At 39.7% G+C, this 119,072-nt stretch overlaps 2 protein-coding genes and 1 long non-coding RNA gene across 9 annotated transcripts; all 3 read right to left on the bottom strand.

Annotated features, from left to right (window-relative positions):
* Window positions 1–13,824: 13,824 nt before the first annotated feature.
* LOC139976944 (multiple epidermal growth factor-like domains protein 8) lies at window positions 13,825–78,205 on the bottom strand. Of its 2 annotated transcripts, none has more exons than XM_071985836.1 (42): window positions 77,745–78,205; window positions 76,406–76,947; window positions 64,379–64,542; window positions 59,407–59,613; window positions 56,427–56,610; window positions 56,047–56,138; window positions 54,880–55,090; window positions 54,244–54,436; window positions 52,937–53,079; window positions 51,953–52,090; window positions 50,737–50,935; window positions 49,940–50,018; window positions 48,268–48,421; window positions 46,665–46,813; window positions 44,711–44,893; window positions 44,053–44,217; window positions 42,364–42,576; window positions 41,417–41,661; window positions 39,088–39,435; window positions 38,155–38,312; window positions 37,336–37,546; window positions 36,327–36,549; window positions 35,615–35,744; window positions 33,939–34,162; window positions 32,828–33,054; window positions 31,840–32,035; window positions 30,777–30,957; window positions 30,041–30,198; window positions 26,451–26,592; window positions 25,110–25,335; window positions 24,130–24,292; window positions 22,825–23,023; window positions 21,546–21,766; window positions 21,031–21,286; window positions 20,078–20,246; window positions 19,308–19,497; window positions 18,629–18,763; window positions 17,877–18,001; window positions 17,074–17,200; window positions 16,577–16,691; window positions 15,125–15,990; window positions 13,825–14,910 (listed from the first exon to the last, which is right to left on the bottom strand). In XM_071985836.1, the coding sequence occupies exons 2-42, from the start codon at window positions 76,857–76,859 to the stop codon at window positions 14,671–14,673; spliced, it is 8,403 nt and encodes a 2,800-aa protein (XP_071841937.1). In that variant the 5' UTR covers window positions 76,860–76,947; window positions 77,745–78,205; the 3' UTR covers window positions 13,825–14,670. The 2 variants fall into 2 exon arrangements, with proteins under 2 accessions (XP_071841937.1, XP_071841935.1); XM_071985834.1 differs by having other exon boundaries at window positions 77,845–78,205.
* On the bottom strand, window positions 71,543–73,286 carry LOC139976969 (uncharacterized). Its single transcript, XR_011796351.1, has 2 exons — window positions 73,149–73,286; window positions 71,543–73,115 (listed from the first exon to the last, which is right to left on the bottom strand). It is a non-coding gene; the product is annotated as an uncharacterized lncRNA (long non-coding RNA).
* A 736-nt stretch (window positions 78,206–78,941) lies between the features above and the next one.
* Window positions 78,942–118,533, bottom strand: LOC139976971 (rho GTPase-activating protein 32-like). 6 transcript variants are annotated; one of them, XM_071985890.1, is made up of 18 exons: window positions 118,356–118,533; window positions 112,912–113,022; window positions 106,829–106,925; window positions 105,836–105,924; window positions 104,660–104,744; window positions 103,169–103,408; window positions 100,533–100,625; window positions 98,672–98,698; window positions 96,190–96,312; window positions 95,291–95,459; window positions 94,306–94,326; window positions 89,826–89,975; window positions 88,668–88,909; window positions 87,982–88,169; window positions 87,122–87,249; window positions 86,617–86,821; window positions 85,228–85,436; window positions 78,942–84,288 (listed from the first exon to the last, which is right to left on the bottom strand). In XM_071985890.1, the coding sequence occupies exons 2-18, from the start codon at window positions 112,974–112,976 to the stop codon at window positions 83,099–83,101; spliced, it is 3,321 nt and encodes a 1,106-aa protein (XP_071841991.1). In that variant the 5' UTR covers window positions 112,977–113,022; window positions 118,356–118,533; the 3' UTR covers window positions 78,942–83,098. The 6 variants fall into 6 exon arrangements, with proteins under 6 accessions (XP_071841991.1, XP_071841992.1, XP_071841993.1 ...); XM_071985891.1 differs by having other exon boundaries at window positions 85,228–85,424; window positions 118,356–118,532; XM_071985892.1 differs by lacking the exon at window positions 94,306–94,326 and having other exon boundaries at window positions 118,356–118,532.
* Between the last annotated feature and the right edge of the window lie 539 nt (window positions 118,534–119,072).

Below are 119,072 nucleotides of genomic sequence, written 5' to 3'. Positions count from 1 at the left end.
AGACAAAAACACCTATTTTTGGCGCAAATAGAAATCATATAGACAAAAAGTCCTTCCCGGTCAGATAATTACACGAAATTGATGTATAACAAAGACAAGGGTGTCTTCCACTCCACGTCTAATTTTAATGTCGATAAGTGTTTCAGAGAGGACAAGAGAGGGGGCTGAAAAGAGGGAGATTACCACATTTTGCACTTATAAAGAACACGTATTTCTATCGGGTACTTTGGGACCACGTATCTCCCGAACGGAAGCAGATATGGACCTGAGAGTTGCAGATTTCGGCTCCTGAGCATCGATTACCCCCTGTTACGTCATTTGGGCGAAATCGATTTGGGGTCGATTTGGGGTCAATTTTGGCAAAAACTGCAAGAGGTACCCCTTATGGTTTTTTGAGGTGAAAAAAGTTTTTGTCGCAAAGGCAATAAATGTGTATCTTTTCTGGTAGTTCGCGACACGCTGATTACGAATCTGAAGTTTATTTTGGAATTGGGTGTTGTGTGGGGGCAAAAAACCTAGGGAGGGGGAAAGGGACCCAATACTACCGTTGAAAAACAACTATTTTTGGAGGGGGCCTCTAAAAGGTATAGACTATGCCCCCTTCCCGATAATTAATGATACCGTATGAGTTGTCTACACGTACCTGGGAGTTGCGTCTCCCACATAGCAAAAAAATAGCTCTGTCACATACCCTCAGTGGAAAGGAAGGGGTACCAAAAAGACGTACTTTTTAAACTTTTAAAGACAAAAACACCTATTTTTGGCGCAAATAGAAATCATATAGACAAAAAGTCCTTCCCGGTCAGATAATTACACGAAATTGATGTATAACAAAGACAAGGGTGTCTTCCACTCCACGTCTAATTTTAATGTCGATAAGTGTTTCAGAGAGGACAAGAGAGGGGGCTGAAAAGAGGGAGTTTACCACATTTTGCACTTATAAAGAACACGTATTTCTATCGGGTACTTTGGGACCACGTATCTCCCGAACGGAAGCAGATATGGACCTGGGAGTTGCAGATTTGGGCTCCTGAGCATCGATTACCCCCTGTTACGTCATTTGGGCGAAATCGATTTGGGGTCGATTTTGGGTCAATTTTGGCAAAAACTGCAAGGGGTACGTACCCCTTATGGTTTTTTGAGGTGAAAAAACTTTTTGTCGCAAAGGCAATAAATGTGTATCTTTTCTGGTAGTTCGCGACACGCTGATTACGAATCTGAAGTTTATTTTGGAATTGGGTGTTGTGTGGGGGCAAAAAACCTAGGGAGGGGGAAAGGGACCCAATACTACCGTTGAAAAACAACTATTTTTGAGGGGGCCTTCAAAAGGTATAGACTATGCCCCCTTCCCGATAATTAATGATACCGTATGAGTTGTCTACACGTACCTGGGAGTTGCGTCTCCCACATAGCAAAAAAATAGCTCTGTCACATACCCTCAGTGGAAAGGAAGGGGTACCAAAAAGACGTACTTTTTAAACTTTTAAAGACAAAAACACCTATTTTTGGCGCAAATAGAAATCATATAGACAAAAAGTCCTTCCCGGTCAGATAATTACACGAAATTGATGTATAACAAAGACAAGGGTGTCTTCCACTCCACGTCTAATTTTAATGTCGATAAGTGTTTCAGAGAGGACAAGAGAGGGGGCTGAAAAGAGGGAGATTACCACATTTTGCACTTATAAAGAACACGTATTTCTATCGGGTACTTTGGGACCACGTATCTCCCGAACGGAAGCAGATATGGACCTGAGAGTTGCAGATTTCGGCTCCTGAGCATCGATTACCCCCTGTTACGTCATTTGGGCGAAATCGATTTGGGGTCGATTTATAACAAAGACAAGGGTGTCTTCCACTCCACGTCTAATTTTAATGTCGATAAGTGTTTCAGAGAGGACAAGAGAGGGGGCTGAAAAGAGGGAGTTTACCACATTTTGCACTTATAAAGAACACGTATTTCTATCGGGTACTTTGGGACCACGTATCTCCCGAACAGAAGCAGATATGGACCTGAGAGTTGCAGATTTCGGCTCCTGAGCATCGATTACCCCCTGTTACGTCATTTGGGCGAAATCGATTTGGGGTCGATTTTGGGTCAATTTTGGCAAAAACTGCAAGGGGTACGTACCCCTTATGGTTTTTTGAGGTGAAAAAAGTTTTTGTCGCAAAGGCAATAAATGTGTATCTTTTCTGGTAGTTCGCGACACGCTGATTACGAATCTGAAGTTTATTTTGGAATTGGGTGTTGTGTGGGGGCAAAAAACCTAGGGAGGGGGAAAGGGACCCAATACTACCGTTGAAAAACAACTATTTTTGAGGGGGCCTCCAAAAGGTATAGACTATGTTCCCTTCCCGATAATTAATGATACCGTATGAGTTGTCTACACGTACCTGGGAGTTGCGTCTCCCACATAGCAAAAAAATAGCTCTGTCACATACCCTCAGTGGAAAGGAAGGGGTACCAAAAAGACGTACTTTTTAAACTTTTAAAGACAAAAACACCTATTTTTGGCGCAAATAGAAAACATATAGACAAAAAGTCCTTCCCGGTCAGATAATTACACGAAATTGATGTATAACAAAGACAAGGGTGTCTTCCACTCCACGTCTAATTTTAATGTCGATAAGTGTTTCAGAGAGGACAAGAGAGGGGGCTGAAAAGAGGGAGATTACCACATTTTGCACTTATAAAGAACACGTATTTCTATCGGGTACTTTGGGACCACGTATCTCCCGAACGGAAGCAGATATGGACCTGAGAGTTGCAGATTTCGGCTCCTGAGCATCGATTACCCCCTGTTACGTCATTTGGGCGAAATCGATTTGGGGTCGATTTGGGGTCAATTTTGGCAAAAACTGCAAGGGGTACGTACCCCTTATGGTTTTTTGAGGTGAAAAAACTTTTTGTCGCAAAGGCAATAAATGTGTATCTTTTCTGGTAGTTCGCGACACGCTGATTACGAATCTGAAGTTTATTTTGGAATTGGGTGTTGTGTGGGGGCAAAAAACCTAGGGAGGGGGAAAGGGACCCAATACTACCGTTGAAAAACAACTATTTTTGAGGGGGCCTTCAAAAGGTATAGACTATGCCCCCTTCCCGATAATTAATGATACCGTATGAGTTGTCTACACGTACCTGGGAGTTGCGTCTCCCACATAGCAAAAAAATAGCTCTGTCACATACCCTCAGTGGAAAGGAAGGGGTACCAAAAAGACGTACTTTTTAAACTTTTAAAGACAAAAACACCTATTTTTGGCGCAAATAGAAATCATATAGACAAAAAGTCCTTCCCGGTCAGATAATTACACGAAATTGATGTATAACAAAGACAAGGGTGTCTTCCACTCCACGTCTAATTTTAATGTCGATAAGTGTTTCAGAGAGGACAAGAGAGGGGGCTGAAAAGAGGGAGTTTACCACATTTTGCACTTATAAAGAACACGTATTTCTATCGGGTACTTTGGGACCACGTATCTCCCGAACGGAAGCAGATATGGACCTGAGAGTTGCAGATTTCGGCTCCTGAGCATCGATTACCCACCGTTACGTCATTTGGGCGAAATCGATTTGGGGTCGATTTGGGGTCAATTTTGGCAAAAACTGCAAGGGGTACCCCTTATGGTTTTTTGAGGTGAAAAAAGTTTTTGTCGCAAAGGCAATAAATGTGTATCTTTTCTGGTAGTTCGCGACACGCTGATTACGAATCTGAAGTTTATTTTGGAATTGGGTGTTGTGTGGGGGCAAAAAACCTAGGGAGGGGGAAAGGGACCCAATACTACCGTTGAAAAACAACTATTTTTGAGGGGGCCTTCAAAAGGTATAGACTATGCCCCCTTCCCGATAATTAATGATACCGTATGAGTTGTCTACACGTACCTGTGAGTTGCGTCTCCCACATAGCAAAAAAATAGCTCTGTCACATACCCTCAGTGGAAAGGAAGGGGTACCAAAAAGACGTACTTTTTAAACTTTTAAAGACAAAAACACCTATTTTTGGCGCAAATAGAAATCATATAGACAAAAAGTCCTTCCCGGTCAGAAAATTACACGAAATTGATGTATAACAAAGACAAGGGTGTCTTCCACTCCACGTCTAATTTTAATGTCGATAAGTGTTTCAGAGAGGACAAGAGAGGGGGCTGAAAAGAGGGAGATTACCACATTTTGCACTTATAAAGAACACGTATTTCTATCGGGTACTTTGGGACCACGTATCTCCCGAACGGAAGCAGATATGGACCTGAGAGTTGCAGATTTCGGCTCCTGAGCATCGATTACCCCCTGTTACGTCATTTGGGCGAAATCGATTTGGGGTCGATTTGGGGTCAATTTTGGCAAAAACTGCAAGGGGTACGTACCCCTTATGGTTTTTTGAGGTGAAAAAACTTTTTGTCGCAAAGGCAAGAAATGTGTATCTTTTCTGGTAGTTCGCGACACGCTGATTACGAATCTGAAGTTTATTTTGGATTTGGGTGTTGTGTGGGGGCAAAAAACCTAGGGAGGGGGAAAGGGACCCAATACTACCGTTGAAAAACAACTATTTTTGAGGGGGCCTCCAAAAGGTATAGACTATGCCCCCTTCCCGATAATTAATGATACCGTATGAGTTGTCTACACGTACCTGTGAGTTGCGTCTCCCACATAGCAAAAAAATAGCTCTGTCACATACCCTCAGTGGAAAGGAAGGGGTACCAAAAAGACGTACTTTTTAAACTTTTAAAGACAAAAACACCTATTTTTGGCGCAAATAGAAATCATATAGACAAAAAGTCCTTCCCGGTCAGATAATTACACGAAATTGATGTATAACAAAGACAAGGGTGTCTTCCACTCCACGTCTAATTTTAATGTCGATAAGTGTTTCAGAGAGGACAAGAGAGGGGGCTGAAAAGAGGGAGTTTACCACATTTTGCACTTATAAAGAACACGTATTTCTATCGGGTACTTTGGGACCACGTATCTCCCGAACGGAAGCAGATATGGACCTGAGAGTTGCAGATTTCGGCTCCTGAGCATCGATTACCCACCGTTACGTCATTTGGGCGAAATCGATTTGGGGTCGATTTTGGGTCAATTTTGGCAAAAACTGCAAGAGGTACCCCTTATGGTTTTTTGAGGTGAAAAAAGTTTTTGTCGCAAAGGCAATAAATGTGTATCTTTTCTGGTAGTTCGCGACACGCTGATTACGAATCTGAAGTTTATTTTGGAATTGGGTGTTGTGTGGGGGCAAAAAACCTAGGGAGGGGGAAAGGGACCCAATACTACCGTTGAAAAACAACTATTTTTGAGGGGGCCTCCAAAAGGTATAGACTATGTTCCCTTCCCGATAATTAATGATACCGTATGAGTTGTCTACACGTACCTGGGAGTTGCGTCTCCCACATAGCAAAAAAATAGCTCTGTCACATACCCTCAGTGGAAAGGAAGGGGTACCAAAAAGACGTACTTTTTAAACTTTTAAAGACAAAAACACCTATTTTTGGCGCAAATAGAAAACATATAGACAAAAAAGTCCTTCCCGGTCAGATAATTACACGAAATTGATGTATAACAAAGACAAGGGTGTCTTCCACTCCACGTCTAATTTTAATGTCGATAAGTGTTTCAGAGAGGACAAGAGAGGGGGCTGAAAAGAGGGAGATTACCACATTTTGCACTTATAAAGAACACGTATTTCTATCGGGTACTTTGGGACCACGTATCTCCCGAACGGAAGCAGATATGGACCTGAGAGTTGCAGATTTCGGCTCCTGAGCATCGATTACCCCCTGTTACGTCATTTGGGCGAAATCGATTTGGGGTCGATTTGGGGTCAATTTTGGCAAAAACTGCAAGGGGTACCCCTTATGGTTTTTTGAGGTGAAAAAACTTTTTGTCGCAAAGGCAATAAATGTGTATCTTTTCTGGTAGTTCGCGACACGCTGATTACGAATCTGAAGTTTATTTTGGAATTGGGTGTTGTGTGGGGGCAAAAAACCTAGGGAGGGGGAAAGGGACCCAATACTACCGTTGAAAAACAACTATTTTTGAGGGGGCCTTCAAAAGGTATAGACTATGCCCCCTTCCCGATAATTAATGATACCGTATGAGTTGTCTACACGTACCTGGGAGTTGCGTCTCCCACATAGCAAAAAAATAGCTCTGTCACATACCCTCAGTGGAAAGGAAGGGGTACCAAAAAGACGTACTTTTTAAACTTTTAAAGACAAAAACACCTATTTTTGGCGCAAATAGAAATCATATAGACAAAAAGTCCTTCCCGGTCAGATAATTACACGAAATTGATGTATAACAAAGACAAGGGTGTCTTCCACTCCACGTCTAATTTTAATGTCGATAAGTGTTTCAGAGAGGACAAGAGAGGGGGCTGAAAAGAGGGAGATTACCACATTTTGCACTTATAAAGAACACGTATTTCTATCGGGTACTTTGGGACCACGTATCTCCCGAACGGAAGCAGATATGGACCTGAGAGTTGCAGATTTGGGCTCCTGAGCATCGATTACCCCCTGTTACGTCATTTGGGCGAAATCGATTTGGGGTCGATTTTGGCAAAAACTGCAAGGGGTACGTACCCCTTATGGTTTTTTGAGGTGAAAAAAGTTTTTGTCGCAAAGGCAATAAATGTGTATCTTTTCTGGTAGTTCGCGACACGCTGATTACGAATCTGAAGTTTATTTTGGAATTGGGTGTTGTGTGGGGGCAAAAAACCTAGGGAGGGGGAAAGGGACCCAATACTACCGTTGAAAAACAACTATTTTTGAGGGGGCCTCTAAAAGGTATAGACTATGCCCCCTTCCCGATAATTAATGATACCGTATGAGTTGTCTACACGTACCTGGGAGTTGCGTCTCCCACATGGCAAAACATTAGCTCTGTCACATACCCTCAGTGGAAAGGAAGGGGTACCAAAAAGACGTACTTTTTAAACTTTTAAAGACAAAAACACCTATTTTTGGCGCAAATAGAAATCATATAGACAAAAAGTCCTTCCCGGTCAGATAATTACACGAAATTGATGTACAACAAAGACCAGGGTGTCTTCTACTATACGTGTAATTTTAATGTCGATAAGTGTTTCAGAGAGGACAAGAGAGGGGGCTGAAAAGAGGGAGTTTACCACATTTTGCACTTATAAAGAACACGTATTTGTATCGGGTACTTTGGGACCACGTATCTCCCGAACGGAAGCAGATATGGACCTGGGAGTTGCAGATTTGGGCTCCTGAGCATCGATTTCCCCCTGTTACGTCATTTGGGCGAAATCGATTTGGGGTCGATTTGGGGTCAATTTTGGCAAAAACTGCAAGGGGGTACCCCTTATGGTTTTTTGAGGTGAAAAAAGTTTTTGTCGCAAAGGCAATAAATGTGTATCTTTTCTGGTAGTTCGCGACACGCTGATTACGAATCTGAAGTTTATTTTGGAATTGGGTGTTGTGTGGGGGCAAAAAACCTAGGGAGGGGGAAAGGGACCCAATACTACCGTTGAAAAACAACTATTTTTGGAGGGGGCCTCTAAAAGGTATAGACTATGCCCCCTTCCCGATAATTAATGATACCGTATGAGTTGTCTACACGTACCTGGGAGTTGCGTCTCCCACATAGCAAAAAAATAGCTCTGTCACATACCCTCAGTGGAAAGGAAGGGGTACCAAAAAGACGTACTTTTTAAACTTTTAAAGACAAAAACACCTATTTTTGGCGCAAATAGAAATCATATAGACAAAAAGTCCTTCCCGGTCAGATAATTACACGAAATTGATGTATAACAAAGACAAGGGTGTCTTCCACTCCACGTCTAATTTTAATGTCGATAAGTGTTTCAGAGAGGACAAGAGAGGGGGCTGAAAAGAGGGAGTTTACCACATTTTGCACTTATAAAGAACACGTATTTCTATCGGGTACTTTGGGACCACGTATCTCCCGAACGGAAGCAGATATGGACCTGGGAGTTGCAGATTTGGGCTCCTGAGCATCGATTACCCCCTGTTACGTCATTTGGGCGAAATCGATTTGGGGTCGATTTTGGGTCAATTTTGGCAAAAACTGCAAGGGGTACCCCTTATGGTTTTTTGAGGTGAAAAAACTTTTTGTCGCAAAGGCAATAAATGTGTATCTTTTCTGGTAGTTCGCGACACGCTGATTACGAATCTGAAGTTTATTTTGGAATTGGGTGTTGTGTGGGGGCAAAAAACCTAGGGAGGGGGAAAGGGACCCAATACTACCGTTGAAAAACAACTATTTTTGAGGGGGCCTTCAAAAGGTATAGACTATGCCCCCTTCCCGATAATTAATGATACCGTATGAGTTGTCTACACGTACCTGGGAGTTGCGTCTCCCACATAGCAAAAAAATAGCTCTGTCACATACCCTCAGTGGAAAGGAAGGGGTACCAAAAAGACGTACTTTTTAAACTTTTAAAGACAAAAACACCTATTTTTGGCGCAAATAGAAATCATATAGACAAAAAGTCCTTCCCGGTCAGATAATTACACGAAATTGATGTATAACAAAGACAAGGGTGTCTTCCACTCCACGTCTAATTTTAATGTCGATAAGTGTTTCAGAGAGGACAAGAGAGGGGGCTGAAAAGAGGGAGATTACCACATTTTGCACTTATAAAGAACACGTATTTCTATCGGGTACTTTGGGACCACGTATCTCCCGAACGGAAGCAGATATGGACCTGAGAGTTGCAGATTTCGGCTCCTGAGCATCGATTACCCCCTGTTACGTCATTTGGGCGAAATCGATTTGGGGTCGATTTATAACAAAGACAAGGGTGTCTTCCACTCCACGTCTAATTTTAATGTCGATAAGTGTTTCAGAGAGGACAAGAGAGGGGGCTGAAAAGAGGGAGTTTACCACATTTTGCACTTATAAAGAACACGTATTTCTATCGGGTACTTTGGGACCACGTATCTCCCGAACGGAAGCAGATATGGACCTGAGAGTTGCAGATTTCGGCTCCTGAGCATCGATTACCCCCTGTTACGTCATTTGGGCGAAATCGATTTGGGGTCGATTTGGGGTCAATTTTGGCAAAAACTGCAAGGGGTACGTACCCCTTATGGTTTTTTGAGGTGAAAAAAGTTTTTGTCGCAAAGGCAATAAATGTGTATCTTTTCTGGTAGTTCGCGACACGCTGATTACGAATCTGAAGTTTATTTTGGAATTGGGTGTTGTGTGGGGGCAAAAAACCTAGGGAGGGGGAAAGGGACCCAATACTACCGTTGAAAAACAACTATTTTTGAGGGGGCCTCCAAAAGGTATAGACTATGTTCCCTTCCCGATAATTAATGATACCGTATGAGTTGTCTACACGTACCTGGGAGTTGCGTCTCCCACATAGCAAAAAAATAGCTCTGTCACATACCCTCAGTGGAAAGGAAGGGGTACCAAAAAGACGTACTTTTTAAACTTTTAAAGACAAAAACACCTATTTTTGGCGCAAATAGAAATCATATAGACAAAAAGTCCTTCCCGGTCAGATAATTACACGAAATTGATGTATAACAAAGACAAGGGTGTCTTCCACTCCACGTCTAATTTTAATGTCGATAAGTGTTTCAGAGAGGACAAGAGAGGGGGCTGAAAAGAGGGAGTTTACCACATTTTGCACTTATAAAGAACACGTATTTCTATCGGGTACTTTGGGACCACGTATCTCCCGAACGGAAGCAGATATGGACCTGAGAGTTGCAGATTTCGGCTCCTGAGCATCGATTACCCACCGTTACGTCATTTGGGCGAAATCGATTTGGGGTCGATTTGGGGTCAATTTTGGCAAAAACTGCAAGGGGTACGTACCCCTTATGGTTTTTTGAGGTGAAAAAAGTTTTTGTCGCAAAGGCAATAAATGTGTATCTTTTCTGGTAGTTCGCGACACGCTGATTACGAATCTGAAGTTTATTTTGGAATTGGGTGTTGTGTGGGGGCAAAAAACCTAGGGAGGGGGAAAGGGACCCAATACTACCGTTGAAAAACAACTATTTTTGAGGGGGCCTTCAAAAGGTATAGACTATGCCCCCTTCCCGATAATTAATGATACCGTATGAGTTGTCTACACGTACCTGGGAGTTGCGTCTCCCACATAGCAAAAAAATAGCTCTGTCACATACCCTCAGTGGAAAGGAAGGGGTACCAAAAAGACGTACTTTTTAAACTTTTAAAGACAAAAACACCTATTTTTGGCGCAAATAGAAATCATATAGACAAAAAGTCCTTCCCGGTCAGATAATTACACGAAATTGATGTATAACAAAGACAAGGGTGTCTTCCACTCCACGTCTAATTTTAATGTCGATAAGTGTTTCAGAGAGGACAAGAGAGGGGGCTGAAAAGAGGGAGATTACCACATTTTGCACTTATAAAGAACACGTATTTCTATCGGGTACTTTGGGACCACGTATCTCCCGAACGGAAGCAGATATGGACCTGAGAGTTGCAGATTTCGGCTCCTGAGCATCGATTACCCCCTGTTACGTCATTTGGGCGAAATCGATTTGGGGTCGATTTGGGGTCAATTTTGGCAAAAACTGCAAGAGGTACCCCTTATGGTTTTTTGAGGTGAAAAAAGTTTTTGTCGCAAAGGCAATAAATGTGTATCTTTTCTGGTAGTTCGCGACACGCTGATTACGAATCTGAAGTTTATTTTGGAATTGGGTGTTGTGTGGGGGCAAAAAACCTAGGGAGGGGGAAAGGGACCCAATACTACCGTTGAAAAACAACTATTTTTGAGGGGGCCTCCAAAAGGTATAGACTATGTTCCCTTCCCGATAATTAATGATACCGTATGAGTTGTCTACACGTACCTGGGAGTTGCGTCTCCCACATAGCAAAAAAATAGCTCTGTCACATACCCTCAGTGGAAAGGAAGGGGTACCAAAAAGACGTACTTTTTAAACTTTTAAAGACAAAAACACCTATTTTTGGCGCAAATAGAAAACATATAGACAAAAAAGTCCTTCCCGGTCAGATAATTACACGAAATTGATGTATAACAAAGACAAGGGTGTCTTCCACTCCACGTCTAATTTTAATGTCGATAAGTGTTTCAGAGAGGACAAGAGAGGGGGCTGAAAAGAGGGAGATTACCACATTTTGCACTTATAAAGAACACGTATTTCTATCGGGTACTTTGGGACCACGTATCTCCCGAACGGAAGCAGATATGGACCTGAGAGTTGCAGATTTGGGCTCCTGAGCATCGATTACCCCCTGTTACGTCATTTGGGCGAAATCGATTTGGGGTCGATTTTGGCAAAAACTGCAAGGGGTACGTACCCCCTATGGTTTTTTTAGGTGAAAAAACTTTTTGTCGCAAAGGCAATAAATGTGTATTTTTTCTGGTAGTTCGCGACACGCCAGGCGCGTATCCAGGGGGGGCGTTGGGGGCGCGCGCCCCCCGGGTTAGAAAAAGAGAAGAGAAAAAAAGAAAAGAAAAATGAAAAAAGGGGAAAAAAGAGGAGGAGGAGAGGAAGGAAGGGAAAAGAAAAAGAAGGAGAGAAAAAGGAGAAAGTGAGGGAGTATGAAGATAAACGCCAAGACACCGGGTAGAGAAAGAGGAACAGTGACATCATTACAGCGCTGATCCCTATTATATACACATGGCCGGGTAGCCAGTGATGGATCGAGGATTTCGAAAGGGGCGTGCGCCTCACCCCACCCCTTACACAGACAACTCCATTTTTGACCTTTCCATATTTCCTCTCTCACTAATGTATCTATATAAATACTATATATGGTCTATCATAACGCGTGTGCGTGTATATGGACGCCTTAAACAATTGTGCTATGAAACCAACTGTGGCTGGTCTCGAACTCGACCGAGTCGTCGGAGAACATGACGCATTTCGGGAAGGGAGCGACCGCCCCCCCCCCCGAGCATATTTTTTTTATGATGTCGCTAGTAATTTCGAAATAGAAAATGCTTAGATGCAACTTACAAGGCCGCTGGGAAGTGTCATTTCTAGCGATCTGGGAGGCATTTTCGGCCAAAATTTCCTTGTACGCTTCGCGCCAACTCGTGGTGGCGCTACGCTTAGATGGTGTACCTACAGGCTTCGCTCCTCACTTGGCAAATTATTCGCTACGCGCCTGTTCGAATTTGTAAAGCAAACAACAGATATCACATCATATCAGTGAGCATGAAAATGGCGGTTCCAGGATGAACAGCCTCAAAACTGTCATAGGAACCCAATTTGATTTGGGGGGGGGGGGCTGTAACGACTTGCCCGAAATGCGTTCAAAATGTTAATGCCAATATCATAAGCAACCATCGGTTATTACATTGCATGCCATCGTGTACCGTACGGTCCGTGGAAATTGCGCAGTATACCGCGGAATGCTAATGTAAACAACGGAATGTCTTATGTAGATGGAGAAAGAGCATTATTAGGTCCAATTATGTCAAATTCTCCTTTACATTAGTAATGGCGAATTAGTCGGCCAAGCTTAGAACTTTATTTTAATTATCAAGGAGATATTTTTTAAACTATTCATTTCCTTTAGCTTCATCATTGCAATTTATTTTTCTTTCAGTAGGAGCCCCCCGCCCCCTACGCCTATGTGTGTAGTGTTCGGTTTCGGAAATATCTGGAATTTTTCATTTCCTTCAACCAAGTTTTATAATAGCCGTTATAAGAGGGTTAAATATTTGTACACCAATAAATTAACTGTGTCTGAAATTTCGAAAATTTCCTTACCAACATTCTTCATCATACTTCTCTCTACTCGTGTAATTTTGACCGGTTGAAGGAGGTTTTTCTATATTGGTTGTCCATAGATGACATTTTTTGTAACATTATGGGTATGTTTTGAGGTGAGTTTATTCACGACAAATGTGAATTTTCAAATTCTGAACAAATAATGGGCTTAAAACCTTCAAAAGTGGGGCTGTCGGGTATTGTGGGCCGCGATGTAGAATCACCTACAAAAGCAATGATCCACAGGAGATGCGCCGAGGTCGAACATGCATGTGTGACTGGTGAAAATCTTCAAAAACGTTATGGATGGAAAAAAAAACTATTGGGAAATACTTGGTTCTCAGGCAAAAGTGTACATCTGGTTGGTCATTTTTAAGCCCGAGAAGTGCCATTTCCGGTGATCTGGGGGGTATAAATACCAGAAATTTTCTTCTACGCTGCGCGCCAACCGATGGTGGCGCTCCGCTTAGATAGTAATTCGCGCCCCCCGGGTTAAAAAAACCTGGATACGCCCCTGCACGCTGATTACAAATCTGAAGTTTATTTTGGAATTGGGTGTTGTGTGGGGGCAAAAAACCTAGGGAGGGGGAAAGGGACCCAAGGGGGTGTCCCCAAAAACAAACAAGGAAAGGGGCTATGCAGAAGGGGAAACCATACCTACAGTTTCAAGACATAGTTGGCGCTTCACATACGAAATCGATTTTGGGTCAATTTTGGCAAAAACTACGTTTTTTTTACGTGAAAAAACTTTTTGTCGCAAATAAATGTGTATCTTTTCTAGTAGTTCGCCACACTCTGATTATGAATCTGAAGTTTATTTTGGAATTGGGTGTTGTGTGGGGAAAAAAACCTAGGACAGGGAGCCAAGGGGGTGTCCCCAAAAACAAACATAGCATCTTCATATGATCGTCTACTAATGCAAGGATGGTCCAGTGTTAATATATTAACTCTATGGCCATATGATCAGTTGCACCATCGGGTCGATGGACCATATGGACCATAGCCTATGCAATGGTCCATGTGGCTGAATGCTCGTGGACACATGGGCGCAAACGTTGTCTTTTGATCGTGAAGAGACGATGGACTCAGAAAGGACTCTGTGATTGTCGGAAGTTTTTCGTTCATCCATCCTGTCATTCATCTATTACCAACAAACAGCCTCAGGTAAATTACTGTTCAAATGTTATCATCATATAACAAACGAGCAATACAGGTTTGAAAAGGTTTCATTAAAAAGCAGGATTAACAGTTGCATTACCAATATACTCAACATTATTTATAACACGATCTGATTTTCCATTTTACTCCCAAGTCTCCCTCCCCCCCCCCCACCCACTTTGTGCAAAATACAACATTTCAAAATACATTACAAATGTTGTGGTCCTTAACCAGGCAGGCCTCATGCTTGTTCCAAAACTCAAACTCTTATTTGTGCATTCAATTGCCCATGCATAATATCATAAGTATATTCATAGGCCTCTTCCATTCACCCCCCCACCCCCCAAAAAATTGCTAAAAACGGAACTTACAACACATTATGAAACTCACTTAGCGAGAGTTGTTTGAACAAATGATTGAATATCACTAGCACACAATACCATATAAAAATATACAAGATTTTTTCCCTATTTTTCTTAGTTAAAAATCATGATTTCAAAAGGATATGCAAAGAACCAAGGCAGTCACTTTACTACACACAATGAAAAGCTGTCCTGCTAATGATTTGGATTAGCCTAATGCATGGTGTTCAAATACAAGACTTCTTGGTTAAAATCATGATTATAACAGGGATCTTATTCTTCAATAAAAAGAAGTTTTGCCGTTCTTTGAATACAGGAAGTGAACAAACTGCTTGTCGACACATCATCATTTTGTACAAACAATGAAAAAAAACCTGGCATAGAAAACAATTTAACTTTATCTTTGCCAGCCTGATCCCAAGATGTTGTTGGTTCTTTGTTAGACTGGCCTGTAAGTCCGTCCACTGCTTAGTCTGGTGCTACCCTGCTTGTTAGTGTTGTGCCTTCCAATACGTCCTTGAGTCGTCGAATTATTCTTGCCCTGCCTCATCAATCCGGATGCAAGACAGGCTTGAAGTGGGGCTTTACTTCCACCGGGGAGCGATATCACCACGGTACCCACGGCTGCCATACCATCATCGGTGGGTTCAAGAGCGATGGGACCAGGTGAGAAAGGCAACTGAAGAAACAATGGGAAAAAAAGGAGTTAAAGATTATGAGAGAACGGAACAGGAAGATCACCTCGGTCCTTAACAGAAGCAAACAAGTGTACAAGCTTAGCCCGAGTGTACATCAGACAAACTTAGCAGCCCTAGGTCACTCACACTGACGTTTAAAATGATCAAAGACTAGATGCAGGACGAATGCATGAGGAAGTAAAGTTATGAACGTACCTTTTCATGAAAGGTTTGGGTAGGAGGCGGAGGCGGGGGTGTAATAGGTCCGTGACGGGATCGTCCAGAAGGTGTCGATCTACGGCTCCTGGGACTCTTTCTCTTGGTCCTTCTGGAGGGGTGGACCGGTTGAACCGGAAGTGGATCAGCCACCTCCTCCATAAATACAACCACGTGTCCAAACGGTCTGCTCCGTCGATGCTCCATTTCCAAGGATCTAGCTCGGGCGGCCTGACGGGCCTCCCAACTGACCTTGAGCTTCCAAACGGCGATCAAGATGGCCAAAAGCTTAAAGAAGCTGGAGAGAAACGCTGAGAAGAATATGAAGAGGTCGATCTCGGGGATATCCTGGCGATAAATCAGGGCTCCCGGCGTATCGGTTCGCTCTGGTGTCGTTCCGTCCGTGGCCAACAGTAGAAAGTAGAACCACTTGATCTTAAGATCATGAATCCTGTGTGGAATGGTCACGATCAGTCGATTCTCTGCATTCCTAATCACAGTCACAAACTGGACGTCGTCAATGGTCACGAACGAGTTCAGCCCTGCGGCCGTGTGAGAGGTCACCTTGTTGATGTAAGGAACAGGACCTGACTCCAAGGTTGCCATGGCTTCCCTTCTCATCCGACTCGATTCTTCCAGAGGTATCAGGTCTGTCCGGTCTACGTTCTTGTTGCCGTCTATCATTACCCTGTGTCTGCCTGCACCGTCAGAGACGATCACAAACATGTCCGGCTCGTGGCTGATGTAGACGTCTAGGCTGCCTACCGTCACATCTATAGTGACTCGTATATCCAAGTCCATGAAGCTTGGCTTAATCACAAACAGCGTGGACTTCCCTGGCGGTAATTCACTGCCTCCTGTACACTCTGAAAGAATAATAACAACCACCACTCACTGACTACTAACTATAATAGATGCCATCTGTAAAACCCACTCCAATATTAACATTATACTTGGCAACGATACATCATCAATTAATTATCATCAATAATCATCATCATCATCATCATCATCAATCATCATCTCCAAAGCACACATCTAGTAAAGGGTGTAAAGACTAGCGCAAAAAGAAACATCTAATGCAGGTAATCTGACCTAGTTTCGAATGAGGTGTAACAGAAGTGTGAAACACCACCATCGATCCAAGAAAATACACACACACAGCTTGCTACCATGGGTAATTAGACACTAGTCTACAGTCAATACAGCTACGGTCAATACCCACAACACAGTGTGCAAACGATACAACGATGGACATCTCAGGTCCAGCTAAAGATAACAAGGTATCATGTTTCATTACTGTACTGTCTGCATTTTGAAGCGACATGAACAAAACATCACTTTGCAAGCAACGGAAAGTTAACTTTTGCAGATGGCCACATGCAGTTTGGGGTGAGTCTTCAATGCTTTTAATCAGATATTCAAATATAAACTACAACGGGGGGGTCTTACCTGATTGTTCATTGTTGATACCGAAGCAGCGTGGGGCAACCTCAACGAGACGGTAACACTGGTGACCTTTGGTGGGATTACCCTTGAAAACCTCCTGATCTGTGCAAACTGAACACTGAAAGCAAAAAACAACATGTAATGAACACTCCATTAAGTAGACCTGCTAATCAGACTATAGTGACATCATAACTGAAACACCATGTTAAAACACCTGTGATAGGTGACACTGGATGGTGTAACAACAATTTTAGCCTTTTCTAAAAAGTGACTTCATAACTGAATGTTTTAAAGAAACACCATGCTAAAACACCTATGATAGGTTACACTGGATGGTGTAACAACAATTTAAGCTTTTGCTTAAAGTGACTTCATAACTGAATGTTTTAAAGAAACACCATGTTAAAAAAAACACCCATGATAGGTGACACTGGATGGTGCAAATATGGTGTAACAATGATAGGCTAAAACTTCCCTAAATTGTGCTACATATCAATTACCTGGTGCCTATAACAAGGTTCCGCATAGCTGTCTGATGGGCAGGGTGGTGATCGTGTATGGTTGTTACAAGTACAGCCCATCCCAGTTGCTGCATCACAACTGTCGGAATGTCCGTTACACTCACATCTGAGAATGAGAACGATACTGGATGTAGGTTAACATGACTACGATAAGATCTGCCAAGTTTACTTTTCACCTTCCCTGTTTTGCACCTCCCTTCTGCACCCCACTCTTATACACCCAAAAACTACAAATCACTTCCCCTACCTGCATCCCATCCACATTCACTGCAACAAGTCCCTATAAGACCCCTTTGCAATACACCCAACCTCAACACCACTTCTACACCTTCCATCAATCCCCCCCCCCATATTATCTTACATAACAGGACCCTTTTCCAATACCCACAACCTCAACACCACTTGTACACATTCCACCTATCCCACCCCCCCCCCATTTATATCTTACATTACCTATTTCTTCCACCAATCCCCCCCCCCATTATATTTTACGTTACCCCTTTCCGATACACCCAATCTCAACACCACTTCTTCACCTTCCACCAATCCCCCCCCCCCCCATTATATCTTATGTTACCTGTTACTTCTACATCTGAAATTACAGAACCTCTTTCTGATACACCCAACCTCAACACCAATCAACCCCCCCCCCCATATTATCTTACATTACAGAAGCCCTTTCCAAAACACCCAACCTCGACACCACTCTTACACCTTAGAATCCTCTAACACTACCAGGAAGTGAAAGCTAGGTAAGTAAAACGGTTTGATAGATTTCTTACGGTTCACAGGATGTCTCATCTTTCCAAAAGAATCCTTCTTGACAACTTTCACATCTATCTCCCTGACTATTATTTGTGCAATTTAGACATTTGACATCCACTGCTGATAATGGACCATGCTGGCTCTGTGGAAAACAGTAGGGCATTAAAATCAATGGAAATGTATTTTACACACAGCTAGGCATCCCTGTTGATGTGGTAAATAACAGCATAAATAACATAATGTGAGTAACATAAAATAACATTAAATTACATAAAATAACATAATACTTCAAGGAATGTCATACTGACAGCTCCCATCCCAGCACTCAGAAACACCTGACTTTGTCAGCATAAAGTAACCACTGCCACCAAAAGGACTTTCATAAATATGAAAAACTTTCAAATATTTCTTCACACTGCTATATTCCCTTTCAAAGGTCAACAGAGGTCAAAGTCTGTAAACACGATATGTGGTATGTAGATACATACCCATTGGTTTAGTAGAACTAAACCCTGATAACTGATAAAGTTGACAGGTAAATGTACATTCCTGCAAGAACCCTTTTCCAACACTTTAAGGCAGATATGGCCAATACTTTGAAGAAAGCTTCATTTTTAAGCTTCTCTGAGGCATTTTTAATGTTACTTGAATCTGACACTCCTCAATGAAAATCTTGGAAAGTTCAGAAACTCTATGAAAAGCGCTCTTGATGAAACATTGATGAAGCAATTCTAACTTCTGGGGTAATGTTTATACTATTTATACATACCTGCCAATTCTCATCATTACTATAAGAAATACAGAAGTCACTGTTAGAGTTACAGATGTCCCTGCACGGTGTACAATCTTCACCGTTTGATGCGTTGCCTACGTGGAACGTCTTGCAATACTCACAGTTGGCTCCCTGCAAAAAAAATAACAAATTTAATCTCATGAAAATTTCAACCAAAGTAATGAGGAGATTATTGTTTAAGGATATTAGTCAAAGAGCCCTGATCATCCATATATCCAATAGGTTGCTGAGAGTATCAGAAGGAAAACCTAAGCTGTGTGGAATATCAGTCAAGGAAGAACAGTTTGGTCAAGTGCAGGTACTTTGCCCAGAAGAATCGGTCAGAGATTTCATCAGAGTGACTCTCAGTGATCTAAGGGACACCAGCTCGTCAAGTTTGAGGGGAGTAGAAAGGGACCCTACGACGGTAGAAAGGGACGATATGACGGGTAGAAAGGGCCGATACGACAGAGTCCTCTAGATGTTTGGGGCGTGGCCAAAGTCCTCCTAGGAATGCATTGTACTCACCATGGTCAAGTCCCACATAGGAATGTATTGTACTCACCATGGTCAAGTCCCCCATAGGAATGTATTGTACTCACCTTGGGCAAGTCCCCCATAGGAATGCATTGTACTCACCTTGGTCAAGTCCCCCATAGGAATGCATTGTACTCACCATGGTATTGTGCAGACATTCCGTACAGACATCTAGTGAGTCAGGCCCAGGACAGGCGCTGTGGTTGTTGCAATTACATTTATCCGAGCAGGTGTCCCCAACATAGCCAAAGTCACACTGGCATGTGTCCGGCGCCACACAGATCCCATATTCACAGGTACTGGAGCAGACCGGCGAACAAACTCCATCACTGCAGAGAAAATGAAAGAACATCATCTACATTTACAAACATGGTCAATTTAGCCAGGTGAAGGAAGAATCACTGCAAAGGTTATTAGAGGCATTGAAGACTCGCCCCAAACCGCGTGTGGCCATCTGAAAAAGTTACCTTTCTGTTGCTTGCAAGTGGAGTTTTTCTCTTGCAAAATGCAGATAGTAATGAAACGTGATAGCTTGTTAACTTTAGCTGGACCTGAGATGTCCATCGCTGTACCGTTTTGTTCACTGTGCTGTGGGTATTGACCGCAGCTGTATGTACTGACTATACACTAGTGTCTAATTACCGACGGTAGCAAGCTGTGTGTGTGTATTTTCTGGGATCGATGGTAATGTTTAACACTTCTGTTACACCTCATTCGAAACTAGGTCAGATTACCGGCATTAGACGTTTCTTTTTGCGCGAATATTCACACCCTTTAAACACCATTACATGATAGTGGTGGAAGGAGAGGGATGAAGTGAAGAGTTCAGTAGATAGCACTGACCAAGCATTGTACTACACAAAACTGGAAGCACTGGTTAAAGATCTTTTAATTAGTCATGTGACTCACCTGTTTCTATTGTAGCCATCCATACAGATACATATGTAGGACTCGGGGGTGTCCTGACATTGTTCATTCTCACTGCAAGTGTAGTCTCCGTTATGGCATTCGTTCTCTGGAGGACAGGTTAAGTAATGCCAGACAGCTTCTGCTGTCATCGCAAGGTCCGTTAATTCAGCTGACGGAGAGAGAATAAAATGACATACAAATAGCAGCAGCAGAGCAACAATCTATGTATAACATCACATCTGATATACCTATGCTACCACTAATACTTTTAACTCATACATATACCTGTTCCACCACTATATCTGTGCTCATACTAACACCATCTGATACATATACCTGTTCCACTACTAAGATCTTACCTGGTATATCTGTGCCACCACTAACACTATCTGATACATATACCTGTTCCACTACTAAGATCTTACCTGGTATATCTGTGCTACCACTAACACTATCTGATACATATATCTGTTCCACCACTAAGATCTTACCTGGTATATCTGTGCCACCACTAACACTATCTGATACATATAACTGTTCCACCACTAAGATCTTACCTGGTATATCTGTGCTACCACTAACACTATCTGATACATATATCTGTTCCACCACTAAGATCTTACCTGGTATATCTGTGCCACCACTAACACTATCTGATACATATACCTGTTCCACTACTAAGATCTTACCTGGTATATCTGTGCTACCACTAACACTATCTGATACATATATCTGTTCCACCACTAAGATCTTACCTGGTATATCTGTGCCACCACTAACACTATCTGATACATATACCTGTTCCACTACTAAGATCTTACCTGGTATATCTGTGCTACCACTAACACTATCTGATACATATATCTGTTCCACTACTAAGATCTTACCTGGTATATCTGTGCCACCACTAACACTATCTGATACATATACCTGTTCCACTACTAAGATCTTACCTGGTATATCTGTGCTACCGCTAACATCATTGTTCCTGCACACAGCGTTGACTGGACTGGAGATATTTCCTGGCAAACAAACACCCTTTGTGGCATTAAATCCAACCGAGCACCAGCCACAGTTGACCTGTCTGAGGCAGCTGTCACAGTGTGTAATGGCGCTGCATGGTACAGGGCAAAGGTCACTATCTCCGTACAAGATCAATCCACAGAGACCGGTGGTGCAATGGAGGTACAGATAGTTGGGAGACATGCACTGAATCAAAGAAAGTAGTTGATAAGGAATTAGCATAGAATTATTGGAATTAGCATAAAATTAGCATAGCATACAATAAATTAGCATAGAATAATTATAAGCATGTGACTAACACAACACAAACTTTTTCATGCTTGCAGAATCCACACAGAATTTGGACTCAACAAGATCCATTGCCGTAAATCAAAACTCTCCTTTCAAAAGTAATTGTTTGGTTACGGGAGTGAAAGTGAGGTAGTGGCCTCTGTCTGATACGTACCTGTTGTAATGGACTGCTCCACACACATGAGGATCGACCACCATCCGCACCATCAGAGTCCAGGCATTCTGTACAGGTCAGGTGTGTATGACAGGGTTGAGGGCATGGATTAGGAGGTGATGTCTCAATCTCTATGTGTTCAGGTGAAACATCCCTCAGTGAATACATGTAACAGTTCCATGAAAATGAAGGTTTCTTAGCCAGCCTGTACCTGGTTTCAGCTGTAAGCGAGGAGGAGAAGGGAACCAAAGAATAATAACTGAAGGAACCTCCAAAGATGAGAGAAAGTACTCACATAGATCCTAAGACACAAAGAAAGTACTCACATAGATCCAAAGACACAGAGGAAGTACTCACATAGATCCTAAGACACAGAGGAAGTACTCACATAGATCCAAAGACAGAGAGGAAGTACTCACATAGATTCTAAGACACAGAGGAAGTACTCACACAGATCCTAAGACACAGAGGAAGTACTCACACAGATCCTAAAACACAGAGGAAGTACTCACACAGATCCTAAAACACAGAGGAAGTACTCACACAGATCCTAAAACACAGAGGAAGTACTCACATAGATCCTAAGACACAGAGAAAGTACTCACATAGATTCTAAGACACAGAGAAAGTACTCACATAGATCCTAAGACACAGAGGAAGTACTCACATAGATCCAAAGACAGAGAGGAAGTACTCACATAGATTCTAAGACACAGAGGAAGTACTCACACAGATCCTAAGACACAGAGGAAGTACTCACACAGATCCTAAAACACAGAGGAAGTACTCACATAGATCCTAAGACACAGAGGAAGTACTCACATAGATCCTAAGACACAGAGGAAGTACTCACATAGATCCTTAGACACAGGAAGTACTCACATAGATCCTAAGAACTTCTTCCTTTGTACATAGATCCTAAGACACAGAGGAAGTACTCACACAGATCCTAAGACACAGAGGAAGTACTCACATAGATCCTAAGAACTTCTTCCTTTGTTCATAGATCCTAACACACAGAGGAAGTACTCACACAGATCCTAACACACAGAGGAAGTACTCATATAGATCCTAAGACACAGAGGAAGTACTCACACAGATCTTAAGACACAGAGAAAGTACTCACACAGATCCTAAAACACAGAGAAAGTACTCACCTAGATCCTAAAACACAGAGAACGTACTCACAAAGACCTACATAGACTTTAAGAAACGGTCGTTGTTGTTGTTGTTTGTTTTTAGTAAGAGGTTTTTAAAGAGTGTCATCGGATAACATTACCTATTGGCTTGAACTGGCGTGTCCACATGCACCCTCTCCTCTCTCTGCATTCTTTACAACCGGCCAGTGAACAGAGGACCTCAGAACACTTGTTGATATTATCAATCTCCTCATGCTGGTGGTTTTCACAATACTCATCACAATTAGCTGTATCGGGGATGCATGCTCCTTGGGGGCATCCGTAGCACCACTTACAGTCCTGCAAAATATACAATTAAAGACGAGTCAATCTCATTTGAATATGAATGATCATGTCATTCTTAAAGTAGCACCATAATTGCTTTATTATATTCCATACCACTTAAATGTGTTTGGAGGTGTCACTATAAGCTCTCAAAACCCACTGGCAACCCAACAATTGCAATAACAACCATATACAGTAAAACCCTGATTAACCGCAACTGGTCAGGGAACAGAAGGTAGTTCGGATTTTCATCAATTAACTCACTTTTGACTGTAAGACACCCCATGTAATGAGAAATTATGCCTTCTATATGATTTTATATCATATTTTACATGGTTTTATGAATTGATTATTTCAAGTTTGTATTCGGAAGTAAAAAAAAAATGCATTTGTGTGTCATGTCGATAGGTTAGGGGAATTTACAGCGTACTCACACCACTCTACCCACATGGTCAGAAGTCTACAAAGATCTATTCAGTTTTACACACTTAGGCATGCTAGGCACACAAGTGGTAGCCTAATGAACGTTTATTGTTGTGAATGTGTGATCGGAAAATAAACAAACTTTTCTGTAAAGCGGTAAACAATCTTGATACAGACGTTTATGTCGAAGGTGATAATCTATTCGATATAAAAGGCAATGGGAAGAATGAATGAAAATAAACATCCTTTGTCAAAAGAACTTGGAGGCTGATCATAACGCAAATTGACCAGTTTACATTTTAGATAATATGAGGACTGTACAATACTTGGAATCAATGACACTAGGCTACAGGACTTGTTTTTGATGAACACATGTCCTGTTTAGAAAATCAGAGGTCCGGATATAAAGGGTTCAGATAATCGGGCATCTACTATACTGCCAAATTTGAAATGGAAATTATCACAAGTCGTTTCATATGACTTTGCCTCCCCCCCCATTCTTTGCGACCTTTAGGTCCTAATAATATCCTTTCTATAAAGACAATGTGATTTCAGCTAATGGCAGTCAATTTACAACTATGAAGTAAGGGACACCTGACTTACGTTTTTAACAGTTACATGTGCTAGATATACAGTAAGACAATCGCCACACGTGGAACGGTCTGTACAACTATGAAGTTAAGGAACATCTGACTTACGTTTTTAACAGTTACATGTGCTGGATATACGGTAAGACACTCGCCACACGTGGGACGGTCTCTACAGCTATGAAAGAGAACGCTGGAGGTGTTGCACTGGATTAAGCTTTGATTATCAAGGAGAGCTGAGTTGGATTCCGCTGATACTGGAAAATTCAAGCAACTAAAAAATGGAAAGGAAAATTTTAAGAAAGCTTTCAAATATTTTTACAACAACCTAAAACACTGTAAGAATGTACTCGAACAAAAAAAGTTTGCTGCTACAGCATTACTGTTTCAATCTACAGTATCAGTGTATCCATACCTGATACAGTATCCATACCTGATACAGTATCCATACCTGATACAGTTTCCATACCTGATACAGTAACCATACCTAATACAGTCTATCCGTACCTAACACAGCATACATAGCTGATAGAGTATCCATACCTGATGCAGTATCCATACCTGATACAGTATCCATACCTGATAGAGTATATCCATACCTGATAGAGTATATCCATACCTGATACAGTATCCATACCTGATAGAGTATATCCATACCTGATAGAGTATATCCATACCTGATACAGTATCCATACCTGATACAGTATATCCATACCTGATACAGTATCCATACCTGATACAGTATCCATACCTGATACAGTATCCATACCTGATAGAGTATATCCATACCTGATACAGTATATCCATACCTGATACAGTATCCATACCTGATACAGTATATCCATACCTGATACAGTATCTATACCTGATAAAGTATCCATACCCGATACAGTATATCCATACCTAATACAGTATATCCATACCTGATGTAGTATCCATACCTGATACAGTATATCCATACCTGATGTAGTATCCATACCTGATACAGTATATCCATACCTGATACAGCCTCCATACCTAATACAGTAAATCCATACCTGATACAGTATCCACACCCGATACATCATACATAGCTGATATAGTATCCATACCTGTTTTCATATGAGCAAGAGTAGAATTTAGCATCGTATTCACAGCTGGTGCATCCACTGGCCTTGTTACAATCTGCATGGTTGCGATACTGTTTGCAGATATCATTCGGTAAGGTAAGTGAATACAATGACCCCATGGAACGACTATGAAAGCCACCATAAACATAAACACTGCCATCTATGGCGACAGCAGTCTGACCCAGGGCAACAGGAGGTCCATCATCGGCTGAAATTGGTGGAAAAAAAATAAAATTCTAGACTCTGCATTGTGAGGATATTATCATAGTGCTGCTATATCAATAACCAATGATGTATGTTTGGCTACAAGCAAAGTCTCTGTTCTTGTCAATGTGCTGCACCCAATGACAGGCACAGCACAAATGTTAACATCACAGGATAGGAGGAGGATGCTTAAATGTCAATAAAACACTGAACCATCCTTAAAGTAAGGGTGGTGACATGATTAATGTGCAAAAGAGAGGGATGGTGCACAGGAGGGTGGGTGGTCAGTCAGGGATGTCCACAAATGCAATGTGAAGGGTGACTCTTTGGGTCAGCCTAATGCAGGTCAGGCGAATAAATTACCCAACATGCATCACCTCCAAGAGAAGTGGACTCATTAGACTGAATTATCTCAGTAAACTGTAATTATGAGGCAGACCTTCAGTTGGACTGTTCAAGAATGGGAGGGTCAATCGGAAGTACCCTTGGGTCAGTTGCACGTACGGCCAGGCCAGGAAATTATAATATTAATAATAATAATAATACATAATTTTTATATAGCGCCAAACAAACTATGAAATAATTCTCTTAGCGCTAAACATAATTATAACAATTATAACAAATATGCTTTGGTGAAAAGATACGTTTTGAGCGCTGATTTGAAACCGTTCACAGTATTGCGCATTTTTTACATATTCTGGAAGTGAGTTCCACAGGCACGGTGCACTGGATGCGAATAAATACCATGGTAATATGTAGTAGCTGTTTATGAATCATTTAGCTTCACATTAAGAGTGTTGCCTGTTCTTTCATGCAATCACTGAGTAGTCACTAACAGATGAATAGTAGTCAATGGCAACTTGAATCTAGCCCTACAGATTTCAGGCTCCTGATATACTTGAAATGTCAGAACCTGTTGCCAAGGAAACCTCATCACATAACTAAATGAAAGAGGAGGGGACACAAATACTTCAAATTTAGAGGTGGGGGGGGTGGGTAACCAGGCTATATCAATCCTCTGGAGACTTTGAACTAAAGGACTGGTGAAACCACTGATAGATTCTATAGATGACTCCAGACGACACTTGACCAGTAACAAGAGAGAGAGGGCGCTCTTACTTGTAATGACTTCCTGCCAGGTATTGCAATCGTACTGATAAGCATAGACAGAATTGGTAAAGTTCTTCTCTGAAGTTCCTCCTCCGATGACAAACAAGTACCTTGAAGTCGTTATTGCAGAGTGGAAGAGGTGATGTAAAGGCTGAGTGAGAGAGGAAAAAAAAAAGGAGAAGAAAAGATTAAATTAATTTATACAGACTACAAACTACTCTAGGAGTGTAGACTACTCTGTGTAGACTACAAACTACTCTAGGAGTGTAGACTACTCTGTGTAGACTACAAACTACTCTAGGAGTGTAGACTACTCTGTGTAGACTACAAACTACTCTAAGAGTGTAGACTACTCTGTGTAAACTACTATGTGCAGACTACAAACTACTCTAGGAGTGTAGACTACTCTGTGTAGACTACAACTAATCTAGGAGTGTAGACTACAACTACTCTAGGAGTGTAGACTACTCTGTGTAAACTACTATGGGCAGACTACAAACTACTCTAGGAGTGTAGACTACTCTGTGTAGACTACAACTAATCTAGGAGTGTAGACTACAAGTACTCTAGGAGAGTAGACTACTCTGTGTAAACTACTATGGGCAGACTACAAACTACTCTAGGAGTGTAGACTACTCTGTGTAGACTACAAACTACTCTAGGAGTGTAGACTACTCTGTGTAGACTACAAACTACTCTAGGAGTGTAGACTACAAACTACTCTAGGAGTGTAGACTACTCTGTGTAGACTACAAACTACTCTAGGAGTGTAGACTACTCTGTGTAGACTACAAACTACTCTAGGAGTGTAGACTACTCTGTGTAGACTACAAACTACTCTAGGAGTGTAGACTACTCTGTGTAGACTACAAACTACTCTAGGAGTGTAGACTACAAACTACTCTAGGAGTGTAGACTACTCTGTGTAGACTACAAACTACTCTAGGAGTGTAGACTACTCTGTGTAGACTACAAACTACTCTAGGAGTGTAGACTACTCTGTGTAGACTACAAACTACTCTAGGAGTGTAGACTACTCTGTGTAGACTACAAACTACTCTAGGAGTGTAGACTACAAACTACTCTAGGAGTGTAGACTACTCTGTGTAGACTACAAACTACTCTAGGAGTGTAGACTACTCTGTGTAGACTACAAACTACTCTAGGAGTGTAGACTACTCTGTGTAGACTACAAACTACTCTAGGAGTGTTAGCTCAGTGGTCAACGCCGGTGCCTTTCAATCATAAGGTCCCTCGTTCGAGTTACTCCCAATATCACTGTATGTGATCAATATCACTCTTCTGTCTATAGGCTAGTGATCACTATCACTGTATCTGTATAGGCTAGTGATCACTATCACTGTATGTGATCAATATCACTGTATGTCTATAGGCTAGTGATCACCATCACTGTATGTCTATAGGCTAGTGATCACTAACTGTCTATAGGCTAGTGATCACTATCACTGTATGTCTACAGGAGAGTGATCACCATCACTTTATGTCTATAAGCTAGTGATCACTATCACTGTATGTCTATAGGCTAGTGATCACTATCACTGTATGTTTATAGCCTAGTGATCACTATCACTGTATGTCTATAGGCTAGTGATCACTATCACTGAATGTCTATAGGCTGGTAAACAATATCACTGTATGTTTATAGCCTAGTGATCACTATCACTGTATGTCTACAGGAGAGTGATCACCATCACTGTATGTCTACAGGCTACTGATCACCATCACTGTATGTCTATAGGCTAGAGATCTCTATCACTGTTTGTCTATAGGCTAGTGATCACCATCACTGTATGTCTATAGGCTAGTGATCACCATCACTGTATGTCTATAGGCTAGTGATCACCATCACTGTATGTCTATAGGCTAGAGATCACCATCACTGTTTGTCTATAGGCTAGTGATCACCATCACTGTATGTCTATAGGCTAGTGATCACCATCACTGTATGTCTATAGGCTAGTGATCACCATCACTGTATGTCTATAGGCTAGTGATCAATATCACTGTATGTCTATAGGCTAGTGATCACTATCACTGTATGTCTATAGGCTAGTGATCACCATCACTGCATGTCTATAGGCTAGTGATCACCACCACTGTATGTCTATAGGCTAGTGATCACCATCACTGTATGCCTATAGGCTAGTGATCACTATCACTGTATGCCTATAGGCTAGTGATCACTATCACTGTATGTCTATAGGCTAGTGATCACCATCACTGTATGTCTATAGGCTAGTGATCACTAACTGTCTATAGGCTAGTGATCACCATCCCTGTATGTCTATAGGCTAGTGATCACCATCACTGTATGTCTATAGGCTAGTGATCACCATCACTGTATGTCTATAGGCTAGTGATCACCATCACTGTATGTCTATAGGCTAGTGATCACCATCACTGTATGTCTATAGGCTAGTGATCAATATCACTGTATGTCTATAGGCTAGTGATCACTATCACTGTATGTCTATAGGCTAGTGATCACCATCACTGTATGTCTATAGGCTAGTGATCACCATCACTGTATGTCTATAGGCTAGTGATCACCATCACTGTATGTCTATAGGCTAGTGATCACTATCACTGTATGTCTATAAGCTAGTGATCACTATCACTGTATGTCTATAGGCTAGTGATCACTATCACTGTATGTCTATAGGCTAGTGATCACTAACTGTCTATAGGCTAGTGATCACTATCACTGTATGTCTACAGGAGAGTGATCACCATCACTGTATGTCTATAGGCTAGTGATCACCATCACTGTATGTCTATAGGCTAGTGATCACCATCACTGTATGTCTATAGGCTAGTGATCACCATCACTGTATGTCTATAGGCTAGTGATCACCATCACTGTATGTCTATAAGCTAGTGATCACCATCACTGTATGTCTATAGGCTAGTGATCACCATCACTGTATGTCTATAGGCTAGTGATCACTATCACTGTATGTCTATAGGCTAGTGATCACTATCACTGTATGTCTATAGGCTAGTGATCACCATCACTGTATGTCTATAGGCTAGTGATCACCATCACTGTATGTCTATAGGCTAGTGATCACTGTCACTGTATGTCTATTAGCTAGTGATCACTATCACTGTATGTCTATAGGCTAGTGATCACTATCACTGTATGTCTATAGGCTAGTGATCACTAACTGTCTATAGGCTAGTGATCACTATCACTGTATGTCTACAGGAGAGTGATCACCATCACTGTATGTCTATAGGCTAGTGATCACCATCACTGTATGTCTATAGGCTAGTGATCACCATCACTGTATGTCTATAGGCTAGTGATCACCATCACTGTATGTCTATAGGCTAGTGATCACCATCACTGTATGTCTATAGGCTAGTGATCACCATCACTGTATGTCTACAAGCTAGTGATCACATCACTGTATGTCTATAGGCTAGTGATCACCATCACTGTATGTCTATAGGCTAGTGATCACTATCACAGTATGTCTATAGGCTAGTGATCACTATCACTGTATGTCTACAGGCTAGTGATCACCATCACTGTATGTCTATAGGCTAGTGATCACTATCATATATATGCTTACCACATTAGCAGGAGGCAGGATATACCAGGTATTGGATACTTCATGGTAAGCGTGCAAGGCATCTGAAGACCAAACCTCTTGGGAAGCTAAGCTGTATCCACCAAAGACATAGAGTGTATTTGTCTGTTCGTGCCAGTTTGCTGAATGGCCATAGATTCCTGCAGAAAAATGCACATAATTACATAATTTAAAATGACATAACATAGTCTCTTTGATGTCAAAGACCAACAAACAAACAAAAAATGATAATTTTATAATTAAATTTCCTCAAAAATGATAGCAGTGTTGAGACTGTATTTACTAGCTAAAGTGTTAAGTGCATACTTTCCAAACACATTAATTTGTCGGCTATACCTGCTAACCTATAAAAGTTACAATACGTGGGAGGATGGGGGTAGGTTAATGGCTACAGTGGTGACATGACACCACTGCAATAAACTGTGTAAAACAAATTTCTATTTTGAAAGCTCAAACAGGTGAAAGAGAACAAAAAATCTGGGGCAGGAAAATCCTGCTCAGCTCAGACAAATTGATATCAACCAATGGAGATTCATCTCTGCAGAACTGCAATGCGTGTTGCACAGCACAAAGACATTAAATGCTACACGGAAGGGGGAGGGTTGGCTATGGAATGCTGCTGCAATTCTTAGCATCCCTACTTTCGACAGCAGGTAATCTGAGACTGACCGGCTAAAACAAAATGACGCTGTTCACCCCCTTGTGGTGATTGACTCACCTATCGGTGCGATGCCCTTAGGGGCCCGAGACTGCCAGGTTTGTGCCACAGCACTGTACTCTTTCAGCTTTGTATAGAAGGAGTCCTCTGGGGAAAACCCGCCGACGAGAAAGACGCTATTCTCCTGCCACACTGTCAAGGTATGGCCGGCTAACGGGGGCACCTCTGGGTCTTCCGCGTCCTGAATGGAAATGAACGGAAATAGATGGGGAATGGTCGTTTATGGATCATTTGTCAAAGTTGAGAGAAATAAGCACATCATGAAACGGAAAACTATCCAAGAAATAAAAATAGACCAGCAATTATAAAACAATTCCTTTTCTCTTGTTTGGTGGCAAACTTCTGTGAGTTGGGCATCGATGGGGTGGGGGGACTAGCACACGTAACTTGTCCAGAAGGTAGGTCACATTATTACCTTCTACACCAAGAATTACCTTGTTGCATGACTCTTGCATGAAGCTGACCTCACCATCATTATCTGACATCATCATACAAACATGTGATACCATCCAGTCTCATCAACACGGGGTACCATCCAATCTTGTCAACATGTGGTACCATCCAGTCTCACCACAATGTGGTACCATCCAGTCTCACCAACATGCGGTACCATCCAATCTTGTCAACATGTGGTACCATCCAGTCTCACCACCATGTGGTACCATCCAGTCACACCAACATGTGGTACCATCCAGTCTGATCAACATGTGGTACCATCCAGTCTCATCAACATTGGTACCATTCAGTCTCACCACCATGTGGTACCATCCCAGTCTCACCAACATGCCGTACCATCCAGTCTCACCAACATGTGGTACCATCCAATCTGATCAACATGTGGTACCATCCAGTCTCACCAACATGTGGTACCATCCACAATCTCATCGGCATGTGGTACCATCCAGTCTCACCAACATGTGGTACCATCCAGTCTCACCAACATGTGGCACCACCCATTCCCATCAACATGTGTTCATCTATACCGTCATGATCTGGACACTACCATGCTGACATATCATAAACAATCTCACTGCACCACCTCGTTGTCAAAATGCAACCTTACCATCTCGACTAAAGTCCAATGACCGGTGTCTGTGTGGAATATCCAAAACTCGCCTGAGACACCCGCCTCAGTGAACCCTCCAGAGACGAGGAGTTGGTTCTCAGAGGGAAGATAAACTGATGCGTGAAAGTACCGTCCCGATGGACTAGGGTTTTCGTAGGTTACCTCTGTCCAGATACCATCTGCAGGGTTGTAACTGTAAACATTTCAAGTGAGATGAACAGATATTCAATCTTGTACTTCATCAGACAACTGTAAGACAGTATTGTCAATTTTCAGTGACACAGCAGTATTAAACATATCAAATATACATATGATTGACAGAGAAAACCAATTGAAGTCACTTGTGAGTCTGAGAGAGAAATCACCAAACTCTTTTATATTTTGCAATTCAAATTTAGTGGCCTTGACTTCAAGATTCTGGCTATTTACTGGCTAAATGCCAGTGGATTCCACAATAGACGTAACACACACAAGCACATGATTGGTCAATTAATAATCGTCAGTCTAAATATTGGCATGATTTCCTCTGTCACAGTGACCTCCTAAAGTGTGTGTTTTTACCATGCATGTTCTTGACATAGTGGCCCAGTCATGTATCAGTGTACTCTGTCACAGTGACCTCCTAAAGTGTGAGTGTTTTTACCATGCATGTTCTTGAAATAATGGCCCACAGTCATGCATCAGTGCTCTGTCACAGTGACCTCCTAATTTGAGTGTGACTGTTTTTACATGTTCTTGACATAGTGGCCCAGTCATACACCAGTGTTCTGCCACAGTGACCTCCTTACTTGCGTGCCTGTGTTTACATGCATGTTCTTGACATAGTTGCCCACAGTCATGCAGTGTCCTCTGTCACAGTGGCCTAAAGTGTGACTGTTTCTGCTGATCTTGTCCATGTGTCTGTGTGCGTGCTGACTTTGTTTATATGTGTCTGTGTGTGTATGCTGATCCTGTTCATGTGTCTGTAATGTTTATACTAACTCACCTCCACATATCATTCAGAAATGCTCCCTCATCTGAGAATCCCCCAAACACCACCAGGTTGCCGTCTGATCTTCTGAACATAGAATGCCCTACTCGTCCAGGGAGTACCCCACTGGACTGGTGGTAGAGGGGTGTCCAGACACCCTGTTTCAGTGAATCTGTATCATTGACTCTGTAGCTACAGGACGAACCACCGTAAGACTCGGAACAATGGCATATCTGAGCCACCTTGATAAGATGCAAAACCAGAAATGTCTCTGTAAACAAAATGGTGGCGGCAGCGAGCCCTTTGCCAAGCCTGGACATTGCTCTTTTATGGGTTTCATGTAGGTTACTATATAGTCATGTACATAGAGAGATATGGTTCAACAAATACAAAACTTGAAAGAAATATCAAAGTCATGACACATCTGTTTCTGACACACTAAGATGGATTATAGTTCTAGATCCTTTACCCTACAAAACCGCCCATCCTCCCCCCCCCCCATCCCCACCCCATTCCTCATTGTAGGACAAATACCTTTCCATCAATACCAGCTATAGCGTATGTGAACACCCCTGGAATGAAAAATCTATGATGATATTGACTCTAGGGTGTAAAATTCCATCCTCAGTCCAGGATTTCAATTTTCAACCTACTGTCTTACAAAGTCTACCCCATATATTAGGTATTAGCATGTAACGAAAGGCAGTGGCTGGTAACGATAGGTAGGGGAGGGTAACCATAGGCAGGGGTAGGTAACCATAGGCAGGGGTAGGTAACAATATTCAGGGGCTGCTTACCATAGGCAGGGAAAGGTTACCATAGGCAGGGAAAGGTTACCATAGGCAGGGGAAGGTAACCATAGGCAGGGGTAGGTAACGATAGGCAGGGGCAGGTAATGACAGGCAGGGGAAGGTAACCATAGGCAGGTGTAGGTAACAAAAGGCAGGGCTGGTAATGATAAGCAGGAGGAGAGATAGGTAGGGTTAGGTAATGATAGGTATGGTTAGGTAATGATAGGCAGGGCTAGGCAATGATTAGTGTATTTGTTGGTGAGTGGACAAGGATTGTCGAGGTGAAAGGCAACCAGTTTCTTTACACACAATGGAGAATACTAGCAATCCCTTACCCGATCACACCTTCCCTGGTTATTGTCTTCGTGGCAGTTTGAAGGACATACATTCTGGTCACACCGTGGACCCTGGTGAGTTTGATCACAGACACATTGGTTATCGACGCATGACCTATTCTGGCCGCACCCTGTGGTACAGTCCAACATCTCATAGTGGGCAGTGAACCCTGTGTTGATTGACCTTCCTTGAAGACTGGCCTGGAAGCTCATGGTTACAAATCCTATAAATAAAGAAAAGAAAATCTGACCATAACTGGCAGGGTCACATCATCAGGCCGAAAGATTAAACTTGGGCTCCACATTAGAAGACATTTACACTACTACATGATTGGGACCTTAATTAAAGTTACCTATTTCTCTATGTGTGGTAGTGCATGTGTCTCATCTAACTTTGTAGGCTCAGTAACTACACAACCAATACACAACCAATACACAACCAATACACAAACAATACAGAACCAATACACAACCAACACACAACCAATACACAACAAATACACAACCAATACACAACCAATACACAACCAAGACACAACCAATACACAAAGAATACACTACCAACACACAACCAATACACAACCAATACACAACCAACACACAACCAATACACAACCAATACACAAAGAATACACAACCAATACACAACCAATACACAACCAATACACAACCAATACACAACCAAGACACAACCAATACACAAACAATCCACAACCAATACAAAACAATCCACAACCAATACAAAACAATACACAACCAATACACAACCAATACACAACCAATACACAACCAATACACAACCAATACACAAACAATCCACAACCAATACAAAACAATCCACAACCAATACAAAACAATACACAACCAATACACATACAATACACAACCAATACACAAACAATCCACAACCAATACACAACCAATACACAACCAATACACAACCAATACACAAACAATCCACAACCAATACACAACCAATACACAAACAATACAAAACAATACACAACCAATACACATACAATACACAACCAATACACAAACAATCCACAACCAATACAAAACAATCCACAACCAATACAAAACAATCCACAACCAATACACAACCAATACAAAACAATACACAACCAATACACAAACAATCCACAACCAATACAAAACAATACACAACCAATACAAAACAATACACAACCAATACAAAACAATACACAACCAATACACATACAATACACAACCAATACACAAACAATCCACAACCAATACAAAACAATTCACAACCAATACAAAACAATCCACAACCAATACACAACCAATACAAAACAATACACAACCAATACAAAACAATACACAACCAATACACAACCAATACACAAACAATACACAACCAATACAAAACAATACACAACCAATACAAAACAATACACAACCAATACACAACCCTAATAATGTTGCAACTTCACGTATCACTAATTGATTTTTTTAAAATACACATTTGACAGTCATTTCGGACCATGGTAACAACGTTTTGAGGGATTACAGATACCCAGCACACATATTACCCACTAACGGTTCACTGTACTATCACACTTCTCACAGTTTCTTAATTGTCTGTCCATGAAGAATATATTTTGTTTTCTTTCGGTTTTCTGCAAGCAGCCAACAAGTCCCTTTCGACTCACCTGATGTAGCCGTAACGGTCAATGGTTCTGTGTTGCCGTACCCGCAAAAGTTTCCGAGCAGTTTACCGGGGAAATCTGACCACCCTGTGAGGTTCTCCGGTACACCGTCATACACCTGTACATAGTCCCTCTGTATGAAGATATAATATGTAATCAGTTTTAAATGTTTTAAGCAAGACAGACTTTCAAAACTTTACACCGCCTCTACCAGCATTAGAGGGATACTACAGTGGCAGATGAGGTTAGACCTGTCTTCATGGGGAGAAATATTCTACACTGTCAACGGAACGAAATCTCTTTTCTGCCGTAAACGAGGCCACCGCTAGCAGACGAAAGCATGACATGGACGATGACAGATATAACTCGTACAACGAGCAAACTCTTCAGTAAATGTTAAAGTGATCTTTCCGTGGCAGACAAAGTTAAACTTTAATGGAAAAGAGAAATATTAGTCACTTTAAGTTGACAACCCCTATCTCATAATATTCTTCTGAACTCAAGATATGGTTGATTGAAGAGAACCTCTATTGAGCCGGATAAACCCTGGATTTTCAAAAGGAGGGGAGGGGAGTGGTGGGGAGGGGGGTGCCTGGATTTTCCAAGGGGAGGGGGGTGCCTGGATTTTCCAAGGGGAGGGGAGTGGTTGGGTGGGGGGTGATCATAGTAACAACCTTAAGATTAATAACTAACTATGATGGGTGAATCTACTTACTCCACACGTAGTATTGATGGTGTCGATGGTTAGCTGAATGATCTGATTCTCATTCAGTGACGCTCTAGCGCCCTCTAGATCTGCGAATGAGCTTAGAATCCAGAGGCAGCTGGTACGAGACTGCTTGGAGAAGCCCTCGCCCTCGAAGGAGCCGACGGATACCCTGGTTGTATTCCACAAGACCGTCCTGCCTGCACACTTCAAGTAGCAATGTTTACCATCACTAGAGAATTGTAGTAAACATGAACAAAAGAATGGTGTACATTAACTTTGTAATATACCACTGGAAATATTATACACACGATAATTTATAATAATGTTGATCTTACCCTCACCCGACACAGTAACACCAAAACTTCTCATGTCTGAATATAAGAAATTTAAATACGCTCTTCCTAAGATACACAATTACTTTTCCCTGTCCCTTAAACTGCCAACAATGTGTTGGGTACATATTCAACACCCAATTTTGGGTCACCTCATCAGATGAGGGGGCTTTAAAACTGGCAGTAAGTTAGGCTACGGTAAAGTTGGTGGTAGTTTTCTTTGTGAGTACTTGTGAGCGCCCATAAATACATTGTCCAGAAGGCAATGAGTTCCCGATGTAAGTGACAACATCCCGCTGACATACATGTTACCATTTAGTGGAACACTGAATTCATGTCGCACCAATAATGTTACTATCTGCTTTTGCCCCGTAACCGTTGTTTCACATCCCATATCCGATGACACCGCTCAGACAAAAGAACTATAACATAACTTTAGGCCCTAACTGTGTAGAAGTTCCTCTTCATTCAAACTTGCCTATCTTGATCTAAACTGGCCTTTCTACCGATTCTACATTTATTACTCTTGTCATATAATATAGTATTTGCTTTCCCAAAAAACGACCGATTTTAGATCAAAGTCATGAAAGAATTTGAATGGATTCTTTTCGTTTCGTTCTGTCGGTAAATAACGCAAATACTTTTCGATGAGTGCAACGATACACTGGATGGTGCCTACTTACCTTGGATCACCATAGAAATTAGGTGCACAACTCTGGCAGTGCGTGCCCATGGTGTTATTAACACAGTAACACTGCAGACTGGTGGCATTACAGAACCCTGCCTCGGGGTCACCATGTCCATTACAGCGGCAGGGTTGACACCCCTCTGGGCTCCGCGGATCACCATAGCTCCCTGGGGTACACTCGTCACAATGTTCTCCCATCGTGGAATCTATGGAATGAAAAAAATCACTTATGGCTATATACTGTCCCAATAGTAAACAAACTGATTACAGCCTCTGATTACAGGCAGGTTATGGTAAATATGCAGGCGAAAGATACTGTGGCACTGATCACATAGCCCTGCACCGTTACGGCAGGTGCTGTGCTGTCCCAATAGTAAAAACACTGTTTACAGCGTCTGATTACAGGTAGGTTAGGGTAAATACGCAGGCGAAAGATACTTACTATGGCACTGATCACATAGCCCTGCACCATTAGGGCAGGTGCTGTGCTGTCCCAACAGTAAACACAGTTTACAGCCTCTGCTTACAGGCAGGTTAGGGTAAATATGCAGGCGAAAGATACTGTGGCACTGATCACATAGCCCTGCACCGTTACTGCAGGTGCTGTGCTGTCCCAATAGTAAAAACACTGATTACAGCATCTGATTACAGGCAGATTTGGGTAAATATGCAGGCGAAAGATACTTACTGTGGCACTGATCACATAGCCTTGCACCATTAGGGCAGGTGCTGTGCTGTCCCAATAGTAAACACACTGATTACAGCGTCTGATTACAGGCAGGTTAGGGTAAATATGCAGGCGAAAGATACTTACTGTGGCACTGATCACATAGCCCTGCACCGTTACTGCAGGTGCTGTGCTGGTTACATCCACAGTCAATGCTGCAGTTATCACCAGTCCAACCCAAGTCACAGATACATTCATAGTTTGGATATTCACTGCATCTACCATTCTCACACTCGTAAAAACACCTGCAAGAAATTAGGAAGGTTATGCATGAAATGAAAACCCTGATAATGGTTCAACAATCTCTGCTGAGAGGAAGGGGAGGGGATGGGGGGTTAAGGTCGACGATGAAATTGGCAATGATAAAAACAGGTCAGACTTAGGTCATAGTGTTAAGCTACGCGCACAGACAATCTATCAGAAAAATTACGCTAGTTAAGATAAGGGGGCTGGGGGGGTGAGGGGTGGGAGGTGGGTTGTGGTGGGGTCAGGATACTTATTCTTGCTTTGCTACTTCAGGGAGGACACAGCTGACACTCAACCGAGTAGAAACATAGGCCCTTGGGCATATTTTTTGTCATTCTGAATCCACTTCAATATAATTTCTTCACTCGAATGCTGAAGGTTCAAATCGCAAAATACAAAGTATTGACCAGTAGCAGAAGGACAACAATGTTTTGTTTATCATAGGTAATGACCAAGGCTAACAATGACCAGTACTAATCTTACTTTACAAGCTACAATAACATCGGTCCATAACAGTGGCAGAAGGACAACAATGTTTGTTTATCGTAGGTAATGACCAAGGCTAACAATGACCAGTATTAATCTTACTTTACAAGCTACAATAACATCGGTCCATAACAGTGGCAGAAGGACAACAATGTTTGTTTATCGTAGGTAATGACTAAGGCTAACAGAGACCAGCTTTAATCTTACACATGCTACAATATCGACGTTCCCGTTGCGTCAGTATAAAATTACTCCTTGCGATGGTTTAGCAATAAGACTACTACTTACGTTCTCTCGCAGCTGTTCTTTCCGTCTCCTCTGAAACCCCGTTTACATTTACAATCGTAAGAAGAAATGGTATCTTGGCAGCTGGCGTTGGGGTGGCATTCATAAACCCCCAGTTTACACTCATCGACAGTAGGACACATCTCGTATGACCAGCTCGCTTCCCCCGTGATGTTGTACTCTCCAGCAACGAGACGGGAGCAGCTTTCTATCCCCCGTCCACCGCCAAAATCTCCTTCTGTACAGACGCCCCGCAGAGGATTAGCGACGTTACCGCACCAGCCGCACTGGAATTCATCCAGACACTCGACACATGTCTTGTGTAATGAACAGTCTGGGCAGTCGATGGCGCTATCAGATAAAAAAGAACAAGAAGCACGGATACATGGAGCTGCATATCTCACTCAAAATTCTGCTTTTTTTCCAACTGTTAAATCGTCATATGAGCCTTCCATGGTTAAATGTGAGTCACCGACACCGTTTCGGATCCTTAGAGTTGCATTGGCCTCATGACCTTTGACATGACCTTTGACATGGAGTAATACGATCCAAACATTGAACATCACTTAATGTTCTATATACATGGGTTTGACAATTTCAGCCCACTGTGTCCATTTTTGGCATTTTCATAGTAGCCAAAAAAGAAAAGCTTTTTGCATTATGGCCATTGACCTCTGACCCTTTTACATCATCGTTCACATACAGATCAACATCCCAGGCCCAGGCATACACCTCCTCGACTCTGAAACCCCTCAGGCTTAGTGTAGAGAAATTGACAATACACTTTCCTTACAACTTCTTTTGAATTTTGGCAAACATTGATCTCATCATCCTTCTCATTTTACATTTGGGGGAGCATTACCTTAGAGAGCCAGACATCCTACCCCATTTGGTATGATGGTTTCAGCCACTAACCCCACCCCCCCCCCTCCACTTTGGTGATTCTATATTTTCACTACTGATACTAAACTGTCAAACAAACAAGAGTGTTGGCAGTATCCACAATTCTTGATGACATAATGCCTCAAAACAGTTCACAGACCAAACCTCAGTTTCATTACTGATTCTAATATGAAACTATCAAACCAATGGGAGGATTCACCTATATATGCATTAAGTGTTGACATAATGCCTCATAGTTAAACAGTTCACAGACCAAACCTCAGTTTCATTACTGATTCTAATATGAAACTATCAAACCAATGGGAGGATTCACCTATATATGCATTAAGTGTTGACATAACACCTCATAGTTAAACAGTTCACAGACCAAACCTCAGTTTCATTACTGATTCTAATATGAAACTATCAAACCAATGGGAGGATTCACCTATATATGCATTAAGTGTTGACATAACACCTCATAGTTAAACAGTTCACAGACCAAACCTCAGTTTCATTACTGATTCTAATATGAAACTATCAAACCAATGGGAGGATTCACCTATATATGCATTAAGTGTTGACATAACACCTCATAGTTAAACAGTTCACAGACCAAACCTCAGTTTCATTACTGATTCTAATATGAAACTATCAAACCAATGGGAGGATTCACCTATATATGCATTAAGTGTTGACATAACACCTCATAGTTAAACAGTTCACAGACCAAACCTCAGTTTCATTACTGATTCTAATAATGAAACTATCAAACAAATGGGAGGATTCACCTATATATGCATTAAGTGTTGACATAACACCTCATAGTTAAACAGTTCACAGACCAAACCTCAGTTTCATTACTGATTCTAATATGAAAATATCAAACCAATGGGAGGATTCACCTATATATGCATTAAGTGTTGACATAACACCTCAGAGTTAAACAGTTCACAGACCAAACCTCAGTTTCATTACTGATTCTAATATGAAACTATCAAACCAATGGGAGGATTCACCTATACATACATTAAGTGTTGACATAACACCTCATAGTTAAACAGTTCACAGACCAAACCTCAGTTTCATTACTGATTCTAATATGAAACTATCAAACTAATGGGATGATTCACCTATATATGCATTAAGTGTTGACATAACACCTCATAGTTAAACAGTTCACAGACCAAACCTCAGTTTCATTACTGATTCTAATATGAAACTATCAAACCAATGGGAGGATTCACTTATATATGCATTAAGTGTTGACATAATGCCTCATAGTTAAACAGTTCACAGACCAAACCTTAGTTTCATTACTGATTATAACAGTTCACAAACCAGCCTTTTAATTGTTTTATTTATTTTTGAATTTTTTATTATTTTGATTTAGTTTCTCACTATTTACTATTTGCTGTAACACACTTGATCTTGCCAATAATTTACTAACCTGTCAAACCAGTGTGAGCACTGCCCATATACATATGAATTGATGTAATGTTTGAAGGGGAAACACCTCTGATCTGCTGCACACCAGGCGCAACTATTTTGCTGGGTACATTCACTGCAGGAGGTCCGCAAGTAGCACGGGGCAGGGCACTCCGAGAGCTCCCTCACTGGTTCTTTTTCCTTGGCCGAGCCCTTTCGGACACAAAGTGTGTCCTTACTGGCTTTATCCCATTCGCACAGCGGATTCTGGAACACAAGAGGAGAGGCTTTCATGGTAGAGTAAAACCCTGAGATATTTTCTCTAAAAAAAACTGAATGAAATATCCTCTTTTTACTTGATAGTGTTAATGTTGTTTCGTTTTTTTTTTCATTTAGGGGGTTTATCTGGACAGTAAAATGTCTTTTGTTAAGCACATAACAGAGAAATGCAAAACTGCTATGTTTACTTTGCATCGCATATAAGAGTCTCAGTTATGCAGACATCTGAACAGAAAATCTCTTGAACAGGTGATACATTCCTTGGTTTCATCCCAACTGGACTACTGTTGTACTTTATATCTCTTAAACATGTGATACATTCCTCGGTTTTATCCCAACTGGACTACTGTTGTACTTTATATCTCTTGAACATGTGATACATTCCTCGGTTTTATCCCAACTGGACTACTGTTGTACTTCATATCTCTTGAACATGTGATACATTCCTTGGTTTTATCCCAACTGGACTACTGTTGTACTTTATATCTCTTGAACATGTGATACATTCCTTGGTTGAAAATGGATTGTAAAGCCTGGCAACTTACCTGGAGGCTGTTGGTACTGGAACTTACTTAAAAATAGCACTTGGTATTGATAGTAAGTATGGAACTCTCCTTCAACAGTACTCGGTATTGATAGTAAGTATGGAATTCTTAGTATTCATAACAAGTATACAGCAAGAAAACTTACCTGGAGACAAGTGGTACATTCTATATTCGAGCTGCAGTTCAGACAGTAACCAGCATTGATGGTCAGCATGGCCTCAGTGCTGGCATTCCTTCTCATACATGTGTGTGTGCCAGCTGACCATCCGCAGAGTGAATCCGTCAAACAGCTCTGACAATTCCAACTGAAACTACAATTACCAGAGGTGTATGGGCGAAGATGTTGCTTTGGAATACTCTAGAAATTAAGAAAAGGGAAGAGTCGAAAGGGTAGTCTTTGGAACATTTGTGATCCTATCGAAGAAAAACAATTCTAAATAAAACTGTTAGCAAACTGCTTATCCACTAGAGAGCCTGTGTAGGAAAATGTGTAAAAGTAACTTGGCCTGACATTTCGATCCTAGCAGGATCTTCTTCAAAGGCTAAATGACAAGTACAAAAATTCTAGATAACTTTGTAGAACACTGTTTTCTTAACCCATGGTGCAACGCACCTCCTGAAATTGCAAGGCAGGACCTCCTGGGCGTGCAAAGCCAAAGAGAAGAAGAAAATGACTGAAATAAAAGTAAGCGAATCTACAGCTGGTGAAAGCGAAGACAAAAACTCCTTCCTTTATTTGTTGGTCCAATCACAAGTAATGAAAAAGATAAGACACTCTTTCCATGATGTTTTAATAGTTCTGTGTGACATTTTATAGGTTATCAATACTGAACAAAAAAAAAAGGGGGGGGGTTTGCACCCACCACACGACACTTCATGTGTTATCAATGTTTTATCTGTGTTATCACACATTGATATCACACACTGTGTCATCACAGAATATTTGTTATTATGCTTTTTAAGATTCATTTATTTTAAGAACTCATATTTAGAACTCTTTTTAAGAACTCAATTAATTTAGAATTATGCTTTTTAACAGGGATGAGACTGAGCCGGGGAAAAAAAATCTGAAATTTATTGATCGCCGTCCTGGGGGAGGGGTTTAAGGGGAGGGGGTGTCCCCCTCCCCTTAAGAATTTTTTTGTCAGGTAAGGAGGGCTTAAATGCAAAATGGTGGACTCTAGATGGAATCTATCACATCACGTAACTCGCCAAAAAATTGTGGAATTTCTGCTTGTATAATTTATCCATTAGCTTTTTTGAACCAAAAAAAGGCTTTTTTGCTTGCTTTGTGCTACTTGATTCCACCACTGGTCAAATTCGGTGTTCCTTCCCTTCACAGTTCAGCAAAAAACAAAAACAAAAACAAAAAAAAAAAAAAAAATTAAATAAATAAATAAAAAAAATTAAATAAAAAACGCGAATTACGAGAAAAAACGCGAAAATGAAAAAAAAAATAATCTGAAATCCGCGTTTCCGCGGAAGAGTCTCATGCCTGTTTTAAGAACTCATTTATCTACAGAGCAGCCATTTATATTCAAAATGGGTTCTTAGAATCGCTGTTATAATCCTTTTCATCTTTGAACCTTCTAATCCTCCATCTTATTTCTTATTTTGTTCATGTTTTCATGATTGTTCATTTTTTTACGCCTTTTATGTATCATTATTATGTGTCCTATTTATAAATTTTGTAATTTACACTGGAATAAAGAAATTGAACTGAAAATTGACACTTCTCGTGTTATCAATGTGTTATCAATGTGTTATCACACATCGTTATGACACACTGTGTTATAATCACACATTGTGTTATCAATGTGTGGCTACCACTCACCTCCTTGTCTATTGTGTTTCCGTTCCATGTGAGACCTACCAAGGACGGCTTGACCGTTGACGACCAGTTGCCTTCAATGTGTACCCCATACCAAGAGGAACCTCCTTCCAGGGGTAAGAGCCCTGACGTTCTGCTATCGATGGACGTAAAATTAGCAATCAGGACCTGCAACAGCGGTAACAGTCCACAGCGGGGGAGGAGTTAATTATGTAAGTATGCTGACACATAATTAATTCCAATACATATATAGCTGAACTATGAGAATACAACATAAATGGAACTGGTGTGAAATGACTATACAAAACAGAGGCTGGAGACATTTATCGGATCACCACAGCCAGTTTGAGGGTGGGAATGGGGAGGTGGGGCCAAATTCAAAACTTCCCCAGTGAGTTAAGTCAGGGGCTGAACCTTTACGGTGGGCCAGAGATGAATCGAGGATTTTATAAAGGATGGCTGGTATGTGGTCAATGTAGAGGGGAGCGGGGGGGGGGGTGAGCTCTGTGGGGCCCTTGACTAGAGAAAAAGCAATTAAAAAAATGTAGTAGTCTTATGCTTCCCCGACTGAACCATTCCCTCTCCCACCCCCCCTACCAATGGGACGTGGGGGGACCCTCAGCCTGAAGGAAGCGTCTCTGCGTGTTACAACGCTACTCACCGATCTGTTTGTGGTTGTATTACTCAACCAGACTTTGACATTTGAATTCTTAGACTTGACAGAGAATTGTAGATGAGGAGCTGCCTTGCTCGGTACGGCATCCAGCGGGTAGAGAGACCCCTTCACATCCCAGATACCGTTGGAGCCATCCAGTTCATGGTCGTCAGCGCTAATCACAGCCACCTGCCAAAGAGGAGGGAGACAATTTACATTACATTCACTAGGGTCACAGCATACTGTCCACAAGAAAACCACATTTATGAGCTAAGAGCATCATCACAGAGTATTCCCTGTGTGTAGGTAGACTCATCGAGAAGAACCAAGGAGATCAATTTAGATTTGTACCAGTAGACACTCACTGAATCACCTCATGTAGTGGACTCCTTAAGTAGACTTGCTAAGACTTCTGATACCCTTACCAGTAAAACATCACAAACTAAACTAAGACTCTCAGAGTATTCCCTGTATGGTAGACTCATCCTCATCGAGAAGACCCAAGGATAAATATTTAGATTTGTACCAGTAGACACTCACTGAATGACCACATGTAGTGGACTCCTTAAGTAGACTAGGTCACAGCAGACTGTACATACCTTGTCCAAATAAAAAACAACACATTTATGAGCTAAAGCATCATCACAGAGTATTCCCTGTGTGTAGGTAGACTCATCAAGAAGACCCGAGGAGATCAATTTAGATTTGTACCAGTAGACACTCACTGAATGACCACATGTAGTGGACTCCTTAAGTAGACTAGCTAAGACTTCTGATACCCTTACCAGTAGAACATCACAAACTAAACTAAGACTCTCAGAGTATTCCCTGTATGGTAGACTCATCGAGAAGAACCAAGGATAAAAATTTAGATTTGTACCAGTAGACACTCACTGAATGACCACATGTAGTGGACTCCTTAAGTAGACTAGCTAAGACTTCTGATACCCTTACCAGTAGAACATCACAAACTAAACTAAGACTCTCAGAGTATTCCCTGTATGGTAGACTCATCGAGAAGAACCAAGGATAAAAATTTAGATTTGTACCAGTAGACACTCACTGAATGACCACATGTAGTGGACTCCTTAAGTAGACTAGCTAAGACTTCTGATACCCTTACCAGTAGAACATCACAAACTAAACTAAGACTCTCAGAGTATTCCCTGTATGGTAGACTCATCCTCATCGAGAAGACCCAAGGATAAAAATTTAGATTTGTACCAGTAGACACTCACTGAATGACCACATGTAGTGGACTCCTTAAGTAGACTAGATAAGACTTCTGATACCTTTACGAGTAGAAAGTCACAATAAGAACTAGTTAGAGACTCTCAGAGTATTCTCTGTGTGGTAGACCCTCACTAAGACAATGGAGATATAAGTTCCCTTACACGACCTGATGATCCGGCCAAGTATACTGGCCTTTAAACATATATGGCCACAACATTCTCCTTAAATGAAAAGGTTGATGACAAAACCAAGTTGATTGTAAGGTACCGACCATCCTGCACACAAGCTTCTCCTCCAACTCTTTCCTAACAATCCCGAATAGTCATCAATGGTAGAAATAAACCACACAGTCAGAGTGAAGGCTATCCAATCAATGTGTGATAGCCAATATGGCTTTGACGAATGAAGAAAAAAATATATACAGTAGAATATGTAGAAATGTAGAAAAATGTAGAAATGTAGAAAAATGTAGAAAAAATGTAGAATGTAGAAAAAAGTGTAGAAAATGTAGAAAAAAATGTAGAAATATAGCAAAAAATATGTAGACAAATGTAAAAAAAATGTAGAAAAATGTAGAATTGTAGGAAAAAAATGTAGAAAAAATTTTGTAGAAATGTAGAAAAAATGTAGCAAAAATGTAGAAAAAATATATATACAGGTTTTAAGGCTTTCTAAGGACGTCCTCCCTCAATAAGTTAAAATCACATAATCGCAGACAAGCCCTTACCCTGTCCGGATACTCTCTGTTGATTGGTTCATGAAACAGAGCCAAACTCAACCCAGGCGGGAAGTCCTGCGCTACGCAGAGATCAAAGTCTGTGATGACGGTGGGTGATTGGCCCCACCAACCGACACCCGAGGTACACTCGTCCACTTCTGAAATTAATATGACAGATATGATAACTATATTATGCACACATTTGCAACAGAACCATATGTCAATTACCATGGTAACTTCATCTATTGGTCTGCCATAATATATCTATGATAATGTTAAAAATACAACATGAAATTTTGGTCCAATAACTTGGTAATCTGTACAGCCAATCTGCCAAAAGTGACATCTTTTCAAGTGATTCGGTATTATAGCATCATAAATAGAAATCCATAGACACTCTGCATTACATCCCCCACTACCCATCACCCCCCCATTACATTCCCCCACTCCTACCACTACCCATCACCACCCCCATTACATTCCCCCACTCCTACCACTACCCATCACCACCCTCCCATTACATCTCCCCACTCCTACCACTAACCATCACCACCCATTACATCCCCCACTCCACTACCCATCACCACCCTCAGATTACATCTCACCACTCCTACCACTACCCATCACCACCCTCCCAATACATCTCCCCACTCCTACCACTACCCATCACCACCCCCCATTACATCCCCCCACTCCTACCACTACCCATCACCACCCCCCATTGCATCCTCCCCCTCCCAATACATCTCCCCACTCCTACCACTACCCATCACCACCCCCCATTACATCCCCCCACTCCTACCACTACCCATCACCACCCCCCATTGCATCCTCCCACTCCGCATCACCCCCTCTTACATGCCCCCACTCCTACCATTACCCATCACCACCCTCCCAATACATCTCCCCACTCCTACCACTACCCCTCACCACCCCCATTACATCCCCACTCCTACCACTACCCATCACCACCCCCATTACATTCCCCCACTCCTACCACTACCATCACTACCCCATTACATCCTCAAACTCCTACCACTACCCATCACTCCCATTACATGCCCTAACTCCTACCACTACCCATCACCACCCCCACACCAGCCTCCTGTATCGTCAATATTGCAAAAGTGAACAGCTAGCCTAAATGATCAAAGCAAACAGCTATGCCACTCTCAGACAGGCTTCCAGTGAATCTTCAATTGTAGCAGCACAGATATGAGTCCATACCGACACCCTGCATGCCTTACACCTCTCCTACCCTTGCACTACCTCCCCTATCCTACCCCTACCTCCCTACCTTTCCTCTACCTCCCTAACCCCCATCACCTACTTCCCCTACCCTTCTGCCTACCTAAACAGTTTAAAGAGTATGTCTCTGCAATTTGAGTGTTATTTCTGAATTGGATGCAATACAGATTTCCACATGCATACCTAAATCTACCTTAAGTTCAGCCACCCTCTCCCCCCTCCCCCCCCCCCCGCCACCTTTCTTACTGATAGACAGCCCTTACAACCTCAAGTGAGTTACAAACCATCTCCCCCTGTGCCCCCCCTCTCTCTCTACTTGTCTCTAATCTGCTATTACCACCACAAGATAAGGACTGATTCCTACCTGCTGATGGATAGCAGTGACTTGTCTGGACGCACCAGCTACAGTGACCTTTGACCTCAGATAGCAGTCCGTTCATAAGAAGACAGTCGTGACAGGTCCCTGCTTGTCTGCAGAGACCGTTACAGGAACTGTACTCTTCAAACTGACTGCAGTCCTATGGAGCAGAAAGAAATGACAAACATTGAGGGGGAAGAAGAAACCATATCCATCCAGGTGAAATAGTTGGTTATTCATCGATGTAAAATTACCCTTTATCGTACAAAGGAATTAATCTAAGTCTGTCAGCTACCTCCATACACTTAGGAAAACACTTTTCATTTTCTGTTTTGTTTGGAAAAATCTCACAAAAGTCCTGTGAAAATTTATCACAACCGGATTTTGGTTGTGCACTGTAGTCTTCAGACCGTAGTTGTACCGAATTTGTACAACACGGTAAATTGATCCAACTACCAGATAAAATGCCTTATCCAACTACCAGATGAATGCCTGATTCCACTACCAGATGAATGCCTGATCCAACTACCAGTTAAATACCTGATCCAACTACCAGGTAAAATGCCTGATCCATCTACCAGTTGAAATGTCTGCTCCAACTACCAATTAAAATACCTGATCTAACTACCACTTGAATGTCTGATCTAAGTACCAGTTGAAAGGCCTGATCCAACTGCCAATTAAAATGCCTGATCCAACTAAGAGTTGAAATGTCTGATCCAACTACCAGTTAAAATGCCTGATCTAAGTACCTTATCCAAGTACCAGTTAAAATGCCTGATCCATCTACCTGTTAAAATGCCTGATCCAAGTACCAGTTACATGCCTGATTTAACTATCAATTAAAATGCCTGATCCATCTACCAGTTGAAATGCCTGATCCAACTACCACTTAAAATACCTGATCCAATTACCAGGCATTTTACCATTGTAGAGACACAAAACACTGAATTTCATTCATTTAATTTGGATGAGGTCAACAGTGGAAAGTACTTCAACTGTGTGAGACAGGATGATATTTCCTGTTGGTGAGCTAGCTGAGCTAGCTCGTCAAAACAGTGCAAGGATTTCAATCTCATGGAAAAGGTCTTAATTAAAAAACAAAGACATTTGTGTGTCTGCTGTTCATGTATGTATGACATCATAAATATTATTTTGCAATAAACCTTTATAAACAGAATGACTCAATTTTCATCTCGGCATCTCGGCCCATCTAGCTCAGAATCGAAACCAACGCACTTTCTTTAACAGCTCTCTATGGTATGAGTCCATACCGACACCCTGCATGCCCTACCTCCCCTACCCTTGCCCTACCTCCCCTACCCTTGCCCTACCTCCCCTACCCTTGCCCTACCTCCCCTACCCTTGCCCTACCTCCCCTACCCTTGCCCTCCCTCCCCTACCCTTGCCCTATCTACCCTACCTTGCCGTACCTCCCCTACCCTTGCCCTAACTCCCCTACCCTTGCCCTACCTGCCCTACCCTTGCCCTACCTCCCAAATCCTTACCCTACCTCCCCTACCCTTGCCCTACCTCTTCTTCACTTGCCCTACCCTCCCCTACACATGTCCTACCTCCCCTATCCTTGGCCTACCTCCCCTAATATATCTTTTGAACCTTATGACAGCTTTAAAAGGAAGTTGCATTGAAGGTTCCATAGCAGACAAAAGGGACTAACCTGAGATTTGTCTATGCTCAGGCACCTGTGGGTTGACTGGCAATAGCCACAGCTTGGATCATCAGTGCAGTACTGTGAACTGAAACATACAAGGAGAAAGAGGTTACACTCTCTCTGGTTGGAAAATAATAAACCAAATCACTACGAGTAGGGTAACCTGCCATATATGATGTGAGTAGTCATGTATGCAAACTACCCAACCCCTTTTACTACCTTTGCAACCTACAGCTGTTACATTCCCTAGGTTTACCTATCTTTTTCAAGGTATGAGTAGTAACCTACAGCTGTTACATTCCCTAGGTTTACCTATCTTTTGCAAGGTATGAGTAGTAACCTACAGCTGTTACATTCCCTAGGTTTACCTATCTTTTTCAAGGTATGAGTAGTAGCCTACAGCTGTTACATTCCCTAGGTTTACCTATCTTTTTCAAGGTATGAGTAGTAGCCTACAGCTGTTACATTCCCTAGGTTTACCTATCTTTTTCAAGGTATGAGTAGTAACCTACAGCTGTTACATTCCCTAGGTTTACCTATCTTTTTCAAGGTATGAGTAGTAACCTACAGCTGTTACATTCCCTAGGTTTACCTATCTTTTTCAAGGTATGAGTAGCAACCTACAGCTGTTACATTCCCTAGGTTTACCTATCTTTTTCAAGGTATGAGTAGTAACCTACAGCTGTTTACACTCCCTAGGTTTACCTATCTTTTTCAAGTTATGAGTAGTAACCTACACCTGTTACATTCCCTTGGTGTATGAGTAGTAACCTACAGCTGTTACATTCCCTAGGTTTACCTACCTTTTGTGATAGGAGCAGTTATCTGTCACATTGTCCACAGCTGATAAAGGATTGACAGCGACAGTACCAGGCATCTTAATGGCTACCACATCATTTGTGACAATCCCACGGAACCCGCCGGTTACAACCAACGTAGTACCATCTCGCACGACGGCAGAATGTCCAAATCTGCCCGGGTCGTCATGCTGGTCACCTGTAACTACAAAATAATTGACAGCAAAAGAAAAAAAACATCAACCATAAATGATAAAAGGGAAACCTTTACAGTTAGAATTATTAGAATATTTCTTGACAATTTTGGGGGGGTTTTTTTGCCCTCCCGACCAACCTTTGATTATTGTAGCATCTGCCAAAGCTATAATGAGGTATTGCTTGCTGTAAAGGGTGTAGAAACGTCTAATGCCGGTAATCTGACCTAGTTTCGAATGAGGTGTAACAGAAGTGTTAGACACCACCATCGATCCCAGAAAATACACACACAGCTTGCTACCATCGGTAATTAGACACTAGTGTACAGTCAGTACATACAACTGCGGTCAATACCCACAGCACACCGTACAAACAATACAGCGATGGACATCTCAGGTCCAGCTAAAGATAACAAGGTATCACGTTTCATTACTGTACTGTCTGCATTTTGTAGCGACACTAACAAAAGGTCACTTGCAAGCAACGGAAAGTTAACTTTTTCAGATGGCCGCACGCTTGGGTGAGTCTTCAATGTCTTTAAAACTTTGTAAAACATTGCTCTTCTGGTTATTGTACTTTCATTTGATTACTGATCAGTCTGGTACTTAAAAAGTTGCATGCTTTTAGCTTATCTTGGTCACATTATCTAAATGGGTATTAACCAGGCATAACAATGACCATGCGTGCAGTGCTAGCCTCGATATAAATGGAAAAGCCATACAATAAATATTGCATCGTTCATCTACCAGAGTTTAACATATTATTCGTTTCCAGTTTAGTTTCCTCCTGGCTTAATCAAACGTCCAAATCTGACAGAATCAGCCAGTAATGGTATTTCGGATTATCGGTGATTTTGCAGATATCTGCGATACGAATATAACGCTGGTTTATTGTGTAATCCTGACCTACGACCTTTCTTACCTATGAAGTCTTCCAAAAGTTTCTGGTATTCGACCCACGAATTACAGTCAAAGTTAAAGAGGTTAAGGGAGTTAACCCTGTAAGCCTGGCCTACGACCTTTCTTACCAATGAAGTCTTCCGAAAGTTTCTGGTATTCGACCCATGAATTACAGTCAAAGTTATAGAGGTTGAGGGAGTTCTCGTAGCATTCCTCGTGGCCCTGAGAGCTCCCAGGCTCACCGGCATGTTCGTGAGCATTTCCACCTGACAAGGACGAAGCAAAAGAGAAGAGGTCTAAGCAATAAATTAAAGATAAGAAAACAAATTTGGGCTTATGATTTATGTAGCATTGCATCACAAACTTGCTCAGAAGCAACAAAGTCAGCTTTTTGGCATATTTAAAAGATGCATTTACAAAGGAAATTTAAAAAAGAAAATATTACAAAGGAAATTTTATAATAACAAAGGAAATATTACAAAGGAAATATCATATTTTACAGCACAAAAACTTCAGAGCCTTCAAGACTCATGCACACTATTTGAAAATTAACTTATTCACTGATATAAACACAAATTGATGTGGAATATTTGCTGACCCTGAAATCTGGTACACCATATGCCTTCTAGATTTAATCAGTGTTATCAACGGAACATAAGAGTAAGGGTACACGCTAATTTTGCCACAAGGGGTGCGAGCCTTAAAGGTAAAGGTTTACAGTCTTGTTCAAGGCCAAGGCCCTGTCGCACGACATTTACAACAATAACCCCTGGCCATTGGTAACTTGTCACACCCACACACCAAAGTGTGCACAATTCTAACAATCCCTCCTAGGGCACTACAGTGCATCGCAACTACCTGTCCTCTGGGGGGACTTCCCATAGGGTGCAGCATCCACAAACCAGCACAAGCAACTATATTTACAAGTTACCTCGGAAGTCCCCATTTACACACCTGGGTGAAGAGAGGTAATGGAGATAAAAGTGCCTCAACCAAAGAGTCAAGGACACAATGTAATGATCTGGTCAGGACCCAACCTGCATTCCTTAGATTGCCAGTCCACTGCCTTAACCATTCTACCACAACACTTTTGACATTAAGAATAGACTTACCATAAACTACCATATACTGTTCACCGATGACAACAGCCGTGTGGAAAGTTCTCTCACGGGGTTGTGCCCCAGAAACTGTTAATTTCTGCCAAAATCGTCTTGGGATATTGAAGACATACAAGTCGGCTGTCCTGATTCCAAACCTGTCGAAAGACAATACGCCCTTGGATTAACGGATTCATAACCAGCTCCATAATAGCAGAAGGGCAAACGGTAAACTTTGCGATGTAACAGAAGAACGGTCATAGCAATCTCTCTGATTTAGCATGTTTGTGCTCGTCCCTGGCGCCGGCTGCGCCAGGCAGTTCTGACTACCGCCCAATCTCTCTGATTAGCATGGATGTGCTCACGCCTGGCGCAGGAATGCCCCAGGCAGTTCTGAATGCCACCCAGCACAAACAGTATTCTAAACACTTCCGTCCGGCACTATTTTTGATGATTAATTTAACAAATTTTACTTTTACCAAAATGTGGGTGAAGAATTGGTACAGAGGTTAGTTTCAGAATAGGAAAGACTATTTGCCATCTAAAGCATACTTCATTCTTCAACTCATCCCTTAGACTCCTTCCCCAGGATGTGAATCACACTACCACACAAATCCGCCCAGCACTCAAATATTCCCGAGCACATCCCTGTGTTGAGCTCTGTGGTTTCTTTTTATCCATCAAGAAGTGATTCCGTCGTCGATGGGTTAATCAGATTCCACAAGCTCAGAGATCAACATGTTAACATGCTCCAAGAGAGGAAACATTTCCCTAACATTATACAGAAAAGTTGTACACAGGTATAGGCCCTCATTCTGGTAAATTGGTGAAACTTCCATGGAAATACTATGTTCCTTATTTCACTTTATAAAAGTTTAGCAGCATGGATTGAGCCTGTGGTGTAAATTAGCATTAAGTTTGAAAAAGTGGTTACAATTTTGTCTTTCAAACGAGACAACTAGGGTGACTATCAGTGCAACTAATACAGGTATAAAACATTACCTAGAGGCACATTTGCATCAGATGAGCTATGCTCAAATCACATGAGGTACATTAGCATCAGATGAGGAATGCCTGTATCACATGAGCTACATTTGCATCAGATGAGATGCTCGGATCTCACAAGGTACATTGGCATCAGATGAGATAGTGCTTGCATGACATAAGCTATATAAGCATCACATGAGCTACATTGGCATCAGATAAGGTATGCTCAGATCTCACAAGGTACATTGGCATCAGATAAGGTATGCTCAAATCATGTGAGGTACATTAGCATCAGATGAGGTATGATTGCATCACATGATGTTCAGGAGACTTACTTTGGATTATTCTCTCTCAGTCCTCCAAAGACATATATTGATTGAGTTCCTGGGTAGTAGACACTGCTGTGTTCAGCCACACCAATGGAGTCCATGAGACCTCCTGATGGTTCTACTAGCTCCCAACCGAGTGATTGTTCTACCACGTCGTAGCGATATATATCAGGGTGGAAAGGGGTCTTTCTATCACGGCCTGGGTAAAACAAAACAGTAAAGTTGTGACGGCACTGACAGACTGGTTTAAGAGAGGTCCTAAGTGCTCAACCATCAAATATTGCAATCACAAACATTGAGAAGGAAAACTTAGCAGAATACAACAAGGTGTCACATATTTACTTCAACGGATGACTTTGGTTAAAAGTTACAAAATTACAATCGAAATGTCTTTAAAAACCATTAGAAACCCACTGCTATCACCCGAGGTTAGATAGCACTTTTCAATTCCAGAGAAATGACAAATCATGACAGTCCTCCTCACCCAAATAATTATGTTTTTTCTGACGTAACAGCATCTTCTTATATCTTAAATGATACGTGACTGCTCAAGCTAACAGATTTATAACTGTTGTGGGATTCTAGTAACGAGTAAACTAGATACTTCTACTGACAACAATGAAAGGTTGGCTAAAGACTTACCTCCGACAATGTACAGGGTAGTTTCATTTACGATACAAGAGGAGTGGTGGGCAGTGGCTGGTAGGGTCAGCGTTGACGGTAACAACGACCAGCGGCGAGAAACAATGTTGAAAGACCACAGTTCATTGCTGAAGGAGTCATTGGAAAGGATGCCACCAAATATGACGATATTGTCCCCAACCAAGTCCATGGTGTGACCGTAGCGCCCAGACTGATACAAAGAATCGGATGAAAGTAAATCACAGCATAATGATATAATACACATGTAGAAACTCAGTGGTGTTGCCATGGTGTTTGATTGGTGTCAGATGACATTATCATTTAGTATCTTTATGTATGTAGGATGAGCAACACTGAAACCGTTGATGTCATAATGACACAATTTCTATGGTGTTGCCATGGTGTCTGACAGGTGTTACATTAGAAATGAAGAATACCATGCTATCATCATTCACAATCTGTATAGTTCACACACAGTGTCTATCCTGCGCAGGTTAAAAAAACACTGAAACCATTGATATCATCATTACACAATTGCCATGGTGTTGTCATGGTGTCTGACAGGTGTTACATGAGAAGTAAAGAATACCATGCTATGATCATTCACAATCTGTATAGTTCACACACAGTGTCTATCCTGCGCAGGTTAAAAAACACTGAAACCATTGATATCATCATTACACAATTGCCATGGTGTTGTCATGGTGTCTGATAGGTGTTACATGAGAAGTAAAGAATACCATGCTATCATCACTCACAATCTGTATAGTTCACACACAGTGTCTATCCTGCGCAGGTTAAAACACAGTGAAACCATTGATATCATCATTACACAATTGCTATGGTGTTGCCATGGTGTCTGATAGGTGTGACATAAGATCATGATTTACAGCCTATATAACACTGACATAGTGCTTAGCCTATGCAGGATGAGAAACGACAGAAATCTTTGATATTATCAGAGCTACGCCCTACGACCCGAGACCTAACAACCTCCTAGATTCCTCGTTTCTAATCACAACACCCTCTTGTGCACATGACCACAGAAGTAGTTTTGTTGCATTTGACTCAGACACTTGGTTTAATTTATGAGAATATTTCTCTTAAAAGCCATCCTCGCATACCGATTTAAATCTAGGCAAACATTGTGCAAGTAATAATACTCACTGGTCCATCATCAATGGTGTTCACCGTTTCCCAGGTGTTTGACTGAAAATCGTACCTCAATAAGTCGTCCAAAACGTTATTGAGATTGTATCCTAGTGAAGAGAATGGTTATGGTCGTACAGTTACATACAAATCAGGTTACATAAAATGAAACGAACAAAAGGATGGGTTTGTAAAGAAAATTACACAATATATATATATTACATAACCACAATACCTGATACAACAGTATTACATTACATAACCTATAGAATTACATGTGCCATGACATTAAATAGGAAACCAGATGATACAACCTATGTATCATACTAGTGAGGACAGTGACCCTGACAGATATTTCTTTTAAGGGGGGGTGGGGGTGGGGGTGGGGAGAGACTCACCTCCAAACACCCACATAGAATCAGAAGGCTGGTGGTAGACCGCACCGTGTCCTGTACGACGAGACAGGCCACCATCACCACCGCTAGAGAGGAGTAGAGTTTGGCCCCAACCTTCGTTACTCTTAGTAGATAGACTGCAGCTTTCCCCGATGAATCCTTCCTGGCAAGAACACTCTGCCCGAGCCTGATAGATTAGACATGGATATGACACTGTTACGATATACAGATCACAGGTAAATTAATAATAAGGTGAGAAGAGGTAGTTTATACTGAATTCTGTAGCTGATAGGGAGCAAGTTCCTTCAGAAGTGGAGTGGTTCGGCATTTTCTTCCCTTCCTTTTCACGATACGGGCAACAGTGTTTTGGATCTATTGAAGTTTTTGGATGGTCGAATCAGGAAGGCCGAATTAAAGTGAATTTAGAAAGTCAAGCTTTGATGTTACAAACGCATGGACCAGTATCTCGCAAGTCTTATTATCGAGGTAATTCCTCATCAGACTGATTTTCCTCAGTTGCCATTTAGCAGAACGACAGAGATTAGTAACATGATTTTCAAGGGACATGGTCTGGTCAAATATGCATCAAGGTTTCTAACAGTCAAGGGATGGGGGCAGTGAGTAGTAAACACGCCCAACTATGCCAGCCAAATTAAAATACATTACTGCAACAGAGTAATGTTGCAGTGAAATCCTGATCAGAACGATAAAAGTTAGGGTCCTGGGCTGTTCAGACATTTAAGTCTGTAAAGTTCTAGACGTGAAACAGATAACTACATAGTCAAATGGGAAGATTCGTTGCAGGCCGAATCTTCCAAATACTGAGTGCCCGCTGGTCTTTTGTCATTCCAAGAGGACATGTGAATCACAACAACCAATCACAACACAACATACTGGGCATATCTAGCCGGTTGATCGCATTGAAAAATGGTCAAATTGTTATAGTCCAAAGATTTATCTTTTCTTTTCTTTTTTTTAAACAGGAACCATGGTATATTATCTTGAGACCAGATTAGGAGTCTTAAAACTTGCTGAACTGAAAGTTAATCCCAGGCGGAAACAATCCCGGAAATAAACACTCAATTAATCCCGGAATACAGGTGTATCATAGACTACATTCACACCACACTCACTTCCTGCAATGACTGATGCCACGACACACACTACTGTACATGCACAATATATACATGTATGTGCCACTGATAATAGACACAATACCATAAGTATGACCACTTCCCCTTTATTCGCTGGCAAAATATGAATGACTGATGCCACAACACACACTACATGCACAATAAAAACATGTATTATGCCACTAATAATATACACAATACCATAAGTATGACCACTATATATTCACTGACACTATATATGAATGACAGATACCACAACACACAATACATACACAATACAAACAACATGTTTGTGCCACCAATAATATACACAATGCTATAAGTATGACCACTATATTCACTGACACAATACATGAATGGCAGATACCACAACACACACTACATGCACAATACAAACAACATGTTTGTGCCACCAATAATATACACAATGCTATAAGTATGACCACTATATTCACTGACACAATACATCAATGACAGATACCAAAACACACAATACATACACAATACAAACAACATGTTTGTGCCACTAATAATAGACACAATGCCATAAGTATGACCAAGTGCTATATTCACTGACACAATACATCAATGACAGATACCACAACACACAATACATACATAATACAAACAACATGTTTGTGCCACCAATAATATACACAATGCTATAAGTATGACCAAGTGCTATATTCACTGACACAATACATCAATGACAGATACCACAACACACAATACATACATAATACAAACAACATGTTTGTGCCACCAATAATATACACAATGCTATAAGTATGACCAAGTGCTATATTCACTGACACAATACATCAATGACAGCTACCACAACACACAATACATACATAATACAAACAACATGTTTGTGCCACCAATAATATACACAATGCTATAAGTATGACCAAGTGCTATATTCACTGACACAATACATCAATGACAGATACCACAACACACAATACATACACAATACAAACAACATGTTTGTGCCACCAATAATATACACAATGCTATAAGTATGACCACTATATTCACTGACACAATACATGAATGGCAGATACCAAGACACACCCTACATAACACAATACATACTGTACATGTGCCTCTAATGGTAGACACAATACCATAAACCAGTTCCCAATATTCACTGACACAATACATTCAATGACTGACTCCACAATGAACTCTATACACACTGTATGCATTATACATAATGCATGTCTATCACACATAATTACACAGACACGCATACAAACTACTACCCTATGTATAGATAGATAATCACTGATTCCCCAACATGCACAAAAAACATATGCTCAATACATTTAGCTACATGTGCATAACACATTATTTAACACTGGTAAGCACTCTGACATAGAACACTGCAATGATTGCTTCCTCAATGCACACTAGACACACACATGTATATAAATATACACTAGATATATATATATATATATATATATATATATATATATATATATATATATATATATATATATATATATATATATATATATATGATACATAATATGTACATCACATCACCACACTTTCAGACGATACATTGAATGATCGCTTCTTCAATGCACACTAGACACACACATAATGCATAATATGTATTTCACATGTACCTGTATCACCACACACATTCAGTATACATTTAAATGATTGATTTTACAATGAACTCTATATCCACACATACATTCATACTACAGGTGTATATACTTGCACAACCTAACACACACATGACACACAATGCATGCGTAATACCTGCACACTATCTGACAGGCACCCATCCCCATTCCTAATTTCAAAACCTAAAGAGAGCTGCATTCTCTCACCAGGTTGTGGTCGCAGCTTCCATGTAAGCAATCACCGGGACAGGTTTCATACTGGCAGAAATCACCGTAGTATGCAGGCGAACATTGACATAGATGGTCCACACAGGTACCCCTGTCCAGACAGTCCATCGGGCAGTCACTGATGGTGTAGGACGTCTCAAATCCGTTCAAGTTGTAATTGGTATCGGAATAGAGATACAGAAGCATCTACAGAAAAGAAAAGTTACAGTAAGTATTAAATCACTTTCACAATTTACAGACTTTAACTTCTCTGCCCATCCTCCCTCTTAACCCATCTCTTCTCCTCTCCACACCCCTCCCAGTCTACTGCCCTCTCTTTGGCTGTTCCCTAGACAACCCTCCTCGTGCAACTCCCATCGTCATCGCCTTTTCGTCCCAATCTACAGTTTCATTTCTCATTTGGGGCAGATGAAACAAGATCTCTGATCAGGCTGAAAGTTGAAGATACCAGCAGAAAGCACACAATTTTTTTGTCTTTTTGTAAGACTTTGTAAGACAGAGTCATAACAAAGGGTCAACATTCAAAAGAGTCATCCACACACAGTGCTAAACACAATGCCATAAATGCAATGATCTACTGTAAAACATTGATAGTATTAAAGTCAATAAAGTAAGCCTAGGCCTAACGGTCGTAATATATATCGATTTACAGTACAGAACAGTACAAAACAGTGCAGTACAATATAGTACAGTACACAACAGTACAGTAATTTGCAGTACAGAACAGTAATTACAGTATAGTACAGTGCGGTATGGTACAGTACTATACACTGCAGCAGAGTACAGAACAGTATAATACAGTAAAGCACAGTACAATAGAGTGCAGTATAATACAGTGCAGTACAATACAGTATATAGTATTTTTTTTTTTTGTATATTTATAATTTTATGTTCTTCATTGTGGTTTATATCCCTGTCTTATATCATTTTTTACTTTTATTGCTGTTGTTATTATATACTTTAAGGTTTTCTTAAGTTTGGTAATTTTATATTCCAGGTATTGGTTCTTTTGTACAGTGCTCTTGAGCATGTTCTATTTCATGATAACAGCACTTTAATATATGGTATATTTATATAGTACACAACAGTACACTACATTGCAGTGTAGGATAATACAGTGCAGTACAGTTCACTAATGAAGCACTGTACAGTACAGTATAAGACAGTACAGTGTAGTACATTGCAGTGTAGGATAATACAGTACAGTACAAGACACTAATGAAGCACTGTACAGTTCAGTATAAGACAGTACAGTGTAGTACATTGCAGTGTAGGATAATACAGTACAGTACAAGACACTAATGAAGCACTGTACAGTTCAGTATAAGACAGTACAGTGTAGTACATTGCAGTGTAGGATAATACAGTACAGTACAAGACACTAATGAAGCACTGTACAGTTCAGTATAAGACAGTACAGTGTAGTACATTGCAGTGTAGGATGATACAGTGCAGTACACTAATGAAGCACTGTACAGTATAGTATAAGACAGTGCAGTGTAGTACTGTACATTGTAGTGTAGGATAATACAGTACAGTACAATAATCAAGCACTGTACAGTATAAGACAGTACAGTGTAGTACATTGCAGTGTAGGATAATACAGTGCAGTACAAGACACTAATGAAGCACTACAGGTACAGTATAACACAGTACAGTGTAGTACATTGTAGTGTAGGATAATACAGTACAGTACAATAATCAAGCACTGTACAGTATAAGACAGTACAGTGCAGTACATTGCAGTGTAGGATAATTCAGTACAGTACAATAATCAAGCACTGTACAGTATAAGACAGTACAGTGTGGTACATTGCAGTGTAGGATAATACAGTACAGTACAGTACAATAATCAAGCACTGTACAGTATAAGACAGTACAGTGCAGTACATTGCAGTGCAGCACAGCACAGTAGAGTACCTTCTGACAACCAACTAAAGAGAGATTTTGCAACATGTACATATATACGTAACACATGTATGTTAGTCTATCATGCATAGGCTAGCAAGTGTCAAAGTGAACAGCTGGAAAATTAAATATGGACTAAAACGATATTTTTCATTCAACCTTAACGAAACACGACAGCTGTTTGTGTGGCTGTTCACATAACTTCATCTCTTGCAAACTGTTAGCAACATGATTTTGCTGTCATAAAGGTAAACTGGCATCATAAAAAGTTGATTTGATTCCGTTTATAATTCTCGTTATTCAATTCATGGCAGGGAATAATCTTAACGGTACAATTTTGTGTAGCATGTAAGGCTCTGAAGTTTGTCTGAGCATGTAAATACCAAAGTTCACATGAAAAAAAGGAAAATGATGAACATCGTTCCACTTGCATAACAACAACTTGACCCTTCTGCATAGCATTCTGCGCTGCGGTACTGGGTAAAGTATTCTGTCTGACATTATTTGTATCTCAGAACGTAATAATGTATGTATTTTAGATCCTCCTGCAAGCAGGAACTCGCGAAGAAGCCATCATTGGCTTGTCAAAGCCGCAAGCTGGCCGAAGTCAGTCTCTTAGATTCATATTTAAACGTCCATGATTATGAATTGTCAACAACTCTGTAACTAGACGACATACAGTACATTAATCTTTGAGTGACTTGAACAGGGGACCTTATGATTGGAAGGCACCGGCGTTAACCACTGAGCTAACACTCCGTGCATGAGCACTGCACGTTACCTAGTAGGAAATGCTTTGCAAAGCAAGTTCTTATGACCTAAGTAGACTTTCAAATCTGTCATGTACTGAAGTATTCTAGCATATATATAGATATAGTATTTACTGCCAAACTCCTGTCTGTGCACTGTGTGCAGCATTGGCTGACCTGACGGTGGCCGTATGTTTGCTCAGGACAATTGATCTATTTGGTCTGCCTACTGATGCTAAAAACCTTTACAATTTTATAGGGATACAAAACCATTCACAAAATGTAGCAAGAATAACAAGTTTCATATAAATGTGTTTGAGCTTACTGCATTATGGTTTATCCGGTGGCTTCCCCATTATGTGACATTGTGTACTCTGTGAACACAATGGTACACAACACGATGAAATGCATCATGTGCTGTGAATAGCAGCTCACAGGCTACACACTCATGTATACATGTGTATATGTGCACTGCTTCACAGCACCGTTGTACCGAATATATCTGGTTAAATACTGTGTACATCACTTTCGAGACAAAACACGCCTCTAGGTGAATGGGCTCACATTAAGATTACTGTAGGTACAGTATGTGGGCTTAGACAAAACATGCCTACTGTAGGTGAATGGGTTCACATTAAGATTACTGTATGTATGTGGGCTATGTGCTCTATAGCATCTTACAGACTGTAACACCTAAATACAAACACGTGTGCACCCAGATTTATGATGAGACTAACTGCTCATTGAATGTTGGTAGTATACATACTACTTAAGACGCTTCTCTTTAATACAGTATAGGCACAGTGTCTAGGGTAGCCTTCCCTTACATAATTAACACATAAGCAGGCTGAAAGGTTTCCTACAGGTCATATTTCAGCATACATCAGTACTCTGTACGTAGCACTAACCCAACACTATCTGTGCAGGCTTGGAACCCATATTTTGATAACCTGGATAAGGAAGTACTCAAATAGGTCCTGAGGAGGGCTGCTAGGATGATTAGTTCCTTAAAGAGTGTTCCTTATTATAGGCGGTTACAAAGTCTGTTAAGTCTTACCACACTGGATCTTAGGAGGTTACGTGGGGACTTGATCCAGGTTTTCAAGATTGTGTATGGTTTTGACAATTTATCCTTCACTGACTTTTTCATGTTTGCTAATAGTATTTGTACCAGAGGTCATTGTCTTAAACTCCAAAAGTCGCAAAGTAGGATTAATATTCGGCATATAACTTTTTTTTCTAATAGGGTTGTGAATGAGTGGAACAGTTTGCCTGAAAAAGTTGTACTTGCAATTAGTATGAATGGGTTAAGAATGCTTTGAACAAACACTTTAAGCATTGTAATCAGGTCTGAGTGTTTGTGTCTTCAGTTTTGTTTTCTCTCCTATAGGGTCCTTGATGGGGACTTGAGTGTCACCCCTTTTTTCTATTAAACTAAACTAAACTATTTTACAGTATTTAATGGAAGTTACTTAGACTAAATTATGAAAGCAGAATAAAGGCAGGTGGGGAACGATTCGCATTTGAATCTTGGGAAGGGCTATCAAGAAATTCAAACGTGAATTTTGCTTATGAGAACGTCAGCATGGGTGTTCTCATGTAGGAGGTAAAAGACTGGGTACTACTGCGTACAAACAGTAGTGCATACTGATACTGTAGAATGGATGGAAATATATAACAAATATATATATATATACCCATATCCATATCTATATATATAAATGAAAATCGTAATGAGTTGGAAAATCAAGAACAGTGAAAAAACTTCCAGCCTCGACCGGGATTTGAACCCGGGCCTCCCGCTCTGTACGCGGACACCCCAACCACTAGGCTATGGATGCTGATTGTATGTCCAGGGGCCCGAAACCGGCAAGGAAGGCCGTAATTCCACTGTAGGCGTTTGTCACCAGCATCGAACAATATATATATGCCCTTTCACTTGAATGCAATGCCAAGTAGATTAATAAAACCATACAAGATAAAGATCAGATAATTATCAAACTATGAGTCATGCATGCATTATATAAGCAGAGTTGAAATGATGATTGAACAAACCAATCGTATGTGTAATGTGTTCTGCTGCATACTCATAAAATGACATTAAGCTAATACTGATGTTTCTTTGGCTGTTTAGCAACAGAACTGTTTTGCCTTGGGTGCCCTACTTGATGGTCTTGGTGACCTTCCCAAATTCATAAGTCACAGAAGCCAAATGGTCTTGCCCTCACCAAGCTTTATTTCCAGGTTACAGGTTAGTAGAAAATATTCCAACAAATTTTGTTGCGTCTTTTTACCTTGCCAGAAGTTGCACATAGATATGGTGGTAACTTGCTTCCACTAAATGATCCAATCAATGGACTGGAGAATGAGGACCCATCAAAGATATGGAGAAAGTCATAGGTGCATTCCGTGGTAAAGGAACTGAACTGAAGGCAGATGGACATATCGCTATTGTTGGCTGCAAGAAAACAATAACAGAATAATAATTAATAAACAATAATTATTGGTTAATGATCATGATACTAATGATAACAATAATAACAACAGACTTTACTAGCTGAACACCACCTGTGTATATCATTTGATAAAAGAACCCATCAAGTCAACAAAAATTTTCCAATGGATCAGTAACGGAAAAAAACGAAAACAAAAGTCAGAAGAAAAAAGCCCAGATGTTTTAAAACTGAAGATATCGAGGAATTTTTGGGGGTCACCGTAAGAAAAAAAAAAAAAAAAAAAAGGGGTTAGGGGACCAAATTATTAGGAATTTCAGGAAGAGTATTTATTAAATTATTTTTTGGGGGTTTTCTCGATTTTAATTTCAAAAAAGAAAGTGTATATAAATATTTTATAACCATATATTCCATAACAGCTGAATTCTTGCACAAACACAGATACATCTTTTGTTTGTTTTTGAAAATGGTTATTGCGGATAAAATCCTGCCAACTTAGGGTTTCGAGACCAGTCTGTGTGAAATACGAGGGCAAATGTGATCAGTATTCGTCCTTCTACTGTAGATCAATGCTACCTACAAGGATCTGTCATAGAATATTGTGACTATTCTGGACAGAGTAAAAGGCACATATTACAAGGATCTGTCATAGAATATTGTGACTATTCTGGACAGAGTAAAAGGCACATATTACAAAGTTCTGTCATAGAATATTGTGACTATTCTGGACAGAGTAAAGGCACATCTTACAAGGATCTGTCATAGAATATTGTGACTATTCTGGACAGAGTAAAAGGCACATCTTACAAGGATCTGTCATAGAATATTGTGACTATTCTGGACAGAGTAAAGGCACATCTTACAAGGATCTGTCATAGAATATTGTGACTATTCTGGACAGAGTAAAGGCACATCTTACAAGGATCTGTCATAGAATATTGTGACTATTCTGGACAGAGTAAAGGCACATCTTACAAGGATCTGTCATAGAATATTGTGACTATTCTGGACAGAGTAAAAGGCACATCTTGCAAGGATCTGTCATAGAATATTGTGACTATTCTGGACAGAGTAAAGGCACATCTTACAAGGATCTGTCATAGAATATTGTGACTATTCTGGACAGAGTAAAAGGCACATATTACAAAGTTCTGTCATAGAATATTGTGACTATTCTGGACAGAGTAAAAGGCACATCTTACAAGGATCTGTCATAGAATATTGTGACTATTCTGGACAGAGTAAAGGCACATCTTGCAAGGATCTGTCATAGAATATTGTGACTATTCTGGACAGAGTAAAGGCACATCTTACAAGGATCTGTCATAGAATATTGTGACTATTCTGGACAGAGTAGAGGCACATCTTGCAAGGATCTGTCATAGAATATTGTGACTATTCTGGACAGAGTAAAGGCACATCTTGCAAGGATCTGTCATAGAATATTGTGACTATTCTGGACAGAGTAAAAGGCACATCTTACAAGGATCTGTCATAGAATATTGTGACTATTCTGGACAGAGTAAAGGCACATCTTGCAAGGATCTGTCATAGAATATTGTGACTATTCTGGACAGAGTAAAAGGCACATCTTACAAGGATCTGTCATAGAATATTGTGACTATTCTGGACAGAGTAAAGGCACATCTTACAAGGATCTGTCATAGAATATTGTGACTATTCTGGACAGAGTAAAAGGCACATCTTGCAAAGTTCTGTCATAGAATATTGTGACTATTCTGGACAGAGTAAAAGGCACATCTTACAAGGATCTGTCATAGAATATTGTGACTATTCTGGACAGAGTAAAAGGCACATATTACAAGGATCTGTCATAGAATATTGTGACTATTCTGGACAGAGTAAAAGGCACATCTTACAAAGTTCTGTCATAGAATATTGTGACTATTCTGGACAGAGTAAAAGGCACATCTTACAAGGATCTGTCATAGAATATTGTGACTATTCTGGACAGAGTAAAAGGCACATATTACAAGGATCTGTCATAGAATATTGTGACTATTCTGGACAGAGTAAAAGGCACATATTACAAGGATCTGTCATAGAATATTGTGACTATTCTGGACAGAGTAAAGGCACATCTTACAAGGATCTGTCATAGAATATTGTGACTATTCTGGACAGAGTAGAGGCACATCTTGCAAGGATCTGTCATAGAATATTGTGACTATTCTGGACAGAGTAAAGGCACATCTTGCAAGGATCTGTCATAGAATATTGTGACTATTCTGGACAGAGTAAAAGGCACATCTTGCAAGGATCTGTCATAGAATATTGTGACTATTCTGGACAGAGTAAAAGGCACATATTACAAGGATCTGTCATAGAATATTGTGACTATTCTGGACAGAGTAAAAGGCACATATTACAAAGTTCTGTCATAGAATATTGTGACTATTCTGGACAGAGTAAAAGGCACATCTTACAAGGATCTGTCATAGAATATTGTGACTATTCTGGACAGAGTAAAAGGCACATATTACGAGGATCTGTCATAGAATATTGTGACTATTCTGGACAGAGTAAAAGGCACATATTACAAGGATCTGTCATAGAATATTGTGACTATTCTGGACAGAGTAAAAGGCACATATTACAAAGTTCTGTCATAGAATATTGTGACTATTCTGGACAGAGTAAAAGGCACATCTTGCAAGGATCTGTCATAGAATATTGTGACTATTCTGGACAGAGTGAAAGGCACATCTTACAAGGATCTGTCATAGAATATTGTGACTATTCTGGACAGAGTAAAAGGCACATCTTACAAGGATCTGTCATAGAATATTGTGACTATTCTGGACAGAGTAAAAGGCACATCTTACAAAGTTCTGTCATAGAATATTGTGACTATTCTGGACAGAGTAAAAGGCACATCTTACAAAGATCTGTCATAGAATATTGTGACTATTCTGGACAGAGTAAAAGGCACATCTTACAAGGATCTGTCATAGAATATTGTGACTATTCTGAACAGAGTAAAGGCACATCTTGCAAGGATCTGTCATAGAATATTGTGACTATTCTGGACAGAGTAAAAGGCACATCTTGCAAGGATCTGTCATAGAATATTGTGACTATTCTGGACAGAGTAAAAGGCACATCTTACAAGGATCTGTCATAGAATATTGTGACTATTCTGGACAGAGTAAAGGCACATCTTACAAGGATCTGTCATAGAATATTGTGACTATTCTGGACAGAGTAAAAGGCACATCTTGCAAGGATCTGTCATAGAATATTGTGACTATTCTGGACAGAGTAAAAGGCACATCTTACAAAGATCTGTCATAGAATATTGTGACTATTCTGGACAGAGTAAAAGGCACATCTTACAAAGTTCTGTCATAGAATATTGTGACTATTCTGGACAGAGTAAAAGGCACATCTTACAAGGATCTGTCATAGAATATTGTGACTATTCTGGACAGAGTAAAAGGCACATCTTGCAAGGATCTGTCATAGAATATTGTGACTATTCTGGACAGAGTAAAGGCACATCTTACAAGGATCTGTCATAGAATATTGTGACTATTCTGGACAGAGTAAAAGGCACATCTTACAAGGATCTGTCATAGAATATTGTGACTATTCTGGACAGAGTAAAAGGCACATCTTGCAAGGATCTGTCATAGAATATTGTGACTATTCTGGACAGAGTAAAGGCACATCTTACAAGGATCTGTCATAGAATATTGTGACTATTCTGGACAGAGTAAAGGCACATCTTACAAGGATCTGTCATAGAATATTGTGACTATTCTGGACAGAGTAAAAGGCACATCTTGCAAAGTTCTGTCATAGAATATTGTGACTATTCTGGACAGAGTAAAAGGCACATCTTACAAGGATCTGTCATAGAATATTGTGACTATTCTGGACAGAGTAAAAGGCACATCTTGCAAGGATCTGTCATAGAATATTGTGACTATTCTGGACAGAGTAAAGGCACATCTTACAAGGATCTGTCATAGAATATTGTGACTATTCTGGACAGAGTAAAAGGCACATCTTGCAAGGATCTGTCATAGAATATTGTGACTATTCTGGACAGAGTAAAAGGCACATATTACAAGGATCTGTCATAGAATATTGTGACTATTCTGGACAGAGTAAAGGCACATCTTACAAGGATCTGTCATAGAATATTGTGACTATTCTGGACAGAGTAAAGGCACATCTTACAAGGATCTGTCATAGAATATTGTGACTATTCTGGACAGAGTAAAGGCACATATTACAAGGATCTGTCATAGAATATTGTGACTATTCTGGACAGAGTAAAAGGCACATCTTACAAGGATCTGTCATAGAATATTGTGACTATTCTGGACAGAGTAAAGGCACATCTTACAAGGATCTGTCATAGAATATTGTGACTATTCTGGACAGAGTAAAGGCACATCTTACAAGGATCTGTCATAGAATATTGTGACTATTCTGGACAGAGTAAAGGCACATCTTACAAGGATCTGTCATAGAATATTGTGACTATTCTGGACAGAGTAAAAGGCACATCTTGCAAGGATCTGTCATAGAATATTGTGACTATTCTGGACAGAGTAAAGGCACATCTTACAAGGATCTGTCATAGAATATTGTGACTATTCTGGACAGAGTAAAAGGCACATCTTACAAGGATCTGTCATAGAATATTGTGACTATTCTGGACAGAGTAAAAGGCACATCTTGCAAGGATCTGTCATAGAATATTGTGACTATTCTGGACAGAGTAAAGGCACATCTTACAAGGATCTGTCATAGAATATTGTGACTATTCTGGACAGAGTAAAAGGCACATCTTACAAGGATCTGTCATAGAATATTGTGACTATTCTGGACAGAGTAAAAGGCACATCTTGCAAGGATCTGTCATAGAATATTGTGACTATTCTGGACAGAGTAAAGGCACATCTTACAAGGATCTGTCATAGAATATTGTGACTATTCTGGACAGAGTAAAGGCACATCTTACAAGGATCTGTCATAGAATATTGTGACTATTCTGGACAGAGTAAAAGGCACATGTAGATGATGAAGTATCTTACAAGTGTTTCAACTTTCAAATACTGAGAGAGATGACGATTCACAAATTCTCCATCATTGCAGTTCAGACTGCTCAGTCTCTGTACAATGTCAAGTAGATATTTAAACATAACATATATACAGGGAAAATTTTTCTGGTTGTTCCCCAGCCAACCAGGCCATAGATCTTGGTTGAACCCTGGTTGACGGAACAGCAAATTTGGTTTGTCCCAACAAAAATTGTAGCACAAGGAAGAAATGACCACCAGTGTGTCACTGTGGGATTGTACACTGAAGTAAAGATGTGTTGCTTGGTGAAGAGAATGTACACAAGCTTTTGGGGATAAACCTATTAGGGAGGAGGCCCTATTTAGTTATAATGCAATTTGAATTTCATGTTAACAACCAGTCGTCCACCTGGAAATCTCCCCAGCAGATTTTACTTGTTTGAACAGAAACTTGGTTGTCACCAAAACGATTGTAAAGAATTATGTATGCAATGAACCCCCCAATCCCGATTCACGCCCCCAAAGCTAATGAGTATCCTAAATCACAGCACAGTCCCCTTATCACACAGAAACCACCAGCCCAGATTAGGCCTAGGATAAAATTAACTATCCCACGTTCAACTAGAGCACTCATTATACTTTAGGTAACTAAAACCTATCCTAGGCCTAAGGTTAATGGTATATGTAAGAAATTACAAGTAGCATCTATGGTATCCAGTCAAAACGTCCCTTTACCAAAACGTCCCCGCTTTTTTAAGACCAAAACGTCCCCGCTTTTTACCAAAACGTCCCTGCAGTCAAAACGTCCCCGCGAGTCAAAACGTCCCCGCTTTCATAATCAGTTGGAATGCAAGTGTGGATGTTATTAGTTCAAATCAAAGAGTAAGGATAAGTATAGTTTAGGTTGAAAACACAGTTTTTAGGAGTGAGAATTGACTGTTATGAGGGCGGAAACATTTTTTAGTATAATTTTTTAGTAAAACATGTAACGTTACCACACTAAATGTAATTGAAGGATATATTCTATATATACTTCAAAATAACAAATATCAACAGGGCACGTACCACGTGACAAAATTTTACTACGTAAAAATAAACAATATATAAGTGATTTCACTCAATTTAAAACATTTTATAGATATATCTATTGTACAGGTAGGGGCCCCTCAGAATGTAGGTGTTTTTTGTAAGTCACCTACAGCTCACCAGTTTTACATTATTGGGTAAAACAATGAATAATTATGAAGATTATCTATTAACTTAGATTGTATTTGGGTCCAAACATGAAAATATTTTTTTATTATTTTTTTTTTGCATGGAGAAAAACCACACTAAAAAACACTTGCCCCTCAAAACGCTGGTCAACAATTTTGCTAATAATTTTCCGGGAACGTGATTAATTAATAACAAATTTTGACTGGTTCACTCATTTTAAACTCTCTAAGAGTTATTTAAAAATTGATTGTGTTTCTTGTATTTTTTCCCACTGAGGTTCCCAAAATGCTGGTGTATTGCCCCTCAGAATGCTGATTTTCCCTAATGAAAAATACAAAACATGACACCTCCTTTACAAATTTTTTTTTTGTTTTCCCATTCCTTGGCATATTGACAGTCAACAAATGGAAAAATATTCCCCACTTAAGTAATAAAAGAGCAAAAGTAACCAACAAACATCCTAAAGACAATTAACAATACTTTGGATTTCTTCTAACTCAACTATCTACACTTGTACATACGGCTCCTGACATTGCTGTCAAGAACATTCCAAATCTTATATCAACAACTGAACGTGGTTCTCAAGCACATGAATCCCTATTGTCAGCGTACAAGTTATTAGATTGACACTAAGCAGCACAGAAGGTAGCAAGACCAGTTGTCATTGTTTCTGATGGCCACAGTTCCAGATTTGATATTGAGGTGTTGAGGTTCTTGAGAGCAAAAGAAATGCATCTTTTCATCTAGTGTTCAACCGATTATGCATAACAGAAAATACCGATTACCGATTATTTTTTTCATAATCGTACCGATTCCGATTCCGATTATTTGAAAATGAGAAAATATCCCGTTTATACGAAATCGGCAATAAAGTTTGACAGAAACAATTATTGTTGTGATTTCCCCCTGTTTCCTTTTGCTTCGTTGTTATACAAGGCTCTAAGGTATCATTTTGTATGTACCAAATTACCTCTGGAGTTTCTCGGAAAGAAAAAAAAGTTTATTTTTTTATTTCCAAATTACGGAGATATGACATCCTACCTAGTCAGCACTGTGCTAAGCGAATGGCCTAACCACCTCGACGTGAATGTCACCTGTTAATGGCTTGAAATGGGCTAAGAATAGTTACTCAAAATATCCATCTCAAAAAGTATCTCAGACAAACCATCCATCTTCAATCTTTACCAAAGTGTAAATTTTAATGACATATTGCCTTCATTCCGACATTATTTTGTACTTATTTTCAGTATTATACCGTTTATGAACAAATAGAAATGTTACGAACTTGAAGTTAAACATACCTATTCGTTACCTATATAACTCCATTCAGGTTCAATTAGAATGTGTAAGCTTGGGCCAATCAAACTGAAAAGCAAATTGTACCATCGTAACTTGTGTAAAATTACTCTAAAATGTAATACCAGATTGATGTAAAGAAATAATTACAACTAGAAACTACTCCAATATAAAATATAACATTCCCTCTATAAGACATATCACTTACATTACCTTCCAAACAAATGCCGATTTCCAGCAAATTGAAAGTTGTAAACTAAGCTACGCATTTTTTTTTTTTTTTTTTGCAAACCGATGGTTAGGCTACATTTCCCATTGACTTAGTGTGGTTGTTAGGCTAACATGTGGTCGAAGATTGCAGTTTCCGTGGATATTTTTAGTTTTTATTTGCGACACAACTAGAGCGAATAAACAGATGTCAAGTTTAGATTTCCATGCAGTTGATTTAGTGTGAAGTAAGGCTACCATGTGGTCGGAGATTTGTGAGGATTTTAGGTTATTTTCGCTGGTACTGCAGGCCGTAATTTACCACGGGAAGTTCCCGGTGATTGTGCGCGACCCTCTCGCACTGCTTCAAATTTGATGCTGGATGTGAGAAAACTGTTTGCGCGATTCGCGATGCAACTGCAATTCCTAGCTAAAGCAAACGCATGTCACAATTAATTTTACACAGACACCTAATATAACGAGGGCGATTTTTTTATATTTCATTTTTCTTTTGCGCACTCGTAATTGTGCTTTAGGAGGGCTTTTTAGTACTTGCGAGGGCGAATCGCCCGTCGCCCCCGCTTATTTCCTACCCTGTCCAGCACATTCCTGAATTCGCGAAATTGCTATTGCTGCTATGCTTACTGTGCCAAGAAATATGAAGTCAATAACCACGAGGGAAGCAAAATCGGCGACCCTGGCAGCCTAATTTGATGAAAGTATACACTGTGAAAGACGTATAGGGGTGTCTTTTTTAATATTTCGTAGTAAAAGAACAAACCTAATTCATCAGTTGATATTTTCAACTTCCATATGTTTTTGAATAATGATATTTTCACCTTCCATATGTTTTTGAATAATCGGTATGACATAACTGGTATTCCACGTAATTTTTACCGATTCCGATTATGTACCGATTATGCAATATTCGTACCGATTCCGATTCCGATTAGGTTAATCGGTTGAACACTATTTTCATCACTCCACCTGATACCACTGGAGTCACACAATTACATGACCAAATCAATCCAAATTTGCACTGTGAATACCATAACAGCAAGGGAGAACTCTTTTCAGCGTAATGCACAGTCAACAGGTATGGTTTCATGAAGAAATTGGCAGATGTTTGGCCACGGTGGGCAAACAAACTTGAAATAATATAAAATGCAGCAAAACTTGTTGGTGTAACCATGGAGCTATAAATCCCAGGTTTATAGCTTCATGGTGTACAGTAACTAACCATGGCCTGAGTGTTGAATGGATGCAAAAGGACAAATTTGTTCAAGCATCATCTGTTATTCAAGATGAAACTGATGAAACAGCAGGACCTTCATCATCAACTTCCAACACATCAATGGTTGAGTCGCCAGTTGGCATCAAGAAGTACACCAAGCAGTACTATACGCAAAAACTGTAGAACTCATTAGAAACCGTCCAGAAGCTTGAAGATTCATTCAAGAGTACACCATTGGAGGAGATTGATGGACTACTGACAATTAAGAAAGTCAAGCCAAAACCAAAGGTAACAAGTAACATGAGGGTAACTCAAGTCTATGGATCCATGGAAGGACAACAAATATAAGAGTCAGTGGAGTTATTGAATAAAGAGAATGAAGCAAGGGACAAAGCCAGACAAGACAATAAGTTGAAGAAACAGTGTAATCTAGAGAAATTTTTGAAGATTAAGTCACATTGTGTTTGCTTGAAACCAGATGGCAAGTGTGAGGCAGAGAAGTTGAAACTGTGTCCCAAATGCTTGAATGTGCTGGCTTCCCAATTATATGCAGTAAAGCTGCATGTAAAGATGAAAATAGAGTCAAGCCTGATATGATTTTGCCTGCTTGCACACAAGGGAAGTGTGTGCGTCGGCGACTTCTTGTTGATGACTCATCTGTTGAAGAGATGTCTGTAGATGATATTGAGGTTGAAGGTGCAGAAGAGGTTGAGGTTGATGGTGCAGATGACGTTGAGGTTGAAGGTGTAGATGCTGTCGAGGTTGAAGGTGTAGATGTGATGGGGTTAAGAAGGTTGGATATGAAGGATGTGAAAGTGGCAATGTGGGTTAAGGTGAAATATGAAGAAGTGTTTATTGGTAGAGTTCTACAAAAGGTGGGAGATGAAGTCTGTGTGAGATGTTTAGAGAAGCCATTTGGAGTAGATAAGGGTATGCCACAGGAAATGGAAAAAGAGTCTGCTCCCATATTTTATGGTGAAGTGTATGAAGCAGAAGTGCAACCAGGGATGGTGAAATGTGGAAGAATGTAGAAATACATTCTTCAATAAACATGTGTATGTGAAATGAAAAATTGATTAATTTTATAGTTTAGTTATTACCCTTTACAAGTTTGTCTTTTCTGATGATGCTTTATTTGTTTAATTAAAGTTTCAAATGATAAAGTTGTTTATTACCTGTTAAGTATAAATCGTTACAGTTAAAAACAGATTGTTCTTTCTTCAGCTACATGAAACTGTTACATGTGAATGTAGGTTCTTTAAAGTGTAATTAATATTCGTTTATACTATATGTGTGTGGTACTGTATTTTGTGCCAACCCATAAGCACCCACCCAGTTGAACTGACCCACAATGTTAAAAATCTTAAAGGTAGCAAAACTTACATCCAAATGAGATCTTCATTTATATAGTAGTCATTTTGGCAGTATGTTGTAAATTGTACATATCTTAGTAAATGTAATGGACATAGAATTGAGGGAATACTGTAGAAGGAAATAGTAAATATTTCTCAGAACATTTAAAAAAAAAATGAGAGCAACTTATTTAATGTAGTTAAATTACAAAATATGTGAGGTAAGTGTTTATTTTTGGTGTTATTAGTGTAAAATTATATGTTTCATGCAAAAATACCATTTTGATGTTACACTATAATGGATTATTAATTTTTCATATTTGTTTTTATTGACCCTCAAAATGCTGGTTTAATGCCCCTCAAAATGCTGATTCTGATCAAGTAATGATGTTTTCAAAAATATCAAGTTACGTACAAAGTGCTATATTTCACTGATCATCATTCTACAAACATGTAATTTTGCAATGTAAATTACCCCCTAGTTGTCCGTTTTTGATGCAGTGCCAAGAAGGTACACTTCAATTGATAGCAAATTTTAGATGCACGGTAAGCAAATAGATGATTGTACCCATATATTTTTTTGGAAACTATAAAATAATTTTTGAGTTGTTGGCAATTTTAAATTCATCATACATATATCCTATCTAAAAAGTATCATAGAAAGTTCATGACAGGTTCAGTTTTTTTTCTAGCCAATAATATTTGTTCACCTACATTTTGAGGGGCACCAGCATTCTGAGGGGCCCCTACCTGTAAAGTATACGCATCCAAATTCTTTATTAATTCCTCTTGTACTGTATAATATTTTTTGATTTCCTTAATTCGTTAATTCACTGAAAAACATATAGCGTATATCTTTTTGGTACCAAATATAATTAACCGATATATTCCTTCATGATTTACTTAGCGACTGTAATCCAACTTGTATGCCGATAACTTAGCCAAATTATAACTTAAAATATTCACAACTGTGAATGAATGTGATAGACAGGGACGTTTTGACTTACAGGGACGTTTTGACCAACGGTGACGTTTTGACCAACGGTGACGTTTTGACCAACGGGGACGATTTAACCAAAAGCGGGGACGTTTGGTACAGGGACGTTTTGGTTAAGGGACGTTTTGACTGCAAAGTGCATCAATAGCCTAGCCAAGCAATGTAAGTTATTGCATAGCTTCGGTAACGCAAGGTAACCTAAACCTAGCCTAGAGGCCAAACATTAATGGTATGTTATTTATTACATGTACGTAGCATAGCCTAGCGACGTTAGTTGTGTACTGTAGCTTCGATAATGCAAGGTTACCTAAACCTAGCCTAGGCCAATGGTATATTGAAGTTATTATGTATTTAGCATAGCATAGCAACGTAAGTTATGTTGCTTAGGTAACGCAAGGTAACTTAAACCTAGCCTAGGCACAAGGTTATAATATGTAAGTTATGACATGTAACATCGCCTAGCCTAGATACCTAAGTTATTGTGTAGCTTTAGGTCTTAGTACTGTCACATACCTACTATAAGCCATTGGCACTCCGTGTCCTCTGGGTATTCGCCATTACCATCTGATATCGACCCTGTTTCTTCCCTGAGAAGTGTCTTACGCATGCCAACACATGAACCCAAACTCATATGCAAATGATGAAAAATAAGAAACAAAAATGTGAATAATGCCAATGGAAACTTAGGCCCCTTCCTTCTCCAACCGATGTCCATTTTGTTATGCCTCTTTAATCCAGAATTGACTGTCAAATGTCTTTCTACACCAGAATTTACAGTAAACCTATCTCTGGTATCTTGTCTGACTAATCCAGTATTCACTGATAACCTGTCCATTTTACAAAATATCTTCACTCCATCTTTCACTCTGAAGTTCTCATTCCATCTTCCCAAACATTTTTCCTTCCTTGGCAGCTTAGTGTGCTGCTCATCAAATGCAACATGTTTATCTTCAATCCACATTGGCATTGTTGTTCTCAATTTTATTTCCTGGTTGAATAGTTAGCCATGATTTTGAACGATGATATTAGCTAATCTCCATCTGAGCTTTCATGATCTGCAAAAAGATAAAATAATTCATTCAGATCAACATTTCAGCAGATAGGAAATTTCTTACAGTCAGGACATGTTAATTAATTTCGACAACAAGACTTAGGCTAGACCAATGTTGGCCTAACGAGGTAACTTTGTGTGTCGTCTTAAATTAGGGTACTGTTTGTTAATGGTATACACATGTAGCTGCACTGATACTAGATGCTGTGTTCTATGGCAATTATAACCACTTTTTGCGATTGCAAGTTCAATCTATAAATTTCTAACAAAACCAGCCAAACTTTGTGTAGTGAAACAAGTTTTGTTTATGAAACACTGTCACAGATTATTCTTGGATGCATTATGTAGTGGAATAAAAAGTAAACTTCAACACATGCACTAAGTTAGGGAACATTAGGGGACTCCATGTAGGCTAGGCCTACATATTTACATTTCTGGTGAAATCTGGTCAAACCATCTATAACAGTTTCTGAGTCATACTCAAGTCATAGGTGAAGGCTTGGACTAAGAAAAAAATCAGTAAGATTGTAATCACAGCTATAATTTACTTTCAATTATTGTTGCTGGGGGCCGAGAAGGGGCCTATAGCCTCAATACTACTTACTAACTATGCCTAGCCTATGTACTGCTACCAACATACAACAACGTATAAATTTTGTGGTCTTTGCAGTTCTTCATGCACTGAGCTTTCCTTTATAATTTACATTGTTAAACCTCCACAAAAATTGAAACAAAATGTGCGCTAATGTATTGTTAGGCTAGAACTGAACTGGAAACTAAGTACTGGTAGTGTTTTATTACCTGTTGGTGCGGTTAGGCTAACGTCAGTGCTAAAGTATGTGTTTGTGGAACTGTACAGTGTTGATTCTAGTGTTACTGTTAGTATAACTTTGGAACTTACTGTTTATTGTGTTAAAGCTAGGCTTAGCATTTTCCACTTTGCCTCGAGTAACGTTAGAATAGAAGTAAACGCAGTTCAGGGTGGTTTTTCGGCGGTATGGTTCCAGGCATATGCCAGCCTAACTGTAATAAACCCTTGAAATTTCAATACAGCAAATACTCTACTAGTCTACAGGCTACCATCCATACGCTATTTTAAAAATATAATCCTAAAACAATAAATCACGGCGGTGCAACGGTAACGTAGCCTTGACTAGGCCTAGGTACGTTATATAAAAGTCGGTCGCACGTACAGTACTAGTTAATTGCATACGGCCTGTGATATGACGAAATGTGGCTTGTCCACAGTACATCGGGACCTAGCTTAGTGCTGGATACCACTACACTAGACCAGCTAATAGTTACATTCCTGTACGTACTAAGCCATATTTGCATACAAATAAAGGGGGCGCTCATGCTCTTTAAGCGGATTTTTTCTTTTTCTAGGGCTTTTAGTAGTGCTTTTCCATAACTTTTTTATTTTATCTGCTTGAACTTGAAGGGGAGGGTTTGTAAAGCGACCGTGGGTTATAGGGGAATCGGAGCGCGAAGGCACAAGACAATGGGGAAGAATGAGAAGATGTGTATTTGTATGTTGCAGCTTGCACTTGTCTTTAATCTGAGAGTAACATAAATTTACACAGGTTGGGAATTTTACACATATAACATGATTACAAGATGACAGTGCACAATAAGTAAGTTGACGTCCTTCAGGCTTCATTGGCAAGAAAAGCACCCAGACTCTCTACAGTTCTGATCAGCTTGAAACCGCCCATAATATAGGCTACCATTATGGATACAGAAAAATCATATAAATTATTAAACACTTGACTAAAAGAAAGTGGGGTTTTCATCATAGCTGCAGGCTTGTAGACTGATACTGATTAAGTAGTTTATTGCAAAACACTTGACACTTAACTGATAAAAAGGGTACTTCATGGTGTGGAAATATTACTCAACAATACAAATTAAAATTTTCCTGATAGAAAGAACACTGCAAATTGTGCATGATTTGATACATATTAACGTAATAAGCATAGACAAGCCATCAGTTGTTAGATATCAATACAAATAACACTTTACTAATATCAAGGGCACTCTTCATATTGTGCATGGTTGCTACATACTTAATGCATGAAGCACTTTACTAAAATAGAGGGTGATGTGTATGAGCATAGACAAGCCTTCATTTGTTAGATATGATCAATTCAAATAACACTTTACTAATATCAAGAGCACTCTTCATATTGTGCATGGTGCTACATACTTAATGCATGAAGCACTTTACTAAAATAGAGGGTGATGTGTATGAGCATAGACAAGCCTTCATTTGTTAGATATGATCAATTCAAATAACACTTTACTAATATCAAGAGCACTCTTCATATTGTGCATGGTGCTACATACTTAATGCATGAAGCACTTTACTAAAATAGAGGGTGATGTGTATGAGCATAGACAATATATGATCAATTCAAATAACACTTTACTAATATCAAGGGCACTCTTCATTTTGTGCATGATTGCCAGATATCGATCGTTACAATTAAAGCTTAATTACTAATATATGCGTTAGTGTAGACAAGTCCTAACTTGTTAGATGCATGACAAAGCAATACACATTGTACTAATTCAATGGGTACACCAAGCCCAACCTGCACTTTACTGACAGAAAGTGATGTGTAAAAGTAAGTTGGCTGATGTTTCGATCCTAGCAGGATGTTCTTCAAATGCTTTTGATGATGATCTTTGAAGAAGATCTTTGAAGAAGATCCTGCTAGGATCAAAACTTCAGGCCAACTTACTTTTACACATTCTCTTACACAGGCTCTCTAGTGGATAAGCAGTTTGCTAACAGTTTTTATTTTATTTAGAAAGTGATAATGTTAGTTATCACCCATGCATGCAGCATTATATCTGACAAGGTTACAGGCTAACAAGAGAGAAATATATGCCTCAAAAGTTTCCGGTGGAGATTTGCACAACCCTGTAAATTTACTGACCAGGGTAGAGATCAGCACCACCTTATCCATACTGTTGTAACATTACTGACACAACTAGAAAATCTGACTAAGTTGGTCTGAAATCACAACAATTAGCAGATACAAAACAGTAAGTACGCTTGCGACCTTTTTTTACACAACTGTTCTTAAAGGCTACCATTCCATTCATAAAATCACAGTTGAACATTTAAGCCTGCTCGATAACTGAACTGAAGATGAACAATATGGAACGCTTCTTGAGAATACTTAGCACACAGACCAGCATCGCTTTGATACTAAAAAGCACAGATTAAGCATTTGAAAGATCAGAGATTTGAGTTCAACATAATTGTTCAAATGACGTTCTTGTACCGACCGCTACTGTTGTAGAGGTTTAATATGATGAAGTTAAATAAAATGAACCTCTTGAACCGAACCAAAAAAAAAAAACGGAATATAAATATTTCTTACTATAGTATTTTTTGAAATTGTTACCATTTTTTTTATTGATTTTTTTTTTATGATTGTATATTGGTATAAATTTTCCAAGATTAATATGAGGTGACAGAACTTAGTGTTTTGTTTTAGTATGACAGTTATAATTCCAACACGACGATGTAATTATGAAACAAGTCGCGCTGTTCACTTACGATACGAATACATGATAAGACAGACAAAAATTACAATCAAAAATAAAATCCGGATACTCATGGGAAGAATTCACAAATTGACATTTAAAAATAAAACATTGAAATATTGTCCCCAACTGATAAAAATTGTTTTAAAAAAAAAATCGGAAAAGAACCCAACCTAAATATAGAGGTATCGAGATTTAAACTTGAGTTGATTTAAATAGATTTCAGATGTTCCACTGTGCTACAGAGTTACTCTCAGCTATGATATTAACAGACGGTCATTGTAACTCTGTCAGACATCTGATTAGGAACATTCATATATAGCTGGTTGCATATCTTAAACATGAAAATTATTACAAAGCTAGTCATTGAACTCCCACCAGATTTATAATTGTTTTAATGTCCAAAATTTCCATAAATTTTCCTTGATATTTCCACGACATATGTTCAGAATTAATGCAGTATTTTATTTTCCATATAAATATTGAAATTGAGCTGGCAACTCCCCCCCCCCCATCACATGATGCCAGCAAATGGGGTTCCCACCCAGTTTTGGGGGGGTTTTGGAAATTAAAATTTCACAACTTTTCAATGGCACTTCTTTGACAAACTTAAAGAAATGCCAAGATCTTTTACACACAACATGTTTGTACTTTGACTCTTCCCCACCCCTCCCCCACCCCCAAAAAAAACTTGGGTAGAAAAAAAGTTAAGAAATGTTATCCATGACAAATATTCTTTGACTGTGGGAAGCCTTTAATAAGCAGCTTCAGACTCAGTCAGGTTTTATACGTTAAGTTAGGCTGGAAAAGACTGGCCTGTGGTAGAAACATTTTAATGCCATTATACTAATACCATTTTTTAATACCACGTAATACCATTTTTTTTCCAGGTTATCCATGTCATTTCCTGGTTCTCCATGACTTTTGCAGGTTCTCCATGACTGTAGATACCCCGCAGTAACAACCTCCAGCCCACCCCCCACCACCCAGTTCTATATGAATGCCCATCCAGTCTAGACCAAACTGGACCATGCTAAGTCAAGGTACGTCTGAAATGATAGTCTTGAGGATGTTACAAACATTCACATTTTTCATGTCTGCTCTGCAGAGTGGACTAAAACGTGCAGTCACGTGACAGGGTTTACCAGATGATAACCGGCGACCTAAACTCATAAATTGCGTTGCTTTTCAGATACATCTGTAATCAAAGAGCAGTCCGTCCCAGCTTAGTGTCTGCAATGGGGTGTTGAGATACTAATTGTTATTATTAATTGTAAAACTAATTTATTAAACTATTTAAATTTGTGCTTATGTTTTTTGTCTGTGTGTGTGTGTGCGTTTGTTTTGTATTCTGACCGAGGACTTGAACAAAAGAATTCCAGGTCCTCGGTTGTGATTTCTAAAGAATCACCACGTCCTCGGAAGAATTCTATTGTATGGGGTATTGTTAAGGTAAGGGTACGTGGATTTGAACAATGGAAAAAACAATGGGACCCTCGGTCTGAATGTAATACAAACATGTATGCGTGTGTGTGTTACAGGAGAAACACAACCAGCTGCTCAGCTGAGTGTTGCATTCTGAGCAGACGACAAGAAACCTGACAAGGGAAACAGCCTTTCTATGTCAAGGCCTTAATAAATAGAAGCTTGAATATTTACAAAATGCAGTAGAAAAAGGAAGGAAGGGAAAAAAAAAAAAAGATGAAATGTTATAAAAGTAATATAAAATTTCAATTGCACTTTGCGAACTTGTGAAAACTCAGATAGAAACATTGGTTTCATGAAGGACATTTGCATCAATGTTTGGGAAGGTCTGGAGGAGCAGCAATTTAAACCGCCGCGCCTTTGACCAAATCCAGAAGAGAACGTTTTTGACTGTATTCACGACACTGGTTTCCTAAAGATTTAAATACCGTTTACCACGTTACCACTGTTCCATTCAGGTTCATTTGCGGGGCCTCATATATTCTACCTAGAGTTTCCATTCAAACCTATCCATCTTTGCTTGTACACTGGAGTATCAGCCTAATTAACCTTCCAATCCAACTTCTTTTGCATAATTATAAATCAAGTTTGCTTCATCTTTAGAAACGATCAATAAATAACTGACATGGGTCACTCCAAGCTACAAGCGTTTTCTTGTACCCATGTCACCCTTCCCCAACCTAACCAAACCTTTTTTCTGTGGAAACGCCTACCCAAACTTTCTTTTGGGCTTGTACAATTCGGTTCTCAATTTATCATCTTATGGCCATGAGATGATAATCACTTAACCAGGTGGGAAGCAAATTAAGTAGACAGGTTTTGAGAAGCAGAAAGGCTAAAATATTCCAAACCTTTTTTTCTGATTAAACTTTGTATCTGTTTGTATGGTCAACTATAGGAGTGAAGCTCTATTTCAACCAAAGAAGTGACCGTTATGATGTCGATAGGTGAACGACCAGTAACTATTTATACATATATGAACTGTTCACTGGACTCTCTTTGAAGATACATATTGCATCAAAATATCCGTACTGCCTTCTCTTCAAACTATGCATAAAGGCGTGAAAGCAGAGACCACGTTGCGAATACATTAATCGATTAAGACTTATTAATTAAAGTTCAATGATGTCCGATATGATCACCGTCTCACCGGGGAGAGCGTGCCCTGCTCCCTCCTCCTCTGACATCATCATACCTTCCTCTTCTTCCAGTAAATCCTCGTTGCCTTCCTGGGGAATGTTTGTCTTCTCCGGCGTTTCAAACTCTACCGATAAATTGTTCATTCCGACCACGTATCCGTCCTCCTTGTTATCCGACACAGAGGAGCCATGGTCGCCATTGGTTACTGCTCGATCGTCAAACGTTGTCCAATCTGTGACGACTTCTTGGTCGATGGCGTCGTCGTCGGGAGGGTAATCTGACGCCTCCTCTTCAAGTAATGGGTCAGGATCTTCGAGATCCCCTGAGCAGGATTCAGCCTCAAATATCGGCCCTATGATTGTCCAAGGCGGCGAGGTGGGGGATTCGGGTAAATGTGATCTGCCCCTCCTGGGGGGAGGTACCGGCGTGAACTCGGAGGGGGAGGACGTGCTGTCGGCCGAGGCTATCGGCGCCATGTCTGTGACTCTCGACGTCGTCATCACGTTCGTCGCTAAACTGTCGCTACTCGTCAGGAATTCTGGCGTGAGGGCGTTGTTGCCGTAGCGTTCCAACAGTGTATCGTACTCGGACATCACAGCGTCCAGACTGCTACATCTCGGACTGATGACGGGACTGGCCAACTCCTTCATTCGAAACAGAGTGGACTTCCTGGGCGAAGCGGAGCCGAGGACAGCTCCGTCCAGGTTCATGGGAAACTCATCTTCGGTCGGCGTCTGGACGTGTACGTCCCGCCTGACCTGACATGGAATGTTTGCAGAGGAATGGCCGGAATCCCTCTCTTGATCTCTTCTCCTCAACTTAACGCCCCCCGATACTGGCTCCTCCACCCCCTCCGGGATGGGTGTGGCGTAGACGGAGTCCTGGAACTGACCGCCCGGCGGCGACAGAATCTCCGAGTCGGCACTACTGATACTCTGGTCGATCCACTTGGGACTGGATCTATCGTCGGACTTGCGGTTTTCCCTGTCTTCCTGATGTTTCGCTTTCTGGGCGGACGCCGTGGATTCGATGAAGTCTCGCGTCGCTGCGGCCACGACTTGAGGATCCAGTTCGAAGAAAGAATCGTGGGAAGACGAACGCCGGAAGTTGTCCGTCCCTGCGACGGAGCTGCTTCTACTACGGCGATAGACGACTGCCTTGTCTACGAAAGAGAGAACACGGGGAGAAGCATATTTTACATCGGAAAGAGAGAGAGAAGACAAATGCCAGCCTCGTAGTGTTACGAAGGAGGATTAAACTTTACACTTGCGACCACTTCATCAGAGCCCTTCAATCTGGTTAAACATTTCAAAGCCCTTCGATCTGGTTAAACATTTCAAAGCCCTTCGATCTAGTTAAACATTTCAAAGCCCTTCGATCTGGTTAAACATTTCAGATCGTTTGTCTCTTAAACCCTTCTGGTAGATAAATGCTGTAAAATCACAAAAAGACACTGTTTGTTGACTGACCAATCACAGCCTGAGACTTTACATATACGTTTTAGTTCAATCTTCCAGGTATGAAACATACTTTTGGGAAGAATAAGATTCCTCAATGTTATTACATGAGACTGTTGGTCATGAATTGTAATAGCTATTTGTCCATACTGAGATGAGATTTGAGGATCTGATCTTCAACGAAATAAAACCCCCAAAAACATGACCTTTAAAGGAGCACTCAAGGTTTTCATTCAGATTCAGGAATAAGACATGAGGAGGCATTAACACCACAGACTATCAAACATGACCACATTGTAAGCTTCTTTAAAACAGCACTCCAGTCAGCTTCAAGATATGACACTAAGAGGCATAACACAGCACTCAGGATGACTCAGGATCACTCGGGATCACTCCGTCAATATTCAGAAAATCTTGCCAAACCCGACCAGCAAGAATCAAATTGCCAATGATCTGCTTGAAAATGTCCTGCAGAAGTATGGAAACATTTGACAATTTTCTTTGTAGTCATGGCGACGGGTTGGAGATCTGTGATGAAGTGATTAAGTACTTCCAGAAAGCATCCGAAATAACCTTACTCGACACAAGAACGCTGCTTTCGAAAGCAATAGTTATGGAGCGATAGGAGAGTTCCATCTACTTACCTGTAAGGTCTTCGTCCCTCTTCTTTGCATTGAGACCAGATTCAGTCGAGGAGAGAGACTCTTCACTTCTGACAGATCTTAGACTGCCTCGTTTACCTTTCTTAATCGCCAGCTCGTTTCCTTTCCTCTTTCCCTCTTTCCTTGAAAAGAATGCTCTCCAAACGGGAGACTTCTTAGATTTTGTAGTGAGACGTTTTCTGCAGAAAGAACTGTTGACATATTTGAATACGGACGACACTGAATGCTGCTACAGATGACTTGCGGTAGCCCTAACCTATCACAGGACCAGTCTAGTGATGTATGGAAGGAATGTGTAGACACTAACCTATCATAGGAAGAATCTAGTGATGTATGAAAGGAATGTGTACACACAAACCTATCATAGAAAGAGTCCAGTGATGTATGGAAGGAATTTGTACACACTACCCTATCATAGGACAAGTCTAGTGATGTATGGAAGGAATGTGTAGACAGTAACCTATCATAGGAAGAGTCTAGTGATGTATGGAAGGAATGTGTAGACACAAACCTATCATAGGAAGAGTCTAGTGATGTATGGAAGGAATGTATACACACTAATCTATCACAGGACGAGTCTAGTGATGTATGGAAGGAATGTGTACACACTAACCTATCATAGGAAGAGTCTAGTGATGTATGGAAGGAATGTGTAGACACTAACCTATCACAGGACGAGTCTAGCGATGTATGGAAGGAATTTGTACACACTACCCTATAATAGGACAAGTCTAGTGATGTATGGAAGGAATGTGTAGACACTAACCTATAATAGGACCAGTCTAGTGATGTATGGAAGGAATGTGTAAACCCTAACCTATCATAGGAAGAGTCGAGTGATGTATGGAAGGAATGTGTACACCCTAACCTATCACAGGACCAGTCTAGTGATGTATGGAAGGAATGTGTAGACACTAACCTATCATAGGAAGAGTCTAGTGATGTATGGAAGGAATGTATACACACTAATCTATCACAGGACGAGTCTAGTGATGTATGGAAGGAATGTGTACACACTAACCTATCATAGGAAGAGACTAGTGATGTATGGGAGGAATGTGTACACACTAACCTTTCATAGGAACAGTCTAGTGATGTAAGGAAGGAATGTGTACACACTACCCTTTCATAGGACAAGTCTAGTGATTTATGGAAGGATGTGTGTATGCCAACCTATCATAGTGCAAGTCTTTTACTGTTTTGTAGAATGGGTGTAAGCTTACCTATAGTAGCCCATGTCTGTTCCTTTATTTTGGAAATGTGTGTATGCTTACCTATCATTATGCAAGTCTAAGTGTATGTGTGTGTATGCTTAACCAATGAAAGTGCAAATTCTAATTTCTTTATTTGTACCAATGTGAGCACACTTACCTATCATATGGCAAGTCTATAACTGTATGGTACTGTTTTGGTAGTGCTGAGGGCCCTCCTCCGACTTCAATGTACTTTGGTTTTTCGTCGGCTTCTACCACTGTTGCAGATCGGGCCCTGGCCTCCTCAAGAGATAAAAGTTTGAAGGCCGGAGAGGAGAGGACAAGTGACTTGGGACGGAGCTGAGCTAATAAAAGGTCTCGATCTGAAAGCAATAACAGTAACATGTGAACCGGGTTTAGATCGAAACCATAACAGTAACATGTGTGTGGGCTTCAGTTCAGGTTTTTCGAGTCTGATACAAAATGCGGCAGTTTATAACACACAGTCTGTACATTTCAAGGCAATCAGAAATATTTTAACAGTCTTAGGTGCAGACACATCTCACAATTAACTTGAGTGGATCAGGTGGGAGGCGAGATGGGGGAGGGGTGGGGGTAATTTAAAGCTTTGTTGGAGGGAACTTGAAAGGAGTTGGAAAGCAAAAATTGAGAAGTTTCCTCACCGGCACCTTCTGGGAGAAGCTTGTCATTGAAGATGATATCCACGTTCCTGATCAGGTATTCCACGACCGTGGCTTGGACTTTAATCTCCAGGAATGCCGCACATGACCCAACTTCGATGTCTTTTGACCTGCAGAGTACAAAAAGAAGAGACGAAGTAGGTTTTAAGTTCCTCTTCATCTCTCCTCTCTCGTTCTCCCTCCCCCTCTTCCGCTTGTTCTCAACCCAGCATACACCCCTGGTATATATGAGTTAGTGATTATTATCTAATTTGTCTGTTTATATTCAAACTCACAGTTTGTATTTCAAATATCTTCTCTGTTTGTTGACAGAAGAACAAGGTAATCTAAACTGATTTAAATGTTGCTATCTTCTTCGAGCTCAATATGATTTCTTGGGGGGGGGGGGGGCATGAGGGATTGTCATGTGACACCTGTTCATCATTATACAAGCTAAAAGGTCATTTCAGAAAGCCTTCTGCACAAATATCACCAATACTGTAAAATAACCACATTTCAGCTTCGTAAAAACAATGAGAAATCAACATATTTTCGACTTCTACGATGGAATGTTTTGATCACTGAAATCAGTCACTATGATAATATGCATATTAGTTCATCTGCAGATTGCCATCACCCAATAATAATAATAATACTAATAACAGAAATGTTCTTGTTTATGGAGGATATAGGGTAGGTAATGCCTTCTCTCATTCATGGAATTTAATTTTGCATCCAATTTCCAAACTTTCTGCAATACTATTGTACTGTCCTAAACAACCCAAATTATATAAGATTAAACTATTATATGAGTAGAAGCATATTTTACTAAGTATTAAGCAGACTACAGTTGTCACGGTTACCTCAATAAATTAGGAGCCCAGACGATGGCTAAATTTTTAATGTTCATTCCAGTGATATGATGATTGGTAGACATTTTTGCCAGGTGCCTAATGAGGTATTCTAAGGTCCTATAGTGAGGAGGAGGAAGTTGCTGCACTGTATCGTGCATCTGGTAGAGTTGCACTTCGTCCTGACTCATGGCTGCCTCCTAAAAGGATTAAAGAAAAATAAACCTCTCAATATGCTAAAAAATGAAAACAGAATGGTCAGGGGCATGCAACTTTCAAGACACCTTCTTTAATTGCCATGTTCATTTTTTTCCCCCTTCTCTACCCATTGAACCATGTCATAGTCTAACTGGACACTCTCAAACGTCTTGGGAGTAATTTCGAAGGGTCGACCTCTCCCCCAAAGTGGTGCAATTATCCTAAAGATGGTTCATCCACTTCCAAGAATTATTTTATACACAAAACTAGGTCTAAACCCTGCAGTCATTTTGCGATGAAAGTGCTGTAGGGACTACTTAACGTTTAGCGTTCGTATTCGCCGAGTTGCACAATTCTCAAGATATTAGACTTCAAGTTTGACATTAATCAAGAAAAATTGATGATAGGTGCTTTGAGCCTACATTTCATGTTGTGGAATACATCTCCACCGTGAAGACGACAAACATAATTAATTCCTGACCATATGGGAAAAACCTCACCTCGAAGTGCTTGTACAGTTGATATGTGAGCAGTGGATTGGGCAACTCCCGGAAGTAGAGTTTACAGACAGCTGAGACACAGTGTACGTCTTTCTGATAGAGGGCCAGGTCTGGCATGATATCGCAGTCAAAGTCGTCTCTCAATTTCTGTACATTAGAGGCAACACCCGACTGACGGTAGATGCCGTCCACTACACCGTGTTCCTCCAGAAACTCCGTGCAGGCTTTGATCACCAAAGGAACTGTGAAAAGGAAATGGGGGGTATGGGTGGGGGTGGGGGAAACAAAACAACAATATAAGAAGAGAGCTCATTTAAGAAGCACTATCAAAGGAAAGCAAAACTACTTTTGGTAGGTTTTTAGCCTTGGATCGGCGTTATTTTAATGCTGACAAATGTGAATTAACTAAGAGCACCATCAGAAATAATCAAGCTGAACAAGATGGCTGCCAAACTTGCCTTTAAAATCAGGTTTATATCTGTCGATCCCAGAGCTAATGAACATCCCCATCCTGCCTGACAATACACCGTTGGCTGGAATAAGCACTAACTTACTACTTTAGTTCTAAATTGGAGCCAAACCCTGAGCTAATGTAGACACTGTCTGTTCCTGAGGAACAGACAAACCCTCAGCTAGTACAAGGAAGTACTGTCTTTTTATGAGTAACAGAAGGTCCTGATTTATTTCAAGTATCTACTGTCTGTTCCTGAGGAACAGACAAACCCTGAGCTAGTACAAATAATGACTGTATCTTTATGAGTAACAGAAGGTCCTGGTTTATTGCAAGTATCTACTGTCTGAGCTAGTACAAAGTGTACTGTTTCTTTATGAGTAACAGAAGACCCTGAGCTATTGCAAATATTTACTGTCTGTCCCTGAGGAACAGACAAATGTTGAGCTAGTACAAGTACTTACTCCCTGTTTCTGAGTAACAGACAGACCCTGACCTTCAGCTAGTACTAGTGCTTGGTTCCTGAGTCAGAGCCAACTCTGAGCTAGTGTATGTATTTACTGTCTGTTACTGAGACAGACAGACCGAAACCATAGACAATAGCATGCATTAGCTTCTTAGCATTAGTCGTAGTAAAACCTTACCCTAGTACAAGTTATGCCTTTTTCTAAGTCGCATCCACGCCCCTAGCTAGTGAGAACACTTACTCTCTGACGCTGAGTTCATAAGGTGTTCCCCTAAGTCACAGCCAAACACCCTCTCCCTTAAGATGCCCCTCTCCTTCAGCCCTCTCTTCGTCGGTCTGGCCACGATGAAGGACCTCAAGAAGAGGATTAGTTTTCCCTGCTTTCTGAGAACTGCAAAGATAAAGAACTCTCTTTGTCAGATAAAATCAAATTTTCCTTCAAAACCAAGAAAACAAGAAACTGATGACAAAAAGACATCTGTCCTCGCGGATCAAGTTTAAAGAGGCAACCAGTACTGTCGATATAATCAAATACCGTTTCATCTCCGAAATAGCACAGACAAATGTTGGTTTCTTTCTTTCTTCTCTCCATACCTTGTCTACTAATCCCCTTTCATCTATCTCATTGTGTTCACCATGCTCATTAACCTGTCTATATTCTGTGCGTGTTTTTGTCCCTTCTGTTACTGTAACTTGTCATTCAGCTGCCGAGAAAAGATCCTGCTAGGATCGAAACGTCAGGCCAACTTACCTTTACACATTCTCTTACACAGGCTCTCTAGTGGATAAGCAGTTTGCTAACAGTTTTATTTTATTTTGAAGTTTAAACACGGCAGATATATGCATTGTCACTCTTTTTTCACCTCAAGGTGTGACTTTGTACGACCAGAAAAGAAATTACTAGAATAAATGTGAGAAAGAAAGGAAGATTAATCTTAATGCATTCAGTCAAAATGCACACACCACAATCCTAACACCAGGAAGTACAACATGATGGTTTCTTCTGGCATATCAGACCAGCTAACAAACACAGCCTACATAGATCCTGAAAACCCACTAGACCCACTCCCTCCCACCCCCCGTACTAGTAACCATACACCAGCATACCATGCTGATAAGTGTCATAGGTCTAGCGGTCGTTCAGACAGACTTAAGGATTAGTTTAACTCACAGCATTCTTGTAAATTAAGGAAATGCCTGCTACCACCGACATAAACTTGGAAATTTTTAGATAGCATCCGTCTTTCCTTTGGCAGATTATCGATATAAATTGGGTTTTTTGCTGGACACTCAGGCAGAATTGGAAAAGGTGGATTCCATTCATTATCACAAAGTTTACTTCGCTGTCCACTAAGAGTCATTGACTTCCATTCCCGTACTATTTCTATGCGAGAAACTTGACAGACGTGTTTGAGCCACTTCGGTTTCCTTTCGATATTTTGGGAACGGAGTCATTCTTTTTACAAAACAGTTGTTTAAATGCACAACATCAACAAATGACCTTCAGGTGGTCTTATCTCTTGGTATGTTGAATTACAAGCACAGTTATACAAATAGGTTTAATGAGTAGGGTGAACACAAGCGAGATAAATGTAAGAGGATTAGTTGACAGAGGGTGGAGAGTTCTAATCTTCTCTTTGTTCCTCTACAGTTTATCTCCTATCTCTCCTCTTCCCTCTGTTGGTTTCTTTCTTCTTCTCTCCATCCCTTGTCTACTAATCCTCTTACATCAATCTCTTTTGTGTTCAACCTTGCTCATTAAACATATCTACATTCTGTGCTTGTAATTTGTCCCTTTTAGTTTCTGTTACTTGTCATTCAGCCTCTGAAGAAGATCCTGCTAGGATCGAAACACCAGGCCCTCTTATTTTAACACAACTTTAGAAATGAACCAAAAAAAAAGGAAACTAGAATGCCACAGGTGTATCGATTCCTTGCCATACTTTTATATGAGAATATTCACACACTGCACACAAAGATTTTCAAGTACTGACTATTTTTACTAGCAAGATACTTGCACTCTAGTGGACCTAGAAATCAAACTTTCAAGTTTGTACTTGCTCTTCTTCATGCTTTCTTGAAAATTGCAGATCATCATTAAAACTGTCGATACTTCAAGTCAGTGTACGGTAGAACAGACACCTACTAAATTAAATTAAATTCAAATTTATTAGTACCTAAATTTAACAAACATTATCCTTGACGAGATCACATTTTCAACATAGATGCATTTCTTATCGTTGATCTCGATATGAGAATTAATTTTTAACCTGCTTTTTTGATCTGTTCGATCCGTCAATTGCACAGAAATTGAAAGCCAAGACTTGGATATATATATAAACATCTTCAGTAAAACTGTACAAGAAGTTTGGAATAAATGGATTTTGACCGTGCAGGGCAAGTGAACAGTATTAGATCCATTTGTTGTGTTATAACCTGTCTACAGACTGGAAGATTGTATATTTATGAATGAAGTACTTCCTGTCATTGAAATGCGTATCTAATGGTTACCTTTACATGTATGCGGCACTTCCATTACGACGGTAATCTACACCAGTGCATTCCTCTGCATGCTGACATGAATAGACTAGACACACTACAGCTCAGCTTTACATGCATACATAACACGTTTCATCACCACAGATTGACTGCTGTTTTGGCAAAAAGCGGTAACACCCCTGCCATGCAAGGGGACAGCCCAAAATAAAGAGAAGACTAAAAAAAAGGACAATGGGTACATACTTAAGATGGACTGTCTGCCTACAAGAGGAAAAAAATAATGTCATAAATTTCAGTGGCTCTTAAATGTTCTAATGTGTAGATAAGAAAAGTGCAGATGGGGAGACAGGTAAGCGAGGAGCGAAGTCAATTGCTTGATTTGTCATAGGACCTAAAAAAACGGGAGGCTTTACTTCTGTTTTAATTGGATAATTACTCCAATCGTTCTTTCATATCACTTGTGGAGTGTTGGCTCAGTGGTTAACGCGGGTGCCTTTCAATCATGAGGTCCCAAGTTCCAGTCACTCCAAGATTAATGTATGTCGTCCAGTTACAGAGTTGTTGACAATTGACAATTCATAATCATGGACGTTAAATATGAATCTAAGAGACTGACTTCGGTCAGCTTGTGGCTCTTGCCAATGAGGCTTCTTCGCGAGTTCCTGCTTGCAGGAGGATCTAAAATACATACATACATACATACTGTGAAATGTTCTGGATTGATGAACTTTGTAGTATGACTAACTTATGACTGATCATTTAGATAAGTTGGCATATTTTTTTACTTACACTTTGGAAGTTACTTTAAAAATACCATGTACGGTCATAGACAGCATAATGCTATCATTTATTGGTAATGACATACCAACAATATACAGACATTTACCTTGGCACAAACAGATTAAGGTTGAACCACCACAGAGCATTGGATACCACGTAACAAGTTGAGCACTACATGGCACCTGAACCCTGTACTCCAAGACATATCACACACCAGTTGAACACCATATTGTAATGAGTTACAATTTAAATGAGAACTCAATACCTCAATGAGTTAATAACCATCAAATGAGATGAACAAATTATAATGAGTTAGCCACTACATGTCACTGAATCTTACCGAGCTACACCATTACATGGAATGACCATTAGAAAAGCTTATCATTTATCCGAAACATTCAATGTGAAGAAGAATGACTTCAGTAAGGAATGTTGTATAAGTTTAGGTATATATAATTAGTTCATACACTTGTGAAAAGGGAAAAGATTCAGTAGTGGGTGAAATGTGATTTAATAATGAGTGAAAGATTGCCATTTGCTACTAAGCATTTGCTGTAACTACTACCATTAACAGAATCACCTTAGTCTTCCCATACCAAACTGCTAGATAGTTTTAAGTATTGCAAGGCACTTAAGTAAAGTTGGGAGGTCAACATCTTTTTGTAAGTTGTCAAATGTAACAGGGCATCACACGTAGAACCCACATGATTGTACATGGCAAGAGCATCAGAATTTACATATGTGTCTATGAGATGCAGTAAAATCAATAAGTACAAGTACTTTAGTCATTAGGAGACAAGCTAGGCCTTTCCAAAGTACTTAAGTGGCATCACATAGAACTCAAAATGACTGCAGACAGCTACATTATCACAATTACATAATACATGACTGTGAGATCACAAGTTCATCACATAATACTTAAGTAACAGGGAGACAGTTGGTTCTTTAAAAAGTACTTAAGTGACTACGAAACGGCTGGCATCACGTAGAACTCAAAATAACTGCAAAAAGCTTCATGATCACAATTACTTAATACAATACTGCTAGATCACAAGTTCATTACATACTGTAATACTTGAGTAACTGGGAGACGGCAGGTTCTCTGCAAAGTACTTAAGTGACTACAAGACAGCTGGTATCACACTTAACTCCAATAATTAAGAACAGCTAGATGATCACAAATTACTGCACGACAGATTGTGTTTTTTTTTTTTTGCATTTTATAGCACTGACAGAAATTGTTAGGGATCAGCCATTTCACCACATAGTCCTACAAGTCAGTTAAGGTTTAAGACTATTAAAACACAGGATGAAAATGGTGAGCAGAGGAGGAGGTGAGGGGCAGGGTGAAGAGTTTTAGGAGAGCGGAGAAAAAAGAGATAGCCAAACTGACATTCAAACAAATTTTACATAAACATATTGACATATAATACATTATATACCTTCCTGAGAATCTTCAATATCTGATGAAAAATTAAACGAATGAAGTATACTTTATATTGACCGACCACAAATTTAACAAACTTTCAAGACGAAATTGAAAATGGCATTCAGAGAGAGATTCTCTCCTTGATGACCGTCCTACTTCTCTTAGGGAAATACACATCAATTATCCACAAGTGTCAATAAAATTATCTGTTGTGAGATTACATGTCCCTGTTTATGAGAAGTTGAAACTTGGCCAGGAAATATCACACATCGCAGGAGAACTAAGCTTTTCTTTGCAGTCCCCAAAGACGACGTCGTGACCAGATTCCCTGCTGATATTGTTTTGAAGACGTATTTTGAATGGTACTTAATATATTTCAAGTTGTTACTATTGGTCAGACGCTTATGACAAGTTTGGCAAGTCTTTTTTTGATGCCAAAATCTTTTATTTAATAACTAACTACAAAGATGACAAAATGTTCCATGCAAGTGAATTAAAATCCACTTTCTTGACAAAAGGGTTCCCTTTTAAACAGTTTGGAACAATTTAGTTATAGAAAAGTCTTTGATATATTCAAACAATAGCAAAATATACCACCCAACAACCCATATCTGTGCTAGGATACATCCATAGGATATGTGCTTCTCTGTAATGGATATATGTATTAGAAGTGTATTCTTTTGTTCGCGGAAATGCACTTTCTATAGGATATCTTCCTTACTATTAACCCTAACTGTGATACTTGCATGGATGGAGAGATGAACATCAAATCGTATGAGAGGACTCTCGGTATCTATGGTTACCAGTATGAATATTCATGTATTCATTTTACACAACCTTTACTACAGTCATTGATGGCTTGTACAGTAGTTTGTCAGTCGTTTCTGAAACAGTTTGCCAATATCAAGACTTCTTGAAACTCTACTAGTTTCTATGACAACCCACTGGTGACCAGAGATCTTGAGTTCAGTAGGTGTGATTCTGGGCTTGATTCTTACCTGGTTTTGGTGTTCTGGGTACTCTCTCAGCTACAGATGGTGGTAAGTGTTCTCCTATCAGCTCAATACACTGACTAGGGAAGAAACCAACATCAAAGCCGTTTTTACCCCGCCACCAAGATGTCTCTTCTGATGGAGGCATGTCAATCACTGAGATCATGTCACCGACCTAAACAAAAGATGAATATGCATGAGATGGGTGGTCCCTACACACAAACAGCCAGTTGGAACAATGAACAAAAGAATTGATATTCTTCCGGGTGGCAACGGCTACTACACAATGTTTATGGGAAGTTGGATCATTGTTACCTCCAGCTATATAACTTCAGGAAGCTATGTTTGAGATGAATATGAATGAGTATGATGAATATGCATAAGCCTAGCTACATAGCATCCAATTATCCACACCCTCATTTTCTACATGATTAATCCTTACAATTAAACCTAACTGTGATGATCACATGCTGGTAGGACTGCAAAGTATCTATGAGATATCAGATCACTGTGAACTCCAGTGGTATCATGTCAAGAGCCTAGGCTATGTATCAGATGAATATTAATGAGCTGATGAATATGCAGAAGTATAGCCCAAGTACTTCTGCACAATATCTTTGGATATTAAAGAGGAAGGGGTGGTTCTGTTTGTTTTGGTTCTCTTTTCTAAATGTAAAGTTCTGTATTTTTTCAGGGAGTGTCACTACCCGACAAGTCCTAAAGGGTTTTTTAGTACACTTCCTTTCACAAGTTTTGTTTCCTATCTCCTTCTATTTCATATGTCATACTTATGTTGTGATAGAACAAAAATAAATAAATGAAATGAAATAAGCCTGATGAATATGCATACATCTAGTTGCAGTAGTACTGCACATAAATCTACTGGGATATTGTATAATGTTTACCTCGAGCGATATCTCGTCCGGAGCCTGAGCTATGTATCTCTTGGTTACGTGAGCGGCAGCCACAGCTGGTATGTTAATTGCTGATTCATCATTGGCTATAACATGGTTGCCATGGTTTTCCATCTGAAGACAGAATGCAAAAATTTTAACTGAATTCAGAACATTTTTGTAATTTTTGAAACCAATGGGAACCAAACACAGACAGTGCTGTTTAAGTACTTAAGACAATTAAGGACAGTATCGTGTCTGTCTTCAGTTAAATGTTTAGTGTTATTTTAGCCAAATACTAGTTACCGCAATTATTCAAGATTAATTGATCTGATGTTTCCACCCCTAGCAGGACCTTCTTAAGATGCAAAAAGTATACCTTTGAAAAAGATCTTGATTCATTTAAAGCAGCTTGTTTAACACTTTCATTCTCCCACCCAGCAATTAGTTTTAGTTAGAGTTGATCAAAATGTTCTTAAATGAAGAGGTTTCCATTAGCAAGCAATGAATAGGGATGTTTTCACATTTTCTGACTGTATCTGGTTGATTACATGTGTGTGTGGCAAACTTGTTATATACAAGCAGTTTGTCTTAATGTGCATTACATATATAAAACAAATGAATCTTTATAAAGCAATCACTTAAAACTAAACTTGACAGTAAAATCTGGCACTTTTGAAGCTTTTGACATAGTTTTTGTTGACCTTTCAAGGAAATTGGTTGGATACTTTTTATGAAGAACTATACAAAAGATTGAGGGAATGTGGTTCAAATACCTGATTGAATGATGTCCAGACACAAACTTAATGTGAGTGTATTAATGATGAAACTATTCATGAATTCTCAAAGATTTAAGCTTAGAGAAAACAGATCTGTGAGGTCTCAACGAAGGATAAATGAAACCACGTGTTTCCTACATGGTTGGGTGGGGAAGGGATGAATGGGGGTGTAAGAAGTGTGTACCAGGGGTGCTTTGGTCAAACTAGTTTAATATTTAGGTACTTAGCATCACTTGCAGCAGCACTTGAGACTTGTGTCCATAATATAACTTGCAACTTAAGCTAGGTTCATCTGCAGTTTACATAGTTGTCATATTCCTAAGCCAGGTGTGTTGATAATATCAGCAGCGATTCATACAGGTAACTTGACTAATTAAAGTGATGCTTATTAACCAAGCAAAGAATAGCGTTCGACGTTCATGTATCTTAGTAGCAGGAGATGTTTGTCATATGAATAATCAACAGATTGGGTTTTACCACAATCTGCTTTGTATCAAACCTCTCTTCTTACATACTGAATATGAGCACAGGCACACTAAACAAAGAAACGTCCAGAAAGCCAGACAATAATCGGACAAGGGTGTACATTTCAAAAACGCTGTTCATCTAATGTGGCAGCTACATGCCACAGCATGTTGTAGAATACCCTATACGGATATCACTATTGAATAAAAGAAACAAAAAATAGCACCAACCAAAAATGAATCACTTAAGAAAAAAAAAGAGTTTTAAGCCAGTGATTCAAATCCAGCTTTCAACCAACCGAGCTATACATTGCTCTGGGTTATACTGGCCTGGCAATCCTTTCTCTCTGCCAAGGATGTTAGCCAAAAAGAACCGCTCTAATCGAATACCCTGTACTAAACCAGAGATCACCACCGAGTTTTCCACGTGATAAAACCCAGGAATCGGATGAGAGAAATATGACACGATGAATTTTTCCTATTTTCCCTGATATTTTTCAGATATAGATGAGTTCAACTACATCATCATGTACATCAAATTAGTGAGGCTTTGTATACAAGACTGTAGACGTAATGTACTGGACAGATCTTGGCTCTTCAATTTCTTTATCAAGCAATGGTTTTGTCATCAAGAGTCTTTGAGGAATGCAGCCTTTCGTGTGAAAATCACATTTTTGAGACAAAACACTGTTACATCAAAAATGTGCTTGACCCTTTGAGCTGCCATTGTTCGTGAAGGGAGGGGGAACGGAAAGCTTCCTGAAGGGAAGGGAAGGGGGGGCACAGAACTGGACAGTAATGAATTGACAATCAGGAGCAGGAGGGGGGGTGGGCAGCTGGGATGGTCAAAAGAAATACAAGAGCTAGGAAAGATGTAATACAATAAACACCTTTATCGGGGTAAAACTTGGTCTAAGACACACTTTCACACAAACACACTGAAAATGAATATATATGTACATATAATATAAATATATATATATTTATCAGGACCATTCTTTTGGACAGCAGTTCTGGTATTGCACTGGTATATTGAATTGCTATGTAAAGATATAGGTAGCAACTGAAAAGTGACAAAAATGATCATAATCTTAATGATACTCGTTCAAAGCTTTTAAAAAGAAAACTGAAAGGTAAGCATTTAATGAGTCCGCACATTTACGACCGAGCTGGATTTGATAGTTAAAACAACTGACAAAGCTGAACCAGACCGAAGACTATGTATCCATGCTACGCATGCATTTACTTTACCTTCATCTGGTAGCCATGCTTATCAATCTAAGTGAAGAAAATCAGAATTGAAAATTCAACCTCGACGTCCCGATAATGGGGACCTCTGTTCACAAGATAACACTGCAATGCCATGTGGCATAGTGACTGCTATATAAACATGACGTGTATCATGAGTTTAGATGCACTAGACTGGGACTAAACAATCTCTACCGAGCAGACGACTGTAACATACAACACTGGGTTGCTGTGATAGTTGCAACCAAAAGAGTAGCTGTTTATCATTTTTAGAAACTATCGTGTACATTTGAATGATAGATATATATTCATACAAGTATATATATATATAGATATATATATTCCTAAGTAGACAAGTATTTTACTCCTTCCATTTCAAGAGGGAGGTAGAGATAGTTACTGATGCTAAAATGTGATTTTGGTGAATTCATTGCAGCAAAATCACCCAAAAGAAAACTTGTAATATCAGGACAAGATGGCAAATCTTCTGATTACAGACGAAGATGTAGCCATAACCGATTAATCATCTCCTGAACTTGAATGTATAACGAAGCCATTCTGAAAGTAACGCTTAACTAAATTACTAACTTCAAGACACTTTCAATTTCAGTTGCAACTCAAAACGGAAAGTATCAATGGTAACGTTAGTTTCCTTTCACCGTAAAACATGTTTTTTGTAATGTTGGTCACATTTTACAATAGAAACTCTTCATGCTTTAGTGACATTGATAATTAATAACCTTTTCCACGCTTCAGAATAACGTTGGTTGTTTTATGGACTCTTTGAAAACACATTTCAAGAGGTTTTCAATACGTATCGCAAGCAAAACCTGAAAGACGCAACTGACATACACATATGGATGACAGATTAGGAGAAAATGATGGTAGAATATAAATTCTCCCCCCCCCCCAAAAAATGAAATTAAAATGGTACAAACATTGTTGTAACATCACAGGTTCACTATGCATCCATACATCCAATCTAGGTAGACAACATACCCCAAGGAGACACTGTACATAAGTCCATTTGCAACACAAAGACAATTTTTGCCATTCCTGTCAGGTCGGGTCGGGTCAGGTCGATTAGAACTTGCAGTATTTAGTTCGACTCTTAGAGTTGTTGTTTATTTATTCACAGATTATGAGGCAAGTGCGGCCCTCAATCCCAATGCAATTGGAACCAATAATTCTCTCAATTCTGTGAATTAAACTTTGTTCGAATTCTCTAAAGCTCTGTAATAAGTCACAAGACTTATAAGAGTTATATAAGTCTGCAATAAGTCTGCAATATAGTCTGCAAAATATTTAAGTCTGCAATAAAGTCTGTTATTTGTCACAATACTATATCAATATTTCGCTACAATACATTTTATGTTGGTCAATGGTCTGAAATATTGTTACACTGTAATTGCAAGATTTCTTTTCTTTTTTTATTTATTTTTTTAAGTGACAGAGGTCTGTAAAATAATTTTGGCAGTCTAGACAAGGTGAACCTGTGATATAACAGTTCATGGTCATACTGTTTTTGGAGGGGGGGGGGGGGGGTTGTGGGTGCTCAGTTTTAAGTGTTGAATTCTCTTAACCTTTAATATTAATAAACTCAGATCTTAAGTATCTGGTTAAGTGTTGTATGGTGTTATTTGTTAGGGTTATCTATGACTAAGATGAAGAAATGTCACAAAAGTTATATCTCAAGATTCACAAAACAATATCAGAAACATTTGCCTTACAAATCATAGTAAAATGTTTCAACTATAATGTCACAAAGAGACCACATGCAGCTTAAGTAATAAAACCGATGTCATGTGTCGACACCGTATGATTCTTTGACACCTACTCTTATGCCTGTCTATGTAAATCTTACCTCCATCCAGTTTAGAACGGGACCACAGTTGATCATGTTGCCGGCAATCTGTGAAAATCTGGACAAATAATGGGACAGCATCGCCCTGACAGCCTGTAATGAAAAGATAAAAGTTGTCATGGCAACTGATACAGTTGGAGAGTTTTTGAAGTTTTGATGAAAATTTCAGTACTAGTTCGACAGTGCAGGAACACACATGTGCAGAAATCCCCTTCACGTGAATACCGCCGGTATCAGTGCAAAGACTAAAAGGGTGAGGCTTCTAGTATCAATGGTAAAATCCTCAACATCAAATGGCAAGACCGTGAGACAAACAATAAAACGCTGCTTCAACTTGCAGATTCACTCAGTCTCGAGGCACTAGTTGCCAAGGCCACTCTTCCATGGACCGGTCACATAGTTTGTATGGAAAATTGCCCACCAAAGCAGCTATGTGTATTCAAGAGTTGGTTGAAGGGAAAGGAAAGCAAGGAGGGCAGTACAAACGATACAGAGACAATCTAAAACAAAACCTCGAGAAAGGGAATATCAATTTAGTGAACTGGGAAGAGCTGGCCCTTGACAGGGCCAATAGGCGAAGCACTCTCGAAGAAAACATATATAAGCAAGCACAAGGATGAGCCGAGAGGAAGTAGGAAGACGAGAACTCATAGTCCTACTGTTTTAAATGCACATTTTTATACATGTGTTTATAACATGTGTTTGGTGTTGCAATTACATCATCACTTCGATGGCCATATACATATCTTCATTGGATTTCTAAACTTGAGTATTTTAGTACAACCAAAGGATCCATGAGGTGGACTACACATACAGCTAACTACGCTAAAACTCCGCGACAAGTACGGACTTACTTCAAGATCAGCCAATATAAAAATGCAGGAAGATATTTATCTAAGGGGTAATCCGTTTGCAATGCTCGAAGACAAATTCCTCGACAGGTGTTCCAGACGAAAATTGCACAACAAAGTTATTTCACTCCCTGGACTGGTTGATTTGATCATTTCACACCTTGGAGAAGGAACGGAAATTTTCCCTCGAAATATGCTTGAAAGTTTCCTTTCTGCGAATGATTTTAAATTTCCTTCATTTCAGTGACTGTTATTTGAAGAACTTTCCTGGTGTCAACCATTCGTGTGTCTTATTCTGACCAAGTGCCGACATTCTTCACATTTTACTTGTTATGGTTGGTAATGTTGAGCAGTTAAACGCCACAAAGATGCTTCAAATCTGCTTTTTTTCCCCCCTTTCTTTTTAATGTAGTCCAATTTGAACAATATCTGATTTTAAGTGATACCAAAAGCCCATAAAATGCAACGTCCATTTTGAAAATCTGGATTAATCTTCAATTTCATTTCGAATACTGAAGGTAAAAGAAGGCAGTTTCTTTTCTAGAAATTTTCTTGTTTGCTTTTTGATTGTAAATATCCATATTGAAAGTTGTACTCTGGGAGGCAAAATGTTGAGAAACCAATCAAATTAATGAATGACTTCACATCACAACACTCTGCCGTTTGATCACTTGTGACCTAACATTTGGATAATTCCTAGTTCAGTCGCTTATACATCAGGTTGCACGAAAAAGGAAAGCTGCTTTATGCTTAATACAAGGATTGCAATAATTTGGAAACAGAAAGTTGAATATATCAGGAAGTCTGATGGTAAATGAGTTGACTAAAAGCCTTCAACCTGGGATAGAAATATTAACTAAGTTCTATGTCAAACTGGAGTATCCAGGTTGCCTAGGAAACAATGTTGTGTACTATATAGCTTCACACTGTTGGCAATGCTGGTCTGCAGAGATAATCTCTATTGTTTGATATTGATGCAGCCTTGCTGCGAGGGATTTGGCAGAGATAATCTCTATTGTTTTAATTAATCCACCCTTGCTGATGCAGCTTCTGTCTTTGACATGGTGCCCAAAGACTTGTAACAAAACGAAATGTTGTTCAATTAACCCCTTGAATATAAACGGAAGTTTAATAATCAAAACAAAAGTTTATCAATCAAAAATTGAAAGTACTAGTGACAATCATTTTTATCTTTGGCCGTAACACCAACAACTTATTTTCTCGAAAGCAAACCATCCGAAATATACGACAGTTCCAATTTTCCAATTTTTTTCTTGGCTTGAAACATAGAAAGAAGATTTTTTAAATGATATTAATATCAATGTACAACCGGTGTACGGGATATGATTTTGATGAAAATATGAAACTGCTGTACACAGGGGCTGGCAAATTGCAACCTTATTTGGATAGTACATGGTTGATTTGGTCCAAAATGGCAGCCATATGCAAAAAGGTGCTGAAAGCAAATATAGTAACTAAATTAATATCTCCATGGCAACTGGTAGTAGAACATAACAGCAGAATATAAGAAATCAGATGGCATTTAAGGTTATCAGAAAATTTGGATGTTGTCTCAAATTTCAGGCCCAAAAAATTGGTGGGGGGGGAGGGATATTCTAGAAATACTGAAATATTAAGAGCCATCTGAAGCATTGGAAATAACCTGGGTGAAATCAGCGCAGTGGTGGATGTGGGAATCGAGAGATATCTTACTTGTTTCCTGTGTATCATAAAGTTGTTTTTTTTTTTTGTTGCACGATCTGAGCGTTTCTGTAAGACCCTCACCTCTTTGTTACCAGCCAGGGGAATACCCTTTGGTAATTCTACTAGCTGGCTGTATCGTCTGTCATAGATACAACTGTGGAGCTGTTTGTCCAAGACTCTGAAATCTTCGTAGCTCCGTTTGATGAGCCAGACTCTCTCTTTGCTAGACACTCTGACCGTGAAGATTGCGATGAGGCATTCTGGAAGTGAATTCTTGTTCGACAACGCTTCTTCAAAATCGGGGTCGTCATGCATAGATAGCTAAGAAAGGGGAAAAGAAAGAAAAAATAAATAACCAACAAGCAGCCATTTATTGGCTCTTTTTACTTCATCGCATCACATGCTATCAACTTACACCAAAGGCTTGTTATAACTCACTGACTCAACAAGTAGCCCTAAGCTGGGAATGGGTAATATACTCTGCAAGAATGAAATGTTAAATGAGGCAGGCTTACCCTACAGGGTTTCAAATCACATATGACACCGTAGTACTTGATTCATAACTTTCTTACGGTCAGACAGGAATGAGATTGGAATGAATACATACTATACATGAATGAATGGTAAAACCAGACTTGGAGTGTGAGTACAATAGCATATAAAGTACAAATACAAGTAGAATTCTCCTTGGTATGAGTACCTGTATGAGTGCAAGGCTCTAAGGAGAAGTTTGAGTACTCAATCTTGTACTATGTATGTATGTATGTATATGTGATCTTCCCGCAAGCAGGAACTTGCGAAAGAAGCCATGGAGGCTTATAGACTCGCAAGCTGACCGAAGCCAATCTCTCGGCACACATCCATTTAACGTCCATGTCGGGAAGTTGTTATTGAACAACACCCTTGCCAGACGACACACCTTGCTGTCGGCGGGGAATCGAACCGGGGATCTCATGACTGGGAGATGCCGGCGTTAACCACTAGGCTATACACTCCGCCTCTGGCGGATACTAGTTTGAGTACTAGGATACTAGTACTAGTATACTAGTATACTAGATATAGATCTAGTATACTAGATACTAGTACTAGTACTAGGATACTAGTTTGAGTACAACAGCACAGTAAGTACAAATACAAGTAGAATTCTCCTTGGTATGAGTACAAGGTTCTAAAAATGAGTATGAGAATGAGTACTCAATCTTGTACTAGTATGAGTACAACAGCACATAAAGTACAAATGCAAGTAAAATTCTCCTTGGTATGAGTACCTGTATGAGTACAAGGCTCTAAGGAGAAGTTTGAGTACTCAATCTTGTACTAGTTTGAGTACAACAGCACAGTAAGTACAAATACAAGTAGAATTCTCCTTGGTATGAGTACCTGTATGAGTACACGGTTCTAAAGAGGAGTACAAGACTCAATCTTATAGTATCTATTCGAGATTCCAAAATACCCCGAGTATGAGTACAACTCCCAAAAGGTGGAGTCATATAGTACCGGCAACCGTGCTGTGATTGGAGTACAAACTCACTGACATGTCTGGTTCTAACCAATGAGATGACGGATACTCACCATTACTTCACTCAGTTCAACATTGTCATAGTGAAAGTGAGCACAGTCGTTCAGTTTTGGAAAACGAGTGGAAGTGTCCTGAACACTGTGGTATGTAAGAAGGAAAATGAATAATGCAATAGCTACTCTATGTAAATTACGATGTGGTATGCAAGAAGGAAAATGAATAATGCAATAGCTACTTTATGTAAATTACGATGTGGTATGCAAGAAAGAAAATGAATAATTCAATAGCTTATTATGTTAATTACTAGTGCTTATTATGTTAATTACAAATTACTACTGAGGAGTATGAAGTAAGAAAATATTTTCACAATGTCTTTATACAGTAGGTTATGATATTATATGTAGAAACATGTATGTACTATGGTAGGATATATGTGATATTATTTGTCCTTTGTATTACATGTTATGTATTAAGTATGATGTTAAAGTTACAAGTTACTATTCTAATATCATACATGATGCAAATTGGCTACAGATGTTTGTGACAACATTAATATGCTTGAAATGAGAGAAAGTCCAGAAATATGATTGAAAAAAAATGAGATTCAGGGCTCAGCAAAAAATAGAGAAATATAACAAGAGTTATATCTCTTTGATTTGAGACCAGTCTTTGGTCATGCAAGACTGAATTGGACAAGGAAGTATGTACAAATTAGGCAAAGTGACAAATGTAAGAAATATCTGTTTAGGTTAATTAAGTTTTGCCCTCAAACTCCTGTACAGCAACTGATGTGTACTGTTATTCAGGGAAAAACCAAAGGGAACTTGATTTTAGATGATAGCTTTATTAAGCACCAAGTTACCAATGACCAGGGTTAAGTACAGCACGGCAAGACTTCACTGTAAGTTGTGCTATATAAGAACTGAGAATTATTATTATTATTATAAAGATTGCTTGCTTTCCATCAAAGCTGCAGTCCACATGTATATCTCTTACACATCAGCAGACTAAGCCTACCCATTTTTCCACACACTAGGATATTTTCTTGTTTGTGAAGGATAAATGTGAACAACGGATACATGCAGTTCTCTTTGTTCCAGAACTGCAAATTCTAATGGATATATATCCTCTTATTTATAGCCAATTGTGATAATTGATATGCTTAGTCACAGACGTCGATGAAAATATTTGATGACAAGAAATGATAAATCTACTGATCACCAACCAACCTGGACATTTTCTTCACCCTCATGGTGGCTTGTCTCTTAATACCGACGTCATTGTTCTTATCTTCAGGCTCTATCGGGCTCAGCGGTACCTGGAACAAAAAAAAACAAAAAATAAAAATTTGGTACTTCAGTGGAAATTGAAGATAAGAGTACAGATAACTTAGAAACAATTGAAGGTACAGTAACCTTGGGAGACAGTAGGTAACTTTGGGGGGAAAATTGCACGCTGCTCGGTTAATTAATTCTGAGAAAATTACATGAAAGAAACTGTAAGCATTTCAGGAGAAATTGAAGGAACTGCACAGTATGGAAAACTATAACCAGGGATAATTGTGTAACTTACATCTACGTCGAAGTAAATCCATCTCATTTTCTTAAGTTAAGATCAAGATGTATTGATATGGGATTTATTGAGTCTCAAGAAGCCGAGTTGCAGGGCAAAATTTAAGAGGCCTTTTTTTTCCTTCTGGTTATCTCCTCGGACAAACCCGTCTTACTTTGTTGGGTTGTTCAAACAGCAAATTTGGTTGTCCGAAAAAAGCGTGACCGACATGTACAATGCAGTCCTGAGAGATGTATAGGTTTGGTGAATAGGACACCAACTCTGGACCAGTACGTTACCCCATCCCCCCCCCCCATTTGTGTAGACCATTGGGCCCACCGCCCACAGCAATCTTTGATTTATTTCATTTTATCTAAACTCACGGAGATTTTATCATTTACCAGGTTTATTTGTGGAAATGTACTCAACTGCAATCTGAATTTGATGTATATGGTAAACAACTCGAATGTCTTTGGAACAGAAACCTGGTCCTCTTGGACGACCAAAAAACAGTTCAAACTTTGCCCTGGGTGTAAAATATTTCCAACAACATACGCATCAAGACAATCTCAGCTAGAACGGATTTCAGACTCTGCAAAACGTGATCAGATGCTTAATGCCAGAACAAAAGCTATACAGTAGGATAGACAAGGTCATACTCGGAAATTTACCTTAGCATAAAACTGGCTGTTTCCAACTTCCACGTCAATTAAGCTCGATCGCTGCTGGTCCACTTCGACCTCTGACCTTTTCCTATGTTTCCTTCCTCTGAAAGGAAAAGAACATTGACCTACATTTATGACTCATGAATATGTATATACAGCAAGAACAAATGCATTGACCTACATGTGTGACTCATGAATATAGATATCTAAATGTTTCATGCAAATTATCTAGATTAAATAACTATAAGGCCTAAACATCTGTAATGTACATGACTGTACATGCATACATACATCCAACATACATACATCCAACATACATACATAAATATATCTATATAAATAAAAATACATGTACATATATAACTATATCTATATAAATATATATATATAATATATATATATTTATGTATAAAACAACTGAAACTACTGTACACACGAAAAAACGTAATACATTTTTATGTGATGTCATTGCCCAAGCTACATACATACAGTACACTAATGGTTTTGGTTGTAACGTCTGTACTTTTCGGACAATCCACTGCCCACATAGTGGCAGGCACAAAGGGGAGGAGGGGCCAATAGGGGGACACATTGTTTTTTCGGGAGGGGGGACATTCAGTCTACAGGTAAAGAATTGAAACATTGATTAGCCAACCATCTGTTGAGACCTAATTATAGACCTAATTTATCTAAGTCTAAATGTGCCTCAGAATGCTTCATTATCTCACTTCACTTCTAAACAGTCAATCTGTTATGGGAGATCTAAGACATCCAGATCACCACCCCCCCCCCAATATGGGCATTGGATCAACGACCCCCCCCCCCACGGCCAACCCTCTCCTTCTTAGCATCCTTCATTTGCCACTGGTCTTCCATAACATGATCTTCACCAAGTTTTCGTTTCGTTTATTTGTTTTCCACGCCTCGTGGTACATAATACTGTAGGCTTACAGTCTAAATATAAAATGAATGCATTCATAACATGTATGTGTCGAACAGGTGCGAAGGAAGTAAACTATTAAGAAAAGAAAATAAACCTTGAGGACTAGTCGAGCTTATACTCCCTGAAAACAAAACACAAACAGAAGAAAGACAAATAGACAACCGTCGGTTAATAATGACATGAACTTCAGAACCTATAATGTCAATTAGGCATACTATTGAACTAAGTACTGAAGATATTCTTGAGTACACTTCCTTATTGGTTTCCTGTTGTGATTCATAGAATGTGAAGTTGTTACATAAGTTTATAAAGATGTGAAAAACAGAAGAGGGGAAATAACCAGAATGAAAACATTTCATGGTTCCTTGCTGCTGTTCATTAGTTCCATTCATGGGGAAATTTCTAACAAAGCCCTAATACAACAACAGTAATTTATGCTCACAAACTTTTGTTGCCAAAGTAATGCTAAGCCCTGATATCAATTGCAACACACATCAGTGTGTGAAGACTATCTACCATTATCATCATACCAAGTTTGACGAAATTCCGACTAGTAATAGTAGCCAAGTAATTGCAATTTGGAGTATTTCACGTTTGACCCCATGACCTCATTAATATTCATGATATGAGCACCAAAATCAATAGGGTTAATCTACTTACTATGGGCCAACCACCCACCAAGTATGGTAATGATTGGTCATTCCCTTGTTGAGTTATTGTGCATAAAAACTTTTCATAACGAAATATTGCTAGGCCCCCCCCTCTTATAAATATGCATGATATCAATTGCAACACACATCAGTGTGGGGAGACTATCTACCAATATCATCATACCAAGTTTGACAAAATTCCAATAAATAGTAGCCAAGTTATTGCAACTCGGGAGTTTTTCACGTTTGACCCGTGACCTCATTAATATTTTTTAACTTTGGCCTCGTATAACTTCGCATAGGAAGGTCACACGGGGGTCAACCAATTGACATTTATGATCAGAAGGTACCTTTGACATCTGAAAATAGCATCGAAACTGTAAAAATCCCCAAAACACGAAAAGGTCACCAGAGGTCAAATTGAGGTCAAGGGTCACCCAGATGCGGGTCGACAATTGGATTGCATTGAAGCAACTCCTGACCTTAACGGACAGTTCGTTCTCAAGTTATCGCAAAAATACTAGTTTTTTATCATTCATTGACCTTTGGTGACCTCGGATCACATGACCGTTAAGTTTGAAAATATTCCCCTACACCATTTGCAACTTGTCCCAAAATATCAACCGTGTCGCACATTGGCACTGGGAGTTATTGCAGTTTTAGTATTTTGGGTTTTTGGACCATAACTGACCTTTGGTGGCCTTTGTGGGCACCAAAAACAATAGGGTTCATCTACTCACTATGGGCCACCCACCCACCAAGTTTGATCATGATCAGTCAATCCCTTGTTGAGTTATCGTGCATACAAGCTTAAGCGTCACACACACACACACACATACATGTTTGTGTTTCATTCAGACCGAGGACCCCATTGTATTTTCCATTGTTCAAATCCACGTACCCTAACTTTAACAATACCCCATACAATAGAATTCTTCCGAGGACGTGGTGATTCTTTAGAAATCACAACCGAGGACCTGAAATTCTTTTGTTCAAGTCCTCGGTCAGATAGCAAAACAAAAGCACACACACACACACACACGCCAACCTGAATACATAGGTTCCTTTGCTTTTAGCAAGGAACCAAAAACAGTTGCCGGACAACTACCCCCCGGACAAATACCCCCCGGACATACAGTATACCCCCCCATACTCATACCCCAGGGACAAGTACCCCTGACGATCATCCCCCGGACAAAAAACCCAGAGGACGAATACCTTCGAGGAAAACTACCCCTGGAGAACTATCCCCCCGGACATAGACCCCCAAGGACAAATACCCCTCAGGATAAGTACCCCCGGGACAAATACCCCCGAGGACAATTACCCCCAAGGACAATTACCCCCTAACCCCCGGCAATTACCTCCAGGAAAACTCCACATGCTCAAATTCACCAGCATAACCTCACCAAGGTTACTACCCGAACTAAGTTACCAGAATACGCCCAAGTCCCCTGTAGGCGTTAGTCACCAGTGTCCAACAATACTAGTTCTGTTTTGATGACATATTTGCCCTACTCTAGACATGATGCTACTGTAACTAACTTGAAATCATTTTTGATTCCTAAAGCCGGATCTCAAAAGAGATACTTTGAACATGTTAATGAAATGGAGGTAAACGACAGTATACTTTTAGTACTTTTGTAGTACTGTACATAGTACTTTTGTACTAATATACAGTACATAATATACTTTACAGTACATTTATACTTTCTACCTTATGAGCAGTGCAACATATTCAGTGCAATAACAATAAACCAGATACGTAGACACATGCCAGGTGTGTTTTATATTAGACAGCTGCTACATACATAGCAGCTAAGTGCAAGGAAACCACATTGCAATACGTACAGTACTGTATAATGAAAGATGAAATCAACTTGGCCTGTGAGTTTCTTGAACTCAAGAGGTGCTAATTGGTAGGTAATGGAGGCTTAATGTAAATATCCTACATGAAAGCAGGTGCTGTTTTGATCTGACTATCGAGTTCATACATTGTGTGATACAGTAGGTACTAGCAGTTAACTGTACAGCTTGCAGCAACACTGTGGAATCAGCACCTCAAAGATGAAAATGAATTTACCAAGGTTACAGAGAATGACTCCAGAATCACTCCGTAAGACGTAGTCCTAGAATTACACAATTGTAGCCAAAATGTTGCAAAAAGAAAATTCTAGTTTATATGTATAGACTTATACTGACAGAAAACAAGAAGCAATGATGTTGCTTTTCTACTCTCAAACGGTGAAAAAATATACCAGGCATTAAGCCAGTTTATAGTTTAAGTTTTGAAACCTGAAGACTAACAAATATTTGATCTCGTTTGTGAGATGGAAAAGTGCGAAAGAGATTGGCCGGAGGGTGCATTCTAACCCAATGTGTAATCGATGATGTTGTGGAGTATCTGAGGGGATTAAATTATTTCTAAAGGTGTTGAAAGAAAGCCAGGTTGTTACTGACTGGAATGCCAGTATGAACCCAAAAAAATGCCATAGTTTACCAGCATTTAACCTCTAGAACAACACCTCTACCAATGAAAACAATAAGTCATGATTCATGAATACAAAAAAAACATAAAAATGCCATAGTTTACCAGCATTTAACCTCTAGAACAACACCTCTAACAATTAAAACAATAAGTCATGAATACAGAAAAAAAAATCAAACGTCTTACGAGAAGTTTGGCTTTCCAGTACACAGTAGTTAGTAAATGTGATTTTAGACTTGCTCAAGTCTCCAACTGTAGAGAAATTGTTTCTTATCTTAGGCGTCTTAAATATCGCCTTTAAGCAAGTTGATTGAGAGCATTTATAGTGTATTTGAAGACATTTCACAGGAGTGGGTGTGGTGGGGGGGGGGAGGTGTCTGACCTGAAAATCCAAAAATCTTAGCTGAGGTTCAGATTACGACAAATTGTGTCCAAACGAGACTTGATTTGTCTGGTGGACTAATAGTGTTAAAGGAATAACTAAGATCAATATACAAACAAAATGTTTCTTGACGCAGAGTTTACCCCGTACCCCCTCTCCCACTTTCAGTTAATATTAGAAAAGTATGCATTGGATCTTCTCCTAATATCTATGTTGTTTAACCAACTGTGACTTTCTGACATATCAAACAGTATTAAAGTTGACAAATTAAATACATGTATCAAAATTTCTTTCATATTTTGTTTTTGTTTTTTTGGGGGTTTATTAAGTAGGACATCAGTGTTAACACATCAAAAGCAATTTTGTGTTCAGGTAAGAACTTTTGAATCCACTTTTTTATTTTTTTATCTACATATCTACAGCAGTAGATTGCAAAAGGGGAAAGTGTATACATACCTCTTATTAACACATTTTTTTCAAAAATAAACATAAATACTATATAATATTGTCCAGCACGAGCCCAGTGAACACGAAAAATTATCATGTCAAACTCAAGAGCCTGTCCCAAGAGTCACTAACCTGTTTTGAAAATGTCACAATAATGCAGCATTACTATGTTTGGTATGGCTGTATCTTTAACAACGTCTAGCAAAAATTATCCAAATTTTAATTTTTACACTGTAGTATGCCATATTAAGCAACCTTAAATATGACAGAAGGATTTATGGAACTTGCAAATATAAATGTACCAAGTTATGCTAACTTTTCAACTGAGACCACAAAACCATTTAATTGGCCTATGGTAGAGATACACAGTGTAAGAAAAATCTTACATCCATTTGGGAAATCTATATCACATATTATTTTTTAATGTTTCTTTAATACACACTCAAGGCTGGCGACTTGACCCAGGCTACATATATGACATCATCGAGACACTTTTAATAGTTTACGTTTCATTTTTATGTTTTTTTCTTCTCCATTTGTTAACAATATTTTAATTTCTGTAATGAAGATCTATGGGTTTGCTATTGCTGAATATAAAATATGGAAACCTTTTAACGTGACCTAATGTTACTATTGGATTCATAGTTAACACTGATAACATTCTTCTGTACGTTCTATCGCTGATAATGAAATATGAAACCTATAACATAACCTCATGATAGTATTGGTTTCATAGTTAACACTGATAACAATACATTCTTCTGTACATTATAAAATATGAAACCAAATTAACATGACCTAATTTTTACTATTGGTTTCAATTAGTTAACACTGCTAACACTCTTCTGTTTGTGGAAAATGTATTTAAAAAAATGAAATATATATTTAAAACATATATTAAAAAAAGGTTTTCAGATCCTAGTGGCACTATGACATCACATATAATTTACAACATGGCGGCTCCCATACTCGGCTTTTAAAACTAGGAAATCTCCCAAACAACATCAAGAGTTTGTTCGTAACTGTTTGGGAAAGTTCTTCTTCACATTAAAGATGCCTGTCATATTTGGCCAAAGATGATAGTTGGGTTTTTGTCCTCTCTCTACATGGAATCGGACAATGTGGCATTTCTGTAAATGTTTTGTTCTTGAAAACATCGAAAAGTGACTGTTGCCTTACCTGTCTGTGGTAGTTTTTACAGGACTTGCTGGCAGAGGAGACAATGACAATGTTGTAGTTGCCATGACAACAAGGAAGAATACGGCAAGAAGCTGGCAAGACGGAATTCACCTGCAAGAGCACAACAAAAATGGAGACCTGTGATTGGATGATATTCAGCAGCTCAGTAGCATTAATTCCAATTAAGTTCTACAGTTTAATATCTTATGAAAGATCCAAATGAAGAGAGTTACAGTATATGACTCATTGGCAGTTTATATTACAAGGGATAAACACTTCAAACCAAGGGTGGAGGGTACCTACAGTATAGTCATCAGCTCCGATCGACTGTACAACAGTCAATATAGAACTTCCAATATATATCAGCTTGACGATGAAGTGAAACACTTCCCTGAAATGATAGTGCAAAGCTGAATTGTGGAACGGTTCTTATATTTTAAAGCTGTGTTCCTTGTTTCACTGCGGTGTCAAGAAATCACTCATAGAGCAATATAATTTGTATTAATACTTACAACAACAAAGCACGTAAAATGGGTAAGATCATTTAATGCAATATTCAATCAGTATGTATACAGAATCCCTCTGTGAGGACAGATTTAAAATATATCATATAAATATATATGTGATATGTATATTATATACATTATAATCACACAAGAACCCTGGGAAAGCTCCTTTAAATGCAATTTACCAGGTGTGATTTAGATTCAATATTTACGGCTAGCGTTATATTTGAACTTTGGACTCTCTGGCAAGGAACATCAATATATGCTGACACATATTGTCATAGATATATATATCGTAGAAATAGCTCTTACACATTACCAAAGTAATAAAGTAGAACATTCTGGGGGAGTAATAAGTTGGACACGTATTAGCAAAACTTATTGAAGATCATTGGAAAAATCAGAGGACACTTAAACATTCATTAGCACTTGATGTGATTTCCGATTATAAACATAAAGAATATTCAGTAAATACCATTACTTGCAAGCTTATGTGCCAAACATCCCTTTTCACTAAACAACAACTGTTGACGTCATACCTAACTTTTGTATCAAGTGAGAATTCTGAAACCATCACATACTGTAGTAAAGAAAAGTGTCAAATGACATCAAAAACTTGCAGGGTAAAATTAGTTACCACACAATAGGTGGGGTAGGTAGATGAGAAAGTACGATAGTAGGGTCGAGACAGGTTAAGGAAGAGCCCTGTAAATTTGTAGTACCCGATGCCCAAAATATCCAGGAAGTTATTAAGCAATTACTTGATACCTTAAAGGTAGGTCATGTTTATTCTATAAGGGCTTTGATACAGAAGGGTTTCTCTACATAAACAAGTAGGTTTTCTCTTTTAGAAATATCACACAACTCCTAATGTGCTTAATTACTTACAGAACTTACTTATATAATTAGTTTTAGTCTTAGATTTCATCCATGGTTAATTCCTTAGTGCGCAAACTGTTAAGTTTCATTCTGCTATATAATTGTTTTGATAATTTAATCTCACAGTATAGATATTCTTTGTTTATCAAAGTCTTGTATATTTACCTTCCTTCTCAACATGCTCCTCATTACTGTTTTAATTAAAGGGTGTGAATTGTGAAGACTCCCGCAAAAAGAAACGTCTAATGCCGGTAATCTGACCTACTTTCGAATGAGGTGTAACAGAAGTGTTAGACACCACCATCGATCCCAGAAAATACACACACAGCTTGCTACCGTCGGTAATTAGACACTAGTGTATAGTCAGTACATAACAGTTGCGGTCAATATCTACAGCACAGTGTACAAAACGATACAGCGATGGACATCTCAGGTCCAGCTATAGATAACAAGGTATCACGTTTCATTAATGTCTGCATTTTGTAGCGACACGAACAAAACGTCACTTGCAAGCAACAGAGAGTTAACTTTTTCAGATGGCCGCACACAGTTTGGGGCGAGTCTTCAATGCCTTTAAATACCTGCCCTAAGTTTTGCTGTGGACACTTCAGGTTTGTGAACTTGTGAAAATGGGTTTGTTTCTGTTCTTTACTTGGTTTCGAAACAACTTCAGATAAAGGAATTGACCTGCCTTACAAGCCTGTCAAGGTTGTTTAGATCACTTCCTTTTGTAACATCAATTTAACTTTCAATATTGACACATGTATACTGTAATTTGTGTATACTGTTATTACATTGTACAGTATGGTACGAAGAAACAAATTTATATGAAATGAAATGATTCAACTCTTATAAAAACCAGTTAACTAATACCCAAGACTTCTTTCAAGTTTTCTTATCTGCAATTTGTCACACAGTACCTCTATAAACTTTAGTTCTTATTCCTTCATTGGATTCTTTTCATCTGGACTCTGAAGAAAGCAAATTTTTATTCTTTCTGAAAGCCAATGATGTGGACTTCTCGTTACTAACCCCTTCTGATGATAAAATAACACACTCATGTTCCTCTAACGATAGGTTACAACACTACAGTATATACTAGAAGTAGCAAGTACAACATGGCTATTATTGTGTAATTACTTATCATAACACTTCTGTGAATTTCATGTGTTAATCAAATACTGTAGCAACAGAATGTAAGCCTATCTTAAAATGTACGAGCTTGTCCCTCAATGTGTTTTTCACAAAATTAAAGTCAAACTACATTGTAAATTTGCAAAGCTGGTTCAAACTATCAATATCACTATTCTATAAAGTTTGTTAGGCCTATGGCTTATACTGGCTTCGATATATCAGCTCCATTTGTCTAACTCTACTCTAAGTACTGGCAGTGGAATATGAACCAGTTGTGTATGCTTCCAACAATCCCAAATCTACTCATTTATGGAATATTTGGAGATACTGTACATTGGGGGCATTCAGTGGCGTAGCTAGGATTTTTTGAGTGGGGGGGCCATGGGGGGGCTGTTCTTTCTAGTGGGGGGGCCGGAGGTTACTATCTAAGCGGAGCGCCACCATGGTTGGCGCGGAGCGTACAGAGAAAATTTGAGATTTTCAGCACCCTCCAGATCGCAGGAGATGGCACCTGTGAGGCAAAATAGCAACCAGAAAAGATGTGCAACTTTGGTGACAGAAATGCAAAAAAAGTTTTTCCTCTTTCATGCTGACTGGCCTTGCCAACTCAACCAGACTTTTAACTTGAGGGAAGTTGGCATCATTTGCAGGAATTTCAGAATTCCCAATATTTTATATCTCTACCAGTAGTGGAAAATCCTGTTTCGACAGTTTCGTGGCCATAAAAAGTTGTTTTGTGGAATATTCAATGACATATATTCATTTGACTCGAGGCAATATATGAATACCTGCATGGGCGGCGATCTGTTTCAAATATTAAGGGGGGGGGGGGACATCTGCTTGGATGCAGGCGAATTACTGTCAAAGCGGAGCGCCACCATTGGTTGGCGCGCAGCGTACAAGAAAATTTCTGGTTTTGATAGCCCCCCAGATGACCGGAAATGGCACTTCTCGGGCTTGAAAATGACCAACCAGATGTACACTTTTGCCTGAGAACCAAGTTTTTCCTAATAGTTTTTTTTTTCATTCATAACCTTTTGTTAAGATTGTCACCAGTCACACATCATGTTCGACCTCATTGCATTTGTAGGTAATTCTACGTAACGCCCCACAATACCCGTCAGCCCCACTTTTCAAGGTTTTAAGCCCATTATTTGTTCAGAATTTGAATAATAAATTCACTTCAAAACATACCCATAATGTTGCACTAAATTTCATCTATGGACAACCAATATAGAAAACCCCCCCTCAACCACTAACAGACCGGTCAAAATTGTACGAGTGTAGAGGGAAGTATACTATGATGAAGAATGTTGGTCAAGGAATTTTCGAAATTTCAGACACAGTTAAATTATTGGTGTACAAATATTAAAACCTCTTATAACGGCTACTATAAAACTTCGATATCATAGAAAATACCCAAAAAATATGCTCGAGGGGGGGCGGTCTCCACCCCTTCACCCCCCTCCCTTGGCTACGCACCTGCGGTTAGAAATCTTGTAGGAAACAGGCCAAATGGAAACCCAGTGAACCCATATCGATGTGGATCCTATGTATGATTGTACGTACTTACACTCATACACAAGATGCAAACCAAATTTCATTACGGATGCGGTCCGTCTAGCTATTCATTTCGAGAAAAAAAAAGTAAAAACTACTTTCGGTCATATATAGTAACAAATTGTGACACGGTTAGACAGGCGCTTTGCGAGGAATTTGCCAAGGGAGGGGCAAAGCTTGTACCCAGACTTTCTAAGCGTAGCGCCACCATGAGTTGGCGCGAAGCGCAAAAGAAAATTTTGGCCGAAAATGCCTCCCAGATCGCTGGAAATGGCACTTCCCAGGCCTTGTAAGTTGCATCTAAGCATTTTCTATTTTGAAATTACTAGCGATATCATAAAAAAATACAAAACATATGCTTAAAAAAAAACTATGCCACCAAATATTGGGGGGGATATAAGATACTATATCCCCCACCTGAAATATTGGGGGGACATGTCCCCCCGTCCCCCCCCCCCATGATCGCCACCCATGAATACCTGATACCTCGGCTCAGAAAAAACGGAGCCAATCTTTTGATAGATTGTTGCGCTAGGTGGAAGCACTGAACATATTTTCAGCAGATATCGCTATCACGCAGCACAACAAGGTTCGTGGTGTATGGTCGCAATCGTCGCATCGACCATTGCCATGCCATGCTGTGTGACCATTCTCATGATTACTACAGATATTGTATTATTCTTATTCTGCCAGATGCAGACGAGAAAATTGTGTAACTCTATTTCCCAAATTATTGAACAAAAAATATTAGCGAATCGCACTGATGAGTGTTTTTTTTTTACCCCATTCCCAGTGGGGGGGCCAGTGGGGGGGCCAGCCGATTTCATGGGGGGGCCTCGGCCCCCCCAGGCCCCCCCGTAGCTACGCCACTGGGGGCATTACTCAAGAATCAACACTGAAAACCGACCCTTTTGATCTTAGCTTAGGTGCCTAGGCCTATAGTCTTTGCTTAGACCTAGCCTTGCTAGCCAGTGTAATTTTCTTTCATGAGAACTTGCTAAATTTGATTTTCATCATGAAGTGGTCATATACATGTCTAAAAATCAGGTCTACACAATCCCATGTTAAATGATTGCTTTTGTCTGCTTCTTTTACATCATGAATCCTGTCGTTTGACATCAAAAAGTACAATAACAGACTACAGAGGTAGCTTATTACAATGCTTGGTCTAGTACTACTACTGCTAGCACTAATAATACGTTACGCCTAAGTTATGTGCAGATGTCGGCTAGTATACCCCTCCTACACTATAACTAAGCACTACCGTAGTAAGGCTAGTGAATATTAGCATTGGCAACTTCAACAGCATCAGAGGGTTAGGCGTACCACTGAAACGTAAAAACAAATTCTCTCTTTCAGCCTCACCATAAATTTACGTGGATCCTCTGTGAGATGGATAACAAGTTCTCAACCTATACGTTTAACTGATGATCCACCCTTCATCAAACGTGCGGCACAATACCAAAACATAGCATTGTTGATATTGTAATGTGCTCAAGTATGAATCGCCATTTCTGCATTCTTTATTAGATGAACTGGCCTGCCAGTAAGTGTCACTTGACCCGGAAGTTGAATCATCAGGGAATTTCCCGTAGGGTGAGGCCGACGTGAGTACAATCAATTTATGTGTGCGAGCATACTTTTTTTTCCCCCGCATCGCCAAGTTACATGTTCTTTCTATAAACACGGGCTGGCATGTTCAGGGAGGCAGTTACCTGATTCATGCTCTCAAATTACAGCCAAATCAACTCGAAATGAACAAGAAACGTGTAGATATGTGCCACGCAACGATGAAATACCATATGGAGGTAAAGTGATGATGTTTGTACCAAATAACCAACTAATCTTATCACTCAGAGTGCCAAAAACTGCATAGTAGACCATTTTCGCGAGGGAGAAAGGTAGATGAAGGTCACGCGAGGAGTGGAACAGGCGGAATTAACCTGAGGATGAGTCTAGGTAGAATTTTAGTCTTGATATGGTAGAATATCGCAGGAGCACAACCATGTATATAGTGGGAGGATTTATCCCTCCCCCCCCCCACCCAGAAAAGTATCTAGGGGCCCATCACATCCAAACCCA

The sequence above is a fragment of the Apostichopus japonicus genome, chromosome 12 (assembly GCF_037975245.1).
Source record: "Apostichopus japonicus isolate 1M-3 chromosome 12, ASM3797524v1, whole genome shotgun sequence".
NCBI lineage: Eukaryota > Metazoa > Echinodermata > Holothuroidea > Aspidochirotida > Stichopodidae > Apostichopus > Apostichopus japonicus.
The sequence above is the reverse complement of the archived record's forward strand: the minus strand, read 5'-3'. Positions and strand labels throughout refer to the sequence as shown.

What these genes read in the sequence shown, in the direction of transcription:
- LOC139976944 (XM_071985836.1), bottom strand. Translation starts at nt 76,859, where the DNA reads ATGCCAATGTGGATTGAAGATAAACATGTTGCATTTGATGAGCAGCAC. An exon ending in TTCTATGTGGGTGTTTGGAG is followed by an intron (nt 56,139 to 56,426) that starts GTGAGTCTCTCC and finishes TCTCTTCACTAG; the next exon opens with GATACAATCTCAATAACGTT. An exon ending in TGCTCACACTGGTTTGACAG is followed by an intron (nt 39,436 to 41,416) that starts GTTAGTAAATTA and finishes TTTATCTGATAG; the next exon opens with CGCCATCGACTGCCCAGACT.
- LOC139976971 (XM_071985890.1), bottom strand. Translation starts at nt 112,976, where the DNA reads ATGGCAACTACAACATTGTCATTGTCTCCTCTGCCAGCAAGTCCTGTA. An exon ending in CGGACGAGATATCGCTCGAG is followed by an intron (nt 95,460 to 96,189) that starts GTAAACATTATA and finishes TCTTTTGTTTAG; the next exon opens with GTCGGTGACATGATCTCAGT. An exon ending in TATGAACTCAGCGTCAGAGA is followed by an intron (nt 88,910 to 89,825) that starts GTAAGTGTTCTC and finishes TCCTTTTCACAG; the next exon opens with TTCCTTTGGTGATCAAAGCC.